The 141,949-nt window shown below is 37.9% G+C and overlaps 2 protein-coding genes and 2 non-coding genes across 5 annotated transcripts; 1 reads left to right on the top strand and 3 right to left on the bottom strand.

The window, feature by feature from the left end:
- Nucleotides 1–5,265: 5,265 nt before the first annotated feature.
- Nucleotides 5,266–28,007, bottom strand: LOC115520788 (2'-5'-oligoadenylate synthase 3-like). 2 transcript variants are annotated; one of them, XM_032593802.1, is made up of 9 exons: nt 27,946–28,007; nt 27,253–27,444; nt 26,029–26,215; nt 23,104–23,294; nt 20,585–20,745; nt 15,800–15,924; nt 9,640–9,826; nt 5,997–6,206; nt 5,266–5,504 (listed from the first exon to the last, which is right to left on the bottom strand). In XM_032593802.1, exons 2-9 carry the CDS (start codon nt 27,409–27,411, stop codon nt 5,348–5,350), a joined length of 1,377 nt encoding a protein of 458 aa, XP_032449693.1. In that variant the 5' UTR covers nt 27,412–27,444; nt 27,946–28,007; the 3' UTR covers nt 5,266–5,347. The 2 variants fall into 2 exon arrangements, with proteins under 2 accessions (XP_032449693.1, XP_032449689.1); XM_032593798.1 differs by having other exon boundaries at nt 27,253–27,441; nt 27,946–27,994.
- A 6,904-nt stretch (nt 28,008–34,911) lies between these two features.
- On the top strand, nt 34,912–35,018 carry LOC115526211. The gene has a single exon (XR_003972573.1). It is a non-coding gene; the product is annotated as a U6 spliceosomal RNA (small nuclear RNA).
- Nucleotides 35,019–47,086: 12,068 nt separating this feature from the next.
- LOC115520781 (leucyl and cystinyl aminopeptidase) lies at nt 47,087–141,228 on the bottom strand. The gene is made up of 18 exons (XM_030325448.1): nt 141,045–141,228; nt 101,856–102,696; nt 96,393–96,531; nt 94,481–94,612; nt 82,163–82,283; nt 81,344–81,498; nt 79,215–79,328; nt 77,667–77,801; nt 72,844–72,975; nt 70,794–70,954; nt 70,467–70,555; nt 64,341–64,524; nt 63,055–63,211; nt 56,646–56,830; nt 55,055–55,216; nt 52,607–52,747; nt 51,875–51,956; nt 47,087–51,008 (listed from the first exon to the last, which is right to left on the bottom strand). The coding sequence occupies exons 1-18, from the start codon at nt 141,061–141,063 to the stop codon at nt 50,877–50,879; spliced, it is 3,081 nt and encodes a 1,026-aa protein (XP_030181308.1). The 5' UTR covers nt 141,064–141,228; the 3' UTR covers nt 47,087–50,876.
- Nucleotides 112,297–112,419, bottom strand: LOC115526870. Its single transcript, XR_003972796.1, has one exon. It is a non-coding gene; the product is annotated as a small nucleolar RNA SNORA13 (small nucleolar RNA).
- Nucleotides 141,229–141,949: the final 721 nt, after the last annotated feature.

The raw sequence follows: 141,949 nt of genomic DNA, 5'->3' as shown, positions 1-141,949 counted from the left end.
TACTTTTTTGTTCTGCCTTGCAGAAATGCAAGTATCAAGTTTTCTTCTATGGTGTCTATGGTGTAAAAGAGTGAATATTGTTTTCAGCCAGGGTCCTAGGAAAAAGAAAATCATTTTTTCTACCACAGTGGTTCTCAACTCTGGCTGCACATTAGAAATACCTAAGGAGCTTTAAAAATTCCAAAATGTCCAGATTATACCCTGACCAATGAAATCAAACTCTCTGGAAGTGGGGCCCAGGCATCAGTATTTTTTAAAGCTCCCCAGGTTGTTTCAATGTGAAGCAAGGTTTGAGAATGACTGCTCTATCCAGCAAGGTCTGGCTCAGAGGTCTATGACCTAACTAGTGGAAGCTATTATTCCATTTAGCCTAGGCCCCAATTCAAATGTTGAGTTCTTTTGAGCTAGGGAGAACCAAAACCTTCAGCTTGAGCAAGAGGATCTCCTGGAGCCCAGAACTAAAGAGGGGCAAGCACCTGCATATCCACGTGCATGCGTGTACACACAGACACACACACACACACACATACACACACACACATACACTGTATCTTAGCAGTACATCCACGTTCTGCCCCAGGGTCCAGGCTTTCTTTCTCAAATATGGTATGTAAAATATCTACACCAGAATCATCAGGGGGTACTCATTTAAAACTTCAAGTTGCTGGGCCACACCCCAGACCTGCTGACCAAATTACAGGAGAAGGTCTGGGTTATTTACCACTTCACCAGGTGTTTCTGATCACACTTAAATTTGAGCTCTTTTGGCCTAAAGCTACCTAACACATTTTTAGTAGGCAGAACAGCCCTGCCCCTTCTGACATAACTAGCCTCTTGGGGTAGAGTGCAGAAAGGAATAAAGAAGAGAAGGGAAGGTTATCTCTATCCTTTCTGGAAGGAAGCTGGAGAAAAACAGAAGGGGCACAGAGATATGGCTGCCTTTTCTCTACCAAAAGAGCAGCTCCCACTCTTTTATCACTTTGGCCTTAACATTTGGAATTACTTTTAATCCCTTTACTAGAAACTGTGGAAATCTCTTTTAGCTCACAGTTAAAGCCACTTCTTTAAACCTGACTAAACTCTGGTAGCACTTTGTTCCTTGGAGCAAAGTAGGCTGTGGGAAAGGCAAGCAGAAGCTTCTTCTTGAAAGCTGTTGAGTCTCTAGAGGTTTAGGAGTGAAAATCCCAGATTGCAATCTATTTTTAGCAGTTCCCATTTTAGCAGCAATTATGTTCCACAAATACGTTTGTAAGTCAATTGTTCAACCCTGAAGGCGCATTTTTCTATAGGAGCAATGTCAAATATGGTGGCAAGTTTCCCAGACTAGCCTACATAAGCAGTAGGGTACCCCAAATATTGATCTCTGGACCTAATACCTCTCCAGGTTGTAAGAGGGCAGGGGAGGGTGGAACAAGGACAGCTGAGGCTAGGGCACCGTATTGAAAACCTCCCGAGGCATATTTCTCATCCCAAAATTTGTTCTCCTGGCTCTTTATTTTCTCCTTGCTCCTCCATAGATTACCTTGCCAATACACCACCCACTGCCATCACTTGCTGCTTCTTATGATCATGGTTTCTTCTACTTGCTGACTTACTGAAGTAGAGAGGTGACTTTTTACTGCCCTCTTACAACTCTTTGAAAATTTCTAAGAGGTGTTATCACTAGAAACAGGAACATTTTTGTGACCTAAAAATGTCAGTTACTAAGCTTCTCTGCAGACTTTTCACCAGGGCTGGTGGGGAAAAACATAGACACACAAAGCAGGACAGGCTTTGGACAGGCTAGCCATGGAACCTGTCCCATTCCCCCATACTCCTAGATTTCCTGCATTTTGGTGTTCTCATTAGGTTCCACATGACACTGCCCCATCCTGATCACAGCTGCCCCATAACTAGCCAGTGATTCTGAGTAATCTGGCTCAAAACTCCAAAATGGACTGATCAGTCTGTCCTCTCAGGAATGTGAACTAAGAAACATGAAAAGAATTTGCCAGTTTGAGTTGGGAGGTGAAGTTGGAAGAGTCATGTTCATGAAAGTGATGGTTTGTGCAAGCTGAAGTGAGGAGGAGAAGGAACCATGAGTCAGTAGAGGAAGCTGGTCAGTAGAAAGAGGAGATGCTGGTTGGTGCAGAGAGCAGATGCAGGGAGAGGCGGAGAGGCAAGGAGAAGGTGAACACAGGAAGCCCATGAAAGGATGGCAAGAGCTGTGTCTCAAGTGCCCTGCAATAAATTTTCTTATTCTTTATCTGAGTGGATCACATACCTTGCAACCAAGGAAACCATTCAGAGCAAAATCACACTCTATTATTCTGGATTTTTTTATCCTCAGCATAGACCCAAAAAAACTGACATCAGAAAGAGCCTCTTCGAATGATAAACATGCTGCTGAGAAAAGTAGATTTAGAACTTGGGACAGAGATCACCTTTCCCCACTCACTCCCCTTCCCCCTCCAATGTGGCCAGGAGTCCTCCCAGCTCTGAAATAAGTTTATGTATCCTATGCTGATCATCCTGCCCTTGCTGGACTGTGTTTTCACCTTCCACAGGAGGTATGACCACAGAGGGAAAATAGAACTCTATTTTTAAAAAGACAGAATTCATAATCTCAAATGACTGTTGTCTTCTTAAAAAATTGGTTACCTTCTCTAACAATCCTCAAGAATGCTGTCTTTGGCAAAGACATTCCTGTCATGAACTCCTCTTTAGAAATGGTCCTGTGAATCCATGCAAGCAAAGGAAGAAAAGCAGTTTCTTTTGTTGGCTGAAAGCTTCTTGCCATCCTGAACTGACTAGTTTATTTTAGCAACTGGACTATTTAGATCAACTACTTAGCAGGTGCTCAATGAATGTCTCTTGAGTAGAAATTTGTTAACAGTGTGTTGGTGCCTTCCTTACTCCTTGATGATGAGTTAACTCATTCACCAGCCTTTCTCTCTTCTACTAGACTAGTCAGGACTCACTTGATTGTAAGGTAGAAATCCAAATAGAAACCACTAGGCAAAAGGAGAGTTAATTGGCTTGTGACACAAGAGTCCCAGGATAGTTTTTGTTGCAAGTACATCTGGGTCCAGGAGCACAAACCGGGACTTGGTCTCTCTCATGATATAGATATGTACATAAGTGTGCACATGTGTATCATTGCTAATTTCTCAAATCGGCTTTCTTTTGTGTCGGCCTCATTATTAGGCCTGCTGTCCCCTGGAGCGGCAAGATGGTGACTAGTAGTGTCATGCTTCCCTCATAGCAGCAGAAGAAATTCTCTTCCCAGCAGTTCAAACCCAAATTCCAGAACTGAGCGCTATTGTGGTGTTTCAGTTCAATCACTGTGCCAGGCCTGAATCACATGTCTGTCCCCATAGAACTAGTGGTTAAGTCATCCCATCTGAACAACTTAGATCTAGTGGAGGAGGGAGAGGAGTCACCTGAGGTGGATATGGGTGCAGTCACCAAAATGAGGAAAGATGGACATTTCCCAAGACATTTTATTTTTTTTTTTAAATGTATTTATTTATTTCAAGAGAGAGAGGATTAGTAGGGGAGGGCAGAGAGAGAGGGAGAAAGAGAATCCTAAGCAGGCTCTGCGCTGTCAGCGTGGAGTCCCAGGCAGGGCTTACACTCAAAAACCACGAGATCATGACCTCAGCTGAAACCAAGAGTCAGAGGCTTAACCGACTAAGCCACCGAAGTGCACCTCCTAAGACATTTTAAATTTTTTTTCAACATTTATTTATTTTTGGGACAGAGAGAGACAGAGCATGAACGGGGGAGGGGCAGAGAGAGGGAGACACAGAATCGGAAACAGGCTCCAGGCTCTGAGCCATCAGCCCAGAGCCCGACGCGGGGCTCGAACTCACGGACCGCGAGATCGTGACACATTTTAAAAATATTTCTCCTTGAGAGCCTTCAGAGGCAGAGTGAACAATAGAACAAATGCAGTCTCTTCAACCTGTAATTGGGTAAGAGGATTCTGGGTAGATGAAAACAACAGATGTCCACTATGAATACATTGTACCATTTCCAAAAATCAAATCCACCCTCAAAGGACAAATTTTGTCACCATTAAGGATGTTCAAAAGAACATTCTCCCCTGAAGGGAAGTCCAAAAGTGTTTCCAGACCAATCACATCACTGGAATATAAGCATACAAGTTCTCTGAGGACTCGCCTGAAGGGGCCAGTGCTCATTTATATGTAAGAGTTCTGTCATGTGGATAAGCCTAATCACTCGCATTAATCTGAAGTCACACTTCATACATCTTCCATGCTGATGAATTGTTGCTATGCAAGTGAGTCAGGAAATTTCCTCTGGTCTATTTCTGGTGGGCTCTGGCTTTCATTATCAGTGGCTGCTAACGCTACTTAATAGAAAGGAAAACAGCTGATACCACCAATTGAAAACAGTTGTTGCAGAACTGGACAGTTCAATAGCCCGAGTATTTTATTTATCCTTGCTTATGGCTAAGCACCTTGAAACCTTAAGAATGGCTCCACTCTGACCCCTGAGTCGTGACCTAGGCAGTCATAAAATGATTTGGGGAACAGTTTATTTTGAGGCAATCCATTGTGTTTTTTCCAGATATTTCCATCTTTCCATGTATTCATTTGTAAGTTTATGTCTGGAAGCGAATACACCATACTTAATGCAAGCAGGTTTTCATAGGGAAATTTTGAAAACACAGGTGATCCAATGAAATACTAGGTTACCAGGAGAATTGAAAAGTCAACCTGAAATGATAGTGAATTAAAACTAAAAAATGGGAGTTATTTTACCCTTTCAGATAATTGTCTCTCAAATGACCTGGGAGTTTTGTTTTATTTATTCACTGTGGCTACTTAGATTTTGTTTTAATTTTTTTTTGGTCATGAGACCACCAAAGCAAACAAATCCAAAACATGGGGGAGGATGTTTCAATTCTCCTAAAGATTGAAATAGATCCTTTTATCTTAAATGATGACTTACATCAGTATGTTGATTAAAGATTGGGTCACTAATATGGTGAATTAGAGTAAGACAAGCTTTCTTCCTGCTGCCTTTCGTCCAGAGCACTCTTACTGGGAATGTGCTTTGTGTCCTTTATAATTTCTTCATAGAAATCTAGGACAGGGGTGCCTGGATGGCTCACTCAGTTGAGCATCCAGCTTCAGCTCAGGTCTTGATCTCACGATTCATGGGTTCGAGCCCTGCATCTGGCTTTGTGCTTCCAGCTCAGAGCCTGGAGCCTGCTTCAGATTCTGTGTCTCCCTCTCTTTCCTGTTCACACTCTGTCTCTGTCTCTGTCTCAAAAATAAAATAAAAAACATTTTAAAAATTAAAAAAAAAATCTGAGGAGAGTAGCTCCTTGTCCAGTTTACCAGTTGTTTGTGAAAAGCCAAGGGGGCTCAGCTCTTACTCTGCTGAAAAGAGGCTTCAACAGGCTATGCCTCGCCACCAGGGCAACCTCGTCCCAGGCATTGCAGGTGTCACACACGTTGACAGTAGGATTTACGGGGTCTAAAATGAACGGCCTACAACAAAACAAAACAGAACACAAAACTATTCATTTCTAAACTCAATTTCAATTTGTAGTATAGTGAGAAAGGGGAATGTCAGAGTTAAAAAAAGGGATTTGGTTAAGAACAGGACTCTTGGAAGGGTGGAAGCAAGTCCACGCGGGACTAATACCTATCAGAAAACAGCAAGTTGCTTCTGCCCCTCCAACTCTGACTCCCTCTCATTTTTCCTCTTCACCTCGGGAGGCATTTCTTCCCTGGTTTCAGTCTTCAGTTACCTCCCCATTTGTCATCTACATCCACATTTGATTCATTCTACTCAAATTATTCTTAATTCACACTTGAGAAGTAAGATTCTGTGAGAAGTAATCAAAGGGAATTGGCTTTGTGGTAATTAAGGCCTTCTCATTTACAATGAATGACAATAAAGCAACTCCTTGCTCCAGACTTTCTTGATGGTAAACATGCTTCTTATAGCCTAAGGGCATAGAGAAGATACATACTTACCTGGTGTGTTTCTGGTTAACCTTTACAAAAATGGGGAACTTGGGATGGTAGTGTCTGTGCCAAACGACATCAATTTCTGTGTATCGAACCAGAAGTTTGAGGACTGCCCTCATTCCCTGCACCAGGCTGAACAACAGCGGCTTTCCTGCCAGTTCCCAGATGTGAATTGTGAGGAGCTCCACTGTGTAAGAGGAGGGAAGTCTGCGGAATCTAGACACACAGAACGAAGGGTTGTCTACTTCCCTTAACCCAGAAAATGAAGACAGATTTATTCACTTACGAGAAAAATTTAAGCTCAGAAGGCAGTTTACAAAAGAAGAAATTCTCTTTTCAATCACACTGTTTATCAAACAATTTTTCCACCAATGAGATGGACCAAATATAAAGAATTATGATATCTAATATTGGTGAGTTTGTGAGAAAAGAGACACTCTCACATTCTATTGGTGAGGATGTAATTTAATACAGTCTTTTTTTCTAAATTAAAACAGTCAACTCTACTAAAATTTGGTATGTTCCATCGCTTTGGTCAGCATTTTTCACTTCTCATTCTGTAGAGAATGTGGCTAGTCTGACTTGGGCACACACTGGATTTTGAAGACATATTTAAAAAAGGAAAATACTCATAATTTTTACATTGATTGCCTGTTGAAATGATAACATTTTGGATATAGTGGCTAAATGTATTATTAAAAGTAACTTCATCAGTGCTTTTTACCTTTTTATTTTTTTAATTGTTTTAATGATTATTTTAGAGAGAGAGAGACAGATCATGAGTAGGGGAAGGGCAGCAAGAGAGAGAAAGACAGAATCTGAAGCAGGCTCCAGGCTCTGAGCTGTTAGCACGGAGCCTGACTCTGGGCTTGAACTCACAAACATGAGATCATGACCTGATCCAAAGTCGGTTACTTAACCAACTCAGTCACCTAGGCACTCCTACATTTTACCTTTTAACGTGGGTACTAGAATATCTAATATTGCATATGTGGCTTGTATTTGAACATCACTATACTTTGCAGTCATTAAAAGAAAGTAGCTCTCTAGGTACAGCTATAAAAAGATATAGATTAAATGAATAACAATTTTCATAGTGATACATAAACTATAAACCCATTTGTTCCTTGTTTTTAAAAAAAATTAAGCATATGTAAAAAACAAATTTGGCAGAATATGTCCTAAACATTGTTAGGGAGGTGGGAATTTGGAGTGAAGAAGGAAAATTTTCTTACATCAGTCTTTTAAATTGCAGCTTATGTACATCAGGGGAAAATAAAATAAAAAATTAAAGCTAGGGGTTATAAACAAACTCATGGGAGAAAAAAAAAAACAGATAGTTTCAGGATTCCATGTTGGTTGATATCCAAACACATATTTTGTTGCCTTGGCATTCATTAGCCAGTACAATCTCTTTTGAGGATATATTGCAAAATCATGCAGTTCTTCCCCTAATAGCATGGAAATATTTTCTTACTATCATTATTGGTCGTTTGTTTTTATTTCAGTAAAGAAAATAGGAAAAACTAAAAGGAGACAAAATTTTTTGTCCTGGTAATGAAATAGCAAACCAGATTTTAGACTATCAATAATTTAGTTCTTACAATACTCCCTGAGGGGTTGACAGCAACAAACACCAGACTTCAAATCCATCCCCACTTGAACCAGCTGGTGGTATTCCCAAGCGCCAAAAGAAAGTCATGGTTGAAAACCACTCAGGCAGAGGATGCTCTTCATATGACATGAGAGTAAATTTAGGGGGAAAAAACTTAATAAACATGAGACTGTTTTCCCTCACATTTTACAGCACATTTACATCTGTACTTTCATACTTCTGATACATGTTCATACTATTTATTCTGTGTTATGTTTTAGTCGTTTAACATTGTTTCATGTAACTCCTTCCACATATTAATTACCGTGCTTCCCAAATTTGTCTTGAATAGTATTTGATCATATTTGTGGGCAAGTTTATTTGTTCTTCAAGGGCATTTTTGCTGTTCTTTATCTTAAGCAGTACTATTCTGAATATATTTATACAAATTACTTCTTTAAATGCATTTATTTTCTGTAAGGTTAGTTCTCGAAGTATTTCTCATCTCTTTTCTTAAAAATCTTTATTTTTAGGGGCGCCTGGGTGGCGCAGTTGGTTAAGCGTCCGACTTCAGCCAGGTCACGATCTCGCGGTCCTTGAGTTCGAGCCCCGCATCAGGCTCTGGGCTGATGGCTCAGAGCCTGGAGCCTGTTTCCGATTCTGTGTCTCCCTCTCTCTCTGCCCCTCCCCCGTTCATGCTCTGTCTCTCTCTCTGTCCCAAAAATAAATAAATGTTGAAAAAAAAAATTAAAAAAAAAATCTTTATTTTTAGTACTTTTTTAGGACATATTTTTAATATAAATGACCTCAACTCTTTTTTGAAACCAACTAATAAATAAACTCTTTTTTTTTACTTTTTACTATCACTTTTTTTTAACCTATAAAGGAATTACCTTGACAAATGGTTTGAATATTTTAAAATCCTTAACACATAATAAATATTTAATACAACACTACCAGATTACTTTCCAAAAATAGAAAACCAATGACCATATTATAACATATGTGGTCCAATTTCCCCCACAATAGCACCTTTTTAAGTATTAGAATTATTGTTCTGCTACGCTAAGAGATAAGCTTCTTTGCAGACCTCTAAATGCTCTCCGTTAAAAAACAAAACAAAACAGTGTTAGATTTCAAACCCAGGCCTATAATCTGACCAAGGATCTACTCAGGCAAGAAACTTTCTTTCTTGGTCTTCTGTTCTTCTATTTTTAATAATAACTTTTTGCTCAACCAAATGAGAAAAAACATATAGACTGTTCAGAGATGTTTAGATACAGGAAGTATTATATAGAAATATATGTTTACAAAGTGACTAATGTTTTCTATGGTAAACATAAAAATATACAAAGAGTAAACAGTGGGTGATTCAGATGAACAAGTCAAGATTATTAGTAACTTTATACAAAGACAAAGAAGACATACTCTTTGTAGAAAGTGGCCATATATAAATATGTTATAGTAAATCTCCTGTCTCTGCTATTTCTGCCAAAAGGAGAATTCAGATATATTCCATGTCTTTGTTTATCAAAAGTTTATCTTAAAATACTGAAACCAGTCACTGTCTCCCTCACCTCCCATCATTATAAGTTAGAGCTTATTCCCAGCAAACGCAAGAAAAGAATCAAGAACATGCACATAGCAACTTTTGAGGATCCCCCTTCTCTGAAAGACAACTCTGCCTCTGATAGAATTGGCTACAGCAGAAGGAACACTTGAAGCTCAAATTGTGCTGGTAGTTTCCCCTTTCTTTTTCCTGCGGCTTCGTTCTTTGCACCAATCCCTCTGGCTATGCCACTGAATATTTTTGTTTCTATTCTTTGGTTCCTACCAAACCATTACATTGTTTCAGAATAATGTAATACAGATGTTCCATATTCTAGACAGCCCTTTCTTCTCTCTCTCTCTCTCTCTCTCTTTCTCTCTCTCTCCCTCTCTCCCTATATTTCCCTCTCCTCTGCCTACCAAGGTAAGAGGTGGGGCCTGGAAGTATAAAGGAAAGGGATACGAAAAGAGGAAGGCTCACATGGTGCCCATGTGCTGGTTACATACTTATTTTCCTCGGTGGACCTGGCAAATGACGTCTTGAACCAATGTATCGTTAAACGAATGAGCTCCTTCACCCTCACCACAGATGCCTTGACAAAATCCACTTGGTACGGCAAGAGGGCCAAGGCACACAGCTGTGCTGAGTCACTGTCGTTACAGAGGTACAGTTTGCGGTAAAGGTGTTTTAAATCTGTTAACACCAAGGAACAAAGACCATTGTGAGAATTTGCTCCCTCTTCTTTTTTGGCTTCCCCAATACAAATGAGCTATGTTTCTCTGATTAATTAGATCTTGATCATTTAAAACGAAAGTTGTTTTTTTTTTTTCTTTTTAGGAAAGTTACTCCAGTTTACTCAAGTAATTAAAAGAAGAGAGAGCTTCAACATCATGATGCCTGAGCAATTCAAGTGAGCAAACTCTGATATAAGAAAATCTGATGAGGCAGATTTTCTGTCTATTCACACTGGAAGTTTATTTCCCAGAAGCAGATTTCAGTACCTTAGGCAAATATCATCTACATATAAACTAAATGTCATCAGACTCTCTGAACAATAACCTATATAATTCCCCTTGTTCAATATCTAAATTGTTCTTATTTGTATATATACTTGCAGAAGAGATTCTACCACCTGGACACGAGGGAATTAATTATATTTATAAAGGTAGAAATGATTTTAAAGATGTATTTGGGTCAAATTTAAAACAAATAGTCCACTAATGGGGGAGGAAAATGAGATTAAATGGCAAGAATGACCATCAATAGCTTAATACTACAACCTTATAAAACATGTACTCAGGTCATGCTTATTCTCTCTGTATGAAATATAAATGTTTAGTACCTTTTATCATAATCTATTTAAATTTTCCCAATTCAAAACAATTGGAAGTTCTAATATGAATTTATTTTAGACAGCCCTTACACATACCTATCCTTCTGCCCAACTAAATTGCACACAATGATACACTTGTTAATCATGGAAAATTTCACATCTACAATACGTATTTTAAAGTTAATTGGTTAGTAACTTTATGTTAGTTGTAAAATATATTTTACATAAAGTAAAATACTGATGTGCCTTTATCTGGATCCCTAATCTCAAGCATATCTGTGCAGTCCTTTTATCCTGGTCCAGTTGTTTACGGCCAAATCAGAGATATAATAGTAGGTTTATTATCAACAGGTTAGAGAGTAAAATCAAATTACTATGATAAACATAAGCAAATAAATAGAGTTATATATGACACATATCTTATAAGGGCATATTATAACAAACATATTCTAGTCCCAAACTTCCAGGCAATAGTCATTTGAACTATTAAAAAAGACCTTTCAGTTTTACTTAGAGCTTTTCTCTGCCTTTCTTAGCAATCAGACTTGGCCAGAAACTCAGATTTATGATGATAAAAGATAAAAGAAACAATAATTTAACTCAAATTTTGATATTCAATAAGTGTGCCAGATACTTGATGACTTACTCTATTTATCTGATGAGATGTCATGGCTGACCTGGGGATTATCTACTCAAAGCCACTGGTATATGAACATTTCCCCTCCTTCAAAGGTCTTCACTGACAAGAACCCAAGTTTGTGGTCCCTAACTTATTTTTAATGCTTATGGTCTTCTATTTCTACTCTGTGTGACTTAGGTCAGTTTAAGAAACTTTAGTTTAGCATTATCACATCATCACCATTATTTGAAATACAGGAACACTTAGCTCCCTTGCTTTGAATCAAGTACTATTCTAAGTGCTTTATAATTATTAACACATTTACTCTTTAACATCCCTGAGATAAAGGAACTATTATTCTCTCCAGCTTGCAAAGGAGGAGGAGAGTCAGAGAGGTTAAGTAGGTGGCTCAAAGTCAGCATGGCCAAGAAGTTAAACCATCTATTGTCACCCTACTATCTTCTATTGCATGTTAGATCTGAGCCCAAACGCCTAATTAGTGGCTAATTCAATGGTTCTCAGACTTTAATGAGTACAAGAATCTTGTGGGGATCTTTTGAAATGCAATTTCTGATTTAGTAGGTCTGGGATGGAACCCAAGATTCTGTATCTAGCAAGTTCCTAAGTGATGCTGACAGTGCTGATCTGAGAATCACATCTGGGGCAGGAATGTTGTCAATCATGGTCTTGTCAGATCTCATGGCTCTGGGCTGCACTGTAGCACATGGGCCACACTATTGATTGTGTAGCACTTATGTAAGGTGTGCAGGGAATGACATCAAGATTCCTGTGAAAACTTGATGTGATCATCTGAGTCTTGCTCTGGCAATTTTTAGCAACATTTAGTTGCCCACTAAAATTCCTTGGAACCCTAAGATTTGTCTGAATTGCTGGATTGTTGTTGTCCTGTAAAATCCACTCCCCATCATCAGTGGAGAAAAGCAGAGTTACATAACAATTTCAGGATTTTTCAGTTCATTTCACACAGCTGTGCTCAAGAACTTAGGGGACTTAGAAGCCAGTGTAAAAATATGTTTCTCTCCTCTGGGAGACATTTTAGCTCAAGAGCTACTGATACAGCCTCAAATCCTCAAGACAATTTCCAAGGAACTGCTGTTGGCTAACAATTGTGCTTTTGAAGTCTGCACACAAGAGAAAGAATTAATTTGCACAAATACAAAAGCTTTATGAGCCTATGGTAAGATGTAAGGAGATAGAATCATCTTTTTTTAAATAAATATTCATTGAGCTAATAAGCATTTTGCTACATGATTTCAAATTGAATCTCATATTTTAATTCTTGCAATATCTCTGTTTTTTAGATTTAAAAAAATGAGGTTTGAGATTTCCATGATTTACCTAAGGTCTCATAGATAATATAAAATAGATCTGGGATTTGGCTTCAAGCCCAGTGTATTCTTCCCATTATAGAACTTTGACATTGTATCAGTCTACACAGGATCTAGACAGTGTGAAGCACCTGGATTTATATCCCAGGCCTTGCACATACTGGCTATATAACTGTGGGTAGTTTGCTTACATTTTCTAAGGCTCAATTTTTTTTAAATATGCAAACTGGAGAGAGGGTCATTATTTTAGGTGTTTGTTTTGTTTTGTTTTGTTTGTTTTTTTGCAAACCAAATGGGATTCATTTAATGAGATTAATTTTAGGGCAATGAGAATTATGTATGGCATATAATAAGTGCTGGATAAATCATAGCACTTTAAAAAAGTCTTACAGGATCAGCAAGATTATCAGAGCCAAGAAGACTTAACTAACACTGCAGTATAGACCAAGATGTCACATTCCCTTTCCTAGTATCCTTATTTCAGAGTTCCCTATACTTCTGTCTTATTACAGATGATGTTATATTAAAATGACCTACTTATGGGGCACCTGGGTAGCTCAGTTGGTCAAGTGTCTACTTCTTGATTTTGGTTCGGGGCAGTCTCACAGTTCATGAGATCAAGCCTCGTGTCCATCTCTGCACTGACAGTAAGGAGCCTGCTTGGGATTCTCTCTCTCCCTCTCTCTCTCTCTGCCCCTCCCCAGCTAGTGCATTCCTGCTCTCTCTCTCTCTCACTCTCTCAAAATAAATAAACAAACAACACAAAATAAAATAGCCTATGCATGTGTTTTCCCCTCCAGACTATAAACTTCATCATGTCTTATTCATGTTTGTACCCAGTGGTAACACAGTTTCTAGACCATGGCAGGCACGTAGTGCATGTGTATTAACAAATTATAGCACAAAAGAAGAGAATTTTAATGTGAGCAGCACATTGTCCAACAGTGCTGATTAGTAAAAGAACTAGCTCAAGAAAGTCAACCTGTTCCTCTGGGGTCTGGCTGAGAGGGTAGGACCAATGTTATGTTTAATAATTCTTTTTATTCCATGAATAGTTATTGAATAATACAGTACCAGGAACAAAGACAAATCTTATGCTCATGGAGCTCAAAACACTGTGGGAAGCCAAACCTGTACATAGTGACAGTATAGAGGATCATGCTGTGGTGGAGATATAGGGAGGATTCTGTGGGAAAGCAGAAGAGTCAGGTCTAGGAAGAATTAGAGAAGCAAGTTGAGCTGGTGCTGAGTTGAGTCTTGAAGGTTGAGCAGAAACTTTAAGATAGAGTATAGGATGGGGCAGGTTAAGAAAATGTATCACTGGGGGTGCCTGGCTGACTCAGTCAGGAGAGCATGTGACTCTAGATATCAGGGTTGTGAGTTCCAGCCCCATGTTGGGTATAGAGATTACTTAAATAAACCTAAAAAATCAATGGAAACAGTGGGCAAAGACATAGAGATAGAGCCTTAGGGAATAACAGATATTTCAAGGTTAGGAATCTCTCCTCTACAAAATGTGAGCTCCAAAAGAACAACAATCTTGATCTCCTGTCTATTTCATTGTAAGTATTTAATAGCACATGGTAGATATTCCACAAATAATGGTTGAATGGGATAAATAAGTGAATAGAACAGTGAAAATATTTAATATGTCCTGCTAAGCTACAGGAGGATCACTGCTCATATATTGGCTCATGATTTGCTATGGTACTTTTAGTACCACCTATTGACACAAAGAGAATACATACATAAATGTTCTAAGTCAAGCAGAAGCCTACACTCAACACCCAAGTTCTCTGGAGAATATACTTAGGTTTGCATGAATCACTTAGTCATCTGGGCCTCCGCTGGGGCTACTATAACAAAATATCACAGACTGCATGGCTTAAACAACAGAAACTTATTTTTTTACAGTTCCGGAGGCTAGGAAGTCCAAGATCAAGGTGCCAGTAGATCTGGTTCCTAGTGACAGATCTCTTCTTGGCTTGCAGTTGGCTACCTTCTTGCTGTAGCTTCACATGGCCCCGAGAGGAAGTTCTTGTGTCTCCTTCTCTTCCTTGAGGGGCACTGATCCCATCCTGGGGGTCCATTCCCCATGACCTCATCCAAACCTGATTGCCTCCCCAAAGGTCTCTCCTCATAATACCATCACACTGAAGGTTAGGGTTTCAACATATGGATTTTGAGGAGCTGATAACGGGGCCTTAATCTTCTTGCCTAATGGAGATACTTTATTCCCCTCTTTTTGTAAGTATGGACTAAATTCTATATTTCATATCTCATTTCAGATAGCACATCTTAGGGATAAAAATAACATCACAGTAGCCATCACAATATCATTCTATGACTCTGTCCTTTTCACTTCCCATTTCTTTAAGGAGTTTCCTCAAATTCCTCCCCTATTTAAGATGCCCCCATGGACTATCTCACATGTGCTTGCAGACTTTTTCTTTTTATACCACATGATATTTGCCATTATCATCTTCTCTTGATCATTTGTGCTGTTTGATGTCTTCTGTAGCTGCTGTTACCAAAAGCACTGATGGTCCCACCAAAAACAGTTATGCCATCAGGGTGGCCATGCCTGCCAAAGGCACAACTCTTCGGGCCAGTAGTGGGTAAGTAAGACCCTGAAGGAGAGAGGCCTGTTCTTGCATCTTCTCAGGTCACAGTGAGGGTGACTTCTTGGCTCCTCATGCCTTCTGGACCCCTTCCTCGTTCACACAATAACCCCAGAGCTGCATTCCACCACTCAGGCTGCAAAGTTGTGCTGACTTGAGTTCTGGCTGCCATAGCAGACATCCAGGAAACAGCTCGTCTAGTTTTCCCTCAAATTTTATTGAAGTCTTTCTCCAAGAGACAGGCATGAGTCCACTGGTGCCGAGTACTAAGCACCTTTCTCTGCAATACTGGTCTATTGAGTTTGGACCAAAGTTATGTTCCTAACCCATCTTTCCCACTGGGGAAGACTAAGTTTCCCTCCTGAGTCAGCCAGATTGTGCCTGAATCCTGGGGCAAACCAAGCTTAGGCTCACATAGGGATTCCTGCTACAAGCAGCAGCTCCCTGCAAGCTATGTACATACTTCGTTTGTGCTCTTTCTCTACTCCATTATCCTGGACAAGTAGTTAATACTTGATCACACTTCTTAAATTAAAAACTGGTGGCAGACAGATGCATGGTGTTTATGTGCTGCAGGAAAAAAAAAAATGTCTCCTAACAACACTAAATGTTTCACTACGACAAGCAGCCTGGTTCCCTACTCCTACTTCACTGCTGTGTCTGGATGTCCTCAGTCCTGTATAAATACATGTTGAATAAGCAGTCATTTTAAGGCTTCCTGTGAAACAAAAAAATAAACCTTACCTGTGGAGGGTGCATGCCCCAGGACATCATAGCAGGCCATGATCTCAAAAGAATGATTGTGAAGACCTTCAGTACATAAAAAATTGAATCTTAAAGACAATGGTGCTCTCTTTCCCATTAGGATCCTTAACAAAGGAACAAGACATGGCATGAGAAATAGTAGAGAAAAAAGAAACTGAGATGATTTTCAACCACCCTTCCCCTTATTCTAGCCCTGCTACTCTCCTGGCTATTTCTTTTTTTTAAATTTTTTTTTTCAACGTTTATTTATTTTTGGGACAGAGAGAGACAGAGCATGAACGGGGGAGGGGCAGAGAGAGAGGGAGACACAGAATCAGAAACAGGCTCCAGGCTCTGAGCCATCAGCCCAGAGCCTGATGCGGGGCTCGAACTCACAGACCGCGAGATCGTGACCTGGCTGAAGTCGGACACTTAACCGACTGCGCCACCCAGGCGCCCCACTCCTGGCTATTTCTTAAACATTCCAGGAATGTTCCCTTCTCAGGGTCTTTGCAATTGCCATTCCTATACCTAGAGTACATTGATGGAAGATACTCCACAAGGCTTCAGTCTTCGTTGCACTGTTTGGCATTCCCTGGCCACCCTTTAAAACAAGAGCTCCCTCCCTGTTCCCTGTTCCCTTACCCTGCTTTATGTTTCTTCACAGCATTTAGTTACCACTTGGCATTATTTGCTTATTTCTCTTATATTGGAGTGTTGGTTGAACAAAGGCAGGAGCTGTGTTTGTTTTATTTACTGCCCTGTCCCTAATATCTGACATGTAGTAGGTGATTAAGAAGTAATGTTTAAGTGAATTATTATCTGAATATAGATTGGGGCACACGATATTGTTAACCATGAATATGATTAAGTAATATATTTTAAAAGAAATCAGACTTCTACTTCTGGGTATAATGAAGTAGTCTGTGGAAGATTGATGCTCATTCACAACAACCAGAAAATTAGGTTTTCAAAACCACATATAAACGTATTTGAGGGGCATCAGGGAGTTGATGAAGCTAGAAAGGCTGAGATTCCATGAGGGTGGGGGCAGCAGATTATGGAGAGGTAGACAGATACTCTGCTTTTTCCTTTCTGGGGACATACACTGATTTGGGGAATAGACACAAGGCTGAAAACATGGATTTTGTTTGTGTGAAGAGAAGCTTCTGGGGTAAAGAAACCAGCAGAACTCTTTCTAGTTCAGGGGATTGATGCAATGTTAAGAGACTTGGAGGCCACAATCCTGATCAAAAGGGAAGGGTGGAGAGTTGAATCTGAAATATGACCTGCTTTTCCCTCCAAACATCTGCTGAATTCTGAAGATGCTTGAGACAGGCACGGCTGAAGAAATAAAGCAGAATGTCTTCAAGAGTTGAATGGGGTTGGTGATAGTTTTGCCCGAATGAGACAACATGGATGAGGGTTCAGTCTTAAGAGCTGAGGAGACAAGGACTAGGGCAAAGTCCTTGGTAAACATACCAGGCTGTAACAGTGGTTCCCCAACTTTGTTGCATATTAGAATTACCTGGGGATCCTTAAAAAGTACAGATGCTCTGGCCTCCAAACATTTTTATTTAATGGGTATGAGGTGTTACTTGGGTAATCAGTTCTTATTCTATCCACTTGGAAAAAGAACATCAGCTGAAGCATCTAAGATTTTTTTATGCACGTGTCCTGGCTTTAATCTTAAAAAATCACTAGAAATTCCAAGAGACAGGGCTATAGGAGACATGGCCATTGGTATGTGAAGTTTTTACTGTTGTGTATACCAGAGAGTTTGAATGAAGTATTAAATCCACTGAGGGGTTCAGAGTTCTAAAATGGGTCAAGGTTAATGAGAATGTCACTATCTTAGGCTACCTTACATATACATTACTGTCCAATGAGTATTCCAAAAGATTTTTGCTAATCTTATTAGTAGAAAAGAGGCATGGGTCATAGCAGTGCTTGTTCAGGAGTCCTCAGGTGATATTATTTGCCACTTCCTATTCTTGTCAACCCAGTCCATGAACATGCCATGTCTTGTCCATGTCTTATCAAGACAACTCCAAGTCCTCCAATCTGACTTTATTTATTTATTTATTCATTTAGAGAGACAGTGTGGGCAGGGGAGGGGCAGAGAGAGGGAGACAGAGAATCCCAAGCAGGGTCCACACTGTCAGCACAGAGCCCGATGCAGGGCTCAAACCCACAAACCATGAGTTCATGACCTGAGCCAAAATCAAGAGTCAGATGCTTAACTGACTGAGCCACCCAGCCACCCAGCAATGTAATTTTAAAAGACTATTTCTCAGAGGAGAGCTTTAAGATGCTCCGACTGGATAATATAATGAAAGAGAGATTCTTGTTTTCAAGACTTCTAAATCAATGCAATAAGAAATAAGAGATAATGTGGAGAAATTCCAATTATAACATAATTATTATAGGTGTGACACTTTATAGCACCATCTCCTTAAAAGCTGAAAGTATGTTTTCCCATTGTGGTTTTTTAATAATAAACACACTGATGTGTAAAGAGAGGAGCACAATACCTCTGGCATGTAAATGATTTCCAGTAACTTGGGCTTATTGGGCAAGTCTCCTGAGATTTCATTCATAAGCAGGGCCCGGAAAGTGACTGACATAGAACAGTTGTTGTTACTGGTAGATTAAGATATAGACTAGTTTCAAAGGAAAAGAACGAGTTTTTCTCACACCCGTCTCTCAAAATAAAGTAACTGAATAGCTTTAAAAATAACAGCAACAAACAATATATCACCAAAAACCAGGCATCAACTGAAACAATAAACTCTACTCTCTCAGTGGGTGGGAGTCAAAACCAACTGTCAGACCCACATATCTGCTTCTTGTCCATTTTTAATTCAATTTTCCCTTCAAATGAATTGTGGTATGGTCTTAGTTGCTCTGAGTAGTGGAGAAGAAAGCCAGAAAAAGCGGCTGCTCCATTCAGATATCAGTACCAAACACCACCCTTGGACAATCTGCCTCTTTTCCTGACTTCACAGTCCTCTTTTCTCAGTTTGCCTCTAAGTCTTACTTCTCAGAAAATATGCTCCTTTTTAGCCACAGGAACCATTCAGCCAAACAAAATATGGGATAAAATACATTCTGGGCTGAATTAAAACCATTAGTCCCTTGAAAAATCACTCAGAGTGAGTGAAAATGAACAGGCATTTAAAAGGTGCAAAAGAAAGATGGTGGTTACCTGGGAACTCGGTTCAACTTTGAAGACTTTTCAATTAAATTACTTAATGAGTTGAAAGAATAGAAGGAACATAGATGAGAAAATGAGTTTGCTTGTTTTTAGTCAGGAACAATTAGAGTAAATGAACCATGGTTTTCAGGGTTGTTATTTTTCATGGGTTCTACTTCAAAATTCCTTCTGGAAATCTAAAAAGTAAAGACTTTCAAGAGCTGTTTTTTCCAAGTGAAGGGCAGCTGAGATATGGAAGAGGGGAGAAAGCATTAGGGAGAGTGAATCCATAAGGTTCTTTGAAGTTGGGTGGGTGAGGAGTATAGAAAATGACCTAACAATGAAAAACAAATATTGTGTTTCCAAATAAGGTTACCATGGAAAGAATACAGCCTAACTCTTATTTTTAATGCGCTACTTAGAGTACATTAACATTCTGTTTTGATAAATAATAATAACAATAGTATGATGCAACCTTTAGTTTACAAATTTAATGGGGAAAACTTGGAAGAAACAATGGATAAAAATGAAAAACACATTCTCCTATTTCTCCTGTTTGTTTTCTTTTTCTTAAAGGTGGTCTTTCTCCATCCAAAGTGTAATTGTATGTGAAACTCCATCATTTCCCTTTCTGCCTTTCCAACCCAAAGGATGTCAGTCACTATTGTCACCATCATGCCATTCATCTGAAGTCTTTCGCTAACTACCACAATTTAGTAGGTGTTTGGTATTCCTGAAGGTAGTATGTTTCAATAAAGACACATTCAAGCTACTTCTCCATACTCATTTGAAGCGAAGGCTTGGTAATGAATCTATTATTTAAATTAAGAAACAGTTCTGGGACATTGTTTTAAAACATTGATCTTATTTTAGAAAAAGTGACACATAGCTTGGTTTGTTTTTCTCAGGAAAAATGCTTTCTTTATTTTACAACATGGATACTTGCGTTTCTCTTCATCCACAGTTCACTATACTGAAAAAAATAACAGGATGTGTAAAAATGAAAGAGAAAAATAAATAATAACATGTCAAGGTGTTTGCATTTCTTTCCTTTTTTCTTTCTGGAACTTACCAAAACAAACAAACAAACAAACAAACAAAAACAAAAAAAAACCCTGCCAGGTCTGATTAGTTCAACATTTGGAGCAAAGAGACATTGTGTGTAATGTCAGCAAAGCCACATCAGCAAGAGACCCCAGGATATAGCTGAAGGGAATGTTTATCAGACAAATGTGTCTCAAAGACTCTTGGTTCTTGGAGGCACCTTTCCCACCCCTTCCTGTTTGCATTCCTCAGAGTCAGGTTTCAGCTAGGGGATGGAAATTAAATAAAGGTGCACTGGGGAAAACATACTTAGTCCTTAAATCGTAGAATCTCAAATTCGTGAAATTTCATTGAAAGTTCAGCTAGAAGTCTTAAAAAAAATGCCTCTGGGGCAATCTTTCCAAGTTTTCTCTCAAAAATTTAATGTTAGCCTACAGAAGTAATGGTTGCTCAATAATGCCCTTTTGTACCAAGCTAAGAATTTCCCTTAGCTGACGTTTCCACCTGTGGAAGAAAAGGATTCACAGGAACACCTTCACCCAGACCTGTTTCCACGTGATGTTTGCTTTAAGTTTTCCCTCAGAGCATCCAGCGCTTCTCTCAGTTGTTTTTTGCAATGGTTCACATTGGCAAACACATCACTGAACAACACGATGTCAATCTCTGAGCATCCTTGGGTGTCAGTCCCCTTTATATAAGAACCACCCTGTGAAGACGAAGGATTTAATGTGGGTCAAACCTAAACTAACCTTGAGGGAAGCACAAATTTCAAGTTGTAGCATTTTAGGGTCAATTAACATTGTGGAATAGCTTAAATATGTGCAGTTTAACCCCCTTCACCCTGGGGGGGGGTGCGGAACAGAAGAAGGAGAAAGCAATCTATCACGGTCTACTGAGAGTTTAGGTTCAGCTATGAAAAAGAAAGCATAATTTTCCAAAAAAGCCTGAAAATCCTTACGAAGACAGAGAGCCGCTAGTTCTCAGACTCTTTCTGCCTGAAAGCCACTAGACTGTATGGAACCTACAGGGGCAGGAATCAAATTCACCACTGTGAAGCCTGAAGCTCACACCTAGCAGTTGTCAATGAACAGCTAGACAGGTGCCACCGGCATAAGTGTCCTAGCACAGACCCAACCTGTGAAAGCTAGAACCACAAGTGACTGAGGTTTCTGGGGGATGTTACTTTTCCTTGTTTCTAAATAGATCTTGAATGCTTTTTAATAAGTGTTCTGTAATTATAATTACTGAGAATTTACCTCAAATCTCTCGCTAAATATAATTTTATAAAAGTCAAACTGGAAGGAATTAACCGTACTTTATTGCCGTCTTTAGCACTCCAGGAAAACTTCAGGTTGCAAGGTCCCACAGGAATCTCTTTAGCAGCAAAGAAACCTGTTACCTATGATTTGGTAACCGTCATGTCCCAAATAAGGCAAAAGCAACCTATCAAAGGTAGACTGTGACACACAAATGACACTGTGATTTCACATGAAGTTAGAAAACATTTCAATGCTTGGCTCCAGAGTCATTCTGTATCTGCTAATCATGAAGACTAAAATAGGTGTCTCATGCCCTACCATCTCTACCCCAACTTAACTCTGTTCCTAACACGGTTCTCACTAGTGCAACTAATTTACAAAACCTATTCCCATTAGAAGTTACAGTGACAGGGGCGCCTGGGTGACTCAGTTCGTTGAGCATCCGACTCTTGAATTCGGCTCAGGTCATAATCCCAGGGTTGTGGGATCAAGCTCCATGCTGAGCATGAAGCCTGCTTGGGGACTCTCTTTCTCTCTCTCTTTCTCTCTCTCTCTCTGCTCCTCTGCTCCTCCTCAGCTCACATGTGTGCTCTCTCTCTCTTTCTCTTAAAAAAAAAGAAGAGGAAATTATAGTGACAGAGGAATATGGGAAATGTAGTTTTTAGCATCTTTAATCTGAGAGTTCTTAATACACTAATGTGTACTGTCACTATTCAAGAATGGACTAAAGGGCACAACAATTCTGCAACTTAATCAATCATTAGCTCCTGTTTTTGGCAAGCATCAGGCAGGACTAGAATAGAACGCTGACTCTTATCTCTGTAGAAGAAAATACATTGTTTCATATTCAGGCATTGCCATAGCTATCTGAAGGAAGAATTTAATCATCCTCATAAATCATATTTGCTACTGAGTTACATTAAAAATCGTTTTTGCTTTTAAATAAGTTTATGGCTGAAAGATGATTTTATAACAAATATATGTGCATTTGTAGTTTTCTTGACATCATTTCAAAAGATTTATTTTTTTATTTTTTTTAATTTTTCTAAGCAATCTTTACACCCAGGGAGGGCTCAAACTCATGACCCCGAGATGGAGTCTCACGCTCCAACTAGTGAGGCAGCCAGGCACCCCATGTGTGCATTTTAAAACGAAGGAGTGGAAAAATTATCGGAATAAAATGCCCACAGAACTGCCCTGTATTTTTTTCTCTAAACACGGATGAGAGAGTATTCAGTGACAGTATTAATGGTAAAAATAATAATAACGGGGCAGGGGGGAAATCATACCATCATTGCTATTTGGATTCCTTTCCTGTGTTCAGGCCATTTTTCTTCAAGGAAATTTTCTGTGCTCTCTGGACAGCTGTTCCTGGACTCAGTGAGTTGTCTTTAAGTTGACAGGGAGCCCATCAGCGCAGCACCTAATTACTTCCACAGGCAGATTGCTCAAGCATGAAACAGGGCCCTGGGGGACAGGCTCACCTCCTTTGCCTGAAATTCCCTTAAGCATTTACAAATATCAGTCAAGTGTAAGCCAATTCTTTGGTCTTGCCAATGTAAAGGCACTTTCATCCCTCGGGCAAAAATTGCCAACCTTAATGGACTCCAGCTGTCGCATGGTTGAGTGCCTGCTCCACCAGCCTGAAGCCTGCCCTGGCATTTCAAAGAGCTCCTTGCGAGCTGTGTCACCCCATGCAGAAGGCAACACTGGCCTTTGAACATGTGGCCTTGCCCGGTTGACGTTCAATGCCTCCATGAGGAAGGAATGGCTTCCTTAGGGCTGTGTGGCCTGGCTCAGATTACCTGGATCACTCGGGAGGCCGGCACCGGAAAGCAATCCTGGATCAACTTGAACAGGGCCCCAATTTCAGCCACACATGCAGTGCTCAGATGACCAGAGGCAGGGCGGATATTTTTATCTGCAAATCTCTGTAGCTCTTGGGGACTTTTACACTCCAACATATTATGAGGTGAAAATCCTGTAGACATTTGGGCTGCATAGAGAAATGGCCAGTATTTGATATTCACTGTACAGAAAAAGATGCGTGTGTCTAAGGCAAGAATCTAATTTTATATGTAAATTACATCTAGTCAGTCACCAGGACTATCTAGTTGTAATAACAGGGAAACTGACTCTGCTGGCAGAGCATCAGGTGAACAGCAAACTTCACTCCCACCAGACTTAGCTGACATTGAACCCTAGGTCTCTATAGAGAAATGGCTGAACAGATATTCAGACATTCTTGTATGAGGAAAAAAAATTTTTGCTCCAATTTCCTCAATCATTTTAAGTTCCTAAGTGAAAAACATATATGTTAACAAGTTTCAACAAAATGACCCCAAGGTACAGAATTCCAAGTTAAACCATCTATTAAAGGTCTCAAACTGTCAGTCCAGGGGCCATATTCTGCCTACAGAATGTTTGGTTTGGCCTGCACAGTGTTTTCAAAAAGAAAAAACTGAGCCAACACCTAAAAACCAGAAGATAGTACTTTTTTTTTTTTTAAATGGGGACATCGTAGGTGTGTGTTTTGAGCCAGAAGAGCTGACAAGACTAACCACATCCTTCACGAGAAGGAAGTGAATAACCGAATTGCTAGGTTCAACGAATGGAGCATGTGAACTAAACTGAGAAAGGCAGATTAACAGGAGAAGAGGCATTCAAATTTTACTGATGCTAATATATTTTTTTAATGTGCATAGGTCTCTTTACAGAAAAGAAATGAAAATTCAAAGTAGCGGTGAGACTTGGGGGTTTGTATGCCACTTAAAATATAATATGTTGTGGAGAAGTGAGTAGACAGAAGGAAGGGAGTCCAGAGCTTTGAAGGCCAATAAATTGTGGGAAGGTGACTAGGAAATACACAGGGGGAGCTATTAAGCTCTATTAACTATTAAGAAAACTATTAAGGTTTGTTTGGAAACACTCATGTGCCAGCTCTAGGTTATCAGTGATAAAGGCTACTCTCTTCATCTCAGTACAGGAGAGAGAGAGAATTTATGGCTTGCTTTTAGGCAGAAAGGGGGAGAGCAGGGAGTTCTTGTATTTACTGTTTCTCAACTGCCTTGGCTCCAAATAATCAATACACCAAATTGGCATAATTAGGGGTGGCATATCCTGATCCCCTTCAACAGCAAAGAAATTTTCATAACTTTTGCATTGGAAGGATCAGGAAAAAAATCCCTAAGTATTTGCAGTCACAAAGTGGCCCTCATTCAGGTTTATACAATAAATTCATATTATCACTGAGAATTCATTAAAATATTTTTTTAATGTTTCTTTTTTTACTTTTGAGAGAGACAGAGATAGAGACAGAGCATGAGAAGGGGAGGGGCAGAGAGAAAAAGGAGACACAGAATCTGAAGCAGGCACCAGGCTCTGAGCTGTCAGCACAGAGCCTGACATGCGGCTCAAACCCACGAATTGAGACATCATGATCTCAGCCAAAGTCAGAGGCTTAACCGACTGACCCACCCTAGCACCCCGAGAATTCATTTTAGAGAGGCCTCTGGCTAGAAAAGGGCTCAAGTGCCTTAAAGAATTCACTAATTCTCTCTGGAATGAACTTTCAACTGGACTTTCTTTTTCAAACACGTATAGAACATTCACAAGAATTGAATACACACTCAGGGCACCAGGGTGGCTCTGTTGGTTAAGCATACTAACTCTTAGTTTTGGCTGAGGTCATGATCTTGCAGTTCATGAGATTGAGCCCCAAGTTGGTACTGTCAGTGCAGAACCCTCTTGGAATTCTCCTCCCCACACACCCCTCTTTCTCTCTCTCGCTATGTCTCTGTCTCAAAATAAATAAATAATGTTAACAAGAAAGAATTGAATATATACTCAGCTATAGATAAAACTCAGCACATTTCAGACAACTAATGTCCCACAGATTACATTCTCTGGCCACCATGCAACTAAATGAGAAGTCAGTAACAAAATAACTAAAAATACTCCTTGCTTTAAGAAATTTTAAGAACCACACATTTTAAATAAATCATGTATCACAGAAGAAATCATAATGGAAATCAGAACATACTCAGAAATAATCAGTAACAAGAGACTTTATATCAACACTCAAGGGATACATAGCCCCTTGTTTAAGTTTTATCAATTATGCCAAGTTAACAGATTATGTGGGGTTTTTTTTTTTTGAAACTTTGATTCTTTTGCTTGAAACATAATATCCAATTTATATACTACTCTAGGGGAAGTTCATCACAAAATGATTACTTTCCAGTGACCTCTCTGTATCCAGAATCAATTATTATTTCCTGAAAAAAATTATATTGATTAAAATTCTTTCATAGACCAGCAACCACAAGTTAGTTTAGAGCACAGACCACAAACATGAGAGGAAAAGGTGTAATATCTTAGTTTTGTGGCTATTTTTGACATGGATAGACCATTACCTGACTCCCACCTGAATTCCTGATGCTGTCCCACTTTTGACTGAAAGCCCATAGAACTGCATGAACTGTGTTGTCTCTTTGAATGACACTTTGGTTTCCCAGCTTCTTCTTGAGATTTGGCTTTGCAAAATTTTACTTCGTCCCTGCCACTCCAAGAGAGGATAGTCTCAAGCCACATCTGGTTTCATCCTCTATCGTTCTCTATTACCTATTCCTGGAAACAACCCCTAAAGCCTTGCACTGAGGGAAAATCAAAATATGGTTTCTATGTTGCGTAAATATACACAGAGAGAAAGAGCCAGGCTTCTCTTTTACCTCTTTTTCTGGCTGTGAAGTGATGTTCTTGTATTTCATGCTTCTCCCGACTAAGGACGGTTCCAAAGTGCCTAGAACACATCCTGCAGGTTTTTGATATTTCTGCAGCCATATGCTTTATATTCCTTTCTTCTAGATTTTCCCAGTTGAGCTTGTGTGTCTCCATGGCTGACCTGTCATGTAAAGACTGAGAAAAGGTAAACACATAACATAGGAATTATAAGAGCTCTTTGAAAGATCTGCTGGACTTGATTTGGCTTCTCACTAAATGCTCCCATTCATGAGCACAGAGATTCTCATTCTGAGTTTTCAAAACATAGCAAAGCCCATTAGTTCTTTTGATATAGATAGAAAACTACTGTAGGTTAATGGATGAACCATGAGAACTACAGTGCTGGGAAAAAAAGATATATCTATCCGCCATATATATATATATGTATATCTATATACATATATACATATACATATACATATACATATCTATATACATATCTATATATATATATATATATATATATATCTCACCAGGTTTTGTTTTATAAAATCAGAAGAGTAAAATCCCGGCTCTTTTTATTCTCTCTGGAGGCTTTAGAAAAATCATTTAACCTAATCGGGGCTTTGTTCCCTCATTTGTAAAATGAGGTGGAGGAAGGAGGGAAAGTATATTTATCTACTTCTAAGCTTCCATTAAAAGTAAAAATTCTAGGGGTGCCTGGGTGGCTCAGTCAGTTAAGCAGCCAACTCTTGGTTTCGGCTCAGGTCATGATCTCACAGTTTGTGAGGTATATCTCTCCCTCTCTCTCTGCCCCTCCCCTGCTTGTGCTCTCTCTCTCTCTCAAAAGAAAGAAACTTAAAAAAAAAAAAAAAGTAAAAAGTCTAGGATTGTGAGAATCCTGTCACTACATAAGCATTTTGGAAAAATAATTCCAGTAGTAGCAGCTGCCCTGGATACAACACTCATGTCCAGTGAACTCTGCTGAGTGTCCCTAACAGCAGCCCTACGAGACAGATCCTTTATAGCAGGACTGAGACATGCCGCTTTAACTACTTCATCCCACCAGGTGGCCTAGGACCTGGAGTTTTGTTTTAATTTCTACTTTCTTGTTAATTAATCTCCATGAAGAGAATTAATACCCAAAAACAACAAATAAAAAGCAGTGGGGTTTTTTTTTAGAAAAAGTGGGGGGAAACCCCAAGTTTTCCCCTACTTTTTCCCACTTGTACCTTACTGTGATCTTGGAGCTTCTCCCTCAGGACTTCTTGGCCAAATTTTTCATAGTGAACTTTTCCAAAATGCTTCTGTTGAAAGTGATACTTCAGAGCCTTGCAGCTGACAAAATCACTCCCACAGCACTCACAGTTGTAGTATTTGAGAGTCCACATCCTTTCTCAATGAAGTATTAGATCTGGAACCTACTGACCACAAAAACAAAAAGCCTTTGAAAAAAAATCTAGTCTCTCATAGTTAACTAGAATACAGGTATTACTTCCAATGTGCTAATGTGTGCTCAATCACATGCATGTTTCCTAAGAAATGTATCCCTCACTAAAATCAAACGCAATATCATGAAAATACCTACTTAGACAAGCTGTTTGTGAGCTTGGGCTTATAAAGATTAAGATGGCTGTAACATCAGCAAAACAAATGCAAAATGTGTATAGGTATATATGCACATTTTTCTAAAAAGAAATTTCAAGTGAATCTGTGACCCAAAAGACATTAGTAACTGCTGGTTTAGATATAAATCTGCTGATTTAGAGTACTCAAGAATTCCCCAGGAGCCATTGTTTCTTCAATTTTTACCACCCCATTAATTCCCATATTTGAAAAAATTATCATGATCTGTACATGTCTTTTGAATCGCTCCCTGGATTTTTAAAAGTAGTTAAAAGCAGATAAAAAGCAGAAGTTTGTACCAAGAGACACAGTCAGGAAGACGTTGGCGATTCCAATCTCCTGTGGGTTTCTCCTGAAACTGTTTATTTTTCTTGTTGCCAAGCAACTCTGCTTGAATTTGTAAAACTTATCTGAAGCTTAGAGCTCCTTCCTCAGAGGTTAGAATTATGGGATTTGTAGTTACCAGTTTCTTAGCAATCAAATAGATCCAGCTTTTCTAACTGTACTCATAAATTGTTTTGCATCTGCTGCTGTAAAACATTGCCACAAATTTTAGTGGCTTAAACACATAAAACTATTGTCTTACAGTTCTGTAGGCCAGAAGTTTGATTTGGTTTCACCAGCTAAAATCAAAGCATTGGTAAGGCTGAATTCCTTTCTTTAGGCTCTAGGTAAGATTCATGTCCTTGTTTGTTGTTGTTGTTGTTGTTTGTTTGTTTTGTTTTTTCCCCCCAGCTTCTATAGTCAACCCACAGCCCACACTCCTTGGCTGGTGGCTCTCTTCTTCCATCTTCCAATGAAGCAAAAGCAAGTGGAGTCCTGTTCACATTGCATCTTTCTGATCTGTCTCCCTTTTCCACTGTTTAATGTTTTCTTATTTATTTTTGAGAGAGTGCAAGCAAGGGAGTGACAGAGAGAGGGGGACAGAGGATATGAAGCAGGCTCTGCACTCACATCAGTGAGCCCCAAGCCCAATGTAGTGCTTGACCTCACAAACTATGAGGTCATGACCTGAGTCAAAGTCAGGGGCCCAACTGACTGAGCCACCAGGTGCCATACCTTTTCCACTTTTAAGGACCTTTGTGACTCCATCGGGCCCAACTAGATAACACAGGATAGTCTCCCAATTTTAAAGTTGGCTCTTGACAACCTTAATGCTATCTGCAAATTTAATTCTCCTCTGCCATGTAAGGTAACAAATACAAAGTTTCCTAAGATTAGGACATGGACTTCTTTGGGGGAACCATTTTTTGCCTGCAACATTGTACTTCTAAACTTCAAACAGAAATAGAAATGAATTCAAAATGTATCTGTAAAAAATGGAAACGAGGCAAACTGTTTCCTTTCTTTGCAAAAACATCTGTGCTTAAATGGTTCTGGAGCCTTTGTCAGAGAGTGTTGAGCAGTGTGCTTTTCACTGAGGTGCGGTGCAGTTCTCCAACTACAGGTCCTATCTCATTAGCAAGGTGTGAAAACAATTTAGGGGTTGTGACTAAGATTTTAAAAAATCAAAGAAGACAAAAGTAGGGAATATTGAACATAATCAAGGTAAATAATGATTTGTGAAACATCCATTACAGCTAAACATACACATATCTGTATTGGGTTACAACGTAAAATGTATTTTAAAAAATCTAAATTACACGAATTAGTTTATTTCATATCCTCTCATTGGTCAGCAGAAGCTCTATCTCTTGTTTTATTTCCCTTAATTCCCCATCCTCCACTTTCACTTACCTCCTTGTTCCCCCACAGGTAAACATTATAATGTTTTTTGTTATATACATATTTGTTATATGTATATATATATATATATATATATGATATATAAAAACATAAACATAAATGTTTTTGTTATATATGTATTATATATAATATATATTATATATATATTATCTATACTCTGGTCCATTCCTTTTAATTGCTACAGAATAGCCCATAGTGATATCTGCTATATTTACTATATGTCTTTCTCTGGGTAGAAGTAAAAAACATTTCAAAGTCACTGGTCTAGCGTGAAAATCCAGGACTCACTGGAGAACTTTTAGAACCCTGGAAGTTTTCTTCATCCAAGGCACATGTCTAAAATGTCCACTTAGCTTTCCTGTTGCCAGCCATTAAGATCTACGGGTGTCACTGTTCCCAAACTTGGTCCTGCAGGAAGACATTGGTTAGCATATACCATAAACAGGGGAGTGTACACATTGATGCAAAGTTGCGGAATTTTTAAGCTGAAACACCCTTTCCTTGCCCTCTTCCCTGTCCCTTCCATCATTTTAGCAGACAAGTATTTTAAGGATACTTTGGTTGCAAGGAATAGAGACCTACTGAACATAAAATGGAGTTTATTGAAAGGGTTTTGGATATCTTGGAAAATCCAAAAGTGGGAAGTAAACCCAGACCTCAAGGCCGTCTCTGGCCATACCAAATTGCCTAAAACAGGGTGAATGTTCAATAAACTTTGGTCCAATAAATGGATGAATAGGTGGGTAGAGGAAAGAACTAGAAAATCATCAGGAATCAAGGCAGCAGTTCTCACTGATTTCACTGACTGACCCTGTACGTCTACATCTATTCTTTCATATCTCTGCTTCCCTTGTCTATTTCTGCACAAGTGTGTATACGTGCTCTACAATGGTGCCCTTCTAGGGTGACAAACCGCCCAGTTTGCCTGAAACTGGCATATATTAAAACACAGATGTTGCTTCTACTGTGCTAATTTGTGCTTTATCACATGAATGTTTTCTAAGAAATTTATCCCTCACTAAAATCAAAAACAGTATCATGAAAATACCTGTGTTAAAACCAGGGAAGTGTTAAAACCATAGAAGTCTCAGGAAAACCAGAAGGAATTGGTCACTCTACCATTGCAGCAGAGTATGCCTTAAAAATCAGCTTCATAAATCCAGCCAGTCATTGTGAATTAATGAATTGAGTCCCTCCAAGCCCCAATGTTGTGAAGTTTGGAGAATTTGACTGGATCTACTCAAATTGTGATTTGTTTCCTCTATGCCACATGTTCATTCCTAGTCCAATCAACCTTGACTGAGCTACAGTGAAAGGGGTAGAGAGGTACATAACTCAACCATAAGCTTAAGTACCAAGTTCTCTAAGAAAGGCTGTTGAAGCAATGTTGGGCATTTGTAGTTCACAGATATGACATAGCACATCATTCAGATTCCCAGCACAAGCTGTCCAGGATCAGAAGAGTGAAGGAAAGAAGACAATAGTCGAATTGTTAGGCCTTCTCAATGAGATTTCTCTCCTCCCACGTTTTGCTTAGTATAATGTTTCCAAGCTTTATCCATGTTGTAGCATGTATCATTACTTTTTACAGGTCAGTATTACTCTTTGAATGAATATACTGCTTTCCTTAGTAACCTATGCATTAATTAGTGGACATTTGGGTTGTTTCTGCTTGTTAGCTACTATGAATAATGTTGCTAGGAACATCCACATATTCATCTACAAATTTTTGTATAAACATTGTTTTGAATTCTGGGGCATCTGAAAGTGAAATTGCTGGGTCTTACAGTAACTCTATGTTTAACCCTTTGAGGAACAGCTAAACTGATCTCTATATTTTACATTCCCACCAGTCAATGTATGAGAGTTCCAATTTTTCTATATCCTCACCAACACTTATTATTTTCCATATTTTAGAGTATAACTATCCTCATAAATGTGAAGTGAATATGAAAGAGTTTTGATTTGCATTTTTTGGTGATTAATGATGTTGAGTATCTTTTCATGTGCTTGCTGACTATTTATATATCTTTGGAGAAATGTCTATTCAGAATTTTTCTCCGTCTTTTAAATTTATTATTTTTTTAAGTTTATTTATTTATCTTGAGAGAGAATGTGTGTGTGAGCAGGAGAGAGAGAGAGAGAGAGAGAGAGAGAGAGAATCTCAAGCAGGCTCCGTGCTGTTAGCATAGAGCCCCATGAGGGGCTAGAACCCACAAATCATGAGATAATGCCCTGAGCCCAAACCAAGAGTCAAGACAACCAACTGAGCCACCCAGGCACCCCCTTTACCCACTTTTTAAGTGGGTTGTCTTTTTATTGTTATTACATGAATTCTCTATATATTCTGGATACCAAGCTCTTATCAGATATATGATTTGAAAATATTTTGTGGCATTCTTTGGTGTATCTTTTTATTTTCTTGATAGTGTCCTTTGATGCACAAAAGTTTTAAATTCTGATCAACTCAGATTTATTTTCCCTTTTGTTGCCTGTGCTTCTGGTGTCATATCATAAAAGCCATTACCTAATTCAAGGTCATGAAGATTTACAGCTGTTTTTCTTCTAAGAGTTTAATACATTTAGTCCTTACATTTAGATCCATTTTAATTAATTGTTGATTTTTGTATATGGCATGAGGTAGTGGTTCAAATTCATTCTTTTACATATGGATTTCTAGTGGTCCCAGCACTATCTGTTGAAGAGATTATTTTTCCCCATTGAATTGCCTTGGTGCCCTTGTCAAAAACCAACTCACCATAAGTATATAGGTTTATTTCTGGACTCTCAATTCTATCCCATTGATCTATATGTCTCTCCTTATGCCTGTACCACACTGTCTTAACTCTTGTCACCTTGTAGAAGGTTTTGAAATTGTGTTGTATGAGTCCTCCAACTTTTTCTTCCTTTCAAGATTGTTTTGGCTATTCTGGGTTCCTTGAGTTTTCATGAAATTTTGGAAACTGGTCATCAGCTCCTACAAAGAAGGCAGCTGGGATTCTGATAGAAATTGTGCTGAATCTCTAAATAAGTTTGAAGAGTATTGACATCACTTGAAAAAAAATTTTTTTTAATATTTATTTATTTTTAAGAGACAGAGAGAGAGAGACAGAGCATGAGTTGGGGAGGAGAAGAGAGAGAGGGAGACACAGAATCCTAAGCAGGCTCCAGGCTCCAGGCTCCAAGCTATCAGCACAGAACCCAGAACAGAGTCTGACTTGGGGCTCAAAGTCATGAACTATTAGATCATGACCTGAGTCAAAGTCAGATGCTTAACCAACTAAGCCACCCAAGTGCCCTGAAGACTACTGACATCTTAACAATTTTAAGTGTTTCAGTGATCCCACAAACATGGGATCTTTCTATTTATTAAGGTCTACTTTAATTTCTTTTAGCAATGTTTTATAGTTTTAAGTGTATAAATCTTGAACTTTTTTGGTTAAATCTATCCCTGAGTCTTTTAACGTTTGGATGCCATTGTATATGAAACTCGTGTCTTAATTTCATTTTTGGCTTATTCATTGTTATTGTTTAGAAACACAACTGACTTTTGTACATTGATCTTGTCTTCTGTAACCTTTATGTTCATTTCTTAGCTCTAATACATTCTTTTTGGTACTTTAGCATTTTCTATGTATAAGATCATTTCATATACAAATAGAGATAGCTTTAGTTATTCCTTTTCAATCTGGATGCCTTTTATTATTGTTTTGTTTGTTTGTTTTGTTTTATTTTGTTTTTGCCTAATTTCCCCAGATAGAACCTGCAGTATGATGTTGCACAGAAGTAGTGAGAGTAGATATCATTGTCTTGTTCCTGATCATAGGAGAAAATCTTTCAGTCTTTTACCACTAAATGTGTTATTCATTGATGCCCTTTAGCAGTTCAGGAAGTTCTCCTTTCATCTTACTTTATTGTTTTATCATGAAAGTGTGTTGGTTTTTATCAAGTGTTTCTTTCTGCATGTGATGAGATGGTCATGTGATTTTTATTTTCTATTCTGTGTTATTGATATGATGTATCACATTAATCTTTGGACGTCAAACCAACCTTGTGTTCCTGGAATAAATTCCACTCGGTCATAATGGATAATACTTTATATATATTGTTGGATTCAGTTTGTGTATTTAGTTGATTTGTGCATCTCTATTTATAAAGGATATTGATTTGTATTTTTCTTGTCTTGTGATATCTTCTGCTTCTACTATTTTGCTAGGGCCAGAAATTATTTCTTATCCAGAGTAGGAAAGGAGAGAAGAGTTATATACAAGGATTTGGGGAACTGAGTAGCACCATCCACTTGAGATGTTATAAGATTTGATCGACCTGTCTCTCTCCACCCCATCCCCAGCCACTGGCTGGCCTGCATAAAGCAAGGGAGAGTCTACCTTGCCCCAGGAATGCTTCTTACTCTCCTAGGAGAGTCTGCACAAGTGGACTACTAGTGTGTATGGAGCATCAATAAGCTTAGGATTCTAAATCATGAAGCACCTGCCTCAAAACATCATGACCTTGAACAAACCCTTGTGAAGAGTGGAGCTACAAAAGGTTACACAGGAGTTACACAGGTCATGTTTGCCAGACTGCCTTCTCCAATAGAAGTCCAATGCCCAATACCTTCAAATACCCATCCTTCTTACTAGTCTTGTCTAAATGTGTCTTCTGTTTTTCTACCAACTATTTGCAGAACTGGTCTGGTAAGGAGTGAGAGGATATTTTCCCAGAGCAGCTGTAGGCTGAGGACCCTGAGCTGAAGTTCTCTTCTGTATACTCAGTATGATGTCCTTTGGAGCCACATTTAATGGCAAACAGTACATCAGCCTCAGTACGGATTGAGCAGGCTGATGGGCTAACCCGGGACAACCATCAGCAAGGCAACCAAGGAACACCTCTGAGGACCACACTCTTCTTGCCTAACCCACAAGAACCTTTATTTCACAGATCCTAGAGAAGACTCCTTGCCTGCAGAGACCTGGCAGCACTTTCCCACCTGTGGGAGGGGGTAGCTTCCACCCAAGTCCATGCACTGCCTCCTCCCAGATGGAATCTGGCTGTCTTGGGAAAGCACCACCTACCAGGGCTCCTGCTGGAGCAAGTCCTACTCAGGACAGCCCAACTCATTTCTTGGCTACCGGAGATTTCTGGGCTACATAAATCAGATAACAGCTTTGGCCACCTTGAAGGCAGGTAGGAAATCCTTAGAGCTAGCTAAGCATCTCTTTCAAACAGAGAAAAGCATTTCCATTTTTGGCCAGTCCTCATGAAACATTTTTTCTTTCATGTCCTCTCACAGGAGCACATTTTCCAGGATTTGTTATGATTGACTCAAATTTCCCTAGTGTCTGTACAACTCAGATTCCTTCCACACAGGCTGCATGGATTCTAAGCCATCTCAGAGCAAACAAGTCTTCTTACCTGCTTTTGTTCATTCCTGGTGAGCACTAGGCAAGGACAGAAGCCACCAGAATTTCTCACCCACTTACTGCTGGCACTGCATCAAAAGTTCTAAGACTTCTGCCGTGCTCGCTTGGGCAGCACAGACACTAAAACTGGAACGATACAGAGAAGATTAGCATGGCCCCTGAGCAAAGATAACACACAAACTCGTGAAGCATTCCGTATTTTGTGCAGTTCCTCAGTGAACTGCCACCCTTTGTGGATTAGCACAAAAAACAAGGTTTGGAAAGGTCACTCGGGAGGTCTGCTCCGAATTGAATTAAGCATTCCCTCTAGCAGCTGAGGACCCAGCACACCTGTCACCTTCTCCTGGCCTTCACCGAATCTTCTGTCCTTGGAGGTGAGAGCTCACCTCAGTGGTCCCCCTGGCATCTCCACGGCCACCCATCACATTACTATTATTAACTAGGTAATCCTGGTAGCTGCATCCGAAAGCTTGTTCTCATTGGTTAAATAAATAAATAAATAAATAAATAAAAGACCTCTGGCAGACTGTTCTTAATTTAAGGTAAGGACCTCAGAGAGGTCAAAGATCAGAACTGCCGCTAGAATTCCTGAGGTTAGATGACACTAACAGAAATACAGGGGGCGCGGTGCCTGTCATCTGAAAGCCAAGCAGACAAACAGCGCGTCTCCTGTGTGGCGTGTTTAATTAATCATACTCTGTGACTTCACCTGTAAGTTTTCAACGTGCAGGCAGCTACAAGCCCTCTCCCTTTTATTGAACTGTGGTGTAATCGAGACTCCCTGACTTAGAAGTCTATCTTGAAACACTCTCCTTGTTCTCGCCTAGCTACCCTGAGCAACTCAGACAAGGAAGCATTCTCACAACTTAGGCTGAGGTGAGCCAAGCTCATTTATTGCTAATTAGAACTTAAGGGAAACCTGGAGTGAAACTGAAACAGGCAATTAACTTCCAGCCTCTTGTCATTCACTTGGAACACCCTCAGGAATGAATACCTGTGTGGTTCCTCAGTGCGAATCAAGTGTCTTTGGTTCCCAATCAGTGACATGAGGCGGGACGTGTGGGCACTCACGCAGCATCTGGGGAGAGGCCTCCGTTTTTCACATTGCACCACACACCCACAGGAGCGGAGGGGGAATTCTGGCTGGGGAGCCAGTGTCCCCACCCCCATCCCCACCCCCTTCCACTCCAGGCGCTTGCTGTTTCTGAGGTGGCTGCAGAACTACCTACCTCGTAGCTTAAAACCTCCCAGGGGACGCCCTTCACTTCTGTTCCTCATGAACCCAACTGCCCTCAACTATTTACCACCCACCACGCAGCCAGTGTTTATAAAGTCCAGGTGGCATTCTCCCAGCTGCAGCCAGCTGCTCACATTAGAGTCAGGCATCATGTACCCACCTAGCACAAGTCCTGGTGCATAGTGGATGATTACAAATATTTATTGAGTGAATGGGCCATAAAAAACATTTGAGAAACATGGCCTGGCTTCCTTCTTCTACCGGTTCAACTTATGGCTGCTTTCTCTCACCCAAAGTCAGGACGTGCTCAGATATTATAAGCCAATTTTCATATTAGCTTAGAAAAACAGGAAGAAATTGGTTGCCAGTCAAAAGAGGGAGATAAAGTTTCTGTTTATGAGAACAATGTGCTTGTTTGAAATAAAGAGTTGATAAGCTGCTTTGAGTAAGGGATAAGATTCCAAGGAGTATGTCCAAATAGCAAAAAGCCACAGACGGGTCCACTAAATCAAGGGACCAGCTGCTTACTGCAGGCCATTAGTTTCCTGGAGCTCCTGACGCACTTGGCCATGTGCATCTGGGTGAGGTGGCCAAAGTGCAATGCCACAGAGGAGAGACATTTCAAGTTCAAGGAGATGTCTAGGAGTAAGAGTGAGCAGTCAGCAAGGTGCACGTGTGTGTATCTGTGTGGCTGTGCGCATGCATGTTTTGGATGATTACAGGAAGTGAAAAGATCCCACAGAAACAACAGGGTAAAGGAGAGGCTCTGGAGAAGAGAAATATCAAGTGATGATGAAGCTGTTCGTTGTGGCATGTGAGAGATTCTCCCCTATAGAATCCTAGGGAAAATCTGCATTGCTCAGTAATGCTTTGGCTATAGTGAGTTTGTGGGAAGGAATCTTAAAGAGGTATTAGGTTCTAAGCCCAGGTTTGCTCAAGGCAGAAAAGAGACCATGGGCATGGATGCAGGGCAGAGGAAGGTCAACTGACATCCAGGTTATTTCCCCCTACCCAATTCCCAATAAAGACTAAATATGTCAAGTGGATGGTTTTAAAACTGTGTTTTAATATTGTCTCTTCCCATGACTGTAAACTTCCTTAAGTTCCTGACCTTCTGGCAACAGGGAGTCTGTAGAAACATAAGAAAGACAGCAGTCAGCACCCACAGTCTAGGATTCTACAGCCCAGTCAAGGACAAAAGGCCCATCTCAGGCTGACTTCAAACTACTTTAGGAAAATGGTTCAGGGGCGCCTGGGTGGCGCAGTCGGTTAAGCGTCCGACTTCAGCCAGGTCACGATCTCGCGGTCCGTGAGTTCGAGCCCCGCGTCGGGCTCTGGGCTGATGGCTCAGAGCCTGGAGCCTGTTTCCGATTCTGTGTCTCCCTCTCTCTCTGCCCCTCCCCTGTTCATGCTCTGTCTCTCTCTGTCCCGAAAATAAATAAACGTTGAAAAAAAAAAATTAAAAAAAAAAAAAAGAAAATGGTTCATCCTCATCTTCTACCTGTAGTTGGTGAAGCTATCAACCATTACAGCACTTGGCACCTCACCATTGTTTTAACCACCCCTTCCTCTTCCCTGATATTTCCCTTGGTGGGGAGAGAAGTCTTTCTGAACCTCCCTGACATTAGCATCTTCCACCTGAGAGAGGTTACTTCCTTGTACCCACTTAGTTCAAACATACAAAAAAGGGCATATGATAATATACCATATATCTACTCTTTCGAAATCATGGTAGATTGTTCACATTATTGAGTTTAAAGTTAAAATATTAGGATAGTTTTAGCTCCACACTCTATGTTAACATGAAACACCTCTTTCAACAGTAAATTCTAATATTCTTATTTCCAAGGAAATAGTATCCTGTAGGCATTTGCACATCCTTTGTCTCAAAGGTGACACAAACTTTTTCTAATACAAACACATATACAAATTTAACATATAATGTTATATTTGGGGGTCATAGCTAAGGCAGAGCTTCTGAGTTCCTTTACATTATCAGTAAAATTAGGGAATTAGACTGTATCATATGGAAAGTTCTTTCTAGCACTAACAGAGATCTTAACACATTTGGCCAATTTCTCTGCCATACCCAAAGTTGTACACAATATTTTCTAGGTAGAATGGACACTCGTACATGCTTGTTTTGCATACTGAAGGCAAATACATTATTGAAAGGAAAAAAAGGAGTATTTACAAGCATATATGAAGTACCAGATCTATTTCCTATATACCTGTGCCTGATGTTATTACTGCAAAATAGGTGTTATTACCACCATTGCATTTAGTCAATAATCAAGATTTTATTTCATACTTATTTATAATTAACCAAATTCAGTGAGATCTATATAACTTCATGCTTTTTCTAATGTACAACAATAACTCTCAAATTAAATCTGCATATTTAAGGCTTAAATTTACAAAGAGGATTAGACTGAAAGTATTTCCCTAATTTCCTAACTGACAAGTTATATAACCGTATTCAATTAAAAAACTCATTTCCATCTGTAACTGATGGTGTTAACATCCATACACCCCAGAAAACAGCAGGCAGTTTTAACAATGGCAGTGGTATTTACCATGTCACTGTGATATTTACAGGCATTGTACTAGGTAATTCATAGATATTTTATTTATTTATTTTTTTAAGTTTATTTATTTATTTATTTTGAGAGAGAGAGAGAGAAATCACAAGCAGGGAAGGGGCAGAGAGAGAGAGAGAGAGAGAGAGAGAATCTCTCAGCACGGAGCATGACACAGGGCTTGAACTCCAGAACTGTAAGGTCATGACCTGAGCCGAAACCAAGAGTTGTACGCTTAACCCACGGAGCCACCGAGACACCCTATAGATATTTTATTTAATGCTAACAACCTCACAAGGTAGGCAGTATCTCTGTTTTATTAATGGAGATAACTGAGGCTAATAGGAATTAAGAGACAAGTGGCAAATCACTGTACCAGGAACCAGTCCTGATTGATGCCAGTCTATGTTCCACAGCATTTCAAATATTTAAATTTCTAGAAATCATTGCCTTTTGCTACCATGTAAAAATACTAACATTCCAAGAATTTTGCTCAAGTTAAAAATCACAAAAGGCTAGGAGGCAAAGTAAATGAAGATATACTCAGCCATAAATACCAGGGCAGCCAATGTACAATCCTGATGAAGCAACCAAGGATCACATGGGCTATGTTCACATAGATGAGCAGCATGAGAAAACATGGAACAAAAGGGCTTCTTGTTTCCCACACTTGGCTTCTATACAAATGGCATGTGAATAAGCAACACGCCGAGTCCCCTTTATAAATAAGCCTTTCCTAAGCTGACATGGCTTCTTGTCTGTCCCTGACTTCTTTGAATCTATTGCCTCCTGGTGCGGCCTGCTCAACAGTTCAACTATGGCAACGTCATCTACTTTAACTACTCTATTTGGTTATTTTACTATGTTACATTATGTTCTTCCTTCAAAAAAAATGAGCGGCATAGTAAGAATAAAAATTTTTAGACGTATAAGCAAAAGTCCTGATTATAATTCAGCTCAGCCAACAATAGAAATCACAATCACATAATCGATTGGATGGCCATCCATAAGAAAAGTAGTAAAAATGAAGAACAAGCAGAAAGCATTGGAAACATATCACTAATTATTGACTGTAGAAGGTAGGCTGTGATGATGATTTCAAAGTATGTTTTTGCTCTCTGGTAATAACACTCCTGTATAGCATGTAAGTCAATTGTTCAACTCACAAGTTTTAGGAAGCACTAGATGCTTGAGTGTGTGTGTGTGTGTGTGTGTGTTGCAGGAGGTGTGTAGGGCTTTATGGTATGAATTGAAGTAAAGCAAAAAGAAAATATAACCAAACTCTCCTGTGCATGGATTCTAAAAATGATTTTGAAAAATAAAGTTTTTTTAATGTGTATTTATTTTTGAGAGAGAAAGAGAGTGAGTGGGCGAGGGGCAGACAGAGGGAGACAGAGAATCCGAAGCAGTCTCCAGGCTCTGAGTTCTTAACACAGAGCCCAACACAGGGCCCAATTCCACAAACAGCAAGATCATGATCTGAACCAAAGTCAGACGCTCAACCGACTGAGCCACTCAGTCGCCCCTCTTCTCTACATTTATAATGGGTTTTAGTTCAATTGTTTACTGCAGATATCCATGAATAAAAAAGTATAAAAAATGTAACCAGAAGATTTTGATCAAAATCAAAATTCCTAAGAACATTACCCCAGTACATTACTATTACCTATTGAAGTTTAGTTGACAACACAATACTACATTAGTTTCTGGTGTACAACATAGTGATTGAACAGCTCCATACGTATGCTATGCTCCCAAGTTTAGCTACCACCTGTCACCCTACATTATTACAATACCATTTACTGTATTCCTTATGCTATATTGCTCATCCCCATGACTTATTCATTCTGTAACTGAAAACCTGTACCTCCCACTCCTCTTCACCCATTTTGCCCATACCCCTACCTCTCTCCCCTCTGGCAACCACCAACCAGTTTGTTCTCTGTGTTTATGGGTGTGTTTTTGCTGTTTTCTAGACTCCACCTATAAGCAAAATCACATGGTATTTCTCAGTCTTATTTCACTTAGCACAATAACCTCTAGGTTATTGTGTGTTGCAAATGGCAAGATCTCATTCTTTTTTTATGCCTGAATAACGTTCATACCACAGCTTTATCCATTCATCTATCAATGGGATACTTTGGTTCCTTCCATGTCTTGGCTGTTGCAAATAATGCTGCAATAGAGATAGGGATGGGTATATCTTTTCAAATTAGTGTTTTCATTGTCTTTGGATAAATATCCAGTAGTGGAATTGCTGGATCATATGGTAATTCTATTTTTCATTTTGTGAGGAACCTCCATACTCTTTTCCATAGTGGCTGTATTAATTTACATCCCCAACAGTGCATGAGGGTTCCTTTTTCTCCACATCCTTGTCAACGCTTGGTATTTCCTGTTTTTTTTGATATTAGCCATTCTGACAGGTGTAAGGTGGTATCTCATTGTGGTTTTTATTTGCATTTCTCTGATGATGAGTGACGTTGATCATCTTTTCATGTATCTGTTGGCTAGCTATCGGGTCTTCTTTAGAAAAACGTCTATTCAGGTCTCCTGCCCATTTTAATCAGATTATTTGGTTTTCTAGTGTAGAGTTGTAGAAGTTATTCATATTAACCTCTAAACAGATCACTTGCAAATATCTTCTCCATTCAGTGGGTTGCCTTCACTTTGTTGATTCACCATTAATGATCACCATAGGAGATTGTAAGAAGGTATGGCTTCAAGGTTTCTTTGTGTCCCCAGAAACAGGTTTTTGGGTAAGGGGATTAAGAGACACTGTATTTGCTCTAAAATGCCCAACTTTAAGCCTTAACAATTACTGGAAGAGAATATTGGTTCTAGTTCTCATATCTGGAAGCCTAATAAATTCTCAATTCTCAAGATTACTCATGGGGTTAGAACAGAGAAACTCCTTTTGTAGACATGACCAGGAACATAACTATCGCAGTGTCCCTTGATAACAGCTGTGCACTCCCACTCCAATTACATGTGAATCAAAGCAAGGGGTGTCCTTTGAAAACATTTAGTGTCCTTTCACCTTTAGTAAGTGTTCCTTGGTTTCACTGGCATAAGTAGTTACATGTCCCATTCTGATTTAGGTACTGAATTATTACTGTATCAACTGGTACTGGGTGTTTATAGGAAGCAATTCAGTCTAAAAAGTAAATAATTGCCCTACAGTTCATATAACTATTACTGAGCCCCCTGCTCCATGCATCCACTGAAAGTTTTAATCCCCACCCCACCCCATCACAGGAGAAATTTGGCAATGTCTTAAGACATTTTTCGTTGTCACACTGGGGGTGGGGGAAGTTCCATTAGCCCATATTTGCTACTTGCATTAGAGGCCAAGGATGCTGCTAGTCATCACAGAATGCACAGGAGAGCCCCAGATATCAAATAGTGTGAGCCTGAGAAACCTTGAGTTACAGGCAGTAGAGATACTGGGGTACTAGTGGGGTAAAAAACAAACAATGCAATACAGTGAATACAGTCATTACCCTTGTAGAGTATATAATCTGAGAAGATGTACCACTTTATATATGCAATTTATTTATCCAAATAGTCCACACAGTATTTATATTTAAATACTTTATTTTCATTTCACAAAAAAGAAAAAGCAACAGTGTTTGCAATTACACATGCCTTTCAGTCAGTGCTGGTCATATGCAAAACAAGTTATCAGAAGTATAAAGAAAAATAAGCCTTTTCCCTTTACAAGTGACACAACACAATTTGCATATATATTATATTACACATACTGTTTTCAAAATTTTCCACAAAAGACAGGTTATGATACAAATTTAGAATTCCACCCATAAGCTCAGATTCAAAGAAGTGAAGATCCGTATAGGTGTCTAAATACAAAAACGTAATAGTTTTACAAGTTTCCAAATAATTACTTTTCAAAGTGTTTGAAAGAGACTACTACTCTTCATAGCAACGTGGAACACTTGGGTTTAATCAAGACGGCTAGGAGACTAAGTTTGTCTCAGCGTGAGTTTGCTCATTAATGCAAATGCTCCAATTATGCTGTAATTCTCATTTCATATATATATATATATATATATATATATATATATATATATACATACACACACATACACACACACACACACATACATACACAAGTGTATTATTGTACTGATGGTTTACACAGTGCAACTTCTGGAGCATTTCATTCAGCTAATCCATGACCTTTACTTCTTTGAAGTATTTCAAATTAAGAACTGCTCAGAGATATCACTAATGACTACTATGACTAATTTCAAAAAGGTGTCCCTTTCTCTCTTATTTATGATCATAATTACATGTGTCATGAACAAACTTTTGTTTTTTCTACAGCAGCAGGTATAAATAAGCAAAGTACAGGCTAATATTTCAACACTAGGACCTGAGAATTTGATATGGTAAATGACATCTCTTCGCAAATGTTCTAGGAGTCCTATCTAGCAACGTTTCTAAAAAATATATATAATAGAACAAAATAATATAGCAAACCTTCAGCATTAGAAACAAAGTTTGCTCAGAAGCTTGAAGGAAAAAAGCAAGGAGGAAAGAAAGGGAGGCAGGGAGGGAGTGAGGGATTTTACACATGCATTTTCTTTGATACAGACAAATGTGGAGTCCTAACATTTACCATGTGGTGGATGAAGAGTCAATATGATTCAAGAAAGCGAACACACATGTCTGGATATATGAAATGCATGCAAAAACATAGAGCTGATGAGGCAACACCGGCTTACATGTTTAAGTGTACTTGAGTATAACATCTAATACTGCAGGCGAAGAAGAAGAAAGAAGAAAGAAGAAAGAAGAAAGAAGAAGAAAGAAGAAGAAAGAAGAAGAAGAAGAAGAAGAAGAAGAAGAAGAAGAAGAAGAAGAAGAAGAAGAAGAAGAAGGAGAAAAAGAACAAGAATGGTCCAGCTAATGGAGAATGGAAGGGAGAGATGCAGCCACACAGAAGAGCTCTGGGTAAGAAAGGACCAACTTGCCTTCCCATAGATGGGTGTTGAAAGACAGGAGGGCTAGCTCCCCAATTCTTAAGGGAATGATTTTTGGGCCCATGTTGTTATTCACTAGAACCACTGCAATAACTCAAAAAGTTCATTCCAAAAGTCAAAATAATTTTTATTGGCTACACAAGAATATGCTATCTATAGAACTGCAAGAGACTTCTGCAAATAAATCAGAATTCCAGCCCCCCAAAGAAGCTACTCTCAAGGGTCTTCAAATGAGTTCTAGGCAGCACTTTTACTGGCTTACCAGTTACTAAAAGATTAATCAGCAATGAACGTTAAACACACTTTTTACTTAGTATGATCCTCTTGCCTTTCTGGAATTTCCACAGTACAGGTCCCGTCTCACCCTTTCCTTCAGTTTCAATCAATGTAAGAAATGCTGACCCTGATTAGCTTTCACAACTCAACCATGTCCAAGTGTCTGCTCCCATCTTATTTGCTGTACATTTGTTAGCCATTAGTTACACCACCCCAATGCCTCTCAAGTCACAGGACAGGGATCTGGTGGGACTTTATTTTTGTTAGATCCATGCACAGCCCTGCAAGGGACTAAGTATTAACGAAAAATAATGAAAAAAAAAAGAGGGAAGCAGATTAGATATGCGCATAAATATATTTATACGTTTAAAGGCATATTTCCTAGAGAATAAAACAAAATAAGCACAGAACAACAACTATACTAGCCACTGATAAATGAGGAAATATGTGGGGAAGGAAGAAGTGAACTGTCAATTTATGAAACTCAATTTCCTTTAGGTCCCTACATAGATAGCCATGCGAAGAACTAAATACAAAATGAAAGGAAATATATTCATATGTATTAAGAATATTCCCCTGCCGAAAATAGAAACCCCTCCAAAAAGAAAAAAGCCAAGTAAATAAACAATACACAACTATTCTACTCACTATTGCCAACACAGGCAATAAGGGAAAGGGGAGAAGGGGAGATTTGTCATACACTGATCCTCGATTTTCATTCAGTACCTATACATCCATGCTAAGAGTAGGTACAAAATCAATTAATACGAAAACATTTATATACATTTTTTAAAAGTTTGTACGCTATCCTTATCCTTTCCCCACTACCCACCCAAATTATCTCTCCCCCTAAAAAAAACACCCCAAATTATAAAACTATTGCCAATGCAGGCAGTGAGGGAAGGGAAGCAGAGGAGATTTATCATACGTATGGACCTCCGTGTTTCATTATGTACTTACAAGTCCCAGCAAAGGACTGGTTACTAAGTGAAATAACACACAAAATGTAGCAAACATTTATATACATTAAAAAATTCACACACACACACACACACACACACACACACACACACACAGACTCCCCCCACCCCCCACCCCTCCAAAAAAAGAAACAAAACATCTATTCTTCTACCACTGCCCACCAGGCAATGAGGGAAGGGGAGTAGGGGAGATTGTTCATAGAATCAATCGCAACTTTCATGAAGTACCTAAATAGTCATGAGAAGGACTAGATTCAAAACGAAGTGAACACCAAAAAGAGGCAGAAACATTTATATACATTTAAAAAACCACCTATCTTATCTAATAAGCCCATTCCCCATTAATAACCTCTAAAACAAAAAACAGAAACCAAGCCCTACAATTGTGCACAGGCTATAAGGGAAGGGAAGAAAGGTTTATCATGTCTCCGGATCTGGGCCTCTGCACTACATTTGAGATCTACAAATCCAAACAAACAAACAAACAAACAAACAAACCTGGTTGAAGTAAAAGAGCAAGCCACAAAAACAAAAAAGCAAACAAAAAACATGCAGCAGACATTTATATACACTTTTAAAACCGTAAACCCAGAAATCCCCCACCACCCTGCTAAAAAAAACCCATCTAAACAACTATACCACTAGTCATTGCCCAGATAGGCAACAAGGGAAGGGGCCAAGAGGAGATTTTCTTCATAGAATGAACCTTAATTTTCATCATGTACCTAAATATCCATGGAGATCTAGGTACAAAATGAACTAACAGAAAAAAGGAACAAAAACATTCATATACATTGAAGAGTATATATCCCCACGCTCTCAAGGGAGGGAGCGGTAGAGTAAAAAATTAATCTAAAACTACTCTAAACTATTGCCCACAGAGGCAATAAGGAAAGGGGAAAAGAGGAGATTTTCATACAACCGGACCTCCACGTCTCATTAGGTACCCACACGTCCAAGTAAGGGACGCGGTACAAAATGGAATAACACAATATAGTAACAAACACTGTATATACAGTTTTCAAAAGTATATATCCTGCCCTTTGTCCCTTCCCACACACCAAAACTTCAAAAAAACTGAACTACTTTAAAATTATTGCCTATGTAGATAAAAAAGGGAAAGGGAGAAGAGGAGATTGCTATCCATCTAGAACTCCACGGTTCATTAGGAACCTACGGGTCCAAGTGAAGGACTGGGTACCCAGTGAAATACTGTAATAAGGAAGTAAAAATGTGTGTGTGTGTGCGCACACACACACATATATATATACATGTATATATATATTTAAAAGTATTTATCCCCGAGCCCACAAAAGAACCCCTGAAACTAATTAACTACTCTACTAGCCATTGCCCATGCAGGCAATAAGGGAAGGGGAGAAGAGGAGATTGTTATACATCCGGACCTCCATGGTTCATTGGGTACCTGCCAGTGTGGGCACCCAATGAAATAATACAACTTGGTAGTAAAAACAGGTATATACAACATGTACACATCCCTGTCCCCACCCCCACCCTCCCCCCAAACCCCACTCCAACAACTATTCTACTAGCTATTGCCCACACGGGCAATAAGGGAAGGGTACAAGAGGAGATTGTCATACATCCGGACCTCCACGTCTCATTAGGTACTTTAATGTCCTCTGAGAAGGACAACGTACGAAATGAATTAAGTAATACAAAGTAGTAGCAAACTTATTTATATACATTAAGTACATACCCTACTTCCCATCCCCCCTCAAAAACAAAACAAAACAAAACAAAGTATTAGCTACTGCCCAAGGAGGCAATAAGGAAAAGAGAAAAGAGGAAATCTGTCATATTCTGAACTTCAATTTTCATTAAGTATATATGCATACATGCAAAGGGACATATAAAAATGAAATGTAAAAAAGTAGCATAACATATATACACACACACACACCTGAAAGAATGATATACAAGCCCGAGCCCCCAAGACTAGATCAAGGCAAGAGCACCCACAGCTACTCTATTAGCTACTGTCCATGCAGGCAATATGGAGAGGGGTAAGTGGGACATGTGTCCTACTTCTGGACCTCCACAGTTCATTAGATATTTACATATCCATGGGAAAGATGAATTAAGTGCAAAATGAAATGACACCCACAAGATAGCAGCAAAAACATCTTGTACACATTTTTAAAAAGAACATACTCTGCTCTCCCCTCAATATCACCATCAACTTCCAAAAAAGAAACATCACATAACTACTCTGTACCTATTGCCCACACAGGCAATTATAGGCAGGTGGAAGAGATTTTTCACAGGACAGAATTTCACTATCAGAAAAAGTTTACAAAGTGAAAGAAAACAAAAACATATCAAAATCACATATGCACATTAAAAAAAAAAGTATATACCCCCAAAAAGGCACTCAAAGAAATCAATCAACTATTTTATTAGCTATTGAACATGTAGGCAATAAGGAAAGGGAGAAGAGGAAATTTATCATACTTTTGGACTGCCACTTTTAATTTAGTACTTACTAATGCAGAGAATGAAGTGCAAAATAAAAGAATGCAAAAAAAAAAAAAAGACAAAGAACCCAAAAAATAAAAAACAAAACGGTACAAATGGGAGTGTCAGAGGGGGGAGAGAAGAAGCTCTTTACAAAAGAGTTAATTCCAATAAAAACGAAATGACAAAGGCAAAGGGGAGAAAAAGAGCTGCATCTTATGTATGAAATTCAGATTTGCAGAGAATTTGAAATTCTCGTTTTGCAGAATCAGCTGAAGAAAATGCTGTCCTCGGTGATGGTATGTGTCCTGAGCTGCACAATCCCATGAAACCAATCGGGGTTACGTGAATTCAGCAGTCCAACTGCAGATTATGGGTCCAGGTGCTTTAGTTGCATAGACTCTTAAAATACAACTCAGTAACAGGCTACCAATAATCCAACAAACTCAGCACGTAACTTTCATTCCTTACTTTGCTATGCTCAGAAGGGACTCTGCTCTGCACCCAGTGAGACTGATGCAGCACAATATCCTCTACGTACCCAGAACTCTGCTGACAGCTCTTGTTCAATGAAATGAAAACATGAATGGCAAAGAGTATTAACATTTAAGTGGAACCTGTGCTGGTAAGAAGTTCACAAATAACAGCAACACTTAACTTAAAGAGATCTCTATGTAAAACAAGAAGATGCAGGAAGGCACAAGCCTGGGGTGGAAGCTGACCCCACCTGTAGTTTAATGTATCCAATCTCTTGCTATTAAGGGAACAAACTAGACTCCTTGGATTTCTATTTCCAGATCTCCAAAGCATACGTTTTTCTTCTACAATTCCACATTTCCAATTTTACCTTTCCTAATAACCTAGTATGATGTGCCCCTTCTATTACATTCATGTAGATCGTCTCTCTGCAATGAACATAATACTTGAAAACCAGCACTTAACTGTCATGGATCTATGTGCTTACATAAACAAGCGTGCTGTGACTGCTGTGCGTCCATCTGTTTGAGCTCTACAAGATGCAGGAGCAAAGATAAGGTTTGGGGTGATATAATCTTCAAAAGCTAGTTATACTTACTATGTAACATGTTCTACTGGTTACTTAACCTTATATTCCTGACTTAGAGATAGTTTTTAGAAGTGCCATACAGAGATGGGTTAGCTTAACATTACAAATTATGGAATCCTGTGGGAAAATGTGAGGGGAGGGCTGCTAAAACTACAAACAACTGAGGTGAGGCCTATAAATAACACTACAACCAGTATAGATCCAGTATCATGGGAATGAACAGCTTTTGAATACAAAGATAGCAATGGATTACAAGTTACCTCTTTTTTAGCTCATGTTTTGATAAGTATTTAAACATCACCCTCTTCCTACATACTATAAGCACACACACACACACACACACACGCACTCAGGAAAGATGATATAATTCGGTACAGGATTTGCCATATGCAGAGTTAACATACATTACAGTAGCCATGTAAAGATGGGCAGGTAAAACTGAAAAGTCTTAACTGATTTTGAGAAGTAGCAAAATTTAAATTCTGTATCAAAGTGGAATTTAGTAATATAACATATGGTAAAAAACCAGCAACCAAAAAACCCCTCAAAGTTTAGTATGTTTCCCCACTCTAAAAATATAAAAACACACTAACTTCCAATATCAACTAAACTATCATTCATTTCCGGAAGCACAAGACAAATAAAAACCTACGATCACCCCAGTTTCAATAAGACATCTTTTGAGTATTCTGTGATTCTCAGGATATAAGATTTTGTATTCTAAACCAGAGGTAAATGTTTAGAAAAGACTAAATTGGGGGAAAACACACTAGGATTAAAGAAAGCTAGCTTTTAGCTTGCTAGCATTTTAAATCTTGTTATATAAAAATATTTTCATAAAGTAAAATATAATTTTATACACAATCCCACATATTTTTTGCTTTATACCTGCTAAAATAAAAAAAAAAAAAAAGGTGTCCTTTCCCATTGATTCTGTGGAGTGTTTTAAGTGCTTGAAAATGGGTATCTACTCTTTTTACGTACATACAAGATGTTTTCAAACAAAATATAAAGTACTCAAAAATTATTAGGAAGAAAGTCTTTCCCGTAAGAAGCAAAGAAAGTCCACAATCTAAGTATGAAGTCTGCATAGCTCAAAAAATTCAAGTACAGTATTTCTCCTTTGCAAGGAGTGAAAATGCCACACAGCTGTGGACATCTTCCCTTTTCTTTCTTTCTTTTTCTCAGCTGTTCCTTTTAATCAGTTAGTTTGGCCATGATAAAGACAAAACAAAACAAAACCACTGATTTTTCAACTAAAAAAAGGTACTGTTTTTGACAGTAGAAAAAATTCAAAGCCCACCATATTAAATCTGAATCAAATTACTCCTATCCCACATTCTCTTTATTCCTTTAAGGTACTATGGTGAACTTCAAATAAAAATGCTCAATTTCTCAAAGGCCCTATTTTAAAATATGCTTCTACTATGCTTCTAATATACCCTACCATATAACATGAAAATCTACATGAGTATGATTCACAGAGAAAGTGTCTATGATCAGGTAATGTCAAAGGTAACTTAAACAAATTATTTTTAGTAATAGTGATAAAGTTAGGATAAAAGACACCAGTATTAACAAAATGCTTGCCATGTATGTAGACATACTTATTTATAACATAAGGTATATCTATGGCAGGGAGTGGTAAAGGTGTACAGATTTGGAGAATTCATAAATAAAATAATTATAATTAAAGCTAACTAAGTTTGAAACATTTTCCTAAAAGATGAAAAAATAATTATTAAATATTTGGAAATTTTAATCTTTTGTCCTTATTACTTAGTTTTTCAATACAACAAAAATTTAAAAATTCTGTAGCACCTGGCTGTTCTGCAGAAAAAAATATAAGTTATAGATCTTATTTAAACTTTTTTTCAGAAAATAAAGAGTTAATCAAAACCTCAAATCAAAGTAGATCTGCACACCTGAGATCAGTTTTCTAACAGTTATATGATTCATCAACTTCATTACCATAGTATTTGAAGCCAAGTGTTGTACCACATTCAAGTAACATCTATCAATAAGAAGCAACAAATGGCTGACAAACCAGCAGCCTGCAAAGATGATGGCTCCCATGGTAGATCTTTGCTTGTTTCACCATGTCAGTATTTTCCGGATACTGAGAAACAGAACAGAAGGCCAAAACAGATTTTTCCTCCCTATTTCTTTATCTTAAAAGTAGAAAAATTACTTACTGTTTTTGTAGATGTTGACGCATGTAGGCGAATATAATTTTATAATAAATAACTACATACTTCCCAAAGACAATTCGAAAAAGACAGATGAAAAGTACAGACGGGCCCTGAGCTAACTAGAACTCCTAAGAGTGCAAACAACTCGGCAGCGGTTCTGGCTTCACCTTGGCTTTTTGCAAAAGCAGCAGAGCCCAAGTTAACAAGCTCTCTGAACGGGCGACAAGATGAGGTGCAGGTGTGCATGCTACAGCCACCACGTCAGAGTTTTAAGGTTCTTCTCCATCCATCGGATATTCAACTGAATGACTTCCAAGGCCTCCTGGACGCAACGAAGCCGAAAGGTTGCCTCTGACTGATTTTCAAAGAACGCCTGGACCTGTAAGTTGCATGCAGAAGTATTTCAAAAGAAGAAAAGAAGAGTAAATCAGAGGTAACTCTGAATATCCTTTTCAAATAAGCTTTAACTTAGTCATGGCTATACTGATGTCTTGAAAGGAGTAGAAACAAAAAGTACTTTAATATTCAAAGTATTTACACCAAGTTTCTGATCAAGTATGGTGAAATCTGAAGTAATGTTAGCAATGAATTCCTCTTACTCCCACAAGGATGAATTTTTCCAATTTAAAATAGGAAAAAAAAAGCCAAGTAATAGTAAACGAAGTAGCCTAAAGTTGGAATTAATGTCCAGTTTTACCCTTGTAATGAAATTTTTTAAAACAATTTTATTACCACTTAAAAAGAAACTTTGTATATGCTGGTTAATTAAAAAAAAATTATTTGTGGGGTGCCTGAGTAGCTCAGTCAGTTAAGCGTCTAACTCTTGGTTTCGGCTCAGGTCATGACCTCATGGTTGGTGAGACTGAGCCCTGCTTCCGGCTGGGCGCTGACAATGTGGAGCCTGCTTGGTATTCTCTCTCTCCTCTCTCTGCTCCTCCCTTGCTCGTGCACTCTCTCTTTCTCTCAAAATAAATAAAAAAAACTTTATAAAAATTATAAACAATTATTTGTATCAGGAAGAGAAGGGAATATTGAGAATGGAATCCAAATTCTTTCTCATCAGAATTTTTCCTCAGTGTTGAATATTCACCTTTTGAAAGTAATCCCAATGCAGAATCACTAGCGCTGACCACAGTAGACAGAGAGGAGGGACAGGAATTGGCATGAGAAGGTACCACCTAACTTAAACCAAGTAGCCTAAGAGGAAAGGATTACCCGATCTCCCTAACATTTTATACAACCAACCTCAGACAAATGTGCCTTTGTTGAAAACAGGTGTGTTGACCCGGCAACAATACTTTGTATGGTATAGGACCCCAGATGAAACCTGAAGAAACACAAATACAAGAGCAAAAAGAGAGGTAAAAAAATGAGGCAGCTGTTGGGAAATAAAGTTCTTGAGTGCAAAGGAAATACTTTACTATAAATTACACAGGCCAAAGGCAAAGTGAAATCCTGCTCCAGGGTAATGAAGCTCAGTGTATTAGGAGTAATCCTACATATACTCACTGTCAGTAGGACGAAAAGCTGGGCAGAAAAAGGCAGGAGTTAAAGATACCCAGATAAATTATTAATCCATTTAATCTATTATTACTTTAAAAGAAATTAAATGCTCCATGTGCTACTGAGGTGGGTGTGAATTCTTAACTGATTCTTTGGCAATGAAGAGGTACTTTTCAAAACACATAACCCAAGAGCTATTCTCAAATAGTCCGTGGCCATGTGAAGCTAAGTGATGTAAGTGTCAAGCCTGGTTGGGCTTAATTAGCATTCGAATGGAGCACCACCGTTAATGCCTCACGTTATGGAATGACATTTACAAGGGTGGAAATTTCTGGGTGCTTCAGTTCAACTGTCAGTGAAGCATTTTTCCTCTCACAGCAAACCTTAAATCCTGTGAATCAATACAACACTGAGAACATTTTTAAATGCAGAACTGGAGAATACTAAAAATTAGTAGTTATCTGAGACACTTACTTCTGCACAAGTTTATTCCAGTTCTCTTTGACAAAATCCCATGCCAGCAAGTGCCCAGGAAAATGTCGGCCAGCTGTTCTAATGATAAATGACAGCTTCTGTGTTCGGATGATATCTCCACTGAGGCTCTTTTTCATTAACCTGGAGAGCAAAGCAGATTTGGTTCCCAAAATAATTATTCATCATGAAGTGATCACTGAACTTAAAATTAGTACTGGTCTCCTAATGAAGGTTCTGAAGCAGTTTAAAGGATGTAAGTTTTGGGTCAGTCTAAGGTTGATCAATAGACTGAAAATTTGTCATTTTTTTTTTTAAATAAAGGGAGAACTCACCAATGAGCTAAGGACTTAAATACACTGTCACATAATAATAAACAGTTCTTGATGTAGTAGGCTCATTTATGAAATAAATTCAAGTAGAATTTATTACAACTCTGAAGACTGGATTTTTTTTCTGTTAAAAACCTTATTTGATATGAGTAGATAGGTATATTACTACTTTTTTAAAGTTTATTTTTTGAGAGAGAGAGAGATTGAGAGCACAAGTGGGGAAGGGGCAGAAAGAGAGTGAAAGTATCCCAAGTAGGCTCCACACTGTCAGTGCAGAGCCTAATGTGGGACTCAGACTCATGAACCATAAGATCATGACATGAGCCAAAATCAAGAGTTGGGTGCTTAACCAACTAAGCCACCCAGGCACCTACTCTTAAAAAATTGGGCTGTTTGATGTAAAAAGCAAGATACATTGCAGAATACACTCTTAATATTAATAGCTAACAATTATTGATACTCTATAAGTACTATATTATGTTCTAAATACTTGACACAAGGCTTGAAATAGGTAATTATTACCTATCTCCATTTTATAGTAAGAAACTGAGGTTATGTAAAATTGTCATAGTACCGTAGCTGATAAATTCTAAAGCTTGGTACTCAAATGAATGCAGTTCTCATGTATCATGCTATAATACCTGCTTATAGTGGGAAAACACATACTCCCAAGAGAATGCATAATGATTACTTTTTGAATTTTTTTAAATGTTTATTTATTTTTGAGAGAGAGAGAGAGAGAAAGAGACAGAATGCGAGCTGGGGAGGGGCAGAGAGAGAGGAAGACAAAGAATCCGAAGCAGGCTCCAGGCTCTGAGCTGTCAGAAAAGAGCCCGACTCACGAACTGTGAGATCATGACCTGAGCCAAAGTCGGACGCTTAACTGACTAAGCTACCCAGGTGCCCCTGCAGAATTATTTTTAATAGGAGGAAAAACCCAAATGCCCCTCAACATGTGATGGATTAAATAAATTATGACAGAGCCATACTATTGAATACTGTGTAGCCATAAAAACAAATGAAATAAACTTTATGAACTCACAAGGCAAATCTCAAAGACTGTCAAAGAACGAAAAAGAATGTTACAGAGCACTGGGTATAGTATAAACCTATGTTTAAATATGTAAATACCCAGACCAGGACTGACACTGTTAACAGAGAAGAGAGAATAAGGATGTAAGCGAAGGGTCAGATGAGAGACACTTTCACATTTTATTCCATGTTCTTAAGTATTGTTTAAATGCTTTATAATGGAAATTTATTAGTAAAACACTACTATTTTAAAACAAAATTACTAATTTATACACAACTTTTCTCTGCTTTCTTGAGTCAGAGGCTGGCTACTACTTTAAAGAAAATGATTATTTACAGTGTATCCTATGGAAAGTGGATCTGGGCAGCTGCTAACTAAGAATATCTCTGGAACGCTATTAGGATTTCTCTGAGCAAAGTTATACAAGAGAAGCAATGAGACCCACATGCTTTTCCTTTCCTTCCCGTTGATGACTTTCAAGATACCTTCCTGTTTCTCTCAGTTATTTACAGTGCCTCTACCCTGACACTGATTGCTCTTCCTCCCAGGAAGCCCTACTTATTGCCCTTCTTTCCCCCATGTGAAACAACCATCGCTAGCTTTTCATCAGCTGAATGTTAAAAAGGAAAGGTCTGACAAATCCACATGAATGTATAACCTATAAGCTTTCACATGTCACCTTTTATGTGTCTGCATTTTCAAAATGATGGCTTGGACAGAGCAATGCCTTGACAAAAAATAATAATAATAATAAAATAAATAAATAAAAAGAAGCACTAATTGTGGAATCAAAGACAACATGCCAGGCGATCAAAAAGTTTTTAAGCAGAAAGCAGAAGGGGATTGTGATTTCTGGCATCTCCCAATCTCTTTCAGGCGAAGCACTTTCTATCCATCTGTACAGTCCAATCCCTGAGATGAAGCCCAACACATGCGGGCTCCTCCCCACACCTTCCAAGTCAGGTCTGGCCCACAAGTAAAGGTAGAAAACGGGAGATCCCAGAGAAAATGAGCTCCTCAACCTAGAAGCACAATGCTTTTATGCTTTTAGTTTCTATATATCATATTCCTTGGGTGGTTTCATACCAGTAAAGTTTCCGTACATCCTCGGAGCTGGCAAGAGCCTCAAGTATTTTATTCTTTTCTGCTTCAGAGCCTATAGAGACATACTTGCTTAGTAGGAATGACCAGCCTTTCTCAGTTTGTGCTCCGACCTTGAACACAGTAGTCATGACATCAGTAGGTAGGCTGTAAGAGAGGTACATAAATATGAAAAAAACAAGAAAAAAAATCCTGAATACAAAGGCAAGGAATTGACTAGTGGTGCTTTTGGAGTCAGAGCAAGTAAGAGTCTTTACAACTAACAGTCAAGAAAATATTTAATTCAGTTGGCTGCTACTTTCCTGGCAGTGTGATTATAGGGAATATCAATCTAATTTAATGCAATAATTATTCATTAAGCATCCACAAAAACCAGGCAGGCAACTGGCTGGATACTGGGGATGGGAAGAAGAATGAGACCCACTCTCTGCCCTGCAGGAACACAGGGACTATTGCAACGTACAGAATGAATAAATGTATTGCCATATAGTGTGGTAAGTTCCATGGTGGAAATACAGCAGCAAGTGTGGGAAGAGTGGTGAGAAGAGGGGAAGAAACACAGTCTTCTGCCTTTATTAAGATCTCAGAGCTGGAAAGGTCATCCAAATCCCCCACCCCAACTTTCATCTGATGCTTGAATCTATTTCCATAGTGTAAAATAAGGAACATGGAGAAAACCAGTCATCATCAAAAACGTTTCTTCTGTTATGTTATATTCCTAAATTAAAACAGACTTGTTTGATAGCTCACACCTATTTGGATGGGTGCTATCAAAAAACAGAAAACAAGTGTTGGTGAGGTTGTGAAGAAATTGGAACTCTTATGCCCTATTTGTGGGATTGTAAACTGGAGTAACCACTATGGAAAACAATAGAGCAGTACCTGAAAAAACTAAAAATAGAACTACCATATGATGTAGCAACATCACTTCTAGGTATACATCTCAAAGGACTAAAAGAGTCTTAAAGAGGTATTTATATACCTATGATCATAGCAGCATTATTTGTAAAAGCCAAAAGGTGGAAGCAACTCATGTGTCTATCAATGGAGGAAACAAAATGTGGTATATACACAGAAAGGATTACTCAGCCTTAAAAAAGAAGGAAATTCTCACACGTGCTACAACATAGATGAACCTTGAGGGCACCATGTTAAGTGAAACAAGCCAGTCACAAAAAGACAAATACTGTACATTTCACTTACATAAGGTATTTAGAAGAGAAAATAGAATGGTGGCTGCCAGGGATTGGGGGTTGGAGAAAATGGAGATTTGTTTTGGTAAAGAGTTCTATTTTGCAAGATGAAAAGTTCTGGAGATTCACTGCTCAGCAATGTGAATATACTTACACTACGGAACTGCACACTTAGAATATGTTGATAGTAAATGGTATGTTTTATGTATTTTAATACAATTTGAAAAAAAAATTTGTTTGACAATACAAGTGCATAGAAATCACCTACATTAACACTCGGTTTTATAACATTTATACTCCAGGATGAAAAGATCCTGGTTTCAGTATATGATATTAATTTAAGAAAGAGTAAGAGAGTTCATCAGTGTAGAAGCACATGTCACCTTTGAGTTCCATTAGATGCCACCCAATCATCAAAGAGCTTCATGGCAACAGTGCTGCAGTTCTCTAGGCCGTGGGTGCAAGCAAATTCTAACAGGACTGACCGAAGCTCTCGAGTAGATGGGGTGCCTTCATCAGTCCAAGTTTGCTGTTGGATTTGACTTTGAAGTAACTTAAATACCCTGGCCTAGAGAGAAAAAATGTTAATAATAATTAGGACAACCAGAAAAAATCAGGACAGCAAGATCTTTTTTCCCCAACATTTACCCAAGGAGAAAAAGGGGGGCATAGTTATTACCCAATAAATATCAAATGACACATGAAGCCTAAGTACAACTGGGGCAAAACCATTCAATAAGAAAGGCTATTCATAGGCTGCTATAGCCAACGGGGACTCTTAATTATATAACATAAAAAAAAAAAAGAATTACTTCCATGTGGTAAGGAGAATTTCTTCTGTGTGTACTCAGCGAGATTTTTCCTGCCAAAAAGTATCACCTATAGCCACTGCTAGAAACCAGTTGAAACTTTCTGACCTCGTGACTTTAAATCCATAAACCCATAAAGCAATGTGAGAAAAATGTGCTTCTTTACTGACAAGTACATGTCTAAATGCTTCTGAATCCAATATTAAAGGAATACTTAAAATATCAACTAGCTTGATGATCTAACAAATTAATCTAAACAAAGAGGCAAGAAAATGAGGCCTGCAGGAAAGAAGAGTTGTTTACAGTTATTTCCCCAACCCCCCTCAACTTTTTATTTAAAAAATTTTCAGAGCTATAGTAAAGCAACAAGAATAGTATGGTGAACACCTGTATGTTAGATTCATTGGTTTTTAACACTTACACCCCAGAAAATAAGTTCAAGTTCTTCACAGAGCATCATATTCTTCCAGAGTACCAGTGTTAATACCTAAAATGAATCCTACTTGGAGAGTTTTAAACTGCTGAGGCCATTTTCTTAGCAGACCTTCCATAAGTAAGTCTCTTATGGAGCTATGAGAATGAAAAGAAGAATCTGTGCAAGGAGAAGGACTCCACATTTGTGATAACATGTCAACTTACTTTTGCTTGCTTCAAAAGCAATGAAATAGAGAACAGACACCTTGTGGAATGTGTGAGTAGCAAAGCCTGTGAGTCATTGCGAGGACATGAAGTGGAAAAATACTTGCCATGCTGACTGATAATCCAAGGAACATAAAAGCAATGCAGGAGATCCTATTGTATACACATGGCTGCATTGGACATGCTGTCTCCCAGTGGCCTTTCTCAATGGCGTGATAGCAAACCATCCCAAATGAATAAAGAATACAAGAAAATTAAAAACTGCTCCTAACTGTCAAATAGATACAAAGGAAGAATCAGAGGGGGGAAAAAAGTTACATGCTTGAAATACTATTAAAAAAACTCAGTGGAGAAAAATGTCAATGTTAATAAGAGTTTACTAAAACATAAAGAAACCAGTAGGGAAAAAAAGGTACTTTAAAGCACTGGAAGCAAGGGAACCCTGACTCTAGAAGATGCTAAGGCCAGTTCCTAAGCAGTTACTCCACTGGAATTATAGGGTACAATTTTACTAATTATTTCTGATACCAAATAGTTAAGATGAATTTCTCAAATAGTTGACTTTACATATATTTCAAATGATAACATAATAGAGCAAAATATTTTATTTTAGAAATAATTCTGTGTTCAGAAAATTCCTGCTGTTTTAGTTTTATAAGTAATCCAGGTTATATGTTTAATATTAATAAACCATATCACAAGTACTTCAAACCTAGAATCTGTTTTTCCATGGTTCTAAATTATTTTTTTTAATTTAAGCTCATTAAACAATAGAATCCAATCCCCTGATTTCATAAAATGAAAATGGCAAGTGGGAAGAGAACAAACCAGATGGGTTAGACAAGCTACAAACACAGAGTATGCAATAAAATGCAAGAACAGTAACACAAAATGATTTTAAAAATAAAAAAGACAGGAAAGATGGCGGCGGCATTTATACTATGTACTACATTGTGATTTACTGCTTTAATTTTATACTGATATGCCCAGGGAGTTCTTTCTTGGGTCAAGTGAGCTTCTTAAATGTGAAGTGTCAGCTTTTATCGCAAAAGGTTTATCCCAACAATCCCTCATATGTAAAAGAATGACAGACTTGTAAGTGATGAAACAGGAATATGGCTGGGATCAGATGTTAACATCAGATGTGAACAATTTGACACAACTGAAAAGTGCCTCCAGACTCTATGCACCACCATACCACAGCATACATCACTAAATGTGATTCAGAAGTGTGCGTTATGTAGGCATGTGCAGTCTAAATAACAAAATGACCAATATATTTATACAATGCTCTGGTGACAACATAAAAAAATTAATTAGACACCAGTATTAATTACAAATACTATCTGAGGATTGGATCCAAGAACTCAGAAATGTCCGCCATTCTAATCTCCAACTATAGTGTCAGATTTCATATTTTGAGAGTGTTGATGGCATCAGAATGTCCTAAGAATGGAATAACAATTTCAGAGACAGTTTCTCCCTCTTGATGACCTAAAGCTAACCTGACCTTTAATTAACAGTCAAGTGTACGAGATCTACAGCAGTAAAAGGGCCCACAGGCTCACACATATACACTAAGGCTGCTCTTGCCCTCTAAGCATCAGTCCTCTGGACCCCACCCTGAAGTATGTTCTTCATAAACACACGCCTGCCCAGCAAACTGGAAACTATCATCTAGGATGAAGACGCAGAGTTACTCAAGCATGACAGTAAGAAAATACTCAAAATGTCTAACTTCTTAGATTGAGTTTAGCACCTGTGTTCACAGCATAGAGATAGCTTGAGGTAAGTATCAAGTGCTTTCTGACACTAGGCTCTCAACAGAGTGACTGGAGAGAGGCAGGTGTAAGAATGGCTTCTGCCAACATGAAATTTAACTAGCTGGGCAGCTTCAAGAATATTCTGCTAACTCTTATGGCATATTCACTACCAAACACTATCCTTTAATAGTAAAAAAAAAAAAAAAAACAAAACAAAAAACGAGTGGTATGTAGTTACTTATTTGCTACCTATAGTGGGTTGAATAGTGTGCCCTCCCCCGTCCCCAAAATTCAGGTCTGCCTAGAATCTTTGAATGTAAACTTATCTGGGAATACGTTTTTGCAGATTTAACCAATTTAAGGTAAGGTCATGCTGAATTATGGTAGGCTCTAATCTAATGACTGGTGCCCTTATAAGAACAGGGAAATTTGGACCCAGAAACAAAGGGAGAATGCCATGTAAAGACAGAGGCGGAAATTACAGTGATGCATCTATAAGCTAAAGAGTGCCAAGGATTGCTGGCAACCACCTGAAGCTAGGAGACAGGCATGGAAGAGATTCTCCCTCAGAAGGAACCAATCTGCTCTCCCAACACCTCAATTTTAGTCTTCTAGCTTCCAGAACTGTGGGAGAATATGTTTTTATTGTTTTAAGACAACAGGTTTTACTAATTTATTATGGCAGCCCAAGGAAACTAAAAAAACTACCCCAAATGGTGTTGATTTGATATGGCACTAATAACCTCAAAAGTAGTTATAAAAACTCAATAAGAGAAAAATCTCTGTACACAATGAAGCACACTGGTGCTGGACCAACTGGATAGCTGTATCAAAAACATGAATCTTTGTGTCTCACTCACAGCATACACGAAAATCAATTCCAGATGGATCATAGATCTAAACGTGTAAGGTAAAATAATAAAGTCTCCAGAAGAGAACAAAGGAGAATATCCTTGGGTTGGCAGATTTCATACACTAAAATTAAGAATTTACGCTAATCAAAAAGCATAATTAAGAGATTGAAAAAGCAAGCCAGAGGGGGAGAAGATACTTGTAAATGTACAAGAGCAACAAAGGACTCATCTCTTGAATATATAAAGAGCTGTACAAATGAATCAGAAAAAGACAGAATATCCAATGGAAAAAACATCAGAGACTTGGGCATTTAACAAAAGTGTACCTCCAATGGTCATTAAACAAATCAAAAGGAATTCATCTTCACTAGTCATTAGGGAAATACAAACTAAAGCCAAAATTGCAATACCACTATGCTCCCAACCAAATGGCTAAAGGGAGTAAGATTTACTATTAATACGAAGTGTTGGCAAGGATATAGAGCCAGAACAGAACTCAAATTCTCATGCATTGCTGACGGAGCACAAAGTGCTATAATGTCAAACAACGATTTGATAGTACAGTATTAACTACGAATATGTTATGACTCAGCAATTTCACTTCCAGACACAGCCCATAGAAATGCATACAGATATTCAAAACAGATATGTATAAGAATATTCATAGTATTGTAATTCATAATAGCTGCAAACTGCGAACAATGCACATGTCCAGCTATGGTTGCTGAAGTGGCTAACAAATGGCCAATTTCTTTAATATACTAACAGGAGAAAGTCGGTGTTGGAGCCCTAAAGAGATCAATATGTTATTTGCATACTTCTTGAAAATTCATACAAATACTATTAAAAAAGTCATTAACATTTTGCATATAAAAGAAATCTCAAATAGTAAGTTGACAACTTTATTTTCAAGGAACTAGATGTAAGTCCGTCATTTTAAACCTTAAACACATGGTCTACAAGTTTTTCAAACTGTTTTAATTTAAAATCTCAATTAAAAAAAATGATAGGAAAGAAACAGCCTTGATCTTTCCAACAAAAAGGTATCTTTTGAAAGATGACATTGCTAGAATACAAATTAATTTAAAATACAGCAATATAATATAAATGGTGGGCTTGAGAGTGGAACTAATCTGGGTTTGAAGCTCAGCTTTAAAATTTACTTGGTAAATGACTTTGGGGAAGTTAAGTAGTCTCCTCATCCGTATAATGGGGGTAGAAATATCTATCTGGCAGGGTGCCTGGGTGGTTCAGTCAGTTAAGCGTCCAACTTCAGCTCAGGTCATGATCTCGTGGCTCATGAGTTCGAGCCCAGCGTCAGGCTCTGTGCTGACAGCTTGGACCCTGGAGCCTGCTTGGGATTCTGTGTCTCCCTCTCTCTCTCTGCCCCTCCCCCATTCATGCTGTCTCTCTCAAAAATAAACATTAAAAAATAAAAGAAGTATCTATCTGGCATTGTGTGAAGATTATACAAGGTTATCTACATTAAGCACTAAGCATGGTGTGCAGAATAAAACAAGCACTGAAATGTACCAGTTTCTGGTGTATTTCACTCATTTGCTCAATATTTATTGAGTAACACTATGTGCTGAGTCACATTCTGAAGACTCTGGTTTTTATTAAGGATGGTGATAGATAGCCTTATGATATAGAAGAATGATAAAAATCCTAACAGTTTGAAAAAACCTCAGAAATCATCTAACTTACATACTACAGTTATGGGTAAGGATAGGCATGGCTCTTTTAGGGTCAGATCAGAGACTTGGGAAGAAGGGTTCTTTTCAAGCTCCATATGGCCCACCAGCCATGTACTGCCTCCCGTCACTGTGATGAGAGAACTCATAACAGGGGATGTGCAGAACAGTAAGAGGCAGAAAGGAGGTTGTTTCTTTTTTAATAATAAAAAAAAGAGAGAGAGAAAAAGAGAAAGAGACAGAGACAGAGAAAGAGATGTAATCTAACCCTTTCCTTTGACCAGTAAGAACATCAAAACCCTAAAAGAAATTCTCATTTCTATTCTAATACTTTCTTCCTTTTTCTGAGAGATTCCTTTTGTCTGGGCCCTGGCAAACCTGACTGATTCATAAAGCAAACCTTATTGTCAGAATGTGCTGATTCAGAGAGCAAGATGAAACAAAGAATTCATCTCTCCTTCCCAAGCATTTAAAGACTCTGTCAACAATTTAATATTGAAAGTGTCTAAACTAACAACTGTTAAGATCAAGAAACTGGTTTTAAAAAAGTAAAGCAGTCACCACTACCAAGATTCCTTTAGTGCTCTGCAGATAAATCTATCCACCAGCATCATCATCCATAAGACAGTTATCAGTAAGGACTCCTAAAACAGAATATTCTTCAATACAAACATAACTGTCATTTCATAATGACCACTAGGAAATCAGTGGGGAACACCACATTGCAAAAGGACCCATTTTGAGCATTTATTATATAGAAATAAACTGAGATTTGAAGAGAGTTTTCTTTTCATGTGATCTCATTTTGGCAGCAGTGTCAGAAGGCTGTATTTTGATATTCAAACAATACCATGTCACGCTAAGCCTTTATCAATTCTTCCTGGTAAGCAATGCCATTTTGATTCAAAGTAAAGATTTCACCACTAGTAGAGTGAAGAAAAGGGAACGTGACCGGCTGCCTTTACAGCCTAGAACTGTGAATGACACATTAAAGGCAAGCAACAAAGACAAGTTGGCAATAAGGTAGACTCACCACTACTCTTGAGGCCAGATCCATGTGTCCCAGCTTTTCAAGGAGGTTATAGATGAGGCCTGTCTGGAACAGGGCTTCAGTGATGGGGGCGGTATAGGTCTCATTTCCAAGGTAATCAATCAAATCAAAGGCCCTTTGAAGAGACACCTTGCCTAGGCTAAAGGGTAAAAGAACAGAAAAGTCAATATGCTGAGAGAAGCAGATGAACTCTATACACATGCTGAGAAACTTCAGGAATAGATGGTGAGTCTTCAAGAACTAAAATGTAAGCTTAAAGTGGCATTCTGTAAAGTTAGACTAAATATTATTATCTTTGATTAAGTTCATGTGTGTGACCCAAGGTTAAAGATACATTTCATGAGAAAGATAAACAATAGCTCAGGTTTTATTCCCTAAGTTACCTATAAATTGCTACTGAGTCATGCTACTGAGACATAAGTCAGTGTCTTAGATGAGAAAAGATGAAGAGTACTAATTTTATTTATTTAATTAATTAATTAATTAATTAATTAATTTCATATATTTACCAGGTGAGAACAAGTGGCATAAAGAGGATCTGAATCAAAAAGAAAATATTTTGTTATTTGTACGGGAATTTGTCAAACTCGTTAAGTCAAGGTCCACTGTGAATTTATGGTGAGTGCATTTTAAAAATTAACCACATAAGAGAAATCATAACAATGATGGCTGAGATGATCAATAGTTACTTCATTAAAAATGAACGAAAAGAAGGTCAAGAGCAGTCCAAAATAATACTTTTGAATATTCTGTGTGTCTCTAGACCCATTAACCGCCTAAGCTGGTACTCTTATTTGGAGGATATCTAACACACACGGTCACGACCACACTTGGTTTTGGGATTCTGTAATGCACAGAGTGGTTGGGAGGCAAGCTGTAACCAAATAAGAAGGCCCCAATTCTCAGAGACATCACTCAAACCAGTGGGTAAGAACTAACCAAGCTGCTTGAAAAGAATTCTCTCATGAAATAAAGCAAAGCCTGAACTCCTAGATCAATATATTCAGCAAACATGTGTCCTGGTTGTTAATATTGTAATCTTAACTGTTACTTAACTGTTCAATATGTTTGTAGCTGATGTTTCTATACAGATTGTAACACCAATGAAGGCAAGGATTGTATTTTATATCTTCCCAATCATCCAGAATGAATTATACCTAACAGGCAATATATGCCAGTCCTTTTCAACTGTTTTTCTAAAGTTTTTTTTCTCCCCCCACAATAACACTTGTTTAAAAATAAACAAACCCAAACCAAGCACACTCTACCCTGCAAGTTCAAAGATGTTGTTGATGAGGTTGGCTCGGTCTTTGTCACTCAGGACATAAGGATTCGTTTTCAACTGTTTGATTAGTGCTTCCCAGTCATCATCTGCATAGTGTACAATATAATAGCCATTCATGTTTGTATTGACTTTGATCCACTGCACTTCTTCTGTAAGATTGATGACACCTAATACAGACCAAAGAATGAGAGAGAGAGAGAAGATAACAGGGGAAGAAAAAGTATTAAATGGACATTTTGTTTGTTTCAAAGTTAATATAGGATGTTTTTACATTTAATTATTCTACTAAGAAACTAAATGTCTGCCTCCCAGTGCAGTTATTTTAATGTTAGCAAAGATCACCATTCATTAACAATTATTTATTTAATGGTGAACTGGACAGATATATCCCTTCTGTCAAAAATCTTACAATTTAATATAGTCAGGCAAGTAGAATATCATATAAATGTTACTGCTAGAAAAAGAAAATATGGTGATATGCACTTTTGGGGCCCCTACCATTACATATATAAATGTTGAGAGAATTCATAGAAATTTATATAGAATGATTTCAATTAATAAGGAGCTATGAAATACAAGATGACAAAAATATATTACTATAAAACCTGACTACGAAATCTATGTAGGAATTTTTAACATCCTTTAAGTTACTAATCAAGAAATGTCCTTTAAAGTTGGCAACAAGGCTTGGATTTAATATAATAGTTAAGGGTATGCTTCTAAGCATCTTAAGATTTACTATTTATTAGAATATAGGTCCATGAACTTACCATTCTGTTTAATGCTAATCCCTCAGTGCCCAGAACACTGCTCTTAGCAGGTACTCAAAAAATACTTGGTGAGTTACTAAATAAGTGAACAAGATAACTATGCCACGGCAAATGTTTTCAAAAGAAATCTACATAGGGTTTGAAAGATGTTTATAAGTTTTCCTTCCAATTTTTTTTAAATTTTATTTAAAGCCAAATTAGTTAACATGTAGACTAATAATGGTTTCAGGAGTAGTCCTCTTAAAGTAGAGTATTAGGGGTGCCTGGGTGGCTCAGCTGGTTGAGTGTCTGACTCTTGATTTCAGCTTAGGTCATGATCCCAGGGGTTGTAGATTTGAGCCCTACATGAGACTCTGTGCTGAGCTCATAGCCTGCTTAAGATTCTCTCTCTGTCCCTCTGCTCCTCCCCACCACCTGCATGGTCTCTCTCAAATAAATAAATAAAGGAGTACTAATTTTTAAAAATTATATAAGAGGAGTAGAGATAAGGAAAATAATCTACAGTCAGCCAGTCTGCCAGGGATAGCATTGTGGGGTATATTTCCTGCCAAGACCTTTCCTATACACATCTTAAATGATGTAATATTTCATACAGTGGATAGATGTGCATTTATTTTTGTACTGCTTTTTTACCTAACAGATTTCAACCACAGCCATTTTTCCATTATCTTCATAAGCAATATTCAAATAACTTCATAAAATTCCATTTAAAAAACCTACCACAGTTTAACCAACCTCCTCTTCAGAAATATTTAGGCTGTCTTAAAATTTTTACTGTCAAAACAACTCTGTATGATGGTTTTTGCACATAAAATGCTTTAGAAATACATTTAAACCCTTTGGTACCTGAAGTCTCAGGGTCTATCAACTTCAAAAGCAAGAATTATTAAAATTTATCAAATTCTCTTAATATTTTAGTACTCCAATTCTGCTGAAACTACAAAGGATGTTTATGATGGGAAAGACTTACATTCTGATCATGTCTTAATATGAAATATCAGATAATCAGTCTTGTTCACTAAAAAATTTCCCATATTGCTGATACAGCAGCAGATGGGAAAGATCGATTACGTTAATAGGATTTATTTCTTTTTGTAGAGCAGAAGGAAGTTCTAAGGAATAATTGTGATGACAAAGTAGCTGCTCCAGGTTGGAGCTATTTTAACAAAATGATGACTAATGAAATTAACTTTATCATTAAGTATGGCAAAAATATTGACATTCTCCAGGTTACAAACACAATTTCCTGTCGAGCTTTTATCAAGAAAGGCCCTTGGGAAGAAGGACTAAAGAGCTCTAAATCTCCCTTTCCCCAAAAATGGAGGCAAGAAATGATAAGTATGGCAATTCTTCCACTGGATGGATGTAGGACAATACTGAAATACAGTGTATTTTGGCTGATAAGCAATTTGCCATGTTATAAACTTAGCCAATTCGAGACAGTAGAGAGGAGAGGGGCAGCTGGGAGTGTACTTGAAATTGTTACTGTCATCTCGATGACAGAATATAAAGCAGTGCAGCCAACAGCATGGAGAGAAGAGCTATCATTTAAAGAATCTATGAACATACTAGTCTCTTTCAGGTCTTCTGAATGATCCAGAATGAAGGACCTTAAAACCACAGGTATCAAAAAATAATAGCTTTGCACACAAGGGAGGTAACTACATCCTGCAGCTCAAAAGTGGATGAGGCTACCCTCATATGTTTTTAATTCATTATAATCATTAACAGATTAAGAGTTCAATTTTCACAGTCCATTGAGTATTAAAAAAGAGTAACTCCAATCTTATATGGCAGAAGCAGATGAAGTAATTTAGTAGTGATTTTAAAAACCATTTGTCAATGAGTTTTGAAAATCAACTACTGTTTTAAACAGAAACATTGAAGCACAGAAACAAAAAACAAGCTTTTACAACAAAGTTGAAAATTTTCCTGTGTAGCTTGCTCCAGAGGGTTAGCATGATACATGCATTTAAACTGCATCCCCTCTTGTTCAAAAGCATTCCTTTCTCCAATACCCTTTTATTCTCCTTTATTTTACTAGGGGGAAACAGGCAAGCTCAAAGAATGGCACATGATAAATACCTTAATTATATGCCCTTCCTTATTATTTTTTTTTTCCAAATGCCTTTCATTCAAAGACAATGACATGTCTTTTAGTTTCAGATAAATATTTCTGGCACAGTGATATCATGTTTCAAGTTAGATGTAATATAAAGATTTCCTATAAAGAGCTTAGGTCTGAGTAAGATATGGATGAGGGAGGGGATAGAGAGGGAAAAGGGGAGAGAGAAAAAGGAAGGGAAGGGAGAGAAAGACACTATTTTAGTGTAATTTCCTCAATATGTGGCCTGAAAAAATGGCCCCTTTCAGACTTTCTTATGTACAACAACTGTTAATCATTCCAAATTCATGTATGTGGGGAAGAGTGACAAAAATCTTGATTAAATATAAATTCCTATATTTGACTGAATGCTATGTACTAAGCCAGCAACCCTGGCCTTACAACACATGGAAATATACTACAGATTTAACAAACCATTACGTTAACACAATGTACTAAAGTCAAAAAATTAGCCTCTAGAGTCACTGTCTCTGCTACATTTCTTTTGAGAATAGAAAACAATTAAGATGCAATTAAAATAAGAGTGCTTGTCACTTGAGCATTAAGAACCAAGAAGACTCAACTGTCCTCAGGGTCAACACAATTTTTTGTGAGGACAGAACATTTTCAGTGTGGGCACTCAGAACTGGAACTGCCAGGAATTAAAACAGCAGCAGCAAGGGAAGTAACAGTTGAGAAGAGAAAGTAACAGACGCTGCTTTCATCATCTATTGGCTCAGTTCCAGCTCCAGATTAAACCAATTATATTATAGTACATTTTGTATATTCCCCTTTAGCAAGAATATTTCCAAATGAAGGGAAAAGAAGATATCATTTCATCATGCTCTAAATGTTCTTTTCCTAAAACTTTTTACAGTGAGATTTGATATTGAGTGACTTCATTACAAACTAAAATTTATTCATTCAAAAAAATTTTGTGTGCCTACTGGGTGCTAAAGTCACAAAAGTGATTCATATAGCCATGATCTCTGCCTTTCTGGAGCTTCCTGGAGCAAGCAATGGGCACATTGAGACCTGAAGGATGAATAGCAATAAATCGAGGAGGTGGAAAGGCAAGAGTGTTCTTCCAGTCAAGAAAACAGCATCTGCAAAGGCCCAGAGACAAGAGGCAGTATAGCACGTTTGACTTGCCGAAACCACTTTTGGACAGCAGAAGCACGGAGTGCCAGGTACAGGCTTAGGGAGAAAAGACTATAGCATGAAAACATGAGCTAGGCTTTGGGGTGTGAATCTCAAAAAGAGTTTAAGAAACACACACAAACTGAGCTAAAAATTATGGGCACATAAAAGCAGATTTCTCATTGTCCTATTATTTCTAATACTACCAAAAAACTTATATACTACTGGGAGGTTTGAAAATTTTCCTTATCGGTCCAAAAATGGAGATGGGATTATTTGTTGTCTCTTAAGTCAGGGTCTATCCTTCCAAGGCCACTTGGAAGTTTTGTTTTCATCAAAGAATGCTGCCCTTCCTTACACCTCTGGCTGTGATATTAATCAAAGATACAACATTATGAAATGTTCTTAGCATTTCAAATAATGAGACTGTTTTAACACTCCACTCTAGTGAAACTGCAATTCAACTGGCACGCACCTGTATTTCAACTGGCATTACAAATTATTACCACATAACTGAAGGGCAATTTAGAAATGTGTACTAAATCACAAAAGATAACAGTCTTCATTTCTGAGAAGCATTCTTATGAAGAAGTTCATACAATAACAAAACATTTAAGACCCTAAATTTCTACTGAGACATTTTTTTTTAAACTTTTTTTTTTTAATTTTTTTTTTTTTCAACATTTATTTATTTTTGGGACAGAGAGAGACAGAGCATGAACGGGGGAGGGGCAGAGAGAGAGGGAGACACAGAATGGAAGCAGGCTCCAGGCTCTGAGCCATCAGCCCAGAGCCCGACGCAGGGCTCGCACTCACGGACCGCGAGATCGTGACCTGGCTGAAGTCGGACGCTTAACCGACTGCGCCACCCAGGCGCCCCCTGAGACATTTTTTTTTAGAGACAAGTGGTGAGTCAAGTGTCTAGCAGTAAAGATGAAGTCAAATATTATATGTGTTAAGTTTTTTGTTTTAAAAAAAGGCAAGATATAAAAATCACTTATACACAATGGTATCAACTAAGTAAAAAATATTTTAAAAATGACTCAAAAGAAGTAATCATGATAATAGTTGTGACAAGGTGATTTGTTCTCCATTTTCTAGATTTCATGTAATATGGGTAATACTGTGTGTGAGGATTTTTTTTTCAATAATACATTAATAACAAAATGCCGGACATTATTCTAGGTACTTCACATAAATTAACCCCATCCTCATGATAACACTATAAGTACGATCACTGTCTCCACTCAGTAGCTGAGGGAATGAGGCTCAGGGAGTCACATGACCACCTACAATAATACCAGTGCACCAGATAACCTGGCTCCAAAGTATAGCCCGTTAACTACTAGGCTACACTCCTCCCTCAAAAACAGAGGCTTGACCACCAGATACAAATTCAAACAAGAAATTTTCCCTTTCCATAAATCTAGAGTATCACTAATGGTTCTTGCCCAAGGTTTTCCTATTGTTTCAGGACATGGATTAAGAGGATACATGGTGTGGCATTCATAGTGGTATTTAACAAATGGTCAGACACTATATTTCAATTGTTTTTTATAGGCTCCTTGTGGGTCAACATATATCATCTTTACATTTTCCTATCTGCTTCCTTACAAACATAATTTCTTACCCATTTTCTTACTACCAAAAATGTACATTATGTTCACAGGACATTTTGTAATGCTTACTTACTATAAATCTGGATCATGATCAACCTTTATTATGCGCAAGAATCATCTACGATGCTTGTGGAATGCAGTTGCCCAAGCTCACCCCTAGAGAGTGAACAGCAGAGCATATACCTCAAGAGACTGCTCTACCTGTACTACTTCTTTGTAACAACAAATATTTATCTAGGATATAAAAACACAGCGCAACTTTTTGTACTTTATTTCACATGAATAAGAATGACTGACTTGATACGTGAAACATGGAATCAGTGTCACTTTAGTCACATCTTGTAGAGATGACTCATAAAACCAGTTCAAACAGTATGCACTTTGCAAAGTAAAATCTCCTTCTGCTGCTTGGTCAGATTTCTAAAAAATATATTGTTTTCAATTTCTTCTCAGAAAAGAGTTAATTATAGTCAAACCTGATTTCTTGTCCAGTAAAAATACCAATGGATATTTTGAGTAATTTCTTCCCTCAGTGACATAGGATAATGGAATATGCCAGAGATAGCTGTAAAAAGAAAATATTGGAAGATTACTCTTTCCAGTATTTCAGTCAGTGCTCAGTCATTTACACATAATTTGTTGGGTCTTCCCCCCACCCCCCTTTTTGGCAGGAAGGAGAATTTTTCAAGCTATTTCCAGAAAAAGATAATCTTCTTAGGTTTCTTAAGAGATTGTGATTACAAAATACTTTAACCCAAGGATACAAAAGAGATAGGTAACAGGAAGAAAAAGCAGGAACACACCTTGCATCTGAAGGCTGAATTTCAGGCTTCACATTTAAAAAGTATCTTTCTTGTTGTACATGAAGCTCCTTTCCTTTTCTTTGGACAGTCACTAAAGGAAATCCTTTTTGCAGGGTCCAGGTTTTCATCATTTTCTTTACATCTAGTGTTTTGTTTGTGACCTATATGTATATATATACATATATATATATATATATATATATATATGAATTATTTTTGCTTAAAAACAAAACCTTTCCCTCTCTGCCTACCACATTCTATGAAGACTACATGTAATGTTAACATAAAAACAGAAGCATGAATATGGAGTTAAATTTTTGTAAATGTTGACATTCACCTTTGGAAGAACTAATTCTGTGAGAGTGCCAGAAAGCAGCAGCAGAATAAGATATAAACACGTCAGCTGCCTCAACTTTAAGTTTCTCCAGAGAACAGTGGTTAACTGTTTTGACAGTCACAGACCCTTTCTCCAAGAAATTACATCAACTTATCTGCAAAATCTAGAATCCAGTGTCAGGTTCATAGACCCTCTAAAGCCCACCATCCCCTAAAGACATCTGGTATCAATGATTAAGAAGACATTGTAGAAAAACTATCTCTTTAAAGCAGGTGAGGTAACCTTATCATTCAAATCATTCTTCTAGACTACATATGGATGTGAATTGCAAGCAACTAAAATCATTAAGTACTTTGTTTGGTAACAGTACCACTCTACTATGGCAGCCTTAACCTCAGTCTCCATATGCCCATTTATTTAAAGCAGAAAAGGATGGATCAAATATTGCAAACTCATTGCAATATTAATATGACATTTCTCATGGCTCTAATCTATTCATTTCTGGATAAGGGAATGGGAAGAAAACAAGCTTTCCCAAAAGCAAGGCACCTTTGGGTCTTCAAAACAGAACAGAAATGAAGAGGCCAGTGCATATGATGTGGAGGCTGACAAACCTGAGGATAATGTTAAGAACGAGGTTGGGATAGGAAAACACTATGGATGCAGAAGCTGAAGTCAGTCAGAAAGGAAGAAATATATTCTAAATGTCAGGAGATAATATGGGTATAAAGTAAATAATGTGGCTTTCAACTGAAATGTTACCATACGATAAGAGAAAAAAACAACAGTGATTTGGAAGCAACTCTTAAGTGTCAAGGACTAATCCACCTTTTCAAAGAGAGAAGGAAAGGTGTATCTTCTGAGCACCAGGGTTAGCGGCTAGAAAACACAAGGTTTGAGATAAGACAAGGAAGGAGAAAGGGTATATGGAAAAGATTTAGAGTAGGAGTTCTTAATTTCAGAGCCCCTAAAACTTTGAAACTTTGTGTGATATTGTGAATATGTGGTTTTACTGGGGAATATGTCCAGAATTTTTATCATGGTTTCAAATATGTCTGTGATCTTCCAAAACATTAAGAACCATTGATCTGGATCAGGGAAACAACAAACCTAAACGCTTGTAAGGACTATGCCGTCGGCATACATGCACCATGGAGGATGGGTTCACGCACTGCTCTAAAGCCTAACTGGCACCTAATTACACTGCTTGTTAGAACATTTGCAGGCACAACAAAATCCAAACAGCAAAACGATCCAAGGGCAATATTCAGTTCACGGCAGCCAGCTTGTGATAGATTCTCTACAAAGATGGACTTCTAGGAAAGAGTATGGCCACAAACGAGAGGAGGATTTATAGGGCAGAGTGTAGGAAAAACATCATGAATGGGAGGAAAATGAAAAAGCCTGAGAAAAGGAAAATAGATTTTTGAAAAAAATCAAATAATGAATATAGTAATATATATTAATTCAGAAAAGACAACTTTCCTACTAAATAGGAATGGAGACTAAGGTATAGAACAAAAATGGTTATACAAGGCGACACACAATAATTTCAAGACTAGTATTTCCGTTTCTTGACCTTTAATTCTGTGTTCCATCCGCCTCTGTCTTAAATATCCTTGGTACTATAGCTTATTTATATACTTGATAAGAATATAAGTAGAAGAACTCTTCTCTTTCTTAAGAACTAAATAAAATATCCGGGTCACTTACCTCATTAAAACTATCCCACAGATCATCACTTTTAATGGATGCATAGCTATGACTATGCAGGTAAAAGACAACAGCATTTTGGAATACATCCTCACTAAGATAAGTTTTCAGCATCAACAAGAGAGAGGCTCCCTGTTTAATTAAAAAAAAAAAAATAGTGAGAAGGGGGTGGAAAATAATGGGCTACAATCGGTTTATAGAATTGACAATCTAAAATTCAAAATACAATCATGCTAAGTATAAACTTGCACTATAGAACCTAGTTATAATACACTGTTATTTAGTGTCATATAATCTGATGTAAACTATGTTCAAATTGTCTTTAAAAATTATTTTAAAGGATTTGACAAAAGAATAATGGAGCAGATTCCCATGTGCACTAATTCTACTATGAGCCATTTTTATGTGGTCTATCAGTTACTGTTTCAGTGTTATGTTAAAAAGCTAAGTGTTTGTGAATATATCTTTAATAGAAAAACATGCCAAATTTTCTGTTGAATCCCTTTCCCTGTCCCCAATGCTTAAAGTACCAGTTGAAGGGAATTAAAAGCAAAAATGAATTACTGGGACCTTATGAAGATAAAAAGCTTCTGCACAGCAAAGGAAACAACCAACAAAACTAAAAGGCAACCAACGGAATGGGAAAAGATATTTGCAAATGACATATCGGACAAAGGGCTAGTATCCAAAATCTATAAAGAGCTCACCAAACTCCACACCCGAAAAACAAATAACCCAGTGAAGAAATGGGCAGAAAACATGAATAGACACTTCTCTAAAGAAGACATCTGGATGGCCAACAGGCACATGAAAAGATGCTCAACGTCGCTCCTTATCAGGGAAATACAAATCAAAACCACACTGAGATATCACCTCACGCCAGTCAGAGTGGCCAAAATGAACAAATCAGGAGACTATAGATGCTGGAGAGGATGTGGAGAGACGGGAACCCTCTTGCACTGTTGGTGGGAATGCAAACTGGTGCAGCCGCTCTGGAAAGCAGTGTGGAGGTTCCTCAGAAAATTAAAAATAGACCTACCCTATGACCCAGCAATAGCACTGCTAGGAATTTACCCAAGGGATACAGGAGTACTGATGCATAGGGGCACTTGTACCCCAATGTTTATAGCAGCACTCTCAACAATAGCCAAATGATGCAAAGAGCCTTAATGTCCATCAACTGATGAATGGATAAAGAAATTGTGGTTTATATACACAATGGAGTACTACAGGGCAATGAGAAAGAATGAAATATGGCCCTTTGTAGCAACGTGGATGGAACTGGAGAGTGTGATGCTAAGTGAAATAAGCCATACAGAGAAAGACAGGTATCATATGTTTTTACTCTTACTTGGATCCTGAGAAACTTAACAGGAACCCATGGGGGAGGGGAAGGAAAAAAAAAAAAAAAAGAGGTTAGAGTGGGAGAGAGCCAAAGCATAAGAGACTCTTGAAAACTGAGAACAAACTGAGGGTTGATGGGGGGGTGGGAGGGCGGGGAGGGTGGGTGATGGGTATTGAGGAGGGCACCTTTTGGGATGAGCACTGGGTGTTGTATGGAAACCAATTGACAATAAACTTCATATACTGAAAAAAAAAAAGTACCAGTTGAATTGATGGGTTCACTGCAGGAGACAATAAACAAGCAGAACTCTCAAAAGCCTCTCTTCTTGGGAGTGCATCAATTTCCAATTTTAATATATCATGTTGCTAAAATAACCAAGATCTCTCTTCTTCCTGCAGAGTTACTTCAAATATGTTTGGAACTAATGAATGTATAGGGCAATAAGCATACACTAATAATTCAGAATCCAGCATACAACTATTAAGGCCACGCTATATAGTCATTGAAGTGCATGCCATCATTTCCAAAAACACCTTTGTGAAGCCTTTCCTGATTTAAGATAGAAATATTTCTCCATCTTCAAGGGCAATCTGTATCACTTCCTTCATCTGCTACAGATATATATTTAATATATATTTAGATAGATATATCTTTATTTCCTCTTCTAGACTGTATGATAATTGAGGGCAACACTGCAAAGCTCAATTTCAGTGACTAAACACCTAGTACACAAAAGGAATTCAAATAGTCTTTGAATTTCACTTCTGGTAAATATGTAGCAATATTAGGTCAAGATTATCAGATACACGTAACTGAATTTAATAGCTATTACTCTCTTATTTCTGTACCATGCTTCATGGTGTTACTTGTTCTATAAATTTAGGTACTCATTCTTGTTCCCAACAGATCCCTTTCACCCCTGCATGACCAACTTTCCCTACTATTACATTCCCATTAACAAAATTATGCAACATTCATTCCTCCTTTAAAACAAATAAAAGATGTCCTTCCTTTTTTTAACTCCATGTCTCTTCTAGTTATCACCCTATTTCTTATTTCCCTCTTTGTAGTGAACTCCTCAGAGAGCTGTCTGTAGTTGCCATCTCCATTTTCTCTAAGGCAATCTTCCAACCATCACTCTGCTAGAAGTGTTGTTTTTTTTTTTATTTTTTAATGTTTTATTTTATTTTTGAGACAGAGAGAGACAGAGCATGAACAGGGGAGGGTCAGAGAGAGAGGGAGACACAGAATCTGAAACAGGCTCCAGGCTCTGAGCTGTCAGCACAGAGCCCGACGCGGGGCTGGAACTCACGGACCACGAGATCATGACCTGAGCCGAAGTCGGCCGCTTAATCAACTGAGCCACCCAGGTGCCCCCAGAAGTGGTTTTATCAAGGTCACTGATGAACTTCATGCTGTCTTGAAACCAACATCAATTCCCAGGCTCATCTTAACCTGTTAGTGGCATTTGAATGACTCACTCACTCATCCTTTAAAGTCTTTCTGCACTGAGCTTTGGGAGGCACTCTTCATCCTCCCCCTATTCACTGGCCATCACTCTCACTCTCTCCCTGGATCCTCATCTTGCATGGAACCACCTCATTTTAGTGGTCCCTGGCATTTACTTTTCAGACCTTTTTTTTTTTTTTTTCTTTTCTTTCTAAGTTTACTTCCTAGTTGATCTCCTCAAGGAGATCTACATAAGAATTAGGCTTGGAGATTAAAAAACCCAAATAGAATATATCTGTCAAACACATTTCCCTAGTGACACTTACTTGTTCTTGTACATAACATTGGTAAAATATCCTACTTTTCTCAATTATGTGGGGTATTTGCCAGATTTCCAATCATGAAATAAGTAGTTACCATATTGACAGGGGTTAGGTATGCTGTGGAGACCACATGATAAGACAATGAATTTGGGGTTTAGGGGATGGCGGTCAGAGGATGACAGAGCTCTGTAAGAACAAATCTCGAAGCGACAGTTCTGTATAAGAACAGAACCACAAGTTTTAAAATTTTATCGACAGATCCCATATAGGCTTTAAAAATCATGGCAGTATCTCCAAATGGAATATATTTAATATAGCTAATTAAATTCCTTATTTCTTATTTGTTAACAGTACTACCATTTTCCATGTCAGTCAGGTGTGAACCTGGAAAACATGTCTCCCTTTCTTTACCTGTCTTACCCTATCACTAAATCCTTCAAGAACTTCCCTCCATCCCATGTTTTTTTACACTCATCATTTTTCTTCCACTTTCACTACCACTCCTAATTTCATCCTTTACCATGTCATGCTTGGACTTTAGCAGCAATTTCCTGACTTTAGTTCTCTCTCCACTTAAATCTATAAGCTGGAACAAATTAGTTTTCATAAATAGTAACTTTAATCAAGTGATTCCTCTGAAAAATCTTCTAAAGCTTCCCAATGCTTACAGAAAAAGTCCAGATTCCTGATGGCGTTTAGAACCTTCTACAACTGCCCCAAGCTCCTTTTCTATCTTTCCCCTACTCCATTTATGGCTTCCACCACAATCAAGCATTTATTCCCTAAACAAAAATTTCCTGCCCATCAGTATTCCTGAACTGTCTCTTTGTAGACCTTATTGTCCCATTCCTGCCATACTCAACACTTACCATTCCTCTTTATCCATATCTTTTTATTATTTAATTCCCTTCCATTTCCATTTTCCTACAAAAAAGTTCTCTTCATAAACCTAGGTAAAAAAAAGTCTGTACCATTCATTCAGCACATATCATCTCTTAGTGCTTCACAAGTACCTACCACCTAAACTTTGAGTTTCTTGAAGATATGGTTTGTATCTCAGGTGTTTTGTGTGTTTTCTCTGTCCACTGGAGGAATTCATTTATTAATCAATTAATTTGGCAGCCAGAGTAAGGAGGTAAGTAAGTCCTAACATTCACACCTCCCACCACAACTGTGAGAGGCATTGTTCTGTTCTCTGACCTATGGCAATCCGAATCAGGTTTCCAGTTTTCTGTTTTTGCTTCACTCCCAAACCTGGAGTCTGTGCTTCAGATCCTGCAATCTAGTTCTCAATTCTTAAATACTCTTTTTGTTTTTGAGTTTTGGCAACTGTGACTTTGAACATCTTTCAATCCTCAATAACACAGCTAAGGGCTTGCTTAGGACCTTCCCTGGACATATTCTACCTGTAGATCCAGAGACTGAACCAACTTTAAAAGATATGTTGCTATATTATCTGATTACCCACTATACCAGTCAGAAGAACTTAAATCAGAGAAAGAAAGACCCAGAAAAAGTTAAAACCAAGATTTAAATAGAAGCAAACATCTTACAGTTTAAACGTATACCTGAAAATAATCTTAAAGTAATCTCTAATCTTTAAAATAATCTAGTTTTAATGCTTAAAATAATTTAAATCATGAAGCTTGCTCACATATGAAATTAATTTGAAACCCACTCCAGGTAGTTGATGTGTAGAGCGGTACCTTAAAATAGGAAAGAGAATCAAACATTTCTTCGATCTGTTCTGAAGACTGAACAGATGATGATGATATTGGATGAGATGAATTCAAGGAATCTTTCTTCATGGTTTTAAATCGAGCATCTAAGAAATCTTCATACTAGCAAAAACATCAAACAGATTATGAAACCATCAACATTATCAAAGGCAAAGGAAAATATAGTAATTATTTATATGAATTAGATTAATTACCTGTTTAAGGTCATTATTAAAAAATACCCATCTTTACTAAACTTCAGAAAATAGGCTTTTGAAAGTGTAAGAATAGAGAGACTTTCATTCATATTCCTTAAATTTAAAAATAAAATGATAACGTCCTGACCATATGAAAAACATTATTATTTCCTAACCCACAGCATAAGGATTAAGAATCTACTATTAAAGCGACCAAATGTGCCAAATCCAGGTATTCAAAGTAAATATTCTAAGATGGTTAGTGTGTACTTTTAAAATAACATTTACAATTAAAAAGCAAAAATAAAAACTGGTCCTTAAGCTCATTTCTCATATGTAGTCCAGGTTTCTATTAAGATAATATACATTTCCCTTCACTGAGGTTCATTTGAAGTAAAATATAATACTTAAATAGAATTCTTTGATAGCTCAGCAGATGAGCTCCCCCAGAATATACATTAGAAGGTTTTAAACATTCTGGGCACCACCCAGTGGTGAAACTGTGTATCTGGTTGCTTAATTAAGTCACATACATAGATTCAGAATACTTTGCTTAGTATTCTGGCTAAAAATAAGTTCCTTCTACTTACCTCAAGTTTTTGAACTGGACTTACACAAAAATTTCAAATTGAAAGCTCTTAAGAGTATCCCTGTTTTGAAGCAGTCTTGGATCGTATATTCAGGAAGTTTAATAGAACGTCACAGAATTTTAAGGGTGAATGGGATCTTTATACTTTCCCACCTATTGCTTGGATTATTTGGCAATACCTGTCATACCATTGCCTTTCCCCAGGAAGTCTAGGAACACAGTAACAACAATATTACACTCCCTATGACAGAACGATGTCCCAAGTCATTGAAAAGGGCACAAATATGGTTGGTACCTTAACAGGGCAAATTATTTGTCTGTATGAACCTATGTTATCACTGTTACAAGAATGATCACAGTGGTAACAGGGAGAGAGTATTGCTACAAAATGTCTTATTTTTTTTCTCTCTTTATACAAAGGATAAAAAGTTTTGTTTTGCTAAAAAGGCTTTTCAACTTAATTTAAACTCCTTCAAGAAGAGCCACATCTATTGGAAATAAAATGTAGTAAAGCGATTTTAAATGTTCATCTTAACAAAGTGTGAAATAATTGCACATAATTTCAGCTTTCAATGAAATATATCAATAAGTAAAAGCTTAATTTTTACTGTCAAATCTCAAGAGGTATAAGCTATCAGTAACAAGTGTCAATTTTATTGTATCTTTCTAGAAACATTTTCAGCACTCCAAATGACTATAAAATACGGGGCAAATATGATTTATAGCACGTCTCATAAACGGTATACTTACACTAGAAAGCTCTCTGAATATTTTTTCCAAGGAGAAATACTCCATGAAAGTAGCAAACCCTTCATTTAGCCATAGATCATTCCACCACTCCATTGTTACTAGATTACCAAACCACTGTGGGGAAAACAAAACAAAAAATCCTACTAACCAACACAATATTTATACTGTCAAGAATTTTCTAATAATTAAATTATCAGCTTCATCCCCTTTAGCCAGATTATAATTACTTAAAAATGCAGTTATTAGGTAAAACAAACTATATTCAAATTAAAGACTTACAAAAAATTTGTATAAATTAACTCTAAAATGAAAATGAAAAGTTTAACGTTTTACCTTGTTGAATGGGAAAACAAGCAAAAACCACAGTTAGTTAGCATATTTATCAAATTAACATACAAACCCTGTTTACTAGGTAAACAAAAAGTCTTTCGCTACTTCATTAAAAGTGGTATTTCCCAGATAATGAAATTCTTCTACCTACTACTATCAAGTTAGTAAGATTATTTCTATTCTAGATCTTCAGCCATCCATTACAACTTAAAAATAAATTTCTGAGAGATTTTCCTACAGAGAGCCTATATTTCATGTTTCTCCTCAGTTACCCAAGTTGAGGACAGTATTTACATGATTGAAAAGAGAATTCAAACAATATTCTTTAAGAAAGCTGGCATGCATATAAATAAATGAAATAAGAAATATCATTAAATGTCTTCATCTATAAAATAATAATAAGGAAAGCAATGAAAGGAGACTCTCCAAAAAAAAAAAAAAATGTCTCTCAAAAATCTCTGCAATGGAGAGTGGTAGGTTATAGGGTGTGCGATTTAGTGACATCTGGGGCTCATCTCAAATCAGCAGCAAAATAATAAGGTTACTGGGTATGGAAACAAAACACTTTTGAGAATTACAATAACATGTTTTTCGAAGATATTATTTTAAAACCTGCTTCCGAGGAATATATGTCTTAAAGAAGAAGTAACTGAGAAGTGGTGATGGGGAGGCCCCAGAAATAACAGACCTAGAGAAGATCCCCTAAAGGACAACTTGTCTACATGCCTAAAATCATAATTATCACTAAGTATGTGCTTCATATGCAAGCCCATTACGAAGTCTTCACAAGAGCTTTAGAATCTCACACATATAGGCGTTTGAGACAGGGACCAAACTGACCAGAGTGCATGCTACTCTTCTTCCACGTTGTCCCTCAATCATGACGCCCCCAAACTACACCCAACACTGCTATGCACCTCATCAAGGGACAAAAGAAAGACAAGGTGTTGAGAAAGAAAGAGGGGGGGTTCACGTACCCATATAATTTTCTTTCTTTTTCTCCTTGTCATGCAAAGAGTACCCTCCCTCTCTCAAATTAACAAAGAACCCAGTTTGAGCAAGAGAAGAAAATATAAATCTAGTCTTGACAACTACAGTCCAAGAGATGCCAGAAGAGAATGCAATTTAGGGGAAGGGTTTCTCTGCCACAAAGTTATACTGAGGGGCTGGCAATTGTCAGAGGTGAAACAGCTGTGTATTATTGGGGGCAAAAAAGGAGAAACACCTTGAGGAGACAGTGGTTCTTCAAGGGCCAGTGCTGCCAATTATTAGCTCTGTGACTTTGGGTAAGTCATTTACTTACACTCTCAATTTCCACATCTATAAAATGGGATCATCACCTACCTCACAGCCGTTATGAAAAGTAAATTACATATGGATGTGAAAATGCTTTATAAACTGTAAAATCCTATACAAACATTAGATAGCAATTTCTTTTAAGTATGTATGTATGTATGTATGTATGTATTTACGTATTTGAGTAATCTCTGCACACCATGTGGAGCTCGAACTCATGACCCTGAGATCAAGAATTGCGTACTCCTCCAAATGAGCCAGCCAGGCACCCCTAGATAGCATTTTCATTTGATGATCATGTTTGTGTTAAAAAAAAACAAAGAACAAAAACAAACAAAAACAAACAAAAAAACCCACCATTTTATTATGAAAGGCAATACTACAATAAAAGGCCGAATTTCTATTAGCTTATTCCAATTTCTTATCCTAAAATTGTTACTTAACTTATTTTCTCATTCTAAAATACTATAAGTATTAAATATAATAGTCATGGCTATTAATACCTGATGGGAGAGCTCATGAGCAATGATTTTAGTAACCAGTTTTCTATCCGCCACTGAAGAAGTATTATTGTCATACAGAAGTGTCTCTTCACGGAAGGTGAGCAAACCCCAATTTTCCATTGCTCCTGCTTCAAAGTCAGGAATAGCCACCAAATCTGAACATGTGAAGAAAGAAGTGATCAAATTTCGCTCATCTAAGGCACTCCCCCCAAAAAATATTTTACCCATTGGTTTATCACTGTGAATCAAAAGACAGGGAGTTCATTTTATACTCTTGGCAAATCGAACCTTACTCTAGTCTTGTATGTTCCCCACCTATCGGTCAGTTGAGAAAGACCTGACCAATTCCTGTGGAGTCACCATTGCTCTGTCCCTTCACAAAGAAAGAGATATATAATTCTTTCACAATGAATCAACTTCCTAGAGCAAGAAAGACAAAGTACAGGCCCAACGTTCTTCTATCCAGGACCAGCTCTTGCTTTCCTCAGCATCTATTACTCAGTTTTCCTCCCGTGAAACAGAATTTCTTAGGAAGTTAGAGTCTGACTGCAGACAAAGCCCTAAGCAAATTGCCACTTACACAGAACCTGTATAAGCCCTTGGAACAGCTCCATAAACTTCTAAATGTTTCAAGCTCCACATTCAGCTACTTTTAGGGAATGTAAATAATCTTAACAAATGTAAACAATTTTTAAAGCTTTAGGTGTTTATTAGTTTTCCCTTTAAATAATTTTAGAAAAAGTGCTTTCTACAAAACATTTGCCAAATGAATCTAGGTTATAATGCTAATGAAAACCAGAGGCACTGTTTGATTCTTACCCAATTTCTTAAGTGGGTATTGAATTTCAAAGTAGTTTTGATAGAATTCAAGAAGCTTCACAGTTGTTTCCAAGGCATGGTGAACTTGACCAATCTTTTCTGGTACAGCATATATAGAAACCTAAAAGAAAACATACATAAATGTATATATATCATATAACATAAAGACAGGTAGAGCTAAAATGGTATGATATTCAGATAAATACCATGACACATATATGAGAACTGCAAAGAGCTTTATGAGATTTTACAGGACAGGAACTCTTGCTTCTAATTCTTTTCTCCCCTGGAGAATTTAGCTAGTTACTTCCACACATAGAACAATGTTCAAAAACTTACTGGTTTTGTTTTTTATTTGTTTAGGTTAACAGAACATTCTCAACAGAACAGTCTCAAACTATTAATTTTATACTTATCTTCTCCATTACCTCAAGTTGTCCTTCCTTACCTATGAGCCATCAGACCAAATTATTTGAAGGACAAAACAAATTCTCATCTTTCTAGAACCTATTACAGAACCTGGCATCAAACAGACACCCATACAAAGGAGTCACATAAAGGAGTTAGTTCTAAAGTAAACACACAAGGCAGAAATTGCGCATTTGTTGAAATTACCCTGGAAAAACCTATTACAGACCAATGCATTCTCTTTTAGTAAGTGTGACACAGCCAGATTTTCTTCCAACCTTGGGACTGCTTCCTTTTTTTCCAGTTGTTGGCTTGTTTTCATGGATCATGTTGTATAAAAAAATAATCATACCCACAGAATCATTCAGTGAGTTGTACACAGTAACTAAAATCAACTTAGGGATAATAGATTCATATTCACATTGCCCATTCATTCCAGGATACATGCTCACTAAAGGGGAAGGCAGAGACAATCCCCAACATTATTTAAATTTTTATTCTTGCTTTCCTTTTCTGACTAAATGCATGTTAAACACATAAGCTGCAACTAACTGTAAACATCTTGTTCAGTAAGTATCAAAAGGCAAAATTTAAGCAATTATGTTAAAAGCAATGGGTTTTAAAAAGCAATATATATTGTTTTTCAATTGATTGAAAAAATCTCCATACTCACCTGGGAATATGATATATGGACAAGACATAGCAGAAAATAAAAATTTCAAAAAAAAAATCTGAAAAGGTGGGAAATGGAGACTTACTGAACAATTCATCACTTGGACAAAAATGCACTGATGAACTCTAACTCCAAATTAAATTTACTTCTTTCATTAAAGGACTGAAAAACTGTCAATAATTTCTAAAAGGTGAACTAGATATCAATCATAATTGTCTTAATGTAGGGCTTTAGTCTATAGAACATATCATTAATCACAAAAACATGGAGGTAACATGGCATAAAAATTAAATGTAACACAAAAAATTTTTTAAGTAAACAAAAAACAAAATTAAGGGTAAAGGCTCTGTAGTTAGAGTGCTGGGTTCAAATCTCTGCTAGTTGTGTGACCTTGAGCAGGTTGGTTAACCTCAATTTCCTTATCTGTAAAAAGGTGATAAAAGTAGCTCCTTACCCTCCCTGGGTTCTTGTGAAAATTAAATGAGCTAAATAATATAAAGAACTTAGACTAGTGCATGGCATGATATAAATGTTCAGTACATGCTAGTTACTATCAGTCCTGGGGTGCCTGGGTATCTCAGTTGATCAAGCGTCTGCCTCTTGATTTCAGCTCAGGTCATAATCTCACAGATCATGAGTTCGAGCCCCACATTCGGCTCTGTACTGACAGTGCAGAGCCTGCTTGGGACTCTCTCTCTTTCCCTCTCTCTCTGCATTTCTCCTGCACATGCTCTCTCTCTCTCAAGAATAAATAAATTAAAATATATATATATATATATATATATATATATATATATATATATATATACACACACACACACACACACATACACAGTCCCAAAAGCAATAGGGCAAAATATGTGTGAGTAGAGGAGCATTTGTGGCAATAGTTACTAGAAGATAAAGCATCTAGGACTGGAGTTAGTAAATTAAAACTATGTTGCTTTCTAAGTAACTATGAAGAAATTTAATTCTCCCATATCATGAGGCCACCATACCACCTGCATCCCTTGGCCTGCCAAAGGAACTACCAGCTTCTCTTGGTGATGTGGGTACTTCCTGCATCTTTCCCCCTCTGAAGTCAATGTTACGGGGCGGCAGGGGTGGGGGGAAGCCTGACATATTCTTTTTATACTCTCTACCACTGTAAATAACTATGCCGAGATCACTAGGAATTTGAGACAAATCCTTATTATCTCTGCCATTCTTTCCAAACATATGTATTTTTATGTTATAGTTAATTCAAACACCTAGGAGATGCTATCCCAATGGAAACACCACCCATAAACCCCCAGATTCCCTCCTTCAACATCTTTCTGCCATATGTACCATTTGGCCACTCCCAAATGTGTGTGAAAGCACCTTCCCTTAGAGGAAAAGTAAAGGAAGAGCAAAAGTTCACATGAAAATGGAACCTGACCTATGGATTCCATTTCTGGAATACAATGACGAGGAAAAAAGTCATTATATTTGCTCTTTCCTTCTACTTCTTCTTCTTCCCCCCACCCCTCAAAAGAAGACATACTATGAGTTCTCACTAGAGATAAATAATCTGGTCATTATAATTATTGTCCAGCTTGTTTTAAGAGCAACAGAAGCATTAAGAAACAGAGAAAACAACCTAGTTCAACAAAAAATCAAGCGTATTGACCAGTATTCTGGGCTTGATAAGAGAACTCTGAACACCGTTAAATAGAAGTCAACTGGCACTCAGACTGTAACACTTACAAGTTAAAACTTTTCTTGCAAGATTTCTTGCTAAGACCTTGGGGAGATTTCTAAAAGACACAACTGTAAAGATTCTTGACCAAATATCAAAGAAAAGGGTTAAGACTGAAGATTTATTAAGTTTAACTTAATCTATTTCTTAATTTAGTAAAAAGAAAAACCTAGATAAAAGAAGAAAATAGAATAAAACCTCACCCCCAAAAAAGGACAACATGGCCTGCAAGATTTATAAATACAGAAAATACTAGAATTTTGATATTAAGCTTCCTGAAAAACATGAGCTTTCCTAAACAGAAAGCTTCACACACAAAAGTATAAATTCCTAAAAGAAAACAAAATGAAATAAAACAAAACAAAAACCCACACAAAAAAAACCCACACACACATACCAGTCTCAAGTCTATTCAGAATAAATAATGAGATGGGACTTTAGGAGAATAATGTAAATTACGTACAACGTCCTTGCCTGGTGAAGAGATACTTGAGGTAGATGTTGTTCGTGGTAACTCATAACTAGGTCATGTTCCTGACTGAATATGAGTAAATCAAAATTGTAACTTCACCTGGATAATACCATTGAAGGTTCTGTTTGAATGTTAGATAGGCATGGTATCCACATCCATCTAACCACCACTACACTCTGATTCTACAGATTAGACCTGTCTATGGTGAAAAACAACATCAGGCAATGGCAAAAACAAAACAAAAACCTCAAGATAAACAAAGCAGAGTCTTTTAAAACCAGCCTAGAAATTTTTAGGTAATTCTGGCATTACTGAACACAGAGGGTAAGGAACACTGAAGAATAGACATAAATGATAAAAACAAATGTTCCTCTTTTTTGAAAAAACTTCAACAACATAGTAGTCTTTATCACTAAAGAGGGCTTGTTTAATAATCTACAGTCAACTGTGACATTTTTAGTTGTTTGGTGAGACGGACGTTAGTAAAGCCCTACTGCCTTATTCCTGAATCTTGTGAAATAGGCCTTGTGAATCTTATGAAATGTCAAATACTACAAAACAGCATCCATCCTAAAGATTACAACATTTTAGTGTGACACAAATCTTGTGTTAGATTTCAAGCCTAAATTTCTGGTCACCATGTATACAGAAGTTATTTATGTCATTTGGTGTGAGCAACAGCATATTGCAGTGGACAGTACAATCCTGACTATCACTTACTATATGTAATCTTGGGCCAATTACTTAACCTCTCTGACACACTATTTCTTCATCAACAATATGGGATTAACGCATATATTAATGCATAGCTCCATGCATGTTAGATTCTTCCCTCATCCTAATAAAAAGAGAGAAAATTAATAAAACGATTGTTTATTTGTATAACATTAATTTTTCCAAAATGCATTTTGAAATACGTGGGTGTTGGGTAGCATTAAAAGTTGTATTTTAGGGTGCCTGGGTAGCTCAGTCGGTTAAGCGTCCGACTTCAGCTCAGGTCATGATCTCGTGGTTTGTGAGTCCGCGTCCTGAGTTGGGCTCTGTGCTGACAGCTCGGAGCCTGGAGCCTGCTTCAGATTCTGTGTCTCCCTCTCTCTCTGCCCCTCCCCCACTTGTGCTCTGCCTCTATCAAAAATAAATAAAATGTAAAAAAAGATTTTTTTTAACTTGTATTTTATATTTACAGACATGAAAGAAAGTTCACAATATGTTTGCAAATGGATAAAAAAGAGTGTAATTATGTGTGTGTGTGTGTGTGTGTGTGTGTGTGTGTGTGTGTGTATTACTATCTACCAGGTACTAAATGCTTTACAAAAAGTTTACAATTGAATCCTTGAGAGGGCAGGCTAATATAGGCGAGACAGTACTAGATTTGTAGAAGGTAAGGTTTAGACAGGATTACAGAGTAATCTGCCCAAGAGTACATTCTAGTAAGCTGTAGAAGTGGGACTCCAGAGTCCATGTTTAACCATGCTGCTTCCTAATACATGTAAATTAAAAGAAAAAGAAAAAAACAGCCACCCCAAATTCTTCTCTCTCAATCTCAGTCTCAATCAATCTTTTTCCCTCTCTCTCCCTTTTCCCCATCCTCCTCTCTCTATGTGAGAATAAGTTATAAACCTGAGCATTTAAGCAGTGAATAATTCAGCTTGGCTATACAGAAGAATCCATACTGGAGCAATTAGAAATACAGATGGATTTATAAGGGCATCCCGAATATCACACTGACGAACTTGAATGTAATCCTATAGGCAGGAAGAAAGAGGGAGAGTGGGAGGGACACAGGGGAAAGAAAAAGCCAAGACTGCATACATTTTGGGATACAATAAAAAGTGCTGGGGGTTTTATATCAAAGAGTGTGATAACTACAACAGAGATGTAATTCAAGTGCTATGAAAGATCACAGAGGGAATGATTAATCCCAGCTGGGGAAAGAATGAGCTGCTTCAAGGAGAGGATGGTAGTCAGCTGGGTCTTGAAGCAAATCTGACTCTCCTAGATTGAGCCTTTTAGATTTATCCAGGCTGCAACATGTGAATCAACGGCTAAATCTATGGTGCAACACTTGAAGAAAATTAATTGAATTTTATCAGATTTAAACCACTCTCAATATCCTTTTCAACGGACTCTGAAAAATTTTTTGGTTTAGACCTGAAAAAAACCTCTTTCAAGCCAAAGGTAAGTAAATTATTTGAGCACTTAGTCACTATGTAGACTACACTTACCCTTGGACATTTAAACCTCATCAATAGTTGTCCATTCTTTACTGTTGAGCATAATGGCATATAGTATTATTGTTGGTGAAAAGCCAGATAATCCTTATCTCTGCCTTTGCCTCTAAGCATTATGGAGGAGACATGATAATCTTTTGTAACAAAATGAGTATATCCTTTTTAATTAGCAAAATCTAAATATACTGTGATCAAAATAAAGCTCTTCAGTCTAGAAAGGTAAACCAAATCCTACTGAACCTGTTCAATGGGCATAAAATATTCCCTGGGGTGATCAAAATAAGGAAGAATAAATAAATAATTATATTTCTATCATGGAAGAATAATCCCTTTTAGCTTCTTGAAAAAGACTCTTTTCTCCTTCTATATTGTTTGCTATATGAAAGTATTTGCTAACTAGGTCTTTACTGTGAAACCCAAGCATAAAATCTAAACAAATAATCACTTATATACATGGACTAATGACAAAGAAAAGCAGAGGAGCATAATTAGAAGAAATTTTTATGAATTACAGATACACAAGACCCTTAATCTTACTTAATAAGATGAAGAAAACTCAATCTAGACTTGCTTTTTAAAAAGGAAGACTAAATTAATTCTAAAACATGAAATTTTTCTTCTAACTACATTTTTACACTATCTCTTTAGTATTCATAATGTTTTAGATTTAGTGTGGCCCAATAAAATTTTCTGAATTGATGAGAATATTCAGTATCTGTAAAATCCAATATGGTAACCACTAGCTGTAAGAACACCAAAAATGGTTACTGGGACTGAGAAAGTGAATTTAAATTTGAATTAATTTTTTTGCAGCTTTAATAATATAATTAATATAACTGTGAAAGTTTAGGGTGTGCAATGTGTTGCTTTGATACATTTATATATTGTGAAATTATTACCACAGTAATATTAGTTAACACATCTATCATCTCACATAATTACCATTTCTTTTTTGTAGTGAGAACTTCCAAGATCCACTCTCTTAGCAGCTTTCAAACGTATAATACAGTATTATTAACTACAATCACCATGCTATCCACCAGATTCCCAAACTTCTCTTAAAATTCCAAGTTTACACCCTTTGACCAACATTTCCCTATTTCCCCCAACCCTCAGATCCTGGCAACCACCATTCTAGTGTCTAAGAGTTCAGCTTTCTTAGATTCCTCATCTAAGTGAGATAATATATATAGTCTTTGTCTTTCTCTGACTTAGTCATTTCACATAATGCCCTCATGGTCCATCCATGTTGTTGCAAGTGTCAGGATTTCCTTCTTTCTCATGGCTGAATAATAATCCACAGTAATTTATACCACACCTTCTTTATCCATTCATCTTCAGACAGACACTTAGGCTGTTTCCATATTTTGACTATTATGAATAATCCTACAACTGACATGGGAGTCAGATATCTCTTTGAGATGTGGATTACATTTCCTTCAGCTATATATCTATAAGTGGGATTGCTGGATCATACGGTAGTTCTATTTTTATTTTTTTGAGGAAACTTCATACTGTTTTCCACAGTGGCTTTATCACTTTATATCCCACCAAGAGTGCACAAGGTTCCCTTTTCTCCACATCTTCACCAACACTTGTTAACTCTAGTCTTTTTAATGACAGTCATTCTAACAGGTGTGGGATATCTCATTGAGGTTTTGATTTTTATTTCCCTTATGATTGGTGATGTTGAGTACCTTTTCACGTACTTGTATAGCCACTTGTATGTCTTCTTTGGGGAAATGTCTGTTCAGTTCCTCTATTTTTAAATCAGACTGCTTATATATCTTTTTGCTAATGAGTCATATGAGTTCCTTATATATATTGTGGATATTAATCCCTTAATAGATATATGATTTGCAAATACTTGCTCCCATTCTTTAGGTTGCCTTTGCATTTTTTGATTTTTTTCTGTGCAGAAGCTCTTTAGTTTGATGTAGTCCCACTAACTAATTTTTGCATTTGTTGCTTGTACTTTTGGTGTCATATACAAGAAATCATTACCAAGACCAATGTCAAGGAGCTCCTTTCCTATCTTTTCTTCTTGGAGCCTTACAGTTTCAGACCTTACATTAAAGTGTTTAAAATGTTTATGGGGCGCCTGGGTGGCGCAGTCGGTTAAGCATCTGACTTCAGCCAGGTCACGATCTCGCGGTCCGTGAGATCGAGCCCCGCGTCAGGCTCTGGGCGGATGGCTCGGAGCCTGGAGCCTGTTTCCAATTCTGTGTCTCCCTCTCTCTCTGCCCCTCCCCCGTTCATGCTCTGTCTCTCTCTGTCCCAAAAATAAATAAACGTTGAGAAAAAAAAAAAATAATAAAAAAATAAAAATAAAAAAAAAATAAAATGTTTAGTTAATTTTTGTGAGTGGTGTAAGATAAGCGTCCAATTTATTCTTATACATATGATTATCCAATTTTCCCAGCACCATAATAATGAAGATAATCCTTTCTCCATCACATATTCCTGGCTCCCTTGTCAAATATTAGTTGCCTATTCATGCATTTTTTTCCTCTGGGCTCATAATTCTGTTCCTTGGTTTATGTGCCTATTTTTATTCTAGCATCATACTCTCTTAATTAGTATACATACTGTTTGTTTTTTTTTTAATTTTTTTTTTCAACGTTTATTTATTTTTTTGGGACAGCGAGAGACAGAGCATGAACGGGGGAGGGGCAGAGAGAGAGGGAGACACAGAATCGGAAACAGGCTCCAGGCTCTGAGCCATCAGCCCAGAGCCTGACGCGGGGCTCGATCTCACGGACCGCGAGATCGTGACCTGGCTGAAGTCGGACGCTTAACCGACTGCGCCACCCAGGCGCCCCTACATACTGTTTTGATTAGTATAGCTTTGTAGTACAGTTTGAAATTTGGAAATGTCATATCTCTAGCTTTGTTGTTTCTCAAGATTGCTCCGGTTATTCAGTGTCTTCTGTAGTTCCACACAAATTTTAGTATTTTTTTTCTATTTCGGTGAAAAATACCATTGAAATTTTTATAGGAATTGCACTGAATCTACAAATGGCTTTTAGTATGGACATTTTAATAATATTAATATTTCTGATCCATGAACATCAGATACCTTTCCATTTATGTGTGTCTTCTTCAATTTTGTTCATCAAAATCTTATAGTTTTTACTATACGGATCTTTCACCTCCTTGGTTAAATTTATTCCTAAGCATTTTATTGTTTTTGATGCTATTGAGAATGGGATAACTTTATTTCTTTTTCAGATATTTCATTGTTAGTGTATAGTAATGCAACTGGCTTCTGTATGCTGATTTTGTATCCTGCAACTTTACTAAATTCACTGATTAGTTTTAAAAGTTTTTTGGTGGAGTCTTTAGGATTTTGTATACATAAGATCATATCATTTGCAAACAAAGACAATTTCACTTCTTCCATTCCGATTTGGATGCCTTCTATTTCTTTTTACTTGCCTAAATGCACAAGCTGATTTCAAGTACTATTTTAATTAAGAGTGGTGAAAGTAGGCCCCTTTTCTTGTTCCTGATCTTAAGAGAAAGGCTTTCAATCTTTCACTGTTGAGTATGATGTTAACTGTGGACTTGTCATATATGACCTTTATTTTGTTGAAGTATGCCCTTCTATACCTAATTTGTTAGAGTTTTTTTTTTTATGTTTATTCATTTTGGGGGGGGGAGGGAAGGAGGGAGGAGGAAGACAGAGAGAGAGAGAGAGAATGAATCCTAAACAGGCTCTGAGCTGTCAGTCAGCACAGAGCACAATGTGGGGCTCAAATTCATGACCCATGAGATCATGACCTGAGCCAAAGTCAGACACTTAATTGACTGAGCCACCTAGGGGCCCCTGTTTACAGTTTTTATCAGGAAAGTAAGTTATACTTTGTCAAATGCTTTTTTCTGTAGCTATTGAGATGATCATGTGCTATTTATCTTTCATTCTATTAATATGATGTATCACATTTACTGATTTGCATATGTTGAACCATCTTTTATCCCAGTGATAAAGCCCTCTTGATCATGGTGTATGATCTTTTTAATGTGCTGTTGAATTCAACTTGTTAACATTTTATTAAGGATTTTATGCAGAGACATCTACTGCATCTATATTCATCAGGGACATTGGCCTATAGTTTTCTTTTCTGGTAATGTCCTTATCTGGCTTTAATAGGAGGGGAATGTGAACCTCATAAAACAAATCTGGCAGTATTCCCTCCTTTTCAATTTTTCAGAGTGCTTGAGGATTGGAATTAATTTTTCTTTAATGTTTGGTAGAATTCACCAGAGAAATCATCTGATCCTGGGCTTTCTTTGTTGGGAGGTTTTTGATTACTGATTCTATCTTTTACTCAATATTGATCAGATTTTTTAATGTCTTCATGATTCATTTTTGCTAGGTTGTATGTTTCTAGGAATTTATAAATTTCTTCTAGGTTACCCAATTTGTTGGCCTATAATTGTTCATAGTAGTCTCTTATGTTCCTTTATATTTCTGTGGTATCAACAGAATTGTCTCTTTCATTTCTGATTTGACTCTTATTTTTTCTTAGTCCAGCTAAAGGTCTGTTATCGTTGTTTATCTTTCAAAACAAAACAAAACCCAGCTCTAGTTTCATTGATATTTTCTATTGTTTTTCCTGGTATCTTTTTTTTTTTTTTTTTAATTTTTAAAGTTTATTTTGGAGAGAGAGGGGGCACGAATGAAGGCGGGGTAGAGAGGGAGAAAGAATTCCAAGCAGAATCTGAGCTGTCAGTGAAGTACCCAGCATGGGCTCAAACTCAAAAACTATGACCTCATGACTTGAAATAAAACCAAGAGTTGAAGGCTTAACTCACTGAGCCGCCCAGGTGTTCCTCTCTTTTACTTATTTCTGCTCTCATCTTTGTTATTTCCTTCCTTCTGCTAACTTTGGGTTTAGTTTGTTTTTTTTCGATTTCCTTGAGGTATAAGGTCAGGTTGTTTATTTGAGATCTTTCTTTTTTCTTAATATAGGCATTTACTGCTTTAAACATCACTCTTGGAACTGCTTTTTATGCATTCTACAGGATGCATACACCACCATATTATAGTATTAAGAGTATTCTGAATTTGGCTATATACTTACCTTTACCACTGTGTTGTGTATTTTCACATATTTTCATATTACTAATTAGTGTCCTTTCATTTCACCTGGAAGCACTCCTTTCAGCATTTTTTAAGGGGGTAAAGAACTCCCTCAACTTTTGTCTAGGAAAGTCTTTATCTCTCCTTCATTTCTGTAGGAAAACCTTGTCAGGCAAGAGTATTTTTTGATTGGCAGTTGTTTCTTTCAGCACTTTAATTCATCTGACTCCCTTCTGGTTGCTAAGGTTTCTGCTGAGAAATCCACTGACAGACTTATCTCTTGTAAGTTACAATCTTCTTTCCTTTTGCTGCTTTTAAGATTCTCTGATTTTTGACAGTTTTATTATAACATGTCTCAGAAGAAACCCCTTCAAGCCGTTTGTTCAGTAACTTGTGAGTTTCATGAACTTGATTATTCAAATTTCTCCCCACATTTGGGTAGCTGTCAGCCGTTACTTCTTTGAATAAGCTTTCTGCCCCTTTTTTCCTCTGTTCTTCTTCTGGAACTCCAGTAATTCACAAATTGTTTCTTTGATGGTGTCCCATAAATCACATAGGCTTGCTTCATTCTTTTCTTACATTTTTATTTGTTCTCTGGATGGATAATACCAACTTTCCTGTCTTCTAACTCACAAATTCTTCGCCTGCTTGATCCATTCTGATGTTGATGTTCTTTAGTGCTCTTTTTTTTTTTTCATTCCATTCATTGTATTTTTCGGCCCCTGAATTTGTTTAGTTTCTTTTTATGATTTCTTTGTTAAAACTTCTCATTTTGTTCATGTGTTGTTTCTTGATTCCACTGAATTGTCTTTTTGTGTTTTCTTGTAGTTCATTAAGTTTCCTTAAAACAGTTATTTTGAGTTCTTTAATGGGAAAATTGCAGATTTCCATGTCTTTGAGATTGTTTACTGGAAGATGTTTGTGATCCTTTGGTGTTGTCATATTTTCTGGACTTTTCACGTTCTTTGAAGTTTTGTGTTAATGTCTTCACATTTGACATGGCAGTCACCTCCTCCAGTCTTACCTAACTGCCCTCACCAATGCATCCAAACTTGTATTTCTTTTTTTCTCCAACAGAGTGCTGAACTTTTTGGCTAGAAATGTGGACTTCCTTCCACAAAGGCTATTTTCTCCAGGTGTTACTGTCTAAGACAGTATTTTCAGGTGCTCCCACACCATAGCCAAGAGGGCTAGAGATGTTTCACAGGGCCCACAGCCAGGACCAAGGTCTGTATGCCTAGTACCTGATGCATAGGTGCAAAAGAGGCCTCCCAGGTCATTTGGCATTCAGTGCTGGATCCCACAGCTTCCACAAAGGCATTTTTGTCCATGGCTGGATGTCAAATTATTGTTGCTGGCATGGGAGGACATGAATGAGGGATACCTTATTCAACCATGATGCTGTCATCTAATTTTAATTAATTTAAATGTTAAAAACCACATAAAGCCAATAACCACCATATTGTACAGCACAGTTATAGAATCTTTGTTATACATATATTGTCTTACTGGAATTCTCTTTTAGAAACATAATTAAAGAAAACTTGAATATTATTGACTTTTAACTATTCAATTAACAAAACTAAATATAAGCAAAAAGTAACATTTCTGGCATAAAATGTCAGAGTTGTGATCCAAAAGCTTGTTTCCCATTTCCAGAAATCATCAAAGAATTCCTTTTAACCTCTTATGAAACAGGCTTTTGAGACAATTACCAAAACAACATACCAGGGTTCCATTTACGTCCTGACTCAGGTTCTTCATCTCCCCAACAATGAATGCAACCAGGTAAGTGCTCATTTTCACACTCTCAGAAAACTCATCCTGAACAAGTCCATCTTCCATAATGATTGATGAATTCTACAAGCAATGGGAAAAGATAACAGTTCTGTAATTATGGTAATAAATGACTTAATAAACTAAGAAATTAAAAATTCAAATACGAAATGAGTAGTGAAGATGTTGACATATTTTAATTTCTCAGCATAAGAGAACATGACTCTTTCTCCAAACAGAGAATGACCCTTACTCTCATTCTGTTCTATCATCGCTTATCATGAAAATATACTGAGTAGGGGTGCCTGGGTAGTTCAGTTTGTTGAGTGTCCAACTCTTGATCTCACCTCAGGTCATGACCTTAGGGTTGTGGGATAGAGCCCTGTGTCAGGCTTGGCAGTAAGTGTGGAGCCTGCTTAAGATTCTCTCTCTCCCTCTCTCTCTCCCTCCCTCTCTCTGGCTCTCTCCCCTGCTTGCTCTCTCTCTCTCTCTCTAAAAGAAAAAAGAAAAAAATACACTGAATACAGTGAAAATCTTTAAGGAATTTTTAGTTTCAAAAGATGGTTTTAAATAAACATAACTTAGAGAAGGTAAATAACAGTGGTTCTGTTTCTTCCTTTTAAAATACCACCAAAACCAAAATCCTTCCTTATGACATAGGAGCATTCCACTCTACTGCTACAAACACAGAAGAAGGAGCTACAGTTAGAATATTCCTCTGAAAGATCTGAAACAGCTTTTAAAGTACCATGTTGGGGTGTCCTGGGTGGCTCAGTTGGTTGAGCGTCCAACTTTGGCTCAGGTCATGATCTCACGGTTTGTGAGATCATGACCTGATTGGGATCTGTGCTGGCAGCTCAGAGACTGGAGCCTGCTTTGGATTCTGTGTCTCCGTCTCTCTCTCTGCCCCTCCCCCACTCATGCTCTGTCTCTGTCTCAAAAATAAACATTAAAAAAAAAATTAAAGTACCATGGTGATAACCCCAAGAAGGCTTAGTGGGATCAAAGGTGGTAAGTCACTATGCAGTATGTAGTAGACACAAGATTAGAGAAGCCTTCCAAGATTTTCTGACCATGAATTAAGATATGTTTGGGGATACTAGGCAAGTAGGCATCTCACCTCTTTTAGAGGAAGATTAAGGTGAAGAGTAGGGCTAGGACTGGAACTGCTGAAGTGATGTCCCTATTGAAGGACAGATCACATCCTTGCCTGCCTACAAAGGTTGACTCCACAGTCTGTTAGACGTGGCTACTCCTCTGCCCTAGCCACATGGGTTCTGAGAGGCTCCCATCAGATTCCACATGGCCACTCAGGTGTCATGAAAAAAAAAAAACAACCCTAAGTTCTGTCTAGCATAAAAACAATTCTGCTTGGTTTTGTCCCCATTGCCTCCCACACAGAATTTACATCCAAGAAAGAGGTTCACGTTCTTGTTAAGCCTCCACGTTAGAATACTGATTTTTCAATAACCAATAAAATACCAAGGTCAATCATGATTCAACATTATCATGCACCACTATTTAGAACAGCAAATTCATCAAGTCTCAGAAAACATCACTGTGATTTTTAGTACTAGTTCATATAGTATTAGTATTTGCATACCTTTCATATACAGCACATACTTCATATTTCCTGCCCACACATTGCATATCGAGCAGGCCTTACTCTTTCTTCAAGTGCTCCTTGAGCTGACTTCTCTATTAATTCTAACATATATTTTAACTTCTATTTAAGCATTTTAAGAAAGGATAAGAATATACATGATTTTACTCATTCTCAACAGTATCACAAAGAGGAATTCAAATATTTATAACAAAGAAAGAGACCCACTCAAGGATTTTACATTAAGGAACAGAACAGTACCTTAGGCATATTTGATAAAGCAGTATATTGCTCATCCCTTATGATCCTGATGACAAATGTGGCTTTAAATCCTGGTTCATCAAAACAAGGAAAAGCAGATCTTGCTGCCAGGGGTTCAAACTGAGTTGCTGCAAAGTACCTAAAACAAATGCAAATCCATCCAATAGTTATTGAGCACCTACTATTCAAGGTATCCTGCCAAGTACTAGTGATACTAAGATAAACATGGTATAATCCCAGTCATCAAAGGATCTGAAATCAACTGGGAGAGACCTAGGTTATATGATGAACAGAAACCTGCAGGCTGCAAATCATGTCATTAATATTGAAAACAAAGCAGTGGAAATAAAGGATAGGAAACAAATTCTGACTGGCAGTTGAGATACTATATGGAAACTGGTGACAAACTTTTGAAGAGAATTTTAAAAAATGAAGAATATTTGAAAAGGTAGAGAAGGGAAGAAAGTATACTCTAGAAAGAGTGGAAAGCACAAGGAAAGACAGTGATGGATACTCAGGGACAGGAGGTGGCTGTCCAAGATGGCTGGAGATGAAGCTACAAAGGTAGCCTACAGCTGGTCTTGAAAAGGTTTCAGATGGATGATCACTATGAAGGGTGGTCATTAATTGCCATTAATCACCTGTACAGACCCTGGCTTCACAACATTAAACCTTAAACTTACTACTTAAACTTTCATGAAGACTAAAAAAACTAGCTACTCTGTAGTATGTTTCCTTCAAGCTTTTCAGAAATGAATAAAAAAAACTTCCTCCCTCTCCTACAGAACAGCAACAACATTTGAGAATTTAACTCATATGGAAGTCTTACATTAAAAGTTGGGAGAGGGTGCCTGGGTGGCTCAGTCAGGTAAGCGTCTGACTCTTGATTTAGGCTCAGGTCATAACCTCACTGTTAGTGAACTTGAGCCCTGCATCTGGCTCTGCGCTGAAAGTGCAGAATCTGCTTGGGATTCTCTCTCTCTCCCTCTCTCTCTGCCCCTACCCCACTTACACATGCTCTCTTTCTCTCTCAAAATAAATAAACAAACTTTTTAAAAAACTGAGAGGAAAGCATAAAAAAAGAGGAGAAAATCAGATTTCTAGTTAAACAGAGGAATAAAACAGATCTGCATTGGGGAAATCATCCAAACATGGCCATAGAATAATCAGGGCAAGTATGGCCCTGTTGTGCATATTTCAGGTACTGGTCAATATGGCACATATACAACCACCACCCTGGACAAGATGGCCTAGCTTGCTTAGGGCTTAGTTTCCACTTTTAAAAGACAGACAGAAAAGAGTGTGGGATTTGAAGTAAGAAGACCCAAACCCTGCACTTTACCAGCCATAGGAGTTCAGGCAAATCAGTAACACACACCTCAATTTCCTTATTTAAAAAAAAATTTTTTTTTGACATTTAGTCATTTCTGAGAGACAGAGACAGAGTGTGAGCGAGGGAGGGAGGGAGAGAGGGAGACACAGAATCCAAAGCAGGCTCAAGGCTCTGAGCTGTCAGCACAGAGCCCGATGGAAGGCTCAAACTCACAGACCACAAGATCATGATGACCTGAGCTGAAGTTGGACCCTTAACCTACTAAGCCACCCCACGCCCTCCTTATTTATTAAATTAGTACTGAGTAGGATCCTCTGCCAAACACCTAGGGGTCTTGTTAGAATCAAATAAGACTATTCAAAATAAAAACTACTTGTATGCCACAATTGCCAACATAGATGTTTATTATAAATGCTAGACATGGGGCGCCTGGGTGGCGCAGTCGGTTGAGCGGCCGACTTCAGCCAGGTCACGATCTCGCGGTCCGTGAGTTCGAGCCCCGCATCGGGCTCTGGGCTGATGGCTCAGAGCCTGGAGCCTGTTTCCGATTCTGTGTCTCCCTCTCTCTCTGCCCTTCCCCCGTTCATGCTATGTCTCTCTCTGTCCCAAAAATAAATAAACGTTGAAAAAAAAAATTTATAAATGCTAGACAGTCATAACTCCTCATCCACACTCAATATTGTGTTTTCCTGATAAGAATTTGCCAAAATAAGTGTTTCTATCGAGTAAACTACATGAAAGATAGCAAGCAATCAACATATATGAAACAATTTAAACATGCTATGTTGCTAATATTCAATTTCTTCACTCCATTCCCCAATTCTTACCTAGTTAATAGAAAATTGTGAAAGAGGGCCACAAGGGACCAGGGGATAAAGTTTAATGATATCTATACCATTCATATAAAAAGTCTATTTAGACGATCACTTTGGATAAAAACTGGATCATAATGTTCTGAGGCAAAGACAATCTTAAGTTATTTTTGAAAGAGATGCACTATTAACTATTTTACATAAGTCTCTTTGAGAAGGCTGCTGCTTGAGGATACTTATAATCTATCTTATCTATGCTGAATACCTTGAAGCTTATTCTTTCATTAGTGACTTCCTTTGCTTTCAGAAATATTAGCTGCAGTTTGAGCACTACCTCCAGTAGTGCTGAAGACAATCATGAATTAGCCAGGCTTCACATAAGAGAATTCTAACCACTGGGAATAACAATGGGTAAATAAATGAACAATGGGTAGTGTGAACTAGGGAGGCAGTACATCATAGTGGGGTTAAGAATGGGGTTAAAATGAGTTTGAGTTTGAGTTCCCCCCTCCTACCTGATAACCATAAGATATTATTTATGCTCTGCTTTTTTATCTGTAAAATGAATAAAATATTAATATCCACCTCTTAATGGGTTTGACAGGATAAAAGATTAAACATATAAAATGCTTCAAACAGTTTCTAGCACTTGAGTTCTCAGTAAATATGGGCTATTATTATCACTGGAATTCAGGAAAGTGCACATGAAGCTTATTGTAGCAGGTGAGGGCTATGAGATAAAACAAGGGCCAGAGCTGGAAGAATCTTGAACTAAATCTTATCAGAAAAGAGGAAGTGTGAAGGCTCTCAAACCAAAGACCAATATGGTTAGATCTGTACTCTAGAAGTATGAGTCTAGCAGCAGTGTGGAAGATGGTGGCAAGAGGAGGGGAAAGGAGTGACAAGATTAGAAGCCAGTTAAGAAGATGCTTGAAGTGTTCAAAAAAAGGCATTGAGAGACTGAAGGACAAAGAAATAAAACACATCCCTATCCTACATTGTTTACTAGTTCTTTCAGCATCAGTTTATTATCTAGAATCTTAAGTATATCATCAACAACTTCTAGACTAAACTCCAAGGTCACTGGCCATTTCCCCTCTTAAATAACGTAGGTAAAGTTCCCTTACCACAAATACATGGTTGATATTTACATATACTCTGATTTCCCTATCAATAAGGAATATATCCCTAATTCTTTTATCTACTTATTTAATTCTTATTATACTTGGTGGAGGGGGTACAAAAAATTTCTCTAACAGAACTATGCAAAACTATGCAAAATTTGGAGAAAGGCAAAAAATTGTTTTGAATTAAAGTTTTCAGACACCTTGAAAGGCATAAATAATCTTCTCAAATTTATCTTCCATGAAGATATATAATTATGTGGGGCACTCATTTGGCTGAAGCAGTCAGGTTAACAGAGTTATATACTTTCTGTAACAGCAGAGTTTTACAAACTAATTTGTTTTAATAGATTTAAAAACACTTGCTGGGGCACCTGGGTGGCTCCGTCAGTTAAGTATCCAACTCTTGATTTCAGCTCTGGTCATGATCTCATGGTTTGTGAGACAGAATCCCATGTCGGGCTCTACAATGACAGTGTGGGGCATGCTTAGGATTCTCTCTCTCCCTCTCTCTGCCCCTCCCCAACTCACACTTTCTCTCTCTCTCCTCTGTCTCAAAAATAAATAAACATTTTAAAAACACTTGTTAAAAGCATTCTATTTTTTATTTTTAAGGGATTGTCTTCTCTATTTTTCTAGAATTTTCCACAACTCAATCTAGCCCATGGCAAGAGTCAACAAGTGACCATACCCAAAATCAGCTTTCTTTGCCATACATTTATTCCTTCCATTATATAGTAGGAGTAGACTCAAGGGACTCCAAGAGCAATAATGATTCAAAGAGGTGACTAATGGATTTGTCTTAAAGGTGTGTTTGCATTGTTTTTACGTATATCCTCTAATTCTTAGAGCTGATGAAGATTATAAAAGGAGAAGTAAAGCCAAGAAGCCATGGGCTGCCAGTATAATTACAAATTTGCCTTTAACATCAGATCTCATGCAAGAGCCAGCATGCCATTTTTTAAGTAAAGGCAAAGAGAAAAAAATTATTATTTTTTAAAATTTGTTTTTAATGTTTATTTTTGTTTTTTAGACACAGAGAGAGAGCATGAACAGGGGAAGGTCAGAGAGAGAGGGAGACACAGAATCCGAAGCAGGCTCCAGGCTCTGAGCTGTCAGCACAGAGCCCAATGCAGGGCTCAAACTCACTAACTGTGAGATCATGACCGGAGCTGAAGTCGGTCACTTAACCGACTGAGCCACCCAAGCAACCTGAGAAAAAAATTATTTATCTGAATAGCTGTACAGATCTTGTTTTTTCTTTCTCCATTTAAGAAGGATCAAACAAGTTCCTTTAGATTTAAAATATTCATTTCTATTTTTCTCAATACATAAACATACATTTGCCAAATGGCCAGCATCAGTAATTCACAAACTGGTATACAAAATAATATGAGTGAATGCGCCAGCAAAATTAAGCACATCTATTAAGGACTTTGTGTACACCAGAGAAATGGTATTATTGCTACTTATGAATAACCTGTATACAGTGCGCACTGCATCTTTCCAGAAACTCAAATTCCAGAAACATTCTATGAATACTAAGATTAAAGTGTAAAATACATAAATAGCGAGAATACTTTTGTTTTAAGTCACTTTTTTTTAAACTAAATTAAGTCTGTCCTAGATTTTTTAAAATTCCATCAGAAATCCAAAATAGAGTGACTTTTTTTTAATGAACAGCAAATATTAAGGACACTAAAAATGATATATGTAAGCATACAACAGTTCTTCCTGCCCTCTTTCTCCATCTCAATAAGTACCTCCTAAAAGTTCTGCACATTAGGAAAATAGATCTTAAAGAATTATCCATACTCTTCTTTTCTTCTTTGATTCCCATTGAGATATTGTAAGGTGACTGAAAACTACATTCATCTAAGATACGAAAAGCTCAAAATAACTTAAGTTGTGGTGATAGAGAATGTAACTGATAAAAATCTTTGTCAACTTCTTTCCATCAGCATATCCCACTCCTAACATAATACATGACATATATGAGCATGATAGGTGCTCAAGGCTTTGACTAAAAAAGAAATAGTAGATGCTTCCAAATCACCATTCTATTTTGCACATAACCTCCTAAATTAAAAAAAAAAAAAAATTCCAGTTAACATATCTGGTATGGGCAAAGGAATCCACATTAAAGAAGTCTTCACAGAGCAAAGAAGTAGAACCATTTAAGAGGGTTACATACTTTTTCTCATTACTTTCATCTGTATAGGAGATTCCATAGAACCCACAGTAAGAAGTAGATATATTCGCCGAATACTCTATCTTCAAGGTATAATTGTGTCCTTCAAGAAGAGCTTCAGGGGCAACAATTGCAATTTGTTCATGAAATGGGTATTCCAAGACCTCAACTTGTTTTTCTTGGCTTGAAACTGCTGACATAAAGGTCACTCTTGAAATATTATGGCCTGTACTGTGAAGAACGATATTCCACGTGGCCTGAAGAGCCTGAAGTGAAATTGTCACAGAACCCCTGAATGTCATTGAGGTTAGGTTTGGGTGTAGGTTAAGTTCATAGCGTAGTGGCATAATGGCGGTGGGAAGCCTGACTTGTGCCCACGGAAACAACTTTCCATTTGTTGCAACTGGCTGAATTAGTCCCATTGATTGGTTTTTTTTATGGCAGCCTTCTTTGGTAAAAGTACATCTGGGTAGTAAATAAATCACCATGATTATAGAAACGGCAACCACAATAAGAAAAACACAGATCGCCATGGTCCTCGCAGAGGGTACCGAACAAGTCCCATCTGGGCTCGGCCTGTAGCCAGTTGCACTGTTCCGAAGGCCTGAGCTTCTGTTCATGAAGGACATGCCCAGCAGTTTTGCAGATGACTCATAATCCTCTTCGTCCTCATCCATCTCATGCTCACCAAGACCCCGCACCAGCAGTCTTGAACCCCGGGGCTCATATTCCACCTCATCAGGCTCTAGAGGATGTAAACAGGGCTCTTTGGCTAAATCCACCACATCTGGTTCTTCCTCAAACATGCTGTTTTCAATCATATTCCTGGGGAGCTGAAGCAGATCTAAACAACCAAAACACAAGGACAAGGCAGAGTTAGAAAAAAAAAAAAAATCTCATAATAAAATGCCTACAAGCAAAACCACATTTAATCTAAGAATTCTTTTAACACTAAGGCTTATTTCCATCATGGAGCTACTGAATTAAATAAGATGCTTATAATTTTCTTTTATCATCCATTAGAAACTTAAGCATAAATAAAAGTATACCACAGTCATGAAATAAGAAAGCTAAATAAGCAGGCTAGTAACAAAAAAAGGCAGCTGAGACTAAATACTAATTTCCCGGGGCACCTGGGTGGGTCAGTTGGTTAAGTGCCCAACTCTTGATTTCAGCTCATGGTCCCTGAGGTCAAGTCCCATGTCCAGCTGTGTGCTGACAGTGTGGAGCCACTTGGGATTCCCGCCCCCCCCCCCTCTCTCTGCCCCTACCCCATTCACGCCCATGCTCTACCTCTCAAAATAAATCAACTTAAAAAAAATTTTTCTTTGAATAAAACTTTTGATTACATTCTAGGTGTGGGTTTAGCAAGCTGCCATTTTTCCACCTCCTGTGAATGACCTAGAAATGGAAGAAGAGTGATTATATAACATACCGCTTTAGGAATTTAATCTCTTAAACGTCAGGTAGTGCCCCTACTTCTCATGACAAAGTTTTGTTTTGTTCTGATAGTTGTGTTTGGGCATCATCTACTACATTATCAGAGCAAATATTGCTATAATTGAACTTAATTTTTTTTAACTCTTAATGAACTCTTAATGGTTAGAAATTTTCTGTGGTAGTTTTTAGTCCTAGCACATGCTGAAGAGTAGTTGCTTAATTTGCTTTTTCAAAATGTCTAAAAGGCTTTTACTGACTTTGTTTTTTTTTTTAACCTCATAAGAGAAAAGTATGTTGTCTTAGCATTTGCCCATGTGTTTTGTTCTGTGTGAGATGTGATGTAGACAACAATGAGGTCTGCACAGTATGGTTTTATTTAATGAATTTCTAAACTAATTCTAGGTATAATCTCAGTTATATTTAGAGCACACCCATTCCTGAATCCATACCCCCTTAGAACTTTGTTTTTTATGTGTTTTGATTCCTCAGCAAAGCCTTGTTTAAAGCCCAGGGGTATTCTACTGTGTAACCATTTTAGCATCTCCTGTTTGCATTTCATTTACTTCAAATCTTTTGATAGGGATTGTCAGACATCTGCCAAATCCAAATAAGTTACTTTTATTATTTATCACCCATGAATATTAATACTTGTGTAGAATTTTAATCTTTTAGAAATGGAATACATCACCTCCTCTGGTATAATTTACTGGACATTGGTGGCAGACTTTTGCATATGTGTACAGTATCAAGTTAAATACACCAAACCAGGGGAAATCACTCTTGTTAATAGGTAACCCATGAAGATTGTACTTCAAGCCCATTTAAGAAAATGTTGCTTTGGATTCTTTCATCAGTACTTCGATCTTAACCTTAAATTGTATACAATGTAACATGATTACTCATTGCTCTAATGGGATGTTATTTGTATAGGAAGAAGGAATCCTATAGAAACAGGAAATTTTCTAAAACCTCTTAAATCCACATATACATGCTATCTAAAAGCGAAAAACAAAGAATGTCCTAGTTGAAATTTTCAGTTTTAAATAATGTTGGCCCATGTGGTAATAATCTAAGAAAACTGAAGACATTTCTTTTCATTAGATACCATGAACTGGTGCTCTTCTATGTTGTCTGTGAATCAGTGTCAATCCACAAACTGTTATCTACCTGTGACAGGATACACGTGGATAACTAATATTTTTAAAGTTTTATAGCAATCTGGGGCGCCTGGGTCGTTCAGTCGGTTGAGCGTCCGTCTTTGGTTCAGGTCATGGTCTTGTGGTTTGTGAGTTCGAGCCCCGCGTCGGGCTCTGTGCTGACAGCTCAGAGCCTGGAGCCCACTTCGGATTTTGTGTCTCCCTCTCTCTCTGCCCCTCCCCTCCCTCTCCTCTCCTTCTCTGTCTCTCTATATCAAAAATAAATAAATGTTAAAAAAAAGTTTTATAGCAATCTGTCAATAATTTTATGTCTGCCAAATTTAATCATTTAAAAAATGAAGCTTATAATTTGCATGTCTTTTTTAATGATGTCTTTCATCATTAAAAAATGATTCATTTTTTAAATGCTACAAAATTTATGCAACAGGTTAAAAATTAAAAAACAAAAAACCTTGATTCTTCGGCTCACATAACTTGGGAAGCAATGGCTTGACAATGAGAAGCAATGTAACTGTAATAGCAATCCAGGTTGATATGAAGTTCTCAATTATGACAGCAGCAGAAGTAAAAAGGAGGGAATGATTACAAGTCACGTTAAAAAAAAGAGAATACCAAGGAATTGATGCTCCCTTGGGCCAGACAGTTCTGTAAGATGGACTGACAGGAGGAAGTCAATGTCAATTCCCAATCTACATTCTGGCTTGGATAACTGGAAGAAAGAATGCCTTTCACGGAGATTGATAATATAGGTTTCCAAATTCTCTCTCTTGGTGTTCTTTTTTTTGGGGGGAGGGGTGGGGGGCGGTGTAGTGAGAACAGTTATAGGATGGCATTTGGTATGGGATACGATGTATTTAATACATCTGTCAGCGGGTGGAGATGTTTGATTAATGGCATATTATAAACACCTAATTTTAGAAATAACTTCAAGTCCTGCCTCTTCCACTGACTGCTTGATCTCAAATGGGTTACAAATATCCCTTAGCTTCAATTTCCTCACCCATAAATGTGAAAAACATTACTATTTTCTAGGCCTGTTATGAGGACTGTGTTATATGGATCTGGTCTCAAAACAGGGATTTATGGGGAAGATTCAGATTTCAGAATCACCTCCGTATACATAATGAAAACCGTGCAGATGAGTGAGACTACTGAGAGGGAGGGAGGTAAGAGTCAGAGAGTATGAGCATTGAAGAGGTGGGCAGAGGAAGAGGGGCAAAAGAGGAGAGTAAGAAGGAATTTACTAGAGGTAAGAAAATTAGGACAGTAGTATCCCAAAAAACAAAGGAAGTTTTCATGAAGGAAGTGGTCAGCATTAACTGTCTTTGAAACATCAAGTAAAATGAGGCCTAGAGAGGTTATGAGATTTGGCAACTAGGGAAGCAGCAACTTTCATAAAGCACCTTCAATGGAATAGTGGAAATGGAAGCCTAACAGCTCAAAGAATGGAAAATCTACATGGGAAGTCAAGGGCTGCAGACTATTCTTTCAAGGTACACAGTTGTGTATCAAGAAAAAAGACATAGGGTCAAACTAAAAGATAATATGGCACAGAGAAAAGTCCTTTTGTTTTTTTTGTTTGTTCGTTTGTCTGTGTTTAAGATGGGAATAACTTAAGCATGAAGGAAAAGTAAAGAATGACAAAACGTGCAGGTGGAGGAGTAGATGAGAGGAAATGTTAGAATAACATCCCACAGGGATGGGAAGATACCACAAAAACTCCGGGAGAGAGATTAACCTGGGTGAGAACTAGGCACTTCTCCTCTGAACCTGGGAGACAGAAGGTGAAGACAGAGAAGAAGCATGTACAAGAGCATGGAAAACTGAGGATGTGAACAGCAGAGAGCCTCCATGTTCTCTGTGACAGAGGAATCAAGGCCATCTGCCCGAAGGCAGTTGTGGGGAAGGATAGGTGGCTTACGGAGGAAAATAAAGTACAAAAGCTTAGGCAGAGGACCAGGGAAAGTTGACCCATGGAAAGGTTATGGCTGAGAAGGTCAGTAAGTGCAGTAGAACTTCTCATACTACCAGTCTCCATAAATGCCTTTTAGCAGTACTCACCAGCCCAAGTCTAAAAGAAAAAAAAAAAAAGAAAAAGAAAAAAAAAAAACATGTATGTGTATTTTACCACAATTTAAAATGGAAAATATAAATGGAAAATATTTTTAAAGAGTAGAGACAGCAGATGGGTTAATCCAGGGTTAAATATGTAGAGAGGATGTGGTAAGAAGCTACAAGGAAAATGCATAGAAGGTGCTGGCAAGAGAGAAAATGATTAAATGAGGGGTTCAATTTAGAAAACACCAGAAAAAGTAAAGCTATGGCAAACAACATGGTGAGCAACTTGAATTAAAACAAGAAAACTTCCCACAAACTTTAATCCCTTTAAACTACCATCACATTTTCTGAGAAAATGAAATGAAATGGGGTATATTTTGAAATCAACAAGCCAAAACAAATTTAAAAGAATAGGCCTAATTTCAATAAGGCTTTTTGGGAAGATGCAAGATTGCTATATTCAATTAGGTATTATAGCAACTTGCTATATTCAAATTGGGCCTTAACAATAAAGAATTATGCTTCTTCTGAGGCCTCTCAGACATATTTAAACAGAGCTGAAAGCTCCAAGCATGAGACAACATTTATATTTTCTAGATCACTTCCAAAGGGAAACGTCATTAAATTTCTGAAGTGACGACTAATTATCAAATAACATAACTATTTCCCCAATAAGCAATCCTCGACTATCAAAAAGATATTTTATTTTTTTAAAGTTTAATACTAAAAAGGCAAGAAAACAACTAGAATTCAGAACAAGAACAGTGATTTTTCTGTACGGATCTAATCTGACAAACATTACCTAATCCCCTGACCCCCCGCCACAGATGCACTCAAAGAAAACTTCTTCCTATTAATCACAATGCTCATGTTAAGTTACAAATCTAGATATATCATCTTCTCACCAGAATGTGAAGAGCAGACACTAAGAGACAAATTTTAAAGATGTTCTCAGTAGCTCCTTTCCCTGATACATCCTGTTTGCTTACACTTCAATGTATGAGCAGTGTCATAAAATATTAACACAGAAAGTCCTATATGCATTTCTACTTTTACATAGTACTGCTTCAAAACCACATTTAATTTTCCATTTGACAGGCCCAAGGTCACAACCTAGGATGCACGATCCATGTAATAAGGTCTTTCTTCTCTTCCCCTCTCCCTCCTTGTGTCTCTTGTGAATAGACAAGACAGCAGTGAATGGGAGACTAGGGGTGGGAGGCAGGAAGATCAGAGAGAAATGGTCAGTTCATAAGCAACATAAGCTCACTTTATTTAGTTCTAAGAGAGACTAAGATTTAATTTTCCCTTTCAAGCTATCTCTAAAGTTCATTTCAACACATATAAAAATGCTGTGGGAGATTTCCACTTCCAATATGACACAGTAATTGGTACCAGACTTTTCTTCCTCTCATAAATGACTATTAAACTGGACAAAATAATGCAACTATTTTTAGCTACTGGATAAACGAGCAATACTGCGAGGCTACATTTGCTTGGCTCTCTGCCTTGGGACAATTTTCTAATTGTAGTATAGTGAGCTGGAGTCCAAGCAGAGCAGGGCTAGTGGCAGAGACAGGACACTAGAGAGGATGGAAATGCACAGAGTGAGGACCACAGAAGTTTGTACAGGGGTTCCCTGAGAATCCTCAACCAATGCTGAGTGTAAGTAACTACATAAGGCTTACAAAAGAGTATCTGTAATGAGGTTAATATGGAATAGAAATACTAGAGGTCAAGCAGCATAGGCAAACATTGCCAGTTTAACCCAACCTGAAGAAAGAGAACTCATTAACATTCTGCACATCAATTTGAAATGCCAGAAAGGCTTCACTTTAAGGGGAAAAGCACACCATAGAATAAGACCAAATCTAGACCCACATTAAAACAGTCTAAAACCAAGCCCTAAAGCCCTAATAAAAACCATGAGGAAAAAAACAATCTGGGGGAAGAGTTGTGCTAACTTAGAGGGGCCTGAGAAAAAAAACTTGAAAAAAAAGCTTTCCACAGATCTTCCCTAGCAAACCTATACAAGGTAATCAGCCAGCAACTAAACTGCCACTAAAACAAACAACACTGCAGAGAAATTAAAAGAAAAAAAAAATTCAGCATCTCTACAATGTATCAACCCTACCCAATACATAATAAAAACATTTCTAGGCATTCAACGAAACAAAAATGTGACCCATAAGAAAAAAATAAGTCATTAGAGACTGACTTTAAGTTGGCCCAAATACTGCATTTAGTAAAAACTTCAGAGCTGTTGTTTGAAAAATCTCTTAAATAAAGGAAAATATTTTTGAACAATAACAACAACAACAACAACAAGGGAGAATACATGAACAGATGAGAATCTCAGCAGAGAAACTAAAACTGCAAAAAAGGATCAATCGGAGAAAAAAAGGAAATTCTAGGACTAGAAGTTTCAAAAATTAAAATGAAAAACTCACTGAATGGACTTAATAGTAGATTGGAGATAGCAGAAAAAAGAATTCATGAACTTGACAGGGGCGCCTGGGTGGCGCAGTCGGTTAAGCGTCCGACTTCAGCCAGGTCACGATCTCTCGGTCCGTGAGTTCGAGCCCCGCGTCGGGCTCTGTGCTGACTGCTCAGAGCCTGGAGCCTGTTTCCGATTCTGTGTCTCCCTCTCTCTCTGCCCCTCCCCCGTTCATGCTCTGTCTCTCTCTGTCCCAAAAATAAATAAACGTTGAAAAAAAAATTAAAAAAAAAAAAAAAGAATTCATGAACTTGACAGATTACTAACAATTACCAATTTGATAAACAAAGGAAAAAAAGACAAGAAAAATGAACACAACATCAGAAATTTGTGGGACAATATCAGATTGTCTAACATATGTAATAGGAGTCCCAGAAGATTCTGAAAATAAAGCAGAAAAAATATTTGAAGACATAATAGTTAAAATTTTATTAAGTTTGGTGAAAAACACTATTTACCAGATCAGAAAAGCTCATCAAACTCCAAAGACAATAAATACAAAGAAAATCATATCTAGCTACATCATGGTCAAACTGCTGAAAAGCAAAGATCAAACCTTTAAAGAAGCCTAAAAACAATATGTTACATACAAGAGAAAAATAAGAATACTAACTTTTCACCATAATAATGGAGGCCAGAAGATGTGAGAATGTTTTTAAGGGGCTGAAAGAAAAAAAAAAAAAAAAAGCTGCCAATTCAGATTTCTATATCCAGCGAAAATATCTCTCAAAAAATAAGACAAATATCTTTCAAATAAATTAAAGCTGATAAAATTAATCTCAAGCAGATGTGATTACAAGATACTATAAAGCTTTGAGGGAAGTGATACCAGACAGAAACTCAGATCTGCAGGAAGGAAAGAATACCAGAAAAGATGAGTAAGTTGTCAAAAATAAAAAAATTATATATTTTATTCTTCTTCAAATTTCCTTAAAACACTATATATTAAAACTATTTGCTTAAAGCAATAATATGTGGGAAGTTTTTAATATATATAAAAATAAAAAAATTGACAACAAGAGCACAAAGAAGAGAGGGGGTGAATAAAAGGAATTATATTAAATTATATTTGTAAATTGAGAAGGGGAAATGCTAAGTGTCCAGTGAAAAGTAGGAAGTATAAAGTAAGAAGAGAGAATGGTCAGGTGTAAAATGTTAAATGGCATATTTTTTTTTAATATTAAATTTATTGTCAAATTGGTTTCCATACAACACCCAGTGCTCATCCCAACAGGTGCCCTCCTCAATGCCCATCACCCACCATCCCCTCCCTCCCACTCCCCATCAACCCTAAGTTTATTCTCAGTTTTTAAGAGTCTCTTATGGTTTCAATAATAGCCAAATTATGGAAAGAGCCTAAATGTGCATCAGCTGATGAATGGATAAATGGCATAATTTTGACAATAAACACACTTTAATAAGTTAAGGATGCATATTATTAGCCCTAGAATAATCAATAAAAAAGTGATTTAAAAGATGTATAGCTAAAAAGCCAATGAGGAAAATAAAATAAAATACTAAAAAATACCCAATTAACCCAAAAGGGGGCATCAAAAAAGAAACAAAAACAATAATAAAAAGGACAAATAAAAATGATGGCAAAATCATAGATTTAAACACAACCGCATAAAAAATTTCATTAACTGTAACTGGATTAAACATTTCAACTAAAGGACAGAGATTGTCACAATGGATTAAAAAAAGCAAGACTCCACTACACACTGTCTATAAAAGACACCTTTTAAATTTAAGGATACTATTAGGTTAACAAAGAAGAATAAAATTTTATAATGATAAAAGGAGAAATTCATCAGGATAAGATACCAAGCTTAAATGTGTATGTATCTAATAAGGGAGCTTTAAAATTCAAAACAGAAAATGGCAAAACTCAAGAAACAGAAATATCCACAACCATAATTGGAGATTCTGTCATGTCTGTCTTCGTAATTGACAGAACAAGTAGACAACAAGTAGGTCCATAGACTATCTAAATACTACCAACTGATTTGGCCTAAAAGACATTTGTAGAATATTACACCAAACAAGTGCAGAATACATATGTAACCTTTACCAAGGTAGCCCATACACTGAGCCATAAAATAAATCTCAATAAACTTTAAAAGACTGAGTTTTTTTGAGACTGTGTCCTCTGACCACAGTAGAAATAATTTGAAAACCCAAAAATAATGAATTAGACAATGTCTAGATATTTGGAAAACAGAAAATGAACTTCTAAATAATTCACAAATCAAAGAATAAACAATAACAGATTTAGAAAATACTTAAATAATTTTTTAATGAGAGAAATTTACTGCTTTAAATGCCTATATTAGAAAGATGTTTAAAATCAATGATATAAGTTTTCACCCTAAGAAACTAAAAAGAATAGTATAGTAAACCTAAGCAGAAAAAATAATAAAGAGCAGAAACCAATAAAGTAGAAAACAGAAAAGAAAGTTAATAAAGCAAAAAAAGCTGGAGGGCAGAAAAATAGTATTACTGGTTGTTAATCATATTTTCCTAGAAATTGGCCTTAAAACCAACATTATATCAGGTCCTCGTAGATCTCCAAGACCCATTTTTCACTTCTCAAAAGTCTGGTTAGGTTAATGTAACAGAGGAATCAGAATTGGGTCCTGGACTACAGACAGAGATCCTCTTTCACAAGCCCCACCACCTTATATCTGTCCCTCCTCCAAAAGTATCTGGTAAAAAAAAAAATCATTTAGCCAGTGTTAATGCTAGCTCTACCCAAATTTAGAAAAATCCATGTTCTCCCCCTCTTCTTTAAAATAAAAAGCTAGATTTTTTTTGTAAATCCGAGTATTTAAAAGGAATTGGAGAGCTATTATATTTTTAATTGTTTTTTAATGTTTATTTATTTTGATAGAGAGAGAAAGAGAGCGCAAATCGGAGAGTGGCAGAGAGAGAGGGAGACACAGAATCCCAAGCAGGTTCCAGGCTCTGAATTGTCTGCACAGAGGACACGGGCTCAAAGTCAGACACTTAACCAACTGAGCCACCCAGGAGCCCCAGGAGCTATTATTTAAAGGACACTTCTTAGAATCTCTTCTAGGTAGAAAGTATTCTTTTACAAAAAAAAAAAAAAAAAAAAGAAAAATCAAAAACAAACAAGAAAAACTGTGCTTAACTCATCTATTTCTGTATTTAGATTTTTGTATATTTTTTCTTAAAAAGAAAAATCAGTCCTCTTCTAAACCCTTTAAGAGAAACTATACATTTAAAAGCAGAGTTAAGATCACATGTGTAAACACATTAATATAAAAGGATAAACTCTTACTTTATCCAGCTCCTACACCAACAATATTCAAATTAAGGAAAAGGCTGCAAAGCTTCCACCGTTTTTGACACCACATTCACTAGTTTCCAAAAGTGAATTGGCAACACAAAGGCTACCAGAAAAATCTCTTTTTAAGTGTCCATTTGAAATTTAACTGAAATTAACTCAATAAGAAAAAGAAGGGGCGCCTGGGTGGCGCAGTCGGTTAAGCGTCCGACTTCAGCCAGGTCACGATCTCGCGGTCCGTGAGTTCGAGCCCCGCGTCAGGCTCTGGGCTGATGGCTCGGAGCCTGGAGCCTGTTTCCGATTCTGTGTCTCCCTCTCTCTGCCCCTCCCCCGTTCATGCTCTGTCTCTCTCTCTGTCCCAAAAATAAATAAATGTTGAAAAAAAAAATTAAAAAAAAAAAAAAAGAAAAAGAAAAAGAAAAAAAAGGGGGGGGAGGGTCTCATTTTTAAGCATTTGCTTTCAAGTGCTTACTTTATTTAGAGTAAATCACAACTCAGGTTCATTCTGCAGAAATACAACCATCCCTACAGGGTCCCGAAACCAATCTCCATAGCCTTTGTTCTGAAACTCAGGAACCCAAGGGCCAAACCTATATTTAAACTAACTAAATCATTCCTCAGCTCTCAGCCATGCTTCAACAAATCCCTAAGCACATACAAACATGCACAGTGCCTGCTCTGTCTCAGACGAGTATGTGAGACCACACACGTGTAACATGCGTCTCAGTTTCTCTCAAACATGCATGGCTGTTGTGGCCACTTCCCTTTTGTATTCTTAGCGCACCCTCTTCACTCTCCTCAGCTCATGGGTCTCTCTTTTCCTGCTCTTTATTATACTACTCCAATGTAATCTTTCCAAATCCCTAGTTTCTTTCACCTTTTAAAAATCAATTCAACTATTACTAGAACAAATGTCCTCCTGTGACCCATTCCCCTACTCTCCCTAAAATAGTACACCATAAAAATTAAAATGCCTAGCTGTTCTCTTAGGACGAAAAGGTTAGAAAGACTGCAATAAAGAAATGCTTCAAATGAGCTCTTAAAAAAATAACCCAGCGAGACTTTCACAGATAATACTTTTTTCCCCCTATGGTAACTCCTGAGACAATCTAGGAAAAGCAAGTTGATTTATAGTAAACTTGACATTATCTAGTCATCATTCTAAAGTAATCCTGCCAACTTGATTGTTTATCCAGGACATGCTTTCTTCTTTAGTAGCCACTGTCCACAGAGTTGTGTTTATAATTAGACTGTGCAGTGTTAATTATGCTGGCCGCCCTGCCAATGTTCTACAGCAACTACAGGGAGAGATCAAAACAATCATTCCAAATCATGAGTCACCTCACTCTTTCCATACTACAAACCCCTGGCAGTCTCTCAAACTTGGAAAATGGAAGTTGTGCACACTATACGCTTATACGGCCTTTCACATTTAGGATGAAATACTAAGTTCCAAAACCTGCTCCATATTTTTTTCTAAAATAACGTACATTTTAATCCTGTAACTTTTTGCTTATTACAGAATTACAGGTTGAAGATGAGAAGGTTTAGAAAAATTTCAAGGCTTAGTTTACCCTACAGAGAAGGGAATTTCTGCAGTAGTAAACTATAATTATAGATTTTGCTTCACATTTAAACAGTTCCTCCAAGGGAGGGGCTCTTATCTCATTCATCTTTATATCCCTGGAGCCCTGCAGGAAAAAAAGCCTGTAATAAATGTTGAAATGAAAGTACCAACACTCAACACATTAAAATTAAGTATTAATTAACGAAAATTACCTCCAAGGCCACTCATAAATTCTCTGAAGGCTGAACCGAAGCTTGGAATAAGACAGAATTAATATGTTAGCCATGAGGTTAAGAAGGTCCTCTAACACCTGCTGTGGGGCTGGATCCTAAGTCAGCAGGGCCTAGTACTACTTCAGTGATTATGGGCTCTGAGTCATTGCCTTTCTTTTCTACTAGACCCGGATTCTTCAGACTTATTACATTTCCTCCTCTTTCTTCAAAGCCAGGACATAATTTAAATCAATTATGGTGTAGGAGACATAAAGTATAGTGCTGAGGAACCTGTGGATTCTAGTTCTGGCTCCAGAACTTAGTTGGGATTTCAGTGTTCTTATCTGGTAAAATGGAGATAATAACTGCCCTGTCTGCCTAGACTATCATAGGGGTTACATGAAATAAGTGGGTCATAACACTTTGCAAACTATGAAGTGCCACATTCATAGTTTGTTGCTACTATATTAAATAGCCACAGTAGGAACTTCAAAATCTCAAGCCAGTAAACACATCCTTTTTTAGCCAAACACACTAGAATTTCTCTTTAAGATGCATCAGTACAATTTTCCCCCTCACACCTTTTACTATAAAAGATGATTCTTAAATGCCACTCACAGCACATGTCATTAGATAAATTCATAAAATAAGTAAAGTCCAGAAACTCCATTTTGTCTTATGTGCCATAAATACCAAATGATAACATAAGCAACAATTCTGGCCTCTTGACATCTTGTAAGATCAGCATCAGCAATATCTATAGAGGCTTTCAGCCAGTGTGAAACAGGATAACTTGAGATAATTCTGCATCACAGAGATTTTAGCACACAGGTTTTATGTTTTAAGTCATTTGACTTCTAATATACTTGCCAAATGGCTGTCTTGATTGTAAAGACACTACAACCTTTCCCAAAATATCCCTAGGGATTAAGTGCATCTAAAGGCCATGCTCATTTACTATAATTACATTTACACAATAAAACTCAGATAACCAATGACAGCTACAATTCATAAGAAGGCAATTTAAATTATATAATGGTCACATTGTGACTGAAATAACCTAAAGGGCAGCATTACATAGACATGAATTTTAATTTACCAAACTAAAACACTCAGTCAATAAATTTATCACCATCTTCAAATTGTACACATTATATTTACTCAGTCTAATCACAGCTGTTACTTTCTGTGCAGTCTTGTAGTCCTATAAGCAAAAATCAACACTTCAGTGCAGGATGGCAGCAACAAAGAAGATGAGTTTGTTAGTTTAATGTTGCAGCTATGAAGCACATTATTTTAAATATCTATCAAGTAGGGGTGCCTGGGTGGCTCAATCAGTTAAGCATCGAACTTTGGCTCAGGTCATGATCTCGCCATTCCAGAGTTTCAGCCCCCCATGTCAGGCTTTGTGCTGACAGCTCAGAACCTGAAGCCTGTTTCAGATTCTGTGTCTTCTCTCTCTGCCCCTTCTCTGCTCACACTCTATCTCTGTCTCTCTTTCTCTCTCTTGCAAAAATAAACATTAAAAAAAAAAAAAAAACCTTTAAATATCTATCAAGGAGAACACTGAAGATGAAAAGGAGGCATTCTACTAGAGAATGCCAAAAGCCAAAAAGTATCAAATACAAACATGAGCTATAGCACATAAAGAATCCTGCCACAAAATGCTTCAGATACAGGATTCAATGTAAAGGATCAAGGAGAGGGACAAATAAACACCTGTAGTTTAATTCAAACCTTAACTGTAAAACAAGAATTAAGAAGAGTAATTTCCTTCAGTAAATAAAGAAAATTTTCTACCTCAACAAAGTAGATGTTCTTTTAACTTATGTCCACTTAAACCTCCAAATTAACAAATGCTGTTCATTCCCCCCTGAAAGACATTTTCTGATGCCAAGTGTCCACTGAATGTCTAAAGGGCTACTCTCTAGAAGATTCAAGCACTTACGTCCCCACCAGGGCAGTTGTATTCTTGCCAAGAATTAGTTGTTCTCCAATCAATTTATGCTAGTTAAAATTATAACTGTTGTTATGTAAATAAGTACTGCATTAAATGAAAAAAAGAATGAAAACTGCTTCTACGAAAGCTGAGTATGCAGCAGAAAGACGCCACAAAAATGAGTCCCCAAAATAACACAGCTGCCAGATTAGGTATTAGCAAGTAAAACAAAAAGATTAGGGGAGGAGGGCCCTACAGAAGAATTTTGCTCCCAGCCTTCAAAGTGTCTTAAGTTCTCAAACCATTTGAAAAATAATGAAGACCTATAAATTACAGATGCGTCACAAACAGCACATATCATATATAAGATGAAATATTGTAGAACTCTAATCAGTGGACCTGTATGCAAAATAAAAGCTTTAGTCAAGAAGATAATATTAGTAACTAAGTTAACACATTTTGATTTGAAATGCTAAAGCAATGTTATTTTTTTATGATTGCCATTTTTATCTAGGTTTTCAGTTATTCATTATATTTGAGATCATGTTAAAGGGAAAGTGGTCTAAATTTAAGGTTCACCCTAACAGTTCATCCCAACAATCCCCACACACACATCTAAGTTCCCCCAAACACAAATCATAATGGGTACATCCACTTGTGAACGTCAAAAGAATAATCTTTCTATAACACCTAAGAACTCTGCTCTGCAGTTATACTTACTGATAAGTTTAAACTATAGAATGTTTAAAATCATGTCTCATCGATACATGTCAAAACCTAAAATAAGTTACTTGACCAAGTAACTCCATAAGAGAAATGCATCCTAAGAGTAACTGCAGAAAAATATATGTGTAAGAATGTTTACAGCAGTCTTGTTTACAGAGCAACAGAAAGGAAATAATCGAAGTATGTGACAAAGGTATATTCATACCTAATAAAGTATTATACAGACATAAAAGTTATTTACATCATAAAACTTATTTACATCTATTTTAAACATGGAAAGGTATTCAAAATATAGTATTAAGAGGCAGGTTATGGAATTTTAAATAAATAAATATTCATCCAGTTGGAAACACTGTAAATAAAAATGTAAACACTGGTTATTTCTGGGAGTTATGAGTATGTTGGGTGTTTTTAGTATCTATATTTTCTACTTTTTAAATGTATAAAAATAGAACCCCCTTGAACATGTACAGATCATGTTTTAATCTATGAAGATCTAAAGTTAATAAAATGATGAAAAATTATCAACACTGTTGAGGTGTCTTAAAAATGGCCCTGGGGGCACCTGGGTGGCTCAGCTGGTTAAGCGTCTGACTTTGGCTCAGGTCATGATCTCGTGGTTCATGGGTTCAAGCCCCACATCCGGTTCTGTACTGGTAGTGCAGAGCTTACTTGGGATTCTCTCTCTCCCTCTCTCTCTCAAAATAAGTAAATAAACTTAGAAATGGCCCTGGATGGTGAAATCAGGAAACCTGGACACCAGGTAGAATGTACCATTAACCTCTGATGGAACCTCCTATTCAGAGGTGGAGTCTGTATCCACCTTGAATCTAATGGCCTTATAACTTGTTTCAATCAATGGAATGCAGAAGTGACACTGTACAATTTCTAATCCTAGTTTTTTTTTTTAATTTTTTTTTAACGTTTATTTATTTGTGAGACAGAGAGAGACAGAGCATGAACAGGGGAGGGTCAGAGAGAGGGAGACACAGAATCTGAAACAGGCTCCAGGCTCTGAGCTGTCAGCACAGAGTCTGACACGGGGCTCGAACTCACGGACCGCGATATCATGACCTGAGCCAAAGTCGGCTGCTTAACCGACTGAGCCACCCAGGCGCCCCTCCAATCCTAGGTTTAAAAGGCCTTGTTGCTTTCATTATTTCTCTTTTGCTGACCTGAGAGCCCCATGAGAATAAATCTGAGCTAGCGTCCTTATGGATGAAGAACCACATGGGAAGACAAGTCCAGCCAACAGGCAGCACCAACTGCCAGATATGCCAGTTAAGCTATTTTAAATCTTACAGTTCCAAATTAAGCTGCCAAATGATGGCTGCTACAAGTGACCCCAGGCAAGATCAGTGGAAGAAACATCCAGCTGAGCCCAGTACAAATTGTTGACCTACAAAATAGTGGGCAAATAAAATTGGTTATTATTTTAAGCCATTAAGTATTGTCATTTGTTACACAGCAACAGATGAATGATTTATCCATCCTCTACACAATATACTATTAATATCGTGGTGTACATTTCTTACACAATCCCCTAAAATCACACTACACATACTAGTTCTACGATTCTGTGACATCTTGGAAATGGGAACAGAAGCAGGGCCTCATGGTTAGACTCCAACTCAGACACATAAGAATAGAACATCCGGTATTCAGAACACTCAGCATTCTTTATACAAAACTGTGTGCAACTGTGAGCTTTCCCTCCAAGGGCTTTGAGGAAAACTTGAAGTACATGACTTCATTGTTTCTTACTCCCTTATCAATAGATGTGGGGATGCTATGCCTGGGGCCCTAGTACAGGACCAGGGCAAACAATGAAAAAAGTAAGACCAAGTTCGTTATCAAAACCATCATCTTAACACCACCACAAACAGTGATAAAAACCAACAATCACTAAGGGCTTTAGCATGCGCTAACAATGCACTGGGCACAGCAAAGTAGTTAGGAATGTCTCTGAAACTAGACTGCTATGTCATTCCCGTGTAACCTTGATTGAGCAAGTTAGTTCATCTTTCCAAGTTCAGTTTGCTCAATTGTAAGATGGAGATAATAACAGTACCTATCTCACTGAGTTTTGAGAATTAAATGAGATATGTATAAAACATTTAGAACAGAGCCTAGCACATAATAAAGTGCTAAATAATTATTAGCTTTCGGTATTATTAATCAGGATTTTACATATGTCAACTCATTTAATTTAATCCCCACAACATTTTATAGATGAAGAAGTGGGAATTGGAGAGTTAGATAACTTGCTAGTGAGTGACATGGCCAAATTTCAAAACCATATTTTTCTATGGTAGCTAAACCCTTCAAGACCATGTGCCATGACTTAAAATAGGCCAGGAATGTCAAACCAGGTCCCATGTACCAGAGAAATGCCTCATGTCTCAGCAGCCTCTGGATCTGGGGTGGGTGGTCACAGAGCCATCCCTACATCAGAGCTGAAGAGCTGCAAAGAGGGTTGGGATGGTGTCAGAGATCCACCAAACTACTGCCATGTGTCAAACAATGGCACTATAGTTTCTACAACTCTTTCAGCCAGGCATTTAGTGGGTACTGAAAAAGTACTGCTTGATTTTGCCCAATTTACATTCCCTGTTACAACTCCATCCTGGGCAGTAAATCGAACTTGCTCCCTCTTTCATTAGGATTCTGAAATTATCCAAATACAACACAGTTACCCATTTCACTGAAACTTTATTTTTTGCTAGTTCACAAAACTAGAAGCTTTTTATGAGACACTCTAAGCCCGTTATATTTTACAGATTATTAACTTTTGTTCAAAATTATTCAGCTACTTAGTTAAAACAAATGAAAACAAGATTTTTTGAATTTTTAGATTTTAATTTTTTACAAGGAAGATGGAAGTGAAACAATGAGTGAGTTTAACCCACACAACTGCACAGCTAAGTTTAGATCAACCCAAGTTCAGCTCAATGATTTTGAAAACAACCACTTTCTCAGACTTATAGGAAATGGTTAAGCAACCACAGAGAAGTCATTTGTTCTTGCACCACAGCAGACACATTTTTTTTTAACGAGTCCTTTTCAGATAATAGAACTTTATAACATTGTGCAAGCACTCATCAACCTAAAGAACAAGTCTACAAGATGCTATGGTTATTACTTTATTCTAGATACTCTATTTCCTTTGAAAAGAGCAAAGAACTATGAAATGCTTTTTTTAAATGAGTTTTTACATTTCATAATAAAATGAATTCTCAAGACTTTAAGACCAAACCAGAAAAATAAAAATCATTGCAAGGGAACAGACAAGCTGACATTTCAAGACTGAGCAACATGGTTCCATGCTGTTCTCAGACAAAACAGAGACTAGATATGATAGAAAAAAATTATATTCCTAGAGAAATTTCTCATGTTCTACTATAGAACATTTTTTGAGAAAATCTATTTGCTGTCTCTTTTACCCTATAGTACTAGTTGAATCCTGATACAGGAAAATGTGACACTTGGGATGATGGAATCTGCATAATTATAAATAAAGTAGTTTTCTGGCTAAAAGATAAAGCCTGACTAATTTTTAAAATTTGTGGGTTTTTAAGAAAATTTTTAATGTTTATTTATTTTTGAGAAAGAGAGAGAGAGAGACACAGCACGAGCTCAGGAGAGGGAGGCACAGAATCTGAAGTAGGCTCCAGGCTCAGAGCTGTCAGCACAGAGCCCAACATGAACTGTGAGGTCATAACCTGAGCCAAAGTCAGACACTTAACCTATTGAGCCACCTCGGTGCCCCTTAAAATTTGTTTTTTAAGGAGGCGCAGGAAGATGGCGGCGTAGGAGGACGCTGGGCTCACCGCGCGTCCTGCTGATCACTTAGATTCCACCTACACCTGCCTAAATAACCCAGAAAACCGCCAGAGGATTAGCAGAACAAAGTCACCGGACCCAAGTGCAGACGAGAGGCCCACGGAAGAGGGTAGGAAGGGCGGCGAGGCGGTGCGCGCTCCACGGACTGGTGGGAGGGAGTCGGGGCGGAGGGGCGGCTCGCCAGCCAAGCAGAGCCCCCGAGTCCGGCTTGCAAAAGCGAAGGGGCCTGACGGACTGTGTTCCGACAGCAAGCGCGACTTAGCGTCTGGGAGGTCATAAGTTAACAGCTCTGCTCGGAAAGCGGGAAGGCTGGAGGACAAAGGGAGGGTGAGCTGCGGAGCCCCCGGAAGACAGAGCTCAGTTTGGCGGGGAACAAAGGCGCTCACCAGCGCCATCTCCCCCGCCCATCCCCCAGCCAAAATCCCAAAGGGAACCAGTTCCGGCCAGGGAAATTGCTCGCTCCGCGCAAACACCCAACTCTGTGCTTCTGCGGAGCCAAACCTCCCGCAGCGGATCTGACTCCCTCCGGCTGCCACAGGGCCCCTCCTGAAGTGGATCACCTAAGGAGAAGCTAGCTAAGCCTGCCCCCCCGCCGCCGTGCACCTTGCCTACCCACCCCAGCTAATACGCCAGATCCCCAGCATCACAAGCCTGGCAGTGTGCAAGTAGCCCAGACGGGCCACGCCACCCCACAGTGAATCCCACCCCTAGGAGAGGGGAAGAGAAGGCACACACCAGTCTGACTGTGGCCCCAGCGGTGGGCTGGGGGCAGACATCAGGACGGACTGAGGCCCCGCCCACCAACTCCAGTTATACACCACAGCACAGGGGAAGTGCCCTGCAGGTCCTCACCACACCAGGGACTATCCAAAATGACCAAGCGGAAGAATTCCCCTCAGAAGAATCTCCAGGAAATAACAACAGCTAATGAGCTGATCAAAAAGGATTTAAATAATATAACAGAAAGTGAATTTAGAATAATAGTCATAAAATTAATCGCTGGGCTGGAAAACAGTATACAGGACAGCAGAGAATCTCTTGCTACAGAGATCAAGGGACTAAGGAACAGTCACGAGGAGCTGAAAAACGCTTTAAAGGAAATGCAAAACAAAATGCAAACCACCACGGCTCGGATGGAAGAGGCAGAGGAGAGAATAGGTGAACTAGAAGATAAAGTTATGGAAAAAGAGGAAGCTGAGAAAAAGAGAGATAAAAAAATCCAGGAGTATGAGGGGAAAATTAGAGAACTAAGTGATACACTAAAAAGAAATAATATACGCATAATTGGTATTCCAGAGGAGGAAGAGAGAGGGAAAGGTGCTGAAGGGGTACTTGAAGAAATCATAGCTGAGAACTTCCCTGAACTGGGGAAGGAAAAAGGCATTGAAATCCAAGAGGCACAGAGAACTCCCTTCAGACGTAACTTGAATTGATCTTCTGCACGACATATCATAGTGAAACTGGCAAAATACAAGGATAAAGAGAAAATTCTGAAAGCAGCAAGGGGTAAACGTGCCCTCACATATAAAGGGAGACCTATAAGACTCGTGACTGATCTCTCTTTTGAAACTTGGCAGGCCAGAAAGAATTGGCACGAGATTTTCAGGGTGCTAGACAGAAAAAATATGCAGCCGAGAATCCTTTATCCAGCAAGTCTGTCATTTAGAATAGAAGGAGAGATAAAGGTCTTCCCAAACAAACAAAATCTGAAGGAATTTGTCACCACTAAACCAGCCCTACAAGAGATCCTAAGGGGGACCCTGGGAGACAAAGTACCAGAGACATCACTACAAGCATAAAACATACAGACATCACAATGACTCTAAACCCGTATCTTTCTATAATAACACTGAATGTAAACGGATTAAATGCGCCAACCAAAAGACATAGGGTATCAGAATGGATAAAAAAACAAGACCCATCTATTTGCTGTCTACAAGAGACTCATTTTAGACCTGAGGACACCTTTAGATTCAGAGTGAGGGGATGGAGAACTATTTATCATGCTACTGGAAGCCAAAAGAAAGCTGGAGTAGCCATACTTATATCAGACAAACTAGACTTTAAATTAAAGGCTGTAACAAGAGATGAAGAAGGACATTATATAATAGTTACAGGGTCTATCCATCAGGAAGAGCTAACAATTATAAATGTCTATGCGCCGAATACCGGAGCCCCCAAGTATATAAAACAATTACTCATAAACAGAAGCAACCTTATTGATAAGAATGTGGTAATTGCAGGGGACTTTAACACCCCACTTACAGAAATGGATAGATCATCTAGACACACGGTCAATAAAGAAACAAGGGCCCTGAATGAGACATTGGATCAGATGGACTTGACAGATCTATTTAGAACTCTGCATCCCAAAGCAACAGAATATACTTTCTTCTCGAGTGCACATGGAACATTCTCCAAGATAGATCATATACTGGGTCACAAAACAGCCCTTCATAAGTTTACAAGAATTGAAATTATACCATGCATACTTTCAGACCACAATGCTATGAAGCTTGAAATCAACCACAGGAAAAAGTCTGGAAAACCTCCAAAAGCGTGGAGGTTAAAGAACACCCTACTAACAAATGAGTGGGTCAACCAGGCAATTAGAGAAGAAATCAAAAAATATATGGAAACAAACGAAAATGAAAATACAACAATCCAAACGCTTTGGGACGCAGCGAAGGCAGTCCTGAGAGGAAAATACATTGCAATCCAGGCCTATCTCAAGAAACAAGAAAAATCCCAAATACAAAATCTAACAGCACACCTAAAGGAAATAGAAGCAGAACAGCAAAGGCAGCCTAAACCCAGCAGAAGAAGAGAAATAATAAAGATCAGAGCAGAAATAAACAATATAGAATCTAAAAAAACTGTAGAGCAGATCAACGAAACCAAGAGTTGGTTTTTTGAAAAAATAAACAAAATTGACAAACCTCTAGCCAGGCTTCTCAAAAGAAAAGGGAGATGACCCAAATAGATAAAATCATGAATGAAAATGGAATGATTACAACCAATCCCTCAGAGATACAAACAATTATCAGGGAATACTATGAAAAATTATATGCCAACAAATTGGACAACCTGGAAGAAATGGACAAATTCCTGAACACCCACACTCTTCCAAAACTCAATCAGGAGGAAATAGAAAGCTTGAACAGACCCATAACCAGCGAAGAAATTGAATCGGTTATCAAAAATCTCCCAACAAATAAGAGTCCAGGACCAGATGGCTTCCCAGGGGAGTTCTACCAGACATTTAAAGCAGAGATAATACCTATCCTTCTCAAGCTATTCCAAGAAATAGAAAGGGAAGGAAAACTTCCAGACTCATTCTATGAAGCCAGTATTACTTTGATTCCTAAAATTTGTTTTTTAATGCAAATATTTCTAACACATTTTATTATTTTCCTATCTTCTTACAAAGACTGATCTCAACATATAGTCATCACTGGGAAAAAATAACTGCAATGCTATTTGTTGGGACACAGAACTCACTGCCCCAACTGATAAAAGAATACTAATATAGGAAATGATGCTCCCATACCCCAAACACCAAACTGGCCAATTTGTTTAAAAATACATTTCAATTAGCAACTTAAAATTTTACAGCAAATTTGGGACACCTGGATGGCTCAGTCGGTTAAGTGTCCCACTTTTGATTTCGGCTCTGGTCATGATCTCACCGGTTTGTGAGATTAGACCCGTGTCAGTCTCTGTGCTGACAGTATAGAGCCTGCTTGGGATTCTCTTTCCCTCCCTCTCTGTTCTCCCCTGCTCACTCGCTCATTCTCTCAAAAATAAACTTAAAAAAAAGTTTACAGCAAATCATATCGTGTGAGATTTTTTTTTTTTAATTATACTTTAGATTTATTCACTGAACCAAGTCTCACTGCAGCTCTTTCTTTACTGCAGTTATTTTTCAGGGGATTTATAAGCTAAACTGAAGATCAATTTTGATTATGATTCACATACCAGACAGTAAATATTTCTTGAAGACAAATTATTCTGTTTGAAGAACCCAGAGAAAAGAAAGATTGAGAAAAAAAAAATGAGCAGTGCCACAGGGATCTGTAAGAAGGTATCAAAAGGACTAACATATATGTAATTGGGAGTCCCAAAATGACAGGATAAAAACATTGAGACAGAATAATTATTAAGACATAATGGCCCCAAACTTTGTAAATATAGTGAAAGACACACATTTATAAATTGAAGAAGTTCAATGAACCTTAAAAATAAAAGGACCAAAGACAACCAAACAAGACACAATCAAACTTCTAAAAACCAAAAGTAAAAAAAAAAAAAAACACTTGCAACTAAATAGGAAAAGAGTGATATGTTACATATAGGGTAACACAGGTACAAATACCATGAGTTTTTTGTTTTTGTTTTTGTTTTTTTTAGGTAAACTCTACCCCAATGTGGCGCTCAAACTCACAACCCAGAGATCAAAAGTCGCATGCTCCACAGACTAAGCCAGCCAGGCACCCCTCCATGAGTTTCTTAACAGAAAACCATGAAAGCCAGAAAATGATAGAGCAACATCTTTATTGTTTTTACATATATGGAACAGTTATTATATATGTTTGTGTAATATACATAATACATGTTCTATATGACACAGATATATTTATACCTTTGTGTAAACATGTCTCCAGAATACATAAACAACTTCTATAACCTCTAACCAACTCTTGAACAGCCATTTCACAAAAAAAAAAAAAAAAAAAAGATGAACTACTGCCAAAAAAAAAATATATTCAATATCAGTAGTCATCAGGGAAGTGCTATTAAAACTGCACTGTGAGGGGCGCCTGGGTGGCGCAGTCGGTTAAGCGTCCGACTTCAGCCAGGTCACGATCTCGCGGTCTGTGAGTTCGAGCCCCGCGTCGGGCTCTGGGTTGATGGCTCAGAGCCTGGAGCCTGTTTCCCATTCTGTGTCTCCCTCTCTCTCTGCCCCTCCCCCGTTCATGCTCTGTCTCTCTCTGTCCCAAAAAAATAAATAAACGTTGAAAAAATAAAAAAAATTTAAAAAAAACTGCACTGTGATACACACACTGGATTGGCTAAAATTTAAAAAATTAATCATACCAAATTTTGGTAAGGATGTAGAGAATAAGCACTCTCAAACACCACTGATGGAAATGTAAAATGGTAAAACCCGTTTGTAAAACAGTTGGCAGTTTCTTAAGTGAAAACAGACAGCTCCTAGGTAATCCAACCAATCAACTCCAAGGCATTTACCTAGGAGAAACTAAAACAAATGTCTACACAAAGACTTGTATTTGAGTCTTCACAACAGTTTTATTTGTAATAACTCAAAGCTGGAACCAAATGCCCATTAAGAGGTAAATGGATAAACAAAGAATGGCATATCAATACAATAGAATACTATTCAGCAATTTAAAAAGAAAAGAGAGAAAAAGGAACTACTGATAGAACATGGATATTTCAAAATAAATTATGCTAACTGTAAGAAGCCAGGAGAAAAAAGACAGTCTATGATTCCATTTATACAAAATCTATATAATTCCATTTATATAAAATTCTACAGAATTAGAAAGTAAACCAATCTATGGTAACAGAAAGCAGGTCAGTGATTGCCTAAGAATGGGAATGGAGGGAGGAATAAATTATAAAGCTTTCTGGTTTTGCTTTGACTTTAAATTTTAAAAAGGTAACACCAAGAATGAGGAATATGCAACACTTCAGTACTCTGATTTTAATTATAAAAAGTCCAATCTGAGAGGTTTATTTGAACAATAACTACTCATTGGCAGACACCAGACTTTAGACCTTTGTTCCAAAATGGCTTTTTCTCCGCTCACAAAAAAGGAAGCATAAAAAGTCTCCTGTTTAAACGTATTCCTGACACTTAAACACCAAGAGACGTAAGGCTAATTCTCTATAATATTAATAAGTATTTCAAAGTACTTCGAATGGCTGCATTAGGATGAGTGGGTATATCACCTATTTTTACAGAATTCTCGCTCAGTTGGCTGAACTTATGTGTATATGGCAGGGTGTACGTATTTATACTTAATCAGTTTACCATATGTCTTAATTTGGGGGCAAGACAGTTTTAAGCAGATCAGTCCTAGTTATTAATGGCCCCAAAGAGCCCCAAGGAAAAAAAAAAAAAAAGACAGTTGATTCTAGTTCTCTTAAAGATCCAGATCATTCTATGGCAGGGCAAGTATGGGACAAAGGGTTTTATAACATTCTGGACAAGCAGAAAACAAAAATAACTGAACTTTGTAGACCTTTAATTCATTATAATTAAGATAAGTCTAAGACATCACTCAAGGGCTGAGAAGTTAAATGATGCATCCATATTAAGTGTTATGTTGGAGGGAGGGGGTATTGGGAAAGAGGGGCAGCTTGTTGAAATCCCTTCAAATATAAACAGAATATAGATAAAAATCCATTTTATAAAGGACAATTGAATACTTTTTTAAAATCTGTGTCCTCCCTAGAACTATCCAGGGCTGAAATGAAATGACAGTAGAGTCTTCAATTAACCAAGGCGTCTGAGGTGTGGCTTGTCAGATATTCCTGGCTAGTACATTTCCTTCTATGACCTAGATCTATCTTAAACTCGCTGCCCAATTCCATCAGCTCCACTTTCTACCCATTTTAGATTCCTAAGGTGTTCATCTCCAGCCCCTGTAAAAGGCAAGTTTAATGCTTAGAGTGACAGTTCTCAAGGTGCAGTATGGGTACCCTGGGAATCCCTCATATTTTTTTAGCGGTCTTCAAAGCCAAAACTGTCTTCACGTTGAGATGTTATCTGCCATTTTCACTCCCATTCTCTCGTAGGTATAGGGGAGTTCTCCATAGGCTACACGCACGACATGAGATACAACAGACTGAATGCAAATCTGAAAATCCAGTTGTGTTCTATTAAGCCAGACATTAAAGAGACTTGCAACAATGTAAGATAATTCCTCCCCTAATTTGTTTTGGAGGATAGCTATTTTTCATTTAAAAATGTCATTTTTTTTATTGTCACTATGAAATTTACTAATTTTTATTTTTAAAAAAATTTTCAGTGCTAATTTCTAGTACAGTAAATATCTAGACATATAAACAAAATCTCCTAGAGATTCACAATAATTTGTAAGAGTATAAAAGGGGTCCTGAGACCAAAATACTTAAGAAGCATAACTCTTGCTTTTAAAGATAAATAAAAAATTCCCAAACTCTCCAGATACCATAATTCAAGCACTGAAATTTCATTATACTGTTTGAAAAAGCATATAGAGTAAATACATGAAGAAAAATAAATACAGATGGTTTGTATAACTTTATACAAGGGCACAAGGGGTTTTGAATCATCCTGGATTCCTGGGTTCAGAAAAAAAGAACTGAACCATTTGTGTTTCTTTCAGCATCCTTAGGAAGAAGGAATGTAGACTCCAACCATTTGTTCCTATGGAAAAATATAATCTTCTTTACCTTGAGATAAACAAACGGTCCAAAATATGGCTGCCTATGTTCCCGAAAATTCACGTGCTGAAATGCATGTGTAACCCCAATGCAACTGTATTTGGAGACAGGGCCTTTAAAGAGATAATTAAGGTTAAATGAAGTCATGGGGGTGGAGCTGGTAAGACGGGTGTTCCTGTAAGAAGAGGAAGAGCCTTGAGAGTTCTGTGCAGAGGAAAAGCCATGTGAGGACACAGCAAGAAGGTGGCCATCTGCAAGCCAGGAAGGGGACTTTCACCAGAAACCAACCATGCTGTCACCTTTACCTTGGACTCCCAACCTCCATAACTGTAAGAAAATAACATTTCTTTGGTTTAAGCCACCCAATCCTGTAGTATTTTGTTATGGCAGCCTGAGCTAATACACTGCCTATACCATTTCTGTATTATAACTCCATAAATATACTGAGACGGGGAGGGATATTTTTAAGAGGGAAGGAGATGTTGAATAAATATCTTCACAGTTTACATATCATAATTTATGTTACTTGGCCACTAAGGAGTTGTTTCAGGTTTTTTCTCAAAATGTCATTTAATTTTTATCCTTTGATTAACCTCGGGACAGAAACCCACATTTTCTTCCTCCTGGTTAGTGTCATGTCTAATATTCATACTTTCATATCTCAGCTCATGCTGTAATACACTTCGACCATTAGTTATTCTGTTGTGTCGACTAATAACCCCTGCCTCTCAATGGTTTTGCCTGATTGACAGCCATGACGTAGTTTCACCTACTCTATTCTACCCATAAGGCCACATGAATGCTTATACATGGCCAATTCATGCCTTCTTCCCAATTCTGGGATAGTAGGAAATTCCTTTTTAAAAGTCTCATTTAACTGGCTTGGGATTTGTCTTTGTGGCTCACTAATGAAGGGCAAAGTCCCCAAGAGTAGGCCAGCCAGAAGGCCCCACAGGACTGCAGGAAAAGAAACTGATTTAACTGCATCACTTTGGTCTCAAATGCAAACCTGCTAACCTTCATCTTGCTTCCCCTCAAACACTACGACCATTTCTTATTTAGCACTATCGTCCCAGTACAAAGCACAGGGTCTGAAAAAGCAGGTGCTGGAAAGGCGTTTCAGTGGAAAAGAAAGCTGAATGAGCACTGATAAGAATATTCAAAAAAAACTGATTTGGAATTACTCTACTTGTCTTAGAGAAATTTAAAGAAAAAGGAAAAGAGCACTGAAATTCAACCTTACTTGGGAAAAAAAAAAAACTGAAAAAGTAAAAATGAAACACAACTGTTACTTAAAGTTTGTTCTGGAGTTGCATGAAGTAATATTAGTCTCAGATAACCTTTAATGAGCATCTAATATGTGTATCTAATGTGTGGAGCACTATGTTGGATACCAACTCTATTAGGAACCAAATAGAGGACAACTGTGTGCTTTCTGTCATATGCAATTGATGGTTCCTGGCTGAACAAGCATGTACATTTATACAGAACAGGAAATGTGGTTTTCACCATTCAGAAAATGGAGTCATAAACAAATGGTACCTCTGCTTTCATAATATACCATTTATGCCTCTTTGAACATTCTTGGGAAGAAACATGAACTCCAATAACTTATTCCTGTGAGAAAACACTATTTTCTGAACACTGAGGCTTCCTAGGAACAATTGTGACTCAAGGAGAGGAATGCCTCTACTATGTTCCCATGCAATCCAGCCATACAGCCATTTAAAGGATTATTTCTTACTTCCTTCACCTTGCTGTTGTTCAAAATCACTACCTTATATGATTCAGAAGTTCAGGATATTATCTTAGCAAGGAAAAAAACCCAACAACAACAACAGGCAACAGGCCCAGAGACTTCTGGCAGGGTGGATGGAGGTAGGGAGGTAAATTGCCATAAATCACAACAGATTATCAGAGCCAAAGAGGGGCTGCCAAGTTACATTCCTTTAGCAAAAATAATAACAAAATACAGTGTCACAGGTACTAGCACAACTATAAATTCACTAGTAAAACTAGTTTCTTATTAAGCTTCTGTGAGGACACAAACAAAACAGGTAAGAATTTAAACACATTATATTATAGACATGTTTGTTTGCATTCCCGATGTCTGAAATACAGGCCTTGTTACCAGTTAAAGAAGTACCTTTATTCTATACCTTCATGTTAACACTACCCCTTTTAGTCTTGAATTCCTAACTGTTTCAACCCCACCCAAGAGACAAAATATATTTAATACCTGATTTAACACCGAAACAAGTTCTACTTGTATGAAGTGTGTATGAAGCGAGGTGTGCTTATTCCATTTGCTTGACAGAAAAAGAACTAAACTGGATGTAGAAATGAATAGTTCCTCTACTCTTAGGCAACACTTCCCTCCAAGTGTTACAAATGCATAATTGTTAATAAATATGAAATGGAAAGAATCCTATACTGACCTAAAGCCTTTAGTAAACAAGATACAAGAAATATCATTTGTGGCCCAACTTTCAAAATCTCACTATGGCAGGAATGTGCCATATCACCATGTCTCCTAGACCTCAGTGATTGAAAGTTTTGAGCTTCTGTGCACATTTTAGTTTTTTAACTAAACATATTAAAACATCTGGATATTATCTTTTTTTTAAATTTTTTAATGTTTATTAATTTTGAGACAGAGACAGAGTGTGAGCAGGGGAGGGGCAGAGAGAGAGGGAGACACAGAAACTGAAACAGGCTCCAGGCTCTGAATTGTCGGCACAGAGCCCGACGCCGGGCTCGAACCCACGAACTGGGAGATCATGACCTGAGCCAAAGTCAGACGCTTAACCGACTGAGCCACCCAGGCACACCGATATTATCTTTAAATAAGAGTCACAGAGCCAGTGAGTAAGGAGCCAGGATTTGAAGGCCGGCAGTATGAATTACTTTGCACTATTATGCTACACGATAGTAGTCTTACAAAAGGAGGCAGATTCATGGGTAGATCTCCAAATGAAAAAATAAAAGTATAAAACCAAAACTATTTAAGGAAAGCAGTGTGGGATAGGACCCGTGCTCCTCCAAACCTGACCGTTTTCAAAGAGAGTATACTAAATTGTGTGTTCATATACCTTTTTTCAAAATTTATTCTGCTGTATGTAAGCTTTCCAAGGGCAGACAGAGCCAATACTGCACTCTTACTTGACTCCAGCTTTAAGAATAAAGCTTAGGGGCCACCTGGGTGGTTCAGTCGGTTAAGCATGCAACTTCGGCTCAGGTTATGTTCTCGCGGTTCATGGGTTTGATCCCCTTGTCGGGCTCTGTGCTGACAGCTCAGAACCTGGAACCTGCTTCGGATTCTGTGTCTCCCTCTATCTGCCCCTTCCCCACTTGCACTCTCTCTCTCTGTCTCTCAAAAATGAATAAATGTTAAAAAAAATTAAAAATTAAAAAAAAAGAATAAAGCTTGGAACAAGTTAGCACATAGTGAAGGTATATTTTAATATATTTATTTGAGAAAGGTATCCTTTTAAAAACTATTATTTTTTAAAAGAAGAGATAAGTAGGGACCTGTCAAAAACAAATTTAAAAAATACTTGTTAACTGATGCAGTTTAAAATGGTATGCAAGAAGAATCTGTATTAAAATATTCCCTCTGGGCTTCTTCTCTGACCCCCAGTGCTGATTCCCCAAAAGAAGAACGGACCAAGGAGACATGGAACACTAATTTTGGTTTGTAATATTTTTAGTCTTGATAAAAATAAGAAATGAAGAAAAGCATTAGCAAGATGTAAAAAGGAAGAAATTCAAAATGAAAAAAGTAAATAAAGAACAACAAAAATACATTTGAATCCCGGTATTACCTGGTTTCTATAAAATAGACTTAAGACAAAGCATTCATCTAAAACAATTTTTCTACAATAAATTCTGTGTGTGTGTGTGTGTGTGTGTATTCATTTCTGTATTTATTTTCTCTAGTTGTTAGTTATAATGGAATAAAGAACTAAGAAAATATAAAATTTACAATAATGTACAAAGTCCTAGCAATAACCATTTAATTCTACTGAACAACCACCATTCAAAAACACTGTCAATTCCACAGAGGAAATACTCTACTTAAAATTCTGGCCAGAGGGCACCTAAAACACATCAATTTAACAAGTGCAACAAGATATCCCATGGACTAAAGAATACAGACAAACAGTACAGAGTATTGTCATAAGGATCAGAATTCACAAAAAGACATGCCATTTTATTCACTTAAAAGTTAGCTAATATTCTTATGGGGAAAAATTAAAATTATTGTAGCTTAGTTTTCAATTTTCTTTTCTAGGCTAAATTATTTACCATAATGTTTATATTTATATTGAACTTGTCCTCCAATCAAATTTATAATCTTTATCACATATAGTAATTTTTAAAATATTTCCTTATAACATAAGTCCCACAGTCCTTGACAATCCTCAGGGCACCTCTGAGAAAGATTTAGCCATAAAAAGTAATTGAAATTGTCAATGCATCCTAAATACTTATGCTCATCAATCTTTCAGGTAAATCTACATAACTACAAATACTTTGTAAAGATTTAAAGCTAAAAGGTTTATTTTTAATTCCATCAAATATTTGGAAATAGTTCCAAAAGAATCTTAACGTATCATAATTCATTATATAAAATGAAAAATGACATTAGGCATAAAAAATACCTGTGAGTGATTTAAAGAGAATGCCTATCACCGAATGAGATCTGCAAAGAAAATTTATGAGGACTCTTCAGTGTATGCAGAATGCTTTTGAGCTAGAAAATACCTCAATTGGTGAATGAATTTGCTAGACCTGATGTCAGAGGGATTTGAAAAAGAACTATTTTGCTAATAATTCTGAAATACTTTTCCATCTGACTCATCAGACTGATAAAATTCAAGGTAAATGATAATCTTAAATCTTCATAGTAAAAACTTTGCCATCAATTTACAACTTGCTGAGGGTTAATTTGACTATCATTAACCCATTGAAAAATATAGTGGTGATTATCCAAAAGTCTGGGATTATAACTACATTTTTGTCCACCAATAGTCACTGTCATTTCATTATCTGCCAAGAAAAGCTTCTATGCGTGAAGTCAAGTTTTTATCTCAACAATGTTTCCTGAGTTGGCAGTTAATTAAACTACAACCATGTGCCGAACTGCAATGAACTGCACTAGAGCAAAGTTAGCCACACTGTAGTGAACATGTGCTTATTTCTACCTACTTCAAAACACTATCATCTAATCCCCAAGTCAGACTGGACCCTCTTTCTATGTTCAAGTATCTTTCTGTGTGCTTCCTCCAAATGAAAACTTACAAGCTTCTCACAGTAACCTGTACTAAGGAAGATGGATGTGAGGCTGCTGTTGTAAACAGCAAAGCATTTCTTGTTCCTACTAACACTCACTACATCCACGCTGAGTTTTCTTAATCTAGCCAGCCAATCTAGATACTGAAAGGACAATGTCAGTGGCCCAAAGGGCTTAGGTACTTAGCACTTAGTTTAAAGGGCAGAGAAAATACTGCTAATAAGTATAAAAAGGAAGCAGCCCAAGCTCATGGACATTATTTTGATAAATCTTGGACATACTCATTCCTTCCACCAGGCTCTAAGGTCCACAGCAGCCCCTATAAATCACTGAGGGCATTCTGACAATTATGGAACAAGAAGAAACCAGACAAGGATCAAACCACTTCTGCCTTCGAATCCCACTACCAATACCAAGTTAAAGAAAGATCTTTAAAACAGTTAGCTCTCTTCAATCACTCCCACTAATCACCATGCATTTTTCCTCTGAAAAAAACCCTGGAGTGGTGCAATGCTGTTGAGATGATGACTGTTCTAACAGCTATTTTAAATCTTAGGAAATAAGTTTCAGCTGTGAGAAATACCATAACCACCCCCCCCCCCCAAAGCTTCCCTGCCCACCTGAAAGTTGGTCTAGGACAGTGAATGCCTAAGACAGTTGTTTACGAAACACTACTACAGAGCCCTGGCCATTATTTGCTGCAAGATTTAGGAAGGAAAGGAGCACACCCAACCCACAAAGATACCCATTCTTTCACTGTAGTTGTCATTCTCCTTTAGCCCAGTTTATGAAATTCTCCCCAGAGAAGCATAAGGAAGCCTTTAACTCCCTTCATCCCAGATCACTGGTTTGGCCTCCCTGACAGCACCAGGGGGCTAGAGAAAACTCTGGTCTGTCCAATCCCCAATCCACAAAAGTCCAGACAACTGGCTTAAATTTTGTTTTGGTGACTGCATTCTTGAAATATGTGGAAGGAATGCCCAGGAGACCTTCATTAAGCAATAATACACACTAAAGGAAAAGACTTCAAAGAGCCTTGTACAATTGAACTTACTTCTCCATTGTTTTTTCAAACTCCCTTAGAAGCCTGAATTTTCTTTATTTGGTCAATGAACTGGTTTCCTCCAAGTTTAGATGTAAGGGTTGAAATTTTTAAAAAATAAATTGGTTCATAGGGCACCTGGGCGGCTCAGTGGGTTAAGCATCTGACTTCGGCTCAGGTAATGATCTTACAGTTCATGGGTTTGTGCCCTGGATCCAGCCCTGTGCTGACAGCTCAGTTCAGATTCTCTGTCTCCCTCTCTGCCCCTCCCCCACTAGCACTCACGTCCTCTCAAAAATAAATAAACATTAAAAAAGACTTAAAAAAAAGTAGGGGCGCCTGGGTGGCTCAGTCTGTTAAGCATCTGACTTCAGCTCAGGTCATGATCTCACAGGCTGTGAGTTCAAGCCCTGCATCGGGCTATGTGCTGACAGCTCAGAGCCTGGAGCCTGCTTCGGATTCTAGATCTCTGTCTCTCTCTGCCCCTCCCCTGCTCATGCTCTGTCTCTCTCTGTCTCAAAAGTAAATAAAAATATTAAAAAAAATTTTAAAAATATAAATTGGTTCATTGTTCACTCATAAGCATCAGTACAAAAGTGGAGCAAAAACAGGTAATAAAAAACAGTGACTACTATCGTGATAGTCCTACAGAGTCAATGGCTCTAGGGGCATGTGGGTGGCTCAGTAGGTTAAACATCTGACTCTTAATTTCAGCTGAGGTCATGATCTCACGGTTCATGATACTGAGCCCCACCTCAGGCTCCATGCTGATAGTGTGGAGCCTGCTTGGGATTCTCTCTCCTGCCCGTCTCTCTCTTTCTCTCGAAATAAATAAATAAACTTAAAAAAAAAAGTCAATGGCTCTATATTCTTCACATTCAGTAAAGAGAACAGTCTTAACTCACAAGTGACTATGCATTTTCTGACTATGATAGAGAGAAGTGTGTAGCATGATTAAACTTGTGTCAAATGTTTTCTATCTCCTTCTAAGGTTTCCAAATGCCATTCTTAACTCACTCATCCCCTTACTCCTCAATTCCTTTTGTCTAATCAGTCCTTTTGTCTACTTGCCCCTTCCAAACCCAACTCCTCCATCTTTTGACCTCATACATCAGTGTCCTGCTCCCCAAACTAAACTAACTTCTCAAAGATTTGCAAGACTCAAGGTATGGTCATTTTGGAAATCTCTGCCTTATCAGTTTCCCCCTTTACCTTAAATCTCTACATTTCTCTCATCTTCATCACTAATTCTCTTAAGTCTCAATTTTCCCTAAATATCTTTGGTTTCAAAGTCCTACAGGTGCTACCAGGACAATCACGAAAGGATTACAACAACAAATAAGGCTGCAAGGGAATCCTGACCATCCTTCCATAGATTCAGAAACAAGAACTATTTTGTTTCTGTCATATTTACTGCACAGAAACACCAGGGCAATAAGCAGCTTTTTTTACAAAGGCCACCAGATATACAAGGAGCTGAACCACCACAAAGGCTCCCAAATTTCCCTCCATTCTCATTCCTGGTTTCCTGTGAACGCTCAGAAAAGATATATAGCTAGAGACTCAAATTTAAAAAAAAAAAAAAGAAAAGAAGAAAGAAAAGAAGAAAGAAAAGAAAAGAAAAGAAAAGAAAAGAAAAGAAAAGAAAAAAAAGACATTCTCTGGTTGCTCCAATAATATTATGGAAAGATCTACTGGTATTATTAGCTCTAGCTCCGACTTCCTACAGTTTTCAAGACATGAGGTAACTACCTGACAGAACATGGTTACACTGTCCTCATCTCTACTGCCAAAAGCCATGGGCCCAATGTAGCTCCATCACAACTTCAAGGGTAACCTTGGATAAATTCCTTCATATCTCAATTTCCTAACGCTTTCATAGACAGGGTTGAAAATGTTTTCATTCCTTAACAGGAGTATTATACCGCATCATTAGAAATGTGAACTTATTGGTGGCAAATGTTATATGAATAGGTTTTAATACAATTCTGTATATTTATTTCATAGTTAGAAAACTATCTTAATGTTTTATTGTTTTGTTTGTTTCTTCTAGATTTCTTAGTTTTATATTAGCATGAAAGCAAAACTAGATTCTTCCATTTCATTTCTCTCATTGAGGTCAGCATTACCTGATAACAGGTTTGTGGGTTTTTTGCAACTGTGCCCAGCAGAAAATCTACTTGTAAGTGGGCGTTCAAAAAACAGTGTTTGAATGAACTCCTGAAGAGGAAATCACCCCTGGCTTATTTTCTATATGGTAATTTCCTTATAACCAATCTCTCCAGTTATATATCTTTCAATTCTCAAAGATCATCTGTAGATAAGCTTATTTTAATTGCTCCTAAAATATGCTGTTTGTCTCAAGACACTCCTTTTTTGGAAATTGTTACAAATCAAAGGACTATGCCCCCGCCCCCACTGTTTTCCTTAAAAACTGGATAGTTTCTAGTTACAGCCTCAACCCTAGAATATTAAATCATGTTCATACTTGATTCCTATACAGTCCTATTTCACTTAAATGAAACAGAACATTCAAGACAGAGGATAAAAACATATTTTAACTTCAATCACATAGAGAAACTATGATCTTCCATTTTTTAAGGATTTTCTTTCAACATGGTTATCACAAAAGAAATAGTGTGTGTGTGTGTGTGTGTGTGTGTGTGTGTATATATATGTATATATATATATACACATACATATGATAAGCTCATATTTTTGACAGAAGATGCTAATTTTTTTTAAAGAAATGCATAACTATAGGACAAGTGTTATTTGTAAGATAAAAAGATGGGAGTGCCTGGGTGGTTCAGTCCTTTAAGCGGCCAACTTTGGCTCAGGTCATGATCCAACTTCCTTTGGCTCAGGTCATGATCTCATGGTTCATGGGTTCGAGCCCCTCATTGAGCTCTCTGATGTCAGCGTGGAACCCGCTTCAGATTCTCTGTCCCCCCCCCCCCGCCCTCTCTGCCCCTCCCCATTCACGCTGTCTCTCAAAAATAAACATTTAAAAAAAAGATGAAATCACAATTTTATACTACAACCTATGAATATCTAATTTGTTGTCCAACTTCTCATTTTGGAAGTTGGGTAATATTTTTGATTGGATGCCAATCTAAAAACAAAAACAAAACCAGTTTCTAAGACAGGTAAATCCCCCTTGTTTGATCATATACCAGGTTGTAGTACCAAAGTGATTCCTTGGGGCTTTGTTCATAAGAAAAAAAGACAAACTGTTTAACTTATGTTTTCAGTTCTGGGACTTCAAAATATCAATGCTTCTCCATCCTCTAGATACCACAAACTAGAAAGCAAAGGGGAAAAATATATAAATACATATACACAAAAACATATACATATGTGTATGTTTATATATATGTTTATATATAAATATGTGTGTGTGTATGTGTGTATATATATATATATATAGCAGGAAAAGAAGTCCTTTTCGATCAGTACACATCTAAATCCTGAATTTGCCTACCTAATAAAGTTCTCAAAAGCTCCCTTCTGGTGAATACTTCTAGTATCCTCAAAATTAAGTTGTACATTTCTAGGCCCAACCTCAGACCTCCTTAATCATATTCTAAGAGTGAGCCTTGGCATTTACATTCATTAACATGAATTTAAATTATTCTGAAATACCCAAATCCTACATGTAAATGAGAATAAAGAAATAAAGAGAAATAAAGCTACACAGTCATCAAATAACCACTTGCCCTAATCTAGTACATCTATCAAAAGACCTAGAGAATTGCCAGCAATTTTTTGTTTTGTTTTTGGTAATATATAAATTACTACTTCTTAAGAGTTTCACCTCTAACTGCCTAACAGGACATAATAGCTACTGCCAAATAATCTTTAGTACTGGTCCAGTGCATCTTTCTCCCCATAAAAAGTCACCAAAAATCCAAAACCAAACTGGATATCCAGTCTTCAATGTAATTGTCAGCAGTCCCTTCCGAGGGCAAGATCAAAAATATCTCCTGAGCCTAATGGCACTAGGATTCCTTCTTATAAGCCCTTTCTGTAGGTAAGCATATTAAATAGATTACACCAGTATGTTAGCTGAACAGGTTAACATAGGATACTCATCAAATGAACCCATTATCAGCAGGCAGAGAGCAGTGCCCAAGAAAAATGAGCCACACACACAATAAGTTTTGACAGAAAACTGGGAAAGCAGAGAAAGTCATATTGGAATCGATGCGTACTGACAGTCAAAATGACAAAACAAACTAAATGTGCCTCCTTTACAAATTTCTAGGTCAGAGGGTGAAACCATTGACAAGATTTTAATTGGAAGCTATGTGGTTCTGAACTGCTGAAAATGGTTTTGTTAAGCTCTCACACCTCTCTATATATGTAGGGATATATCAAAAAGTGGTGAAGATTTTATTAAAAGAGGGTGAATGTGCAATAAAAGCCAATATCAAGCTCAGTAAATCCTGTGATTATAAATTCAATGGATAATGAAATACTCTACACCAAGACACCCAGACCTAGGGGAGAAGAATTAGATGTACCTATCCTTTGTACTCAACAGGATTAGGTACAAAGATAAACATACTTTCCACTATACCAAGTCCTGTTTAAAGACACTAGAAAATTGTACAGCTGTCCTTCAAAAGTTCTGAAATAAATAACCAGTCCAGTGCTTAAACCTGAAAAGCACTTTAAATTGCTAGGAGCTAATTTTTTTTTTTTTTTTTTTTTTTTTTTTTTACTTTAGATATTGTAGTTTCTATTTCTTTGTAAAGGACACTAGATAAGCTTCCAAGGAGTGATTAACATACTAAAATGATGCACTGTCAAACTGTCTCCAACAGATTCTGGAAATCTGGAAGACTGATAGGAAAAGGATTAAAAATCCAATTTCCTACATAAAAGTTAAAGCACTGCTTCCTTTTTGTTCTTCTCTCTGGGACTTTCCATTCACCTCTCAAATGTGACAATTGGCAAGTATTCACATCTAGAGGAACATGTTTTAAGAGGAGAAAAGGCCCTAGTTCAAACACTTGAGAATGTACTTTAATTCTGGAGGCACAGGTCCACCACATCAGCTAGCAATAATCTTAACCAAATGGGTGACTCAGCCTTGTTGTGGGGAATTTTTTTAAGTGAAAGTTCACATTTAAAATCCTACAAACATGAAAGCTCCAAGTATTCTAACCAGGACAAAGAAAAAGCCTTGGAATAGTCATTTGAAAGGATTTAATGATTTGTATCAAACATATTTTACACTAAAATACTAGATGGTCTCAAAGTTTACTTTTAGCTCAAATTTTCCTTAATTCTTGGTAACTTTACCCGACTATTTTTAGAGCAATAGTAATAACAAATAGAACCTGAACGAGAAAAAAAAATTCAGAAATAAAGTTGTCATCTTTAAGCCTAATTAGTACAGACAGGAAGATGGCAGTAGAATAAAGCATTCTGAATTAAGGACAAGGAGAAAAGAAGGAGTAATTCGAGTAATTCGCAGTCCCATGAATGAAGCACAGCATACGACAAAGTCTGGCTAGGGTTTGGGATATAGTGGACAATGTCTCTGTCTCTTAGGCAAGTGACCCACCTAAACAGGAGTAGATGTTGGCTTCTATTAATGCGACAAACTGTCTACCTGAAGTAACCAACCACCCGCAAGAAAACACATGTCAACTAGGGACTAAATCGTCTAGTTTCGCTGTGAATTCTCCCTTACTGGCAGTATTCCTACTCTCTGCCCCAAAAGGGAATCCATATACTCAACGCCACAAAATGGTAACGCATCTCACCCCTATATTGTGACTCTGGCACTTCTGGTCCAAACAAAAGCCATCGGTTTTAACTAGGGTGGGATTTATTCTGTCCATTCAGTACAGAGCTGTGGCTGTTTGCAGGGCATCCTGCAGGCTCCAGCTTTGACTCTCCCCTCAAGTCACATTGTGATATCACCATGACGGACCCCTGATATTTCATGAGCCTTAAATTGAAACACTGGTATTATCAGAAACCCGTGAAGGGAAGCTTGAACGCCCTGCGGAGTGCCTCAGCAACAGAGGGGAGGGTGCCAATGCGGGCGGGCACCTATTGGGCACAGAACAGGACTATGCAAGCCTTTCCGCAAGTTTCCCTTCCTTCCACTAAATTAAGCTGCAAAGCCCCCCCACCCCGCCCCATTAGGAAAAGTCACGCCGGCAACTCGAGGAAGGACAGGGGAGACCTCTCTCCTTGCACCACAGAAGTTTGGTTTGGCAGTGACCGAGGCTTAACCCTTCCTGCCAAAGAGCCGAGGCCGACACCCGTCTTCTCCAGGGGCAAACCCTGGCGGCCAACTTTCCCCTCCTCTGCACAAAGCAACCCAAACTTTGCTGTTCGCCCACCTGGCCGCGCAGCGGGTCTGGCGGCACCCGACGCCTCCTGACCCTCAGCAGGCGATGGCACTGACCTTCACGCCAGCTCCTAGTCCCGCGCCGGCCTCTGCCCGCCCGCCCACCCTCCCCAGCCTCTAGCTGCCTTCCCCAGTCGGCTTCCACCGCCCCTAAACCCTCGTGGGAAGAAGCCCACGGTGGCGAGCGACTGCAGCCCGACCGACCCCGCGTGTCACGACAGCCAATGTCCCTCTGCTCCCCAGAGAGTCCCGGCCCCGACGCCTCTGGCTGCCTACTCACCGTTAGTAAAGGGATCCATTTTCCCCCCGCCGCGGCTCCTTACAGCCTAAGCGCCCAAGCTTCCTACTCCAAGAACTGAAGCGGCCCTGTCGACTGAGCATGCCCAGCGCGGCCGCGGAGGGCTGTCGGGGAGGTGCAGCGAGGGGCGGCGCCGCTCCGCCGCTCTGAGGTTCCGCTGCTCCGGGTTTTGCAACAGCTGCAGAAAGAGCGAGGGAGGCCAGAGGGAAAAACACCGCACCGCCCGAGGCCACCTCTCTAGAGAGGAAGGGGAGGAGCAGGTTAGAGCTGGGGGCAGTCTCGTGGGCGGGGCCCTATGAGGCCCCGCCCCTCCAGGAAGTGGGGCTGCTCGAGCTCTTCAGTGCTGGGGGACAGTAGTCAGTCATTTAGCAAATGTGACGGTCTACTGCGTGCCGGCCCGGCCAAGTCTTAGGCGCCGGAGCCGGACACTGCGCCCAAAAAACAACGACCATTGCCCCGCGTAGTGGACATTGCACAGACAATAAACAGACACAGAAGGCACACAAGACTGAAAGATTTGTCCCGCTGAGCATTAAAGGGTGATGTGATGGAGAGTGAGTGGAGAGCTAATTAAGACGGCGTGGTGAAAAGAGGCCTTGCTGAGAGGTGCCACTGAGACAGCGATCTGAAGGCAGAGCTCGCGCCTGCGGGCGCAGGTCGCTCCCCGGAATGCGAAGCTTCGGTTTCCCTGGGGAGACTGGTTCCAGATTGCTCACTTCGCCAAGGCCCGAGGGAGTAGGGGCTGTGGGTCATGCCCACAACAGAGTGGTCCCTTGCGGTCGTTGGCCAGCAAACTGAAGCAAGGGCGAGGACCCCCGCAGGGTCCGAAATGACCGGGTTCAAGTCCTCAGGCCACAGGTTCCGGGCGCGGCCTCTACATGCAGGCA

This window comes from Lynx canadensis, chromosome A1, assembly GCF_007474595.2.
Source record: "Lynx canadensis isolate LIC74 chromosome A1, mLynCan4.pri.v2, whole genome shotgun sequence".
NCBI classification, from domain to species: domain Eukaryota; kingdom Metazoa; phylum Chordata; class Mammalia; order Carnivora; family Felidae; genus Lynx; species Lynx canadensis.
The sequence above is the reverse complement of the archived record's forward strand: the minus strand, read 5'-3'. Positions and strand labels throughout refer to the sequence as shown.

Bases quoted from the DNA above. Each gene is read 5' to 3' on its own strand.
- LOC115520788 (XM_032593802.1), bottom strand. From the start codon at position 27,411: ATGTGGACTCTCAAATACTACAACTGTGAGTGCTGTGGGAGTGATTTT. The intron at 26,216-27,252 runs GTACAAGTGGGA...ACCTTTTCTCAG, and splicing joins AGCTCCAAGATCACAGTAAG to TCTTTACATGACAGGTCAGC. The intron at 15,925-20,584 runs GTCTGGGTGAAG...TCCTTTGTTAAG, and splicing joins CAAACATCACGTGGAAACAG to GATCCTAATGGGAAAGAGAG.
- LOC115520781 (XM_030325448.1), bottom strand. The intron at 94,613-96,392 runs GTACTGTTCTGT...CATTGCTTGTAG, and splicing joins CTTTATCAAATATGCCTAAG to AATTCATCAATCATTATGGA. The intron at 51,009-51,874 runs GTTGGTTGTATA...TGCAACTTACAG, and splicing joins CAAAGGCACATTTGTCTGAG to GTCCAGGCGTTCTTTGAAAA.